The sequence below is a fragment of the Pogoniulus pusillus genome, chromosome 2 (assembly GCF_015220805.1).
Source record: "Pogoniulus pusillus isolate bPogPus1 chromosome 2, bPogPus1.pri, whole genome shotgun sequence".
NCBI lineage: Eukaryota > Metazoa > Chordata > Aves > Piciformes > Lybiidae > Pogoniulus > Pogoniulus pusillus.
Window position 1 is genome coordinate 1,562,405 of NC_087265.1, and position 141,813 is coordinate 1,704,217.

The 141,813-nt window shown below is 48.2% G+C and overlaps 2 protein-coding genes across 2 annotated transcripts in view; both read left to right on the plus strand.

Annotated features, from left to right (window-relative positions):
• The first annotated feature begins 3,384 nt into the window (after positions 1-3,384).
• On the plus strand, positions 3,385-77,443 carry KYNU (kynureninase). The gene is made up of 13 exons (XM_064166247.1): positions 3,385-3,574; positions 10,379-10,499; positions 19,687-19,769; positions 26,978-27,039; positions 28,899-28,970; positions 30,156-30,230; positions 32,913-33,059; positions 43,038-43,136; positions 43,907-43,980; positions 68,189-68,241; positions 70,345-70,430; positions 74,084-74,314; positions 77,116-77,443. Exons 1-13 carry the CDS (start codon positions 3,406-3,408, stop codon positions 77,266-77,268), a joined length of 1,425 nt encoding a protein of 474 aa, XP_064022317.1. The 5' UTR covers positions 3,385-3,405; the 3' UTR covers positions 77,269-77,443.
• A 40,387-nt stretch (positions 77,444-117,830) lies between these two features.
• Positions 117,831-141,813, plus strand: part of ARHGAP15 (Rho GTPase activating protein 15) — a 409,331-nt gene continuing 385,348 nt past the window's right edge. Inside the window, exon 1 of the mRNA XM_064154561.1 lies at positions 117,831-118,004. Within this exon, the coding sequence (XP_064010631.1) occupies positions 117,840-118,004 (165 nt within the window). The 5' untranslated portion in view covers positions 117,831-117,839. The remainder of the gene's footprint in view (positions 118,005-141,813) is intronic.

Genomic DNA, 141,813 nt, shown 5'->3' on the forward strand with positions numbered 1-141,813 from the left:
GGAGTGGGTCCAGAGGAGGGCAATGAAGCTGGGGAAGGGCCTGGATAATAAATCTGATGAGGAGCGACTGAGGGAGCTGGGGATGGGTAGTGTGAGGAAGAGGAGGGCAGATCTCACTGCTGTCTACAGCTACCTGAAGGGACATTGCGGAGAGGCTGCTGCTGGGCTCTGCTCACAGGGAATTGGAGAGAGAACAAGGGGGAATGGCCTCAGGCTGAGGCTGGGGAGGTTTAGATTGGGCATTAGGAAGAAGCCTCGGATGAGGCACTTAGTGCCATGGTCTGGTTGACTGGATAGGGCTGGGTGATAGGTTGGACTGGATGAGCTTGGAGGTCTCTTCCAGCACCTCAACATCTCTCTTGAATTGAGTAGCCCAGAACTGGACGCAGCACTCAAGGTGTAGTCTGAGCAGTGCTGAGCACAGGGGCAGAAGAACCTCCCTTGTCCTGCTGCCCACACTGCTCCTGAGCCAGCCCAGGGTGCCATCGGCTCTGCTGCCCACCTGGGCACACTGCTGCCTCATCTTCAGCTCCTCTCTACCAGCACCCCCAGAGTCCTCTCTGCCTGGCTGCTCTCAGCCACTCTGCCCCCAGCCTGTAGCACTGCTTGGGGTTGTTGTGACCAAAATGTAGAACCCTGCACTTGGACTTGTTAAAACTCATGTCCTTCTGCAGAGCCCTCCTGCCCTCTAACATGTGCACACTTGCTCTCAACTTGGTATCATCTGCAAACTTACTGATGGAGGAACTCAATTCCCTCATCCAGATCATCAATGAAGACATTAAACAGGACTGGGCCCAGCACTGATCCCTGGGACTTGTATTGATCCCAGCCAGCTCATCCCCTTCATCATCACACCCAACTATTTGCCTAGGTGTTGCTCTCTGCCTCTGAGAACCAAGATGTTGAGATATCTTTTTCCCCACCACCGTTTTCACCATTTAATTTTATTTTTATCAGCCAAGGGGCAATTAGACTGAATGAGTGGGAATGATAAATTTGATGACAATGAGGAGGTGTGCACAGTCTGTGTGGAGACACCACAAAAATAGGATGTCTCCAGTAGCTCCCAGGAGAGGGTGAACATCAGCTAAATGGAAACTGCTGTCTTACAGAGCTCTGCTGGCATTTATATATATATAAAAAAGTGTATGTGAAGCTCATATATATATATATATATATATACAAAATTCTGTGTGGTGGGAGAGGGAAAAAATGGTTGCTGTGTGAGATCTCAAGCCTGGTGGGGAGAAAGCAAATGTTCTCCTCATAAACTCAATTCTAGCAGGTTACAGCAGGTAACTAGCATCATGCTGGCCCTTTGGCTAGAAGATGAAGAGGTTTGGATTCATTTGCGCTACTAAGGCTGTGCTGTTTAGGAGGCTATGTTGAAATACCAATTGTTGTCCTTCCCATTTGTGTCCAGAAAGCACTTCTGGATGGTGTTCAGGGATAGAATAAATATCATCCAAACCCCTTGATTTACTTTTCATAGATGTATAAAATGTTTTTTGTTGGAAGGGGCCTTAAAAATCATCCAGCTCCAACCCCTCTGCCATGAGCAGGGACACCTCCCACTAGCCCAGGTTGCTCAAGGTCTCATCCAACCTGGCCTTGAATACCTCCCTGGGCAACCTGTGCCAGTGTCTCACCACCCTCACTGCAAAGAACTTCTGTCCTCCACAACCTCCTTGGACAACCTGTGCCAGTGTCTTCCCATCCCCACTGTCAAGAATTTCTTCCAAATCTCTAGTATCAATCTCCCCTTCTCGAGCTTCAGTCCATTCCCTCTCATCTTAGACCTCATTGCTGTCTACAACTATCTGAAGGGATATTGTGGAGAGGTTACTGCTGGTCCCTTCTCACAGGTAGTTTGAGACACAACAAGGGGGAATGGCCTCAATCTGAGACTGGGGAGGTTTAGATTGGACACAAGGAAAAAGCCTGGATGAGGTACTCAGTGCCATGGTCTGGTTGATTGGCCAGGGCTGGGTGCTAGGCTGGACTGGATGAACTTGGAGCTCTCTTCCAACCTGCTTGATTCAGTGATTCTATGAAAAAGTTTTTCGTGGAGAGAGTGGTCAGGGAGTGGAATGAGCTGCCCAGGGAGGTGGTGGAGTCACCCAGCCTGGCTGTGTTTCAGGGTGGTTTGGATGTGGTGCCTATGGCTATTGTTTAAGGTGAATCTTGTAGAGTAGGGTTCTAGGCTGGACTTGGTGCTCCTGAGGGGCTTTGCCAGCCTGCATGGTGCTGTGATTCTGTCATCCTATCACTACAAGCCTTTGTAAAAAGTCCTTTCCTGCCATTCTTGTAGCCCCCCTTCAGGCACTGCTCTAAGCTCTCCCCAGAGCTCTCTTTCTCAGAGAGAAAAAGCAGTTTAGTCTGTTGGCTCGGTGCTGGATGTTATGTACTCATCTGTCCTATTTCAACCTATCCTTGAGAATTTTCCTGTTGCAAGCAAAACTCCTGAGACTGCTAAGGCAGAGAATGCAGTGTGATCTGACCACAGAGTTCCTTAAATTGAGGCAACCACCATGAAGCTGATTGAGCCCCTTGACTGCCTTCAGCACCAGAATGCAGCCGGCATCAGCGTCCGAGTCCTGCCCTGGAGTACAGAGCAGGTCTCATAAGTTGTCTTTGTAGATAGGTCTGTGAAGCCAAGTGCAGAAATGCTGCCTTCAACTCCAGCATTACACTCACAGGATGGTTTTTCTCATCAAGATCAGTGAGCTTGTAAATGTTGTGGTTGGCTTTGCATGTTCCATTCCAAACTCTGCTCTGTCATGTCTGTAGCTCGCCCAGCCCCAACAGAGCTAAACCGAGTTAAGCCACCGGGATTTTGGGTCCTTTGCCTGCCCTCTGTAGCCTGCTGCTCTGCCCTTGTGGGTGAGCACAACTGGACAGGAGCACCCCCTCCTATCTGTGAGCAGGAGAGCTGAAAGCAGCCGAGCACTGCACAGCCTGGGAGCAGCTTTGGCATAGCTGTGCACCTGCTATTTTTAGGAGTGCAGGCTGCAGAAACAACAATGCTGCCTCTGGCTTTGAGATCTCAAAGCTGTGAATGACAATTCAGAGTTTGTAACTGCTGTCAGCTCTGCTGGGAGAACTCAGGAGCTGCTGGTAGGGCTTGAAAAAGGGAAGAGTGTTACCTCTGCAGGGGTGGAGGGGGAAGAAAAGCCTTTGGGGGTTCCAGCAGTGTGTTGCCTTGGAAAAACTAGAAGTGATCACTTTCACCATTCTGTTCAAACCCTTCACTTGCTAAAAGCTTTAAATCAAGGCAGGTTTGGGTCCTGAGGGAGGCAGCTTTAGTGGCTGCTTATCAGCCACCCGTGAATATGCAAGCTGCATACTGCAGAGGCTAAGCTGTGCCCTTTCCCGTTTTAGGTGGAAGCGAATGACCTGAAAATGAATCCATCTTCTCCTGTGCTACCAGCAACCATCTTAGAGCAAACTGCCCTGCAGCTGGGATGCAGTCCCACAGACCAGAAACTTGCTTCTCACTTAGATGAAGAAGATGACTTGAAGCACCTTCGTGAATGCTTTCATATCCCCAAAGTCAAGGATCTGCCTCCAAGTAAGAATTAGAACTATAGTGGTGGTGGTGGTGGTGGTGGTGGTGGGGGTGGGGGATTGTGAGAGCTTTGCATCCTCTGCATGTGCTTCTCTATGGAAATCATTGTTGCTTCTGAGGTAATTGAGCAACTGCAGTCACATCTGAGCACAGGATGTCCCTGGTGTTGCTAAATCAATCCATCAGCTTGTTCCAGCTCCAAAAGCTTTGTCCTCACATTCCCATCCTGAATAACATGTGAGGATACAGGACTTAGATGGTGCTTATGCTGTCACTCAGCTTCTTGGAACAATATAGGGACTGATTGAAAATTACAGGCAGAAGCATTTCTATCTGATGGTTTGACACAGCAGTGCCACTTGCAGGAGTTCAGAGCAGTTGCTTCCTTGGGGTGATGTAGTTTGGGATTAATGCGTGGCACAGTTGACTTGCTAGAGGGCAGGGATCCATCCAGAGGGACCTGGACAGGCTGCAGAGCTGTGCCCAGGCCAACCTCATGGCATTCAGCAAGGCCAAGGGTAAGGTCCTGCAGCTGGGTGGGTGCAATCCCAAGCACAGCTCCAGGCTAAATGTGGTGAATGGCTGAGAGCAGCCCTGAGGAACAGGCCCTGGGAGTCTGGGCTGATGCAAAGCTCCACAGGAGCCTGCAGTGTGAGTGCAGCCCAGACACAACCCTGTGCTGGGCTGCAGCAAGAGCAGTGTGGGCACAGGGCAAGGGAGGGGATTCTGCCCCTTGGCTCTGCTCTTCTCAGACCCCACCTGCAGTCCTGGCTGCAGTTCTGGAGTCCCCAGCACAAGCAGCACATGGAAGTGTTGGAGCCAGTCCAGAGGAGGCCACAAGAGGCTGAGAGGGCTGCAGCAGCTCTGCTGTGAGCACAGGCTGAGAGAATTTGAGTCTGCAGCCTGGAGAAGGCTTCCAGGAGACCTTGGAGTGGCCTTGCAGGATCTGAAGGGGGCTACAGAGGGGCTGGGGAGGGACTATTGACAAGGTCTTGTAATGCCAGGATGAGGAGGAATGAGTTTGAACTGGCAGAGGGGAGATTAAAACTGAATGTTAGGAAGAAGTTGTTTGCAGTGAGGGTGGTGAGACACTGGCACAGGCTGCCCAGGGAGGTTGTGGAGGACATAATCATAGAATGTGATCAAAGATCCTTTGCCATCCTGGTTCTGTGATACTTCTGAGGCAGTTACCATTGCTTCCTTTCCATTCTCCATTATTTGTTTTTCAATTACCATGATATTTAGACTCCAAGGTTGCTCCTGCAGGGTTGTTTTTTTCCTGCAGTTCCTATAATACTCCTGAGACTGGATATGTTTTAGTGAAGATCAGCAGACTACAAAGCCACCCCTGCTGAGCAGCACAGAGAACCCATCACTGAAGGTGATGCCTTGATAAGGCACTTAGTGCTGTGGTCTGGTTGACTGGATAGGGCTGGGTACTAGGTTGGACTGGATGAGCTTGGAGGTCTCTTCCAACCTGCTTGATTCTATGATTCTCCTCTGCCCAATTTGAGGTGGTGGACATTTTTTCCCTCCTCTTTCCCCCCTGTCTCTCTCTTCCCTGCTTCAGTTGTCATCAGGAGCAGCTTTCCTGCTGAAGAGCCAGCAGGGGTGCTACTATAGAGATCTCTTTTCCATTGTGTGCAAGTGTCACAGAGGCAGCTCTCCCCTGACACTCATCTGAGTGCAGGAGCGGCTCCTAGGTAAGGTGCTGCTGAAGAGACATGTCAGTACAGATATTAGCCAGCACATGTGCTTTAGCTATTTGCATACAGTGAGGGCTCAAGGAGAAGCCTGAACATGAGAACATCCATGGGAGACAACCCTAAGATGAGGTCCATGAACATGTTTAGGAAGTCATTACAATGGTTCTGCTTGGTTATCAACTCTCAGCCTGTCACAGCGGTTAATTTGTGGTGGCAGGCAAGGGGAAGCCATCAGCAGACTGGCAAATATTGGAGCTGTTAGGTGCAAGCTTGCGAGATGAGGCTTAGGTGAGCAAGTAAGATGACAGCAGAAGATTTAGAGCAAGGTTTGGATCTCCAAGGATCACAGGCTCACAGGATGCCAGGGACCCAAATTGGTCATCGACTGCAACCCCCCTGCCAGAGCAGGACCACACAGTCTAGCTCAGGGCACACAGGAACACATCCAGACAGGCCTGGAAAGGCTCCAGAGAAGGAGATCCCACAACCCCTCTGGGCAGCCTGTGCCAGGGCTCTGGGACTCTTCCAGTCAAGAAGTTCCCCCTTGTGTTGAGCTGGAACCTCCTGTGCTGTAGCTTCCATCCATGGCTACTTGTCCTATCCCAGGGAGCAGTGAGCAGAGCCTGTCCCCCGTGTCCCCCCCCTCCTGGCCCCCAGCCCTCAGAGATTTATGAACACTTATTAAATGCCCTCTCAGTCTTCTCCAGACTAAGCAGCCCCAGGTCCCTCAGCCTCTCATCAGGCAGTGCTCCATCATCCTCATAGCCCTCCCTTGGACCCTCTCCAGCAGATCCCTGTCCGTCTTTAACTGGGGAGCCCAAAACTGAAGGCAGTACTCAAGATGAGGTCTCATCAGGGCAGAGTAGAGGGGGAGGAGAACCTCCCTTGATCTGCTGGACACACTCTGCTTAATGCACCCCAGGGTCCCATTGGCCCTCTTGGCCACGAGGGCACATTGCTGTGCCATGGATGTTCTCCAGCAGCACTCCCAGGTCCCTCTCCACAGGGCTGCTCTCCAGCAGATCACCTCCCAGCCTGTATTGCTGCAGTTGATTACTGCTCCCCAGGTGCAGGACTCTGCACTTGTCCTTGTTGCACCTCATTTGGTTCCCCTGTGCCCAGCTCTGTCTGTCCAGCTCTTGCTGGATGGCAGCACAGCCTGCAGCTGTACCAGCCAAGCCTCCCAGTTTGGTGTCAGCAGCAAACTTGCTGAGCAGACTCTGTCCTCTCATCAATGGCAGTAAAGTCTCTTTAACACTTTCTGTGTGCTCTGTAGGGAGAGGGCAGCAAGGACTGGGTGGTAGGCAGGCAGGCAGGCACTGAATCACCGATCTGATTGTGGCTGGGACTTGTGCTCTGTCATCTTGTAACGCGAGAGAGCAGCATTTGGGTTTCTTGGGAATTAAAAGATGTCCCAGAATGAAAATGTGGAGCTGTATTTCTCTGAAGAAATGGTTTAAGGTGGTGGTTAATCATAGAAATTTGGCTCTTTGTTTGGAGGGATGTGAAGGGGCTGCAGGAAGGTGTGGGAGAGATGATCTTTTATCCTTCAGCGAGGGGTAAGCCTCAAATAGGTATCAGCAGGTTCAATCCTTTCTTTCTGACTAATAAAGTCATTGTAGTTCTCCCTTATGGACTCAATAGTTCTGAAAGTAAACTTCCTTCTTGCCTTCGAGGTTTCAGAGGTAGAGAAATGCACCTTTAATGCAGACAAATGGCTGTACTGAGTGTGCAAGATAATGCATGTTATTAGACTGGACCAGTTTGCATAGCTCTGAGCAGATGTGAGCATCACTTACATCTAATTCATCTTAATGTAAATTGCAGTTCATGTGATTTTATTTCTTTCTTTGTTTATATATTTATCTATCTATCTTTTTTCTTTTCCTTGCCTCTTTCCTCCCCATCCCTCCCTCCCTGCCCTCTTTCCTCCCCATCCTTCCTTCCCCTATTCAGGAGCACATTTCAATGACTCTCTCCTGTTTGTTTTGCACCAGATGATTCCATCAGTTGTACTGATTTCCTATTTGAGCATTTCAATACCTACTGCATGCAGCTGCAGCTCCTCCAGAAACCACGAGAAGAGAGGGTAGAGTCATCTGGGGGTTGACAAGTGCTGGTCCTAAGGAAACCAGTGTGTTACTATGAGAGCTGTGACAGTGACCAAAGAACTGCTGAAGCCCAGCAGTGTGCTTGTCAGAAAGGGCTGTGAAATGCTGCAAGTGCTGCAAAGGACAAGCCTGGTTTGGGAAGCAGCAGTGGTCCAAAATGAGTCTTTTAATGATGTGGGGGAGAGGGAAGGATCAGGCAAGTCCTTCTGCTCCTGTGCTTAGCACTGCTCAGGCCAGACCTTGAGTACTGTGTCCGGATCTGGGTCTCTCAATTTAAGAAAGATGTTGAGGTGCTGGAAGGTGTTTGGAGAAGGGCAGCAAGGCTGGGGAGGGGCCTGGAGCACAGCCCTGTGAGGAGAGGCTGAGGGAGCTGGGGGTGTGCAGCCTGCAGAAGAGGAGGCTCAGGGCAGAGCTCATTGCTGTCTACAACTGCTTGAAAGAAGGGTGTAGCCAGGCAGGGGTTGATGTCTTCTTTCTGGCACCCAGTGACAGAACAAGAGGACACAGTCTCAAACTGCACCAGGGCAGGTTCAGGCTGGGTGTTAGGAAGAAATTCTTACCAGAGAGAGTGATTGGCATTGGAATAGAATGGGCTGCCTGGGGAAGTGGTGGAACCCTCATCCCTGGAGGTGTTTAAGAGGAGGCTGGATGGGGCACTGAGTGCCATGGGTTAGTCAATGAGAAGGGTTAGGTGCTAGGTTGGACTCGCTGATCCTAGAGGTCTTTTCCAAGCTGGTTAATTCTGTGTGAAAAGGACAAGAGTGCAGCCCAATAACATGAAAGAATATCCCCAGCAACAGGTGTAGAGGTACAACTTTGTCAAAAGTGCTGCTGCCATCTCTCTCCAACAGTGACCCTAAGGGCTGCAGGGCAACAAAACAGAACTTACTTATAATCCCTTAGGCTGGAGTGTGAAGAGTGTGAGTGAACCTGGGCTCAAATTCTTGAGCAGATCCTTCTGTCTGTGCCCAGCGAGGTGGGACTGTTGTTTTTTCTTGATAGGAAGAGAACTGTTAATAGAAGCAATTTAGGAGCATGGATAATATTTATATCTCTCTGGTTTCATTCATATTAGACTAGAGATGGAAACCAGAGGCACTATCTGTAAAACAGATTAGGCAGAAATTGCTCTCTGACTTATGCTTTTTAAAAGCTTCTAAAGCTTTAATTAAGAAATTACCCAAGTTGTCTAATCTCCTGAAAAATGTGTGTCTGCTGAAGTTCAATCAAGTTGATAATTGTTATTGCACAATCACAGAATATCAGGAGTTGCAAGGGACATTCAGAGATGGAGTCCAACTTCCCAGCCAGAGCACCCAGGAACCTCCAGGCTGCTGAGAGTGTGCAGCCTGGAGAAGAGGAGGCTCAGGGCAGACCTCATTGCTGTTTACAACTACCTGAAGCCAGGTGGGGCTGGACTCTTGTGCCAGGCACCCAGCAACGGAACAAGGACACAGTCTCAAGTAGTGCCAGGGCAGGTCTAGGCTGGATGTTAGGAGGAAGTTGTTGGCAGAGAGAGTGATTAGCACTGGAATGGACTGCCCAGGGAGGTGTTGGAGTCGCAGTCCCTGAAGGTGTTGAAGCAAAGCCTGGCTGGGGCACTTAGTGCCATGGTCTGGTTGATTGGACAGGGCTGCCTCAGCAGATGAGAGCAGAGCAGATTTAGGCTGGATGTGAGGAATAAGTTCTGTACCATGAGGCTGCTGGAACACTGCAACAGGTTGCCCAGGGAGGTGGTGGAGGCTCCATCCCTGGAGATACTCATGGTCAGGCTCGACAAGGCTTAAAGCAACCTGCTCTACTGGAGGGTGCCCCTGCTGACTGCAGGGGGGCTGCACTGGGTGACCTTTGGAGGTCCCTTCCAACCTCAACCCGTTCTACGCTTCTACAGCTGGATGCAAATGATGTACTACTTCTAGAAGGTCACCAGCACTCATCCCTCCAAGATGTCTAACAGGAGAAAGCAGAGCAGAAGGCAATGTTTGGATTGATAGATGCTGGCATGGGGTAATTAGATTGTTCAGAGCCTCACTGGAGCTATTATTTATACATTTCTCCGCCTTGCTTTTCTCCTCATCACTGAAAGGATTTGTCAACATAGATTTCCTCCTCCTCTTCAGACGATGACATGAAGTGCAGCCCACAATATATGCTGACAAGACAAGAACCTTTGAGGCTGCTTTAAGATATTCTGTGCAAGGGCTACATTTTTTTATTGCACTCCTCTGGACTGGATCCAACAGTTCCATGTCCTGTTTGTGCTGGGGGCTCCAGAGCTGCACACACTGGAGTTGCACATTCTGTGCTTCTGTCATCCACAACCTCCCTGGGCAGCCTGTGCCAGTGTCTCACCACCCTCACTGCAAAGAACTTCCTCCTTACATCCTGTTTTAATCTTCCCTCTGCCAGTTCAAACCCATTCCTCCTCATCCTGGCATTACAAGACCTTGGCAATAGTCCCTCCCCAGCCCTCCTGTAGCTCCCTTCAGATCCTGCAAGGCCACTCCAAGGTCTCCTCCAAGGCTTCTCTTCTCCAGGCTGCAGAGCCCCAACTCTCTCAGCCTGTGCTCAGAGCAGAGCTGCTGCAGCCCTCTCAACATACTGGTGGCCTCCTCTGGACTGGCTCCAACACTTCCATGTCCTGCTTGTGCTGGGGGCTCCAGAACTGCAGCCAGGACTGCAGGTGGGGTGTGAGGAGAGCAGAGCCAAGGGGCAGAGTCCCATCCCTTGCCCTGCTGCCTACACTGCTCTTGCTGCAGCCCAGCACAGGGTTGTGTCTGGGCTGCAGGTGATATCTATCTGTATTTGTTGTGTATATTGTAAATGGTGCCACTCTGTAAATGCAGCTTCATTCTCTAACTTCCAGCCAACTGAGCTAGTCTGGGGAATTCTTAGATGGGGGAGAGGGCAACTCCCAAACCTGCACACAGTGCATGAGGTTGTTCTTCCCTGGGTACAGGACTCTACAATTCCCTTATTTCTCTCCACAGCTGATCTGAGCCTGGTGAATGGAGAGGAGAGCTGCATATACTTCATTGGGAATTCTCTTGGGCTCCAGCCAAGGAAAGTTAAAACTTACTTGGATGAAGAACTGGACAAGTGGGCTCGAACGTGAGTACACCACAGGGCATGCAAGACCCTACCTTGTGCTCCGGGGAAGGGAGAGGATGAGCTGAGCTCTCCTCCAGGTAGAAGTCAGCACTGCTATCTGTTAGACTGACATGCTGGCAGCCCAAACATATCTTATCTCCTTTCCACTGATTCTCTTCCATTCTTGTGTTTGTCTTCGGTACAGTGTCAGATTTTTATTTTATTTATTTATTATTTTAGTTTTTTTTGTGCCTCAATAATTAAAACATCTGCAAGAGAAGAGCAGGCAGCATATCTCTGTAGGAGATCCAAGCACCTTCAGCAGTGCTGTCTAAAGGGGAAATATGGCAGGTTGAGAGAGGTGATTCTGCCCCATCCCTGGAGACATTCAAGCCAAACCTGGGGCCCTGAGAAACCTGATCTAATTGGAGATGCTCACTAAGAGGGGGGTGGACAAGAAGACCTTCCAACCTAGTGCTTTCCATGATTCTAAGCCATCAGGAGAGAGGAAGCAATTCTAGGAGGCTGTGTTCCAAACATACAGCTGGGACCCAAACAGTTTAACCAGGGCAAAGCAGAAAGTTTAACATAAACCACTGAATCCAAACTGAAGCCAGCAGAAACCCACCACAGAATCCTGCCAGTTGCAGATACACCTGAGGCAGCTGAGAAATCCAGGGTGAGGTCGAGCTGAGTTTGGACAGAGCTATTTAAGCTTGAAGAAGCTGGTGAGAGGGGTGGGCTGCTGGGAGTGCCACAGTAAAAAGTGGCTGGAGGTGCACGAATGGATGCTTTTGTTCCACTCACCAAGGATAACTTTGCAAAATCATCTGTGCCATTGATGAGAGGACAGAGTCTGCTCAGCAAGTTTGCTGCTGACACCAAACTGGGAGGCTTGGCTGGTACAGCTGCAGGCTGTGCTGCCATCCAGCGAGAGCTGGACAGACAGAGCTGGGCACAGGGGAACCAAATGAGGTGCAACAAGGACAAGTGCAGAGTCCTGCACCTGGGGAGCAGTAATCAACTGCAGCAATACAGGCTGGGAGGTGATCTGCTGGAGAGCAGCCCTGTGGAGAGGGACCTGGGAGTGCTGCTGGAGAACATCCATGGCACAGCAATGTGCCCTCGTGGCCAAGAGGGCCAATGGGACCCTGGGGTGCATTAAGCAGAGTGTGTCCAGCAGATCAAGGGAGGTTCTCCTCCCCCTCTACTCTGCCCTGCTGAGACCTCACCTTGAGTACTGCCTTCAGTTTTGGGCTCCCCAGCTAAAGACAGACAGGGATCTGCTGGAGAGGGTCCAAGGGAGGGCTATGAGGATGATGAGGGAACTGCCTGAGCACTGCCTGATGAGAGGCTGAGGGACCTGGGGCTGCTTAGTCTGGAGAAGACTGAGAGGGCATTTAATAAGTGTTCATAAATCTCTGAGGGCTGGGGGTCAGGAGTGGGGGACAGGCTCTGCTCACTGCTCCCTGGGATAGGACAAGTAGCCATGGATGGAAGCTGCAGCACAGGAGGTTCCAGCTCAACACAAGGGGGAACTTCTTGACTGGAAGGGTCCCAGAGCTCAGGCACAGGCTGCCCAGAGAGGCTGTGGAGTCTCCTTCTCTGGAGCCTTTCAAGGTCTGTCTGGATGTGTTCCTGTGTGCCCTGAGCTGGATTGTGTGGTCCTGCTCTGGCAGGGGGGTTGGACTGGATGATCTCTTTGGGTCTCTTCCAACTGCTGATGTGCTGTGATCCTATGATCCAGTCCTAGGTAGTAACTGTTACCAGCAGAATCCTGCTCAATGGCTTGTGTGTTGGCAGCTTGGAATTTGGTGTCTGGGGCTTAGATGACTAAGTAGCAAGAAGCTAAGAAATGGCATGCAAATGAGGCCCATCCTTCAAGGCAGCACTGATAGAGATTCTGGCTCTTGTATAAATTGGTTTATCACGTTCTCTGTGTGTTGTGCCTTGGGACTCCTCTCGCATAGCTCCTGCACTTGTCTGTTTAAATGGTTTTCACTGCTTAGAGCTGAATGCAAGAGTGAAAAGGAAGATGACCTGGTAGCTGGTGTCAAGGACAGAGAAGCTCATAGTTTTAGCTTTGCATGGTGATGGCAACTCTATTAGAGTAAGGCCTGGAGAGAGAGAGACCTTTTCATGCACTTCTTTCTTCTTATGTTGCTCCTTGCAATGTCACTGTCCCCTTTTTTCTCCACATCACCTTTTCATGGTGCATAATAGCTTTCACAGAGCCACAGACTCACAGCATTAAACGCCTCTGAGATCATCGAGTCTGACCTAACACCTTCTCATTAACTAACCCATGGCACTAAGTGCCTCATCCAGCCTCCTTTTAAACCTCTCCAAGGACAGGGACTGCACCACCTCCCTGGGCAGCCCATTCCAATGCCAGTCACTCTCTCTGCCAACAACTTCCTCCTAACATCCGGTCTGAACCTGCCCTGGCACAGCTTGAGGCTATGTCCCCTTGTTCTTTTGCTGGGTGCCTGGCAGCAGAGCCCAACCCCACCTGGCTACAGCCTCCTCTCCTCTCTAACACTTACCCCTTTAAGACCTCTTCTGGCTTTGTATTCATTCTTTCCACATTTCTCAGCCCTCTCTTCTGCTAATGTGTAAAGATTCTAATTTCAAGCCACTAGCATCCTTCGTATGGATTAGAAAGGAGCATTTGAGACTTCATCTTTTTTTCTGTTTTGATTTCAGCTAAATCAAAGATTTAGCGAGAGAGGGGCAGAAAGGGAAGAAGAGTTCTCTCTTCCATGCTTAGCCTAGAGTAGCCAGTAGTCCAGGTGTCTGAAACATAAAAAGACCCAAGTTCAAGTCACTTGTTTGGTTGGAGAAAGGCCAGTAGGTGCTTGTTGTTCCCTTGCCCCCACCAGTGCCATTTAAGTCATTAATGTGTTTTGTTGAATCCTCACTGCATGCAAACATCCTCACTGCAGCCAGCACTGCCTCTCGCCTCCCTGTAACTCATTAAAGTGGAACTATTGAAACAGAAGGGAGTCTGCTGGAGCCAGTTGTTGTGCTCTTGTAAAAGGCTGGCAGGGTGATTGTGGGGTGGAGAACCTGCTGGGAGGAAGTCTCGGGGATCAGAGTGAGTTAGTTGAGCAAAATGAAGATTGAAAGGAGAAAAACCAGTAAGATCATTGACGGTGAATGTTTCAGGGGGGAAGCAGAAGGGTGGGGGGAAAAGGAGCCACTTGTGCTGAAATAATGTGCTGGTACAGTAAATATGAATCAAGAGTTAGTGAGTTGAGCCTAGAAGCAAAATGCACATGTATGTAGTGTTTATATACAGTTAATATATGTTATTTATATGCATATGTATATATATATAGTTTATATACATAAGTATATGTGTATATTCTTTCCATACATACACGCACACATATTTAAACCATAGAATCACAGGATCAACCAGTCTGGATAGGGCTGGGTGATAGGTTGGACTGGATAAGCTTGGAGCTCTCTTCCAATCAACCAGACCATGGCACTGAGTGCCTCATCCAGGCTTTGCTTCAACACCTCCAGGGACGGTGACTCCACCATCTTCCTGGGCAGCCCATTCCAGTGCAACCCCCAGCTCCCTCAGCCTCTCCTCACAGGGCTGTGCTCCAGGCCCCTCTCCAGCCTTGCTGCCCTTCTCCAAACACCTTTCAGCACCTCAACTTCTCTCTTGAATTGAGGAGCCCAGAAATGGACACAGCACTCCAGGTGTGGCCTGAGCAGTGCTGAGCACAGGGCAGAATAACCTCCCTTGTCCTGCTGGCCACACTGCTCCTGAGCCAGGCCAGAATGTTTGGATGTCCTTGCAAGCATTGAAAGAGTCTGGCAAGAGGCTTCAGCTATGCACACAACAGGCAAAAGAATCTCCAGGGCTATAGAAGACTTTGTAATCCAACACCTGCACTAGCAAGGACTATTTTCAGTGAGTGAACAGATTTCTTTGGGTTTGTGTACTGGACTAATCCTGTAAGATACAGCAGCTCTGCAAATGGGAGTGCACATCCCTGGAGGTGTTCTAGAAAAGCCTGGATGAGGCACTTAGTGCCATGGTCTATTTGACTGGCCAGGGCTGGGTGCTAGGTTGGACTGGATGAGCTTGGAGGTCTCTGCCAACCTGGTTGATTCTCTTTGGCGATTCTATTGTGTGATTTGGCCGTGCTGTGTTTGGCAGACCTCCTTCTCCTGCCATTGGGCAGGAGTCACCCCTGTGTTGTGCCTTTCAACAGGTTGTATGCTAGAGCTGTAAATGTCTCCTTTAATGCCCTGGGCTTTGCATTTGCCTTCAATCTACTGCTTCTTAGAGTTCTGTTTGTGTGGATATGTCTGCCTTCCTTTTGGCTAGGTCTTTTCTTGGAACCACGTGGGAACTTCAGAGCCTGCACTGGCTCATTAAATACCTTGCATCATTTTTTTTTTGCAAAGGAGCAAGAAGGAGATTTCCACTTGCAGAAGATTCCTGAAACTGGCAATTAATTTAAATCCCTTTTCTCACCACATTTGAAACCCTGGGATCATATCAGCAAATGTGTTTCTAGCTCCTCGAGTGAGCTTTAAATCAAGCAGACCTCGGTGAATTAAAGTGCTGATTTCTTGCCAAATTGAAAATAAAATAGTAACCAACTCACAATTAATTTGTGCAAGGAGGAGCTCTCAGAGGGGCTTGAGCAGAAGCTCTGATTGTCTGCTGCTCTGGGATTTGAGGGGACACGTTTTGCTCTCGTTCATTTGGGTATAGAATCAACCAGGTTGGAAGAGACCTCCAAGCTCATCCAGCTCAACCTAGCACCCAGCCCTGGCCAAGCAACCAGACCATGGCACTAAGTGCCCCAGCCAGGCTTGGCTTCAACACCTCCAGGGATGGCGACTCCACCACCTCCCTGGGCAGCCCATTCCAATGCCAATCACTCTCTCTGGCAACAACTTCCTCCTAACATCCAGCCTATGCCTTCCCTGGCACAGCTTGAGGCTGTGTCCCCTTGTTCTGTTGCTGGTTGCCTGGCAGCAGAGCCCAACCCCACCTGGCTACAACCTCCCTTCAGGTAGTTGTAGATAGCAACGAGGTCTGCCTTGAGCCTCCTCTTTTCCAAGCTGAACAACCCCATTTACATCTCTCCTGCTACTTAGGGTACAGTGGCAACGAAATGAGCCCTGGGCTCTGTGTGTGTGTGTCTGAGGGGAATGCCAGAAGCTTTACCATCGTGTCCTTAGAGATTATTACCCCAAGTGCCTACCAGAGCTGAGAGAGGGGTGGCATAATACAGGGAGCTATAAATTCTCTGAGGCAGAGCAGAGAACTTTACAACTCCAGTGTAATAGGATGTATTGTGCCATCAGCAAAGGCTACAGACTTTCATGTGATTAAAATAAAAGAGAAAAAAAAAGGGGGAGGGATGAGCTAGAATATGCCTTTAACTACCATTTTAGCTGCAATAATTTTTGTCTCTTGGCATTTATATTGGCCATCAAGAGGGAGGCAAGCTGGAAGCTATGCCCTAATAATAATAATAGGAATAATAATTAATGCTGGCTCCCTTCTCTTTTCAAGAGGCTTCGGTTTCTGTGCTGCCTCCTCAGGGGGAAATATTCTCACGCCCAAGGTCTCCTCTCTGTTTTCCTGATCGCTTGGAAATTTGCTCTGAAATGTCCTTAGCCTCCGCGTGCTGGCAGGGGGAGCTTTCTCCAGTAAATTCCCATTAGAAGGACGCTAATGGCTATAAAATCAGAGCAAGCTAATGAAAGAGAATCCCATCGGTAGTTAGGGCTGCTTTCCTCCTCCTTCCCCCCATCTCATCAGGTTAGCTCTCCTCTTTCAGAGATGCGGATCCCTTTGCGCAGGGAACCACTGGAAATGTTTGGGTGGCTTTTGCTTTTGTTTCGCTTCTGTTGTGGCCAGCAATAAGGAGGCAAATGAGCAGTCAGTGCCTTGCTGTCTGTGACCCCGACCCCCTGGCCCGGGGAGCACAGCTGCGGGACAGCCCGGCGGAAGGCAGGAGCATCCCTGCCCCTCTGTGGATTTTCTCCCCCTGCCCACCTGCTGCCTTTGTTCCTCAGCTGGGAAATGTCCTTGTCAATGTCTGGCACTGCCCCACTGCTGCCAGCGAGGTCTCATCAGAGAGCAATTCGGGAAGGAAGAAAAGCAGGCAGGTAGTGTGGCATGACCTGAGCTAAAGGAGGGACTGAGGTCCTCCTCCTTGTCTGCCTGGAGCTGGACTTGTTGAATATAGGAGGTTGTTTCATCTTTCAGAGCTGTTCATTTGTACCCCTGCCTGCCTTCAGCAGGGCAAGGGAGGGGATTTTGCCCCTTGGCTCTGCTCTCCTCACACCCCACCTGCAGTCCTGGGGGCAGTTCTGCAGCCCCCAGCACAAGCAGGACATGGAAGTGTTGGAGCCAGTGCAGAGGAGGCCACCAAGATGCTGAGAGGGCTGCAGCAGCTCTTCTCTGAGGACAGGCTGAGAGAGTTGGGGGTCTTTGGAGCCATGAAAATTATTAGGAAGTTGAACATCTTCCTTATGAGGAGAGCCTGAGGAAGCTGGAGTTGTGCTGCTTGGAGAGGAGGACACCAAGGCGTGACCAAGCCTGGAGCCAGGCTCTGCTGGGTGGTGCCCAGTGCCAGGCCAAGGGGCAGTGGTGGAAGCTGAGGCAGAGGAGGGTCCATGTGCAGCTGAGCAGGGATTTTCTCCTGTGAGGGTGGCAGAGCCCTGGCACAGGCTGCCCAGGGGGGCTGTGCAGTCTCCCTCTAGTGGAGACACTGCAGAACTGCCTGCATGTGCTCCTGGGCCATCTGCTCTGGGGGATGCTGCTCTGGCAGGGGGCTGCACCAGAGAATATTTCGAGGTCTCTTCCTGCCCCTGACACTCTATGATTCTGTCTGGAGAAGAGAAGGCTTCCAGGAGACCTTGGAGTGGCCATCCAGGATCTGAAGGGGGCTCTAGGAAGGCTGGGCAGGGACAATTGACAAGGTCTTGTGATGCCAGGATGAGGAGGAATGGGTTTAAGGTGGCAGAGGGGAGACTGAAAGTGAATGTTAGGAAGAAGTTGTTTGCAGTGAGGGTGGTGAGACACTGGCACAGGTTGCTCAGGGAGATTGTGGAGGACAGAATCACCAAATGTGATAAAAAATCAGGACCAGTTTGGATGAGACCTTGAGAGACCTGTTCCAGTGGGAGGTGTCTGCCTGTGGTAGGAGATTGGAACTGGATGATCTTTGATGTCCCTTCCAACCTAAACCATTCTGGGATTCTATGACCTATGCTAGTCCAAAAGCAAATAGTGTTTTGCAAGGAAAAGAGGCATGAAATGGTTAACAGAAATGGTGCCTTTTGCTGCAGCTCTTTTCTTTCAGGACTGTGGTTCTTTTGGAAACATCCCTGGCAGGCATGAGTTAGACCCAAGTCAATCAGAAAGGGTCTGACCGTAAAATATCCAGGTAATTTGTGTGGGAGATAGAACAAAATTCTATCTGAGCATGGAAAGTAGGAGCTGGGGAGGGAGAAGCAATCTTTTAAATAGCTTGGAGCACGGGGGACTGGCTGATAGTGTCACATTCACCCTTCTTCCCCATGTCTTAATCTACCAGATGTCTTCTCCTGATTTTAAGTGAATATGTCCTGCCTGTTCTTCTTAAAAACTTTCACTGCTTGTGGTTTGTTTGAGTTTGGGGTTTGTTTTGTTGTTTTTCCTACTGTTTTGGTCCCTGTTTCAAAACCTGGTCTGCCTCAGCCACATGAAGCCTGGCATTTCCTACTCCACAAGTACCCCGTGGTGCTCAGCAAATATCAAAACCATGCAGTGTGAGATGAAAGCCCAGAGCAAAATTCCCCTGGATTAGCACCATAATTAACTTTCCTCAATCTGCCTTCATTTGCATTTAAATCTGTGCTCTGCATCCTGCCTGTTTAGGAACCTTTGCAGCTGCTGTAGATGTATCAGCGCTTGGTGGCTGCCTTAGCAGTTTGCTCCTCTGCCGCATTTGAGGGAAAGAACTGCTTCAGCTCACTTAATCCAGACCCGAGTGTACATATCCATCACTCCAGAGTAGTGACACAGTCAGGTTTGAGGTGCTGGTGTGATCCACTGTAGACAGGAACAGCTTGCAAAATCAAGTTTGTAAGTGCCCTCTGTCAGACCCAAAAGGCTTTGTGCACACTTAGATCTGGAATGATTTGGCAGGGAGAGGAGAAGCAATAAAAATTAGCAAGCAGCTCTGTTTGGGCAGGTGCTTCCCTGCATATCCATTAAGAACCTGCTGCTTTATGCAGAAGGGTGAGTTCAGACAGGAGATTCAGGAGAATGGGAATTGTTTCTGACAAGAAATATTTCTATCTGGCAGCAAGGCAGCGCTTGAGCCTCCTATCCTCTGCACCCTGCCATGTTCGGCTGGAAATGCTGATGCAGCAAGTCTGCAGGGTGCCCCAGCTGGGGCTTGCAGGGTGCCATCCTACACCAGGCACCCCCCTACCCCTTTCTCACAGAATGTCAGGAGCTGGAGGGAACCTCGAAATATTCTCTAGTGCAGCCCCCTGCCAGACAGCACCCCCCAGAGCAGATGGCCCAGCAGCACATGCAGGCAGTTCTGGAGTGTCTCCACTAGAGGGAGACTGCACAGCCCCCCTGGGCAGCCTGTGCCAGGGCTCTGCCACCCGCACGGGAACATTCCTGCTCAGCTGCACATGGAACCTCCTCTGCCTCAGCTCCCACCACTGCCCCTTGGCCTGGCATCAGGTATCACCCATCAGAGCCTGGCTGCAGCCTCCTGGCACTCACCTTCACATATTGATAGGCATTGATGAGATCATCTCTCAGTCTCCTCTCCCAGCAGCACAGCCCCAGCTCCTTTAGGCTCTCCTCGTAACAGAAATGTTCCATTCCTTTCAGCATCCTCCCAGTGTGCCTTGTTGCCAGAGGCTTCTTGTACCCATGCAGCTACTTCCAGAGGGCTTGTGAAGAAGGTGCGAGGCATTACGAGAGAAATCTGGGGAGGGAGTGGGTGGGGAGCAAAAGAAAGAGTTTTCAAACAACTCAGAACTTGTCAGGAGCCAAGAAGCTTTGATGAGCTTTAATGACATGATGAAAGTGCTGTGCTCAGCTTAGATGAGTCTCCTCTTCCCTCAGATGTGGGCTCTCCAAACTAGGTACGTTCCTTACGCTGTTCCCTTTGGGTCATGTCTGTGTTCTCACCACCTGCCCCTTCCTTTTCAGAGGTGTTCATGGCCACTTCAATGGGCAGCGCCCCTGGGCTCTGGCAGATGAGTGCCTCCTGGACCTGATGGCTGGGCTGGTTGGTAGGTGTGAACAACTAAAATGTTGTTCCCTGTGTTCTTCTATTTTAAACTAGCCTGACTGCCTTTTGCATGCACTACTTCTTAAAGGCTGCAAGTGATTTAAGAGATGAATGTGTGCAATAGCATATGAGCCTATGTATATCATGGAACTAACTGCAGCAAAGGGTGTCTTGGAGCATCATAAAGCACTTGGTCTAACACATGAAGCCCTTTGAAAGGGCACTTGGCATTACCTATTCTCAGCCTCTCTCCTAGAAGTGAAAAAATGACCTTTCCCCTTGGAAAATTTATTTCTAGCTAGACATTTTCTGCTTTTCCTCCTTTCCCTGGCTCTAAATCCAGCCTCATATTTGAGAAGTGCTTATGTCAATGAAGCAGATAATTGGGGCAGGACCTGCTATTTGTAAGCTCCCATTACCCTGCCGTACCCCCTCGAGGAGGCTACAGCACTGCAGCACCTTGGCAGTTAATGCATCTGCTTATTCTGGAGATTGAGAAGGAGCCCTGGAGACTCCTCCTGGTGTGCTTGCCAGCCATGGAATTAGTTGTCTGAGTCGGAATGCAAATTTCCTCTGTCACCTCTTACTCTAATCTGTGTGTACTCGCCGAAATATTCTTTCACTGGGACTTCCTTTGAGCTGCTGCTGTCAGAAGTGGGAGGATAAATGCTCTTGGCAGGGCTTCTCGCAGCCCCTCGTTCTCCCCTACCCTTACAAGCACTGTCGAGGTGAGGGTAGTGGATTGCTGTGAGATTTGGCCAATATTTTAACTCAGCTGCTGAAGGTAACTGTCAATCCTGACTGTCTGGACTGAATTATCACCCGTTCAGTTGTGCCTTCACTGAGGAAAAATATTGTGTGTTAAGCTGACTTGCTGTGTCCTAGATATTGCCTGGTAATTTCTCCTCCAACCATAGACAAGGCTTTAATCAAAAAGTTAAAGAGTTTTTCTTCAAGAGAGGCAAATGGGGTCTGGGCAGCACAGTCACAGAATTAACCAAGCTGGAAAAGACCTCTGGGGCCATCGAGTCCAACCTAGCACCTAACCCTTCTCATTAACTAACCCATGGCACTAAGTGCCTCATCCAGCCTCCTCTCAAACACCTCCAGAAATGGAGACTCCACCACCTCCCTGGGCAGCCCATTCCAATGGCAATCATTCTCTCTGTGAAGAACTTCCTCCTAACATCCAGCCTGAACCTGCCCTGGCACAGCTTGAGACTGTGTCCCCTTGTTCTGTCCCTGGGAGCAGAGTCCAACCCCACCTGGCTACAGCCTCCTTTCAGAGACACCAAAGAATGTTTAATGATAGAGTTATTTATAGATTTATACAGAGAGTCACTTCCTGGCTTCCAGTGCTTGAAGGGATCCTGCAGGGAGGCTGCAGAGGGACACTTGATAAGGGAGTCCAGCAATAGGACAAGAGGGAATGGTTTGAAGCTGAGGCAGAGCAGGGCTAGAGTGGAGCTGAGGAAGAAGTTGTTGAGTGTGAGGGTGGTGAGAGTGTGTCCCAGGCTGCCCAGGGAGGCTGTGGCTACCTCCTTGATGAGTGTGTTGCAGGCCAGGTTGGATGAGGCTTTGAGCAGCTGAGTGTAGCTGAGAGCTGTCCCTGGGCATGGTGTGGAGGTTGGAGGGGATGAGCTCTGAGGTCCCTTCCAACCTGAGCCATTCTAAAACTCTGTAAGAAGCTTTAGGCAGAGACATTATTGTTCATTCCTTTCAAAGGCAAGCTCAGAACGTTCAGCCCTTGACCATCACAGAGCATGGAAGGGTGAGAATATAAAGAGGTGAAGAGTGTGGCTGTGCTAACTGCTGCTGATGTAGAGATCTCTCTAGTCTGACTGGTCATTCCTGGCGTGTGGATGTTCTTGTTCTGGTAGGGCATAGCTGGGAAGCTGTGGGCAGATGGAGAAATATGACCTGTCACACATCTGACTTGATGCATAGTAAGGACTTTTAAACTGGAAACCCTGAACTTAATTAACTGCAGGGTGGAGAATTTGTCTTATGAGACTGGGAGTGTAGTCATCATATCTACTTTCAGACACTTAAATCAGGCAAGTAACAGGGTAGACCGTCAGTGCTCTTCACAGGAGGGGAGATGAAAGCCAGCATCCCCCAAAGGACAGCTTGAAGCACCTGAGTTACCAGCCTTCTGTGCATCACCTTCTGTGAGGCTTTGCAAAATGCACTACCACTGCTCTGCTTGCAAAATGTGGGCCCCTGTGCACTCCCTGCAGGGTGCCAGGCTAGGCAGGGCACTGACCTCCTCCAGGGCTGCTGCCAGGGTCAGCTTGGCCTCAGCTTTAGGTTAAGAGTCAATGCAGAAAGCAGAGAGTCAGGCTGGGATATTTTTTCCCTTAGCCATCTGTCTAGTGGAGGCTGCCAGCCTGCATTATAATACTTGTCTGAAAGTATTCTGGGGGTAAGGAGAGACAAATGGGACCTTTGCTTAAACTTTCTCTCCTTCCCTTTCCCCCTCAAGCCTGGATTGAGATCCAGGATTGCCCCAGCCTAGATGTAGAGCCTTTCATTTTGCCTTATTGAACCTCATTAGATTCCCCTTAGACACCTGCCCAGGTGCCTCGGGATGGCACCCACCCTTCAGACCTACCACCCACACCACAGTATTGCACTTTCAACTTTCTTCTCTGGATTTTTTTAACTTTAATTGAACTATAAATTGTACTCTGGGCTCAAATCTTCCCATCAGATTCACACACTACAAGTGTTTTATTTGCCAAATATCACAAAATCCTCACAGAATCCCAGAATGGCTCTGGTTGCAAGGGACCTCAAAGCTCAGCCAGTTCCAACCCCCTGCCAGAGGCAAGGACACCTCCCACTAGAACAGGTTGCTCAAGGCCTCTTCCAACCCGGTCCTGTACACCTCCAAATGGGATCTTTGATCCCATTTGGTGATTCTGTCATCCACAACCTCCCTGGGCAACCTGTGCCAGTGTCTCACCACCTTTGCTGCAAGCAACTTCTTCCTAACATCCACTTTCAATCTTCCCTCTGCCAGTTCAAACCCATTCTTCCTCATCCTGTCATCACAAGACCTTGGCAATAGTCCTTCCCCAGCACTCCTGTAGCCCACTTCAGATCCTGCAAGGCCACTCCAAGGTCTCCTGGAAGCCTTCTCTTCTCCAGGCTGGGAGAATGTTATTTATGATGAAGCAGTGTTTGCCATTGAGGTGTAGCACTGAGTATGTGTGTGTTGTGGTCTGGTTCTTCATGGAGAGAGTGATTGGCATTGGAATGGGCTGCCCAGGGAGGTGGTGGAGTTGCCATCCTTCGAGGTGTTGAAGCCAAGCCTGGCTGGGGCACTTAGTGCCATGGTCTGGTTGATTGGACAGGGCTGGGTGATAAGGTGGGCTGGATGAGTTTGGAGGTCTCTTGATTCTATGATTCTGTCTCTAGAGCTTTCGAGGTCCCTTGCAGCCCCTGACATGCTGTGCTTCTGCATTGAGTGAATGCTGACAGTTTGTTTGTAGTGGCTGCAATGTAAGAAGAGGAGCAGAATTTTACCCTGATTTTTAAATTTATTTATCTCTCTCTGTATGTATTTAAAACTAATTCACTATTGAATGTGCCATGGAGGAGGAATTGTCATTTCTCTCTCTAAGTGGCAGCAGTAAATAAAAATGATTTGGTGAGATTTATGGGGGCATGGACTGCAGGCTGTAAACTCCCTTTCTGTGGCTGGTGGTTTATAGTGCTGTAACACCTTGCTTATTAAAAGCAGTCCCATTTTCTTGCTCAATGAGAGTTCCAGCCGTAAATACACGCTGAAACCCAGAGTCAAGGGCAATGGAGGCCAGAGCTGCTTTGTTGGTTTTTTTCTTTGCCTCTCCTGTGCTCACATCAAGTGGCACAACTGTAATCTCAGCTTCTCCTACCAGACTTTATTAAAACATTACAACCTTGGCAGGATCACCTTCTGATGGAACAAGATTAACTGTGTGGCTGCTGCTGTATGCTGTGCTCAGGCAGGTCTCTGTTGAGGCGAGACTGAATGCTTAGGAGATCCGGAGTGACTTTGAGTGATAAGGGTTATTTGAAGTAACCAAACCGTTTTAAGAAATGGGACCCTCTGCTTTTATTCCCCCCCCTCTTCTCCCAATCATTTTATAAGCTGCTTTTTAGTTACTCTGGTGAGGGTCAGGCTGCCACTGCAGTCAGAGAGGAGAAGGATGGCACTGCCAGCCTAACGCAGTCGTCATTGTCTCTGAAGCTGTACTTTGCAAGCACTGCTTCCTTTGATCAAAGAGGAGATTCATCAAGCAGGAACACACAGGTTTTAGCCTGTCTTGGAGATAGGCTATAAAGTTAGGAAATAAAGAAAGCAAACATAATTTTGTCTCCTGTGTGCTGGGCCTTTGAATATTGTAATAGGTTAATTGCATCACAGGAAGGTTCTTTACCGAAACGCAGCACAGGTTATAAAGGATAACAGTTTGCCAATGCCACGGATGAGGTTTGTTTTGTGGGCATGAAATTCAATCATGGAAAGCTTTTAATAAATATATAATTTACAGAGGACCAAGACTTACATGACAAATGTAGTGTCATATTTAATTTGGGATGCTAGCGTGCAGCTGAAAGTGAGCTACAGGTTAACCATTTGTTTGGTATGGGAGCGGTTCTGCAGCAGGAGGGCTGCTGGTGTACAATTTACTGTGAAAGCCACAGACTTCGTGGAGGGAGCAGAGGGAGGCATAAGAACAGTGCCATTTCTTGATGCTATTCCTTTCTGCAGCCTCCAGAGTTCCATAGAAATATTAAGACTGCAAACAATATAGTTTTGAGCTGCAATCACTCTCTCAAGCTGTCTTCTGCATCTGTGCTAGAGCAGCCACAAGGTGACCTCTTTCAGCAGCATGGAGCCTGCAGATGTGTTGCTACCAGGAAAGAAAGCAGAAGAGAGGAGCTGAAGGGAGGGAAAGAGGTTATTTTTCCCTATGAAGAGCTAAGGCTACTAATGTTTCTTCCTAACATCATGGTGATGCTCCTGGCTCATGCCCTGGACAGGTCCTCTGGAGTCACTGACAATGCAAGGAAAGGTCCTTGGACACCTCAATCAGAACGGTTCTTGTTTTGTTTTATTCTCTGGTGGCAGAATTTGAGGCCTGCTTGAGAAGAATTCATGAATAAACTCTTCTTAATGATGTATTTCCATGTTCACAGAATCACAGAAGCATTCAGGCTGGCAGAACCCCTCAGGAATACCAAGTCCAACCAATAACCCTATTCTACAAGGTTCACCTTAAGCCATAGTCCCAAGCACCACATTCAGGTGACTTTTAGATACATGTGGGGTTGGTGACTCAACCACCTCCCTGGACAGCCTATTCCAGAGCCTGAACATTCTTGCTGGGAAAACAGTTTTCCTAATACAGTCTGAACCCACTCAGCTACAGCTTGAGGCCATTCCCTCTTGTTCTATCACTACTTACCTGTGAGAAGAGACCAGCACCAACCTCTCCACAATGTCCTTTCAGGTAGCTGTAGACAGCAGTGAGATCTTCCCTCAGCCTCCCCTTTTTCAAACTAAACAGCCCCAGCTCCTTCACCCTTCACTCACACTTCATTAAGTTTTATTCTCTAGATCCTTCACCAGCCTCGTTGCCTTCCTCTGCAACTTCAGCAGTTTTCATCCCCATTAGACTCTGTGGTACTTCTGTCTAACAGATGTTTAATAACTGCCTGAAGGGAGGCTGTAGCCAGGTGGGGTTGGCCTCTCTTCCCAGGCAACCAGCAACAGAACAAGGGGACACAGTCTCAAGTTGTGCCAGGGCAGGTTCAAGCTGGATGTTAGGAGGAAGTTGTTGCCAGAGAAGGTGATTGGCATTGGAATGGGCTGCCCGGGGAGGTGGTGGAGTTGCCATCCCTGGAAGTGTTGAAGCAGAGCCTGTCTGGGGCACTTGGTACCATGGTCTGGTTGATTGGCCAGGGCTGGGTGCTAGGTTGGGCTGGATGAGCTTGGAAGTCTCTTCCAGCCTGCTTGATTCTATGATCTTTGGCTATCTTTGTTGCATCGAGTTGAGCCCATGGTTTTTTCTTTTCCCTAGGCTGGCAAAGAAATAACTCCATGAATTAAGCCCTGTAAGATATGGCAGGAGTGTCTTGGTGGTCCTGCTGCATTGTTCTTGTGTTGGTTGGGAATTTGTGTGCCCACCAAGGCAGGACTGGGAGGAACACAGTTCTCCTCTGCCTTTCATGTGGGTCCCCTTACCCTTTTTGCTCCAACATCATGTTTTCCTTTCTTCTTTATCGATCTTGAGGATGGCTGTTGCCCGCCCTGCCTGTTTATACTTATCTTCAGTACCTCTGCCTGCAACCTCTTCCCACCCTTGGTGAATTCCAAAACCAAGGTCAAGGTGCATGAGTCCATCTTCCAGCTGAAGAAGACTCTCAAAGCAGTGATTTATGTCAAGAGTGAGGTGATGCTTTTCAACAGCAGCTATCAGGAAAAGCAGAAAGCAACAGGAATTGATTTTTCTCCACACCTCAGTGGTGCCCTAGTTCCTCACCCTCCCTAAAACCTTTCACTAATAGTTGATAAGGGTTCAAGAATTTGTTCCATGGTACTTTCTACTTCCAAGTATCATCTCTTACTCCATTGGCTCTGCACATGATTAATTGTAGCTACAACGCTCCACAACATCAGAGTTATGTCTCATAGAATCATAGAATAGTTTAGGTTGGAAGGGACCTCAAAGAGTTCTGTGGGGAGATTCAAACTAGATGTTAGGAAAGGGTTCTTTGCAGTGAGGGTGGTGAGACACTGGCACACGTTGCCCAGGGAGGGGTTCAGGACCAGGATGGATGAGGCCTTGAGCAACCTGTTCTAGTGGGAGGTGTCCCTGCCTATGGCAGGGATTTAGAACTGGCTGAGCTTTGAGGTCTCTTCCAACCTAAACCATTCTATGATTCTATGAGTTGTTGCTAAGCTGCCACATTAATAATGGTCTGTTACAGGCCAGTTTTGTTTGTTTTTTTTTGTTATGGGAACTGGGTGGGCTTTGAGGTGCCTTCCAACCAGACCATTCCATCATTCTTTTACTTTGTCAGCCCTCTACTGGAGTTCTGTGAAATGATGAAGGCAGCTCCTAACCCTTGCTGCTTGTTTTGATGTTCTTGTTTGTTTGATTGATTGATTCATTGATTGATTCTCAGGGTTCTCTTAAATTGTTGTCATTTCAGGTGCCCAAAGACACGAAGTAGCCTTAATGAACGGACTGACTGTAAACTTGCACCTCCTGCTGGTATGGCTTTCTGGTGTTCCTTTGATGTGCTGCTGGCAGACAGTTTTGTCCTTGCTTTGTGCCTGTAAGCAGATTGTTTTCTGAGCGTCTCACAAGGGCAGCACTGGGCGACAGCCTAACTGTTCTTGGGAGGTGCCTGATGAGTGGTGCTTTGGCTTGAGCAGGACCTGTCTTCACTTAAGGTTAGGCAGAAAAACTGGACAGAGAAATGTTTTCAAGGACTCCATGGAGGAAGTCTGAGCTGTTCTTGCAGGTGCTGCCTGTCACTCCTTAGAGCAGGCTGTGTTATCATTTGAGAGACATGGAATCAGTCACTAAAACAAAAAAACAGACCACAATAATCCTGCTGCAAACAGCATCTTTAATGATTTTCCTTGGTGCCACTTGAAAGTTGTCTGTCAGTTTGGACTTCTTAAGCTGTTGCTGCCTCAGGGTTCTGTGGCAGAGCAGGTGCTGCAGGTGAAAGCAGTTTTCCACCCATTTTGGGGCACAGAGGCCTTTCTCCATCTTCTTGCAAAGCCACTCCACATGCATGGACCAAGAGTCAGCTCCCAGTCGGTTCTGCTGGTGTACAGGGGGATGTCATAGACTCAGTCAGGGTTGGAAGGGGCTATAAGGATCATCTAGTTCCCACCCCCTGCCATGGGCAGGGACACCTCACACTAGATCAGGTTGTCCAGAGCCTCGTTCAGCCCATGTAAATAAAAGGACTGGTTCTTCTCTCTGTTAATTTGGGGCCTAGGCTGCCTTTCAGTACCAGAAGCTCAAACCCACTCTTTCTTAACTTTACAAATGCCTTCTCAGGCGCTGATTTCACAGCATGTTTCCTCTCCCTTGAGGAACAAGGTTTTAGCCTGTGAAGAGGACAAGGCTGTAATTTCTGCCCAGCTTAAAGTTGCACACAAGAGATGGCATTTTGAGTGATGCTGGTTTGTGTACCCCTATACTGGGGCAAAGCACCTGATGTGGATTTTGATGCTGTAGTGGTCATGCATGTGGCTTCCTTATGCACAGATGACTCTGTGGTTATGTACAGCCTGTCTCTAGCCCTCTAGGATTTCCAAAGAGCTGAAAGAGGACATGAAGATTCATTTAGTGTGGGTCACACACAAGGATTTACTGCTCTGATCCACTGCTCTCTAACATGGCTCTGACCGTGGTTGACTTAAGAAAGCCAAAGCAGGGCAGGATGAGGGCCGAGGACAAGCCTGTGAAGTGCAGCCCAGCTGCGCTCATGCCACATTGCTGGCTCTGAGCTTGGGGTGTAACCGCTGCTACCATGAACATGTGGTCTTGTAAGTCTTCTCCTAGTCTCCTCTGCATGGCAGCAAGCTCAGCTTGGCCCACCATGAAGAGCTTAGAAGGAAAGACCTGAAGGAGCTGAGCTGAAGTCTTGGAAAAAGGCCTTAGTCCCTTAGCCAGACTCGTTTCAGAGGAGGGAACGATTTAATAACTGATGGTTTAGGACAGGAAAGGAAATCCAATTCCTTTGTAGTGTTTGCTACTCTTCAACTGCTGCTTCTGCTTGTGGGAAGGAGCCAGGTGAAATCCCAGCTCCCCTGACCACAGTCAAAGCTTTGCCATCGATTCCTGTTCAGTGCAAGTTTTTTGCTGCTGGATTTGCGTGGCCTTTGTTACCGGTAGATGAAGCAGAGCCCTGTAATGCTTCCCTGCTTTGATAAGTGTTGCATGGACAAAGAGATGCTTGTAATTTCTGGGGGATTCTCTGTAGCCTGCATGAAAGTAAAGCAGCCTTTATCAGGTTATATGCTGGGAGCATCTCTCTCATCTCTGCTTAGACAGACTTCAGCATGCAAGGCTTTTATTACATATAGATATGTTTTTTTTGTTCTTAACAGCTCTCCTTCTTTAAGCCTACTCCAAGCCGCTATAAAATTCTCCTAGAAGCCAGAGCCTTTCCCTCTGACCACGTAAGAAATGAATATTTCACCCTATTTGTATTATTAATCGTGTTTTTACAAAGCATATCAGCAGCCTGATTTGAATATTTATTAGCTCATCTTGTCCAAGGAATGCTGCAATAAAAAAATCAAATAGCTGTCAGAAGCTTTTGAGCTCAGCATATTTTACACATCGTAGCTTCAGTTCTTTTGTTCAAATAAGGAAGGGGAAAAAAAACCCTCATAATAGATGTTACAAGAGGAAAAGATTGAATGGGTGCATTGATTTATTAGTCTTTTTTAAAGACATGGAGCAAACTGCTGGCCTAAATCAACTGCAGCTGTAAATGTTTTATTAATTCTTGTTGCTGGTTTACTTTATGAAACCAAATCAATACAAAACTCACAGCATTAAGGGTGTGTGTGTGTGTGTGTGTGTATATCCCCCCAGACAGAGATGGAAATGTTTGTTCTTAGCACTTTAGATTACTAGTTCAAATGTAATTTATCTGCCATAAAATAGGAGACAATAGCCCGTGCATCAGGGCTCAGGGAAAATTAATCTTTGGGCTTTAGTGGCCCTCTGCTACTTCATCACCAACTCTGTAAACTCCTGGAAATTGATAATTTCATTTCTGAGGTGTGATAAAGCTTACTCAAGCTACAAACTGGTTTATTTCTAATGAAGACGGTAGCAAAAGTGTGCATAAAGCTCAAATTGCCTTTTATTCTAAGTAACACTAATCCCAGATTTGTTTCAGAAGCACTTTGTATGTTTACATTCACAAGCTCACAGGGCATTAGGGGTTGGAAGGGACCTCTGTAGATCATAGAATCATAGAATTGCCTAGGTTGGGAGAGACCTCCAAGCTCATCCAGTCCAACCTAGCACCCAGCCCTATCCAGTCAACTAGACCATGGCTCTAAATGCCTCATCTATAGGGTCAGAGATTCAAGCAAGTTGGAAGAGACCTCCAAGCTCATCCAGTCCAACCTAGCACCCACTCCTGGCCAATCAACCAGACCATGGCACTAAGTTCCTCACATTGAGGTGGAACCTGCTATGTTTTAGCTTCTATGGTTCTATGGAGTTGGTCTAGGCCTGTGAGCGTTATTTTAGTGCAAGGTGGCAGGCAGCTGAATCCCTGTGCTGAAGTTCTGATGTGTGTGCTGCTGTTTTATCCCTAACATGTTCCCCCTGGCAATCTCTTGCAGTATGCAGTCGAGTCGCAGCTTCGCCTCCACGGGCTGGATGTGGAGAACAGCATGGTCCTGCTGCAGCCACGCAAGGTGGGTGACAGAAGTGGCACTCATCCAGCCTGATCCTGAACACATTCAGTGATTCTGTGCTCCACAACCTCCCTGGGCAGCCTGTGCCAGTGTCTCACCACCCTCACTGCAAACAACTTCTTCCTAACATGCCCTTTCAGTCTCCCCTCTGCCAGTTCAAACCCATTCCTCCTCATCCTGGCACTACAAGATTTTGCCAGTAGTCCCTCCCCAGATCTCCTGTAGCTCCCTTCAGATCCTGGAAGGCCACTCTAAGATCTCCTCCAAGCCTTCTCTTCTCCAGGCTACAGAGCCCCAACTCTCTCAGCCTGTCCTCACAGCAGAGCTGCTGCAGCCCTCTGAGCATCTTGGTGGCCTCCTCTGGGCTGGCTCCAACACTTCCATGTCCTGCTTGTGTTGAGGGCTCCAGACCTGCACCCAGGACTGCCGGTGTGGTCTGAGGAGAGCAGAGCCAAGTGGCAGAGTCCCCTCCCTTGCCCTGCTGCCCACACTGCTCTTGCTGCAGCCCATTCTATTAGAGCCTACTTTCTAATTGCCTCTTTCAAGTGGGCCATTGGCTTTACAGCAAAAAAACCCCAAATACTATCACCTCTGGTTTTCCCATGTTCAACAGCTGACAGCATCCTGCAGTCTGTAGCAGCTCACTGAGAAACCTCAGCATCCTTTTAAGGTCCTAAGCTAGAAGATTCCCATAATACAAGCATCAAGGGAAAGGCTGCTTTGGCTGATCTGCAGTTCAGACTCATGGGAAGGGCTGCCCAGCTGCACTTCTGCAGCACGAAGAACTTTACCACCTCACTGTAGACTGATGGTGACCTTTTGCTTCTGAAATCTGAATCATCTTGTGAGCAAAGAGACCACTCCTGGGCACTTGATGGATGTGCAAAGCTTGGTGAGATAATAAACAGTTCCTTGCAATTCAACAGCCCTGCCCAAGCTCTTTTCAGTAACAAGACTAATTTAATTCCAGCTTTCCACTGCCTAATTGATCCCTAGGTGGTGGTGTGTTTTACATGATGCCTTGCTAGGAAGGCAGGAGGAGGCTGGGGCAGTAATTTTCCAACCAAGAATAAGGGTTTATTGTGGGTTGGGTTTTGTTTGGTTTGTGTTGTTTGAAATTCCTCCACATTTAATGACCTCAGGTTTGGGGGATTTTGTGCTTTTGATGATGTGAGACTTACTGTTTTTGAAACAGAAATATGGCAGGGTTCTAATAGCTTCCAGTGGGATATGAAGTTGATCAGGGAAGTACAGAGTGAAACAGATACACAACTTTCAAGTGGCACCAAATAAAATCATTAAAGATGCTGCTTGCAGCAGGATTATTGTGATTTGGGTTTTTTTGTTTCTTTGTTTTAGTGTAAATTAGAACTGTCTGGAATATTAAAAAATGAGGAAGCATGCTGGAATATGGACTGAGTCACAGAATCACAGAGCCAGTCAGGGTTGGAAGGCACCACTAGGATCATCCAGTTCCAATTCCCCTGCCATGGGCAGGGACACCCTGCTCTAGATCAGGCTGGCCAGATCCTGACCTTAAACACCTCCAGGGACCTCAACACCTCCCTGGGCAACCCAGTCCAGGCTCTCACCACTCTCATGCTCAACAACTTCCTCCTCACGTCGACTCTGACTCTCCCCACCTCCAGCTTTGCTCCATTCCCCCCACACCTGTCACTCTCTGAGAGCCTAAAAAGTCCCTCCCCAGCTTTTTTGTAGCCCCCTTCAGATACTGGAAGGCCACAAGAAGTCACCTGGGAGCCTCCTCTTCTGCTGAACAGCCCCAACTCTTTCAGCTTGTCCTCATAGCAGAGCTGCTGCAGCACTCTGAGCATCCTCGTGGCCCTTCTCTGGACACACTCCAGCATCTCCACATCCCTCTTGTACTAGGGACTCCAGAACTGGATGCAGTACTCCAGGTGGGGTCTCACCAGAGTGGAGTAGAGGGGAAGAATAGAATGATAGAGTCAACCAGGTTGGAAGAGACCTCCAAGCTTATCCAGCCCAACCTACTACCCAGCCCTAGCCAATCAACCAGACCATGGCACTGAGTGCCCCAGCCAGGCTTTGCTTCAACACCTCCAGGGACAGCAACTCCGCCACCTCCCTGGGCAGCCCATTCCAATGCCAATCACTCTCTCTGCCAACAACTTCCTCCTAACATCCAGCCTAGACCTGCCCTGGCACAGCTTGAGACTGTGTCCCCTTGTTCTCTTGCTGCTTGCCTGGCAGCAGAGCCCAACCCAACCTGGCTACAGCCTCCCTTCAGGTAGTTGCAGACAGCAATGAGCTCTGCTCTGAGCCTCCTCTTCTGCAGGCTGCACACCCCCAGCTCCCTCAGCCTCTCCTCACAGGGCTGTGCTCCAGGCCCCTCCCCAGCCTTGCTGCCCTTCTCTGGACACCTTCCAGCACCTCAACATCTCTCTTGAACTGACTGAACGGATTTCTCATCATTGACACCTTCAAGATGAGTTGGCTAAGGAATTGTTGTTTTGCTTTTGAAGGTAGTTACTAACTCAGAGGCCACTTCCCAGCACTGCCTTTGCGCATCATTACCATGCTAAGCATTTGCTTTTTGATCTCCTTATGCAAGCAGTGGTAAAATATAGGTTGTGAAATGAGGAATGGCAGTTTCATTACTGCCAAAGCTGATGTAAAATGTGTGCTTTTACTTTGTTTCAGGGGGAGGAAACCTTGAGGATTGAAGATATCCTTGCTATGATCGAGAAGGAAGGGGACTCCATCGCTGTCATTATGTTCAGCGGGGTGCAGTACTACACGGGACAGTTGTTTGACATCCCCAGAATAACAAAGGCTGGCCAAAAGAAGGTAGGATTGCTCCAAACCCATCCTTTTAGATCCATTTTTTTCCCTTTGCAAAGTGTTTTTCATTTCTGCTCTCTTTGGTGCAGCAAAACAAAGTGCATGTGGAAACCTCTGGGGCTCTGAATAAAAAAGCCTCTCTGTGCCCAGATCTGTTTGGGACTGTTTGCTCCAGGAGGAAATAGCCCAGAGAGAGCAATCTTGCAGGCTGTGTCCTGACTGCCTCCAGTGGAAGTCAGTGCTAGAAAGGGAAAAGTTGGGAAGGACAATTCAAACTGGATGTTAGGAAAGAGTTGTTTACAGTGAGGGTGGTGAGACACTGGCACAGGTTGCCCAGGGAGGTTGTGGAGCACTGAGTCACCTAATGTGATCTTTGACCACATTGGGTGACTCTGTGCTCCACAACCTCCCTGTAGATGTTCAAAGCCAGGTTGGATGAGGCTTTGAGCAACCTGTTCTAGTGGGAGGTGTCCTTGCCTATGGCATGAGGTTGGAACTGGCTGAGCTTTGAGATCCATTCCAACCTCAACCATTCTATGATTTTATAATTTTTGGATCAGAGGATTTGGGTTCCATGAAATAGGGAAAAAAAATCATATTCCCAGGGGTTCAGGGACCCTGAACAAGAAAAAAATCTTCTGTGTTTTGAGAGATGAGAGAATCAGAGAATGGTAGGGGTTGGAAGGGACCTCTGGAGATGATCCAGTCCAAGCCCTCTGTCAGAGCAGCATCAGCTAGAGCAGGTCGCACAGGAATGCAGCCAGGTGGGTTTTGGATGACTGCAGACTCAGAGACTTGACCATCTCTGGGCAGCCTGTTCTAGGGCTTCACCACCCTCATATGTTCCTCCTTGTGTTTAGGTGAAACTTTCTATGTTCCAGTTTGTGGCTGCTGTCCTGTACCTGGGCAACACTGAACAAAGTCCAGTCCCATTCTCCTAACACCCACCCTTTAAGTACTCATAAGTACTCCTGAGATTCCTCTTCAATCTCCTCTTCTCTGGGCTAAAAAGCCTCAAGTCCTCAGTCTTTCTTTGTAATGATCTTCATAGCCTTTTGCTGTATCCTCTCAAGCAGTTCCCTGCCTGTCTTGAACTGGGGGGTCCAGAATAGGACAGTACTCCAGATGGGGCCTCACCAGGGCAGAGTAGAGGGGGGAAGAGAACCTTCCCCAACCTGCTAGCCCCTCTCTTCTTGATGCAGCCCAGGATTCCTGACTATTCACTTCTACAGGGCTTTTCTTGAAGGGCACGAATTGAAGAGGTTCAGTGGAGGAGGAGGTCTCACAGTTCTAACTCATGAAAATTTAAGCTGCATTAGATCTCTGCCTTTTTTGTCAGACTTCCATGATTCTCCTCCTTTCCTGCAGCCATGCTGTGGCAATTTTTGCCCCCAGTGAGCAAGGAGGTGAGCTCCCTGTAGAGCCAGCAGTGTTCAGATTCAGCTGAGCAGATTTTCCAGAGACAGACACTAAGTGGAGGGGATCATTGTCACAAGACAGCTGTGTTTTAGTGGTGACTCAGCCATGGGAGCTTGCAGACTGTGTGCCCTGTGGATGTGGCTGTAAAGCTTCTGTAGCCATCTCAACTGCTTTAGGAATTCAGGAGGAAATAGTTTTTAGTTAAGTCTTCTTTCCCATCAGCAGGTTGCCAGGCTTCTGTAGGGACAGGTTTTTGCTGGATGTTCCTCATAGCACAGGAGATGAAATCAGTCAAAGCTAAGCTTCTGTTAGTATCACTGGGCTTTTGACAGCCCAGCTTTGATGTTTTAACTCTCTGGAGAGCTTCCTGGCTCACAACAGGTGATACATCTTCTCTTGTGCTATAGGTTTGGCAGTGGAAATTTTTCTGGAGGTCAGAGAGTAAGTTATGCTGCTGGAAAGTGATGGTAAAGTCTCCCTGGGGGGAGCAGAACAGGTGTGAGAGCTAATGCAGGGCCTGTGGGGCAGAAAAATGGCACCTACTGTCAGAATTGGTCCTGAACACAGTACAGAGAAAGACCAACTTCTGGCATGGATGCAGAAACTGGGGGAAAAAGAAGTTAGGAAATGAGCTGCAAGAGGGAGCAGGGCTGTCTGCTAGCTCCACACATCTTAGAAAGAAACAACTTCCTGGTGCCAGCCTTGAGACTCTTCCAGTATGGTCTTTGCTGACAATAATTGAACAAAGAGTCTATGCTGAAGTGTTTGAACAGAAAGGTAGTGATTGACAGGATGATGCCACCCACTGCTCACTCTTAGGATCATAGAATCATAGAGTCAACCAGCCTGCAAGAGACCTCCAAGCTCATCCTAGCACCCAGCCCTGGCCAATCAACCAGACCACGTCACTAAGTGCCCCAGCCAGGCTTTGCTTCAACACCTCCAGGGATGGTGCCTCCACTACCTCCCTGGGCAGCTCATTCCAATGCCAGTCACTCTCTCTGGCAAGAGCAGCCCTGAGGAGAGGGAGTTGGGGATGCTGGGGGATGAGAAACTCAACATGAGCCAGCAGTGTGCACTTGCATCCCACAGGGCCAGCCAGGTCCTGGGCTCTAGCAGGAGAAGTGTGGCCAGCAGGTTGAGGGAGGTGATTCCCCACCTCTACTCAGTTCTGCTGAGACCCTATCTGGAGTACTGCATCCAGTTCTGGAGCCCCTATTACAAGAGGGCTGTGGAGATGCTGGAGAGTGTCCAGAGCAGGGCCAGGAGGATGCTCAGAGGGCTGCAGCAGCTCTGCTGTGGGCACAGACTGAAAGAGTTGGGGCTGTGCAGGCTGGAGCAGAGGAGGCTCCCAGGTGACCTTCTTGTGGCCTTCCAGGATCTGAAGGGGGCTACAAAAAAGCTGGGGAGGGACTTTTTAGGCTCTCAGGGAGTGACAGGAGTGGGGGGAATGGAGCAAAGCTGGAGGTGGGGAGATTCAGGTTGGACATGAGGAGGAAGTTGTTGAGCATGAGAGTGGTGAGAGGCTGGAATGGGTTGCCCAGGGAGGTGCTGGAGGCCCCATGGCTGGAGGTGTTTAAGGCCAGGCTGGCTGAGGCTGTGGGCAGCCTGCTCTAGTGTGAGGTGTCCCTGCCTATGTCAGGGGGGTTGGAAGTGGCTGATCCTTGTGGTCTCTTCCAACCTTGACTGATTCTAACATCCAGCCTAGACCTGCCCTGGCACAGCTTGAGGCTGTGTCCCTTGTTCTGTTGCTGGGTGCCTGGCAGAAGAGCCCAACCCCACCTGGCTACAGCCTCCCTTCAGGTAGTAGTAGGCAGCAATGAGCTCTGCCCTGAGCCTCCTCTTCCCCAGGCTAAACAAAGCCCAGCTCCCTCAGCCTCTCATCACAGGGTTTGTGTTCCAGGCCCCTGACACAGAAAGATGTCACAGAAAGCTGTCCAAAGCCTCTTTGTATCTGCATGCCTGTTAGGAATGCCATAGTGTAGCAGTGAATCTCTTCCTCCACAGAGTTTTCAAAGGGGTGAAACAAACAAACAAACTCTCACAAAGCAATTTCCTGCCTCTTTGTGGTTAGAGGAAAGGGATCCAGGTGGATTCATGACCTCCAGTGTCAATACTGTATTTAAGCACAGAAAGGAATTCAGCCTGAAGAGCTGCTTGGGCAGCCATAGAGCTTGACAAGCATGAGGCAGCCTGTTTTGTTTTCCCTGCTGTCAGATACACTCAGCTCAATGTCCGTGTGAATCCTGCCCCTAGCTTAAGTGATGCTTCTATGTTTGTACAAACCACTCTGCAGCATCCTGCTACACCACACTTAAACAGCTGCTTAGGGCAAATATTTACTCCAGCAGCTCTGGAATCAGTGACTTGTGAAGAGTTTGCATCGTGTGACCTGGCCACTGCTCTTAGTCTCAGGATTTCTGGTCACCACAAAGCCTCCAAACAGAGAATCATAGAATGGTTTAGGTTGGAGGGGACCTCAAAGCTCGTCCAATTCCATCCCCCTGCCATAGGCAGGGACACGTCCCAGTAGAACAGGTGACTCGAGGCCTCATCCAACCTGGCCTTGAACACCTCCCTGGGCAACCTGTGCCAGTGTATCACCACCCTCTGGACTGCAGAGAACTTCTTCCTAACATCCAGTTTGAATCTCCCCTCTGCCAGTTCAAACCCATTCTTCCTCATCCTGCCATTACCAGACCTTGTCAATAGTCCCTCCCCAGCCCTCCTGTAGCCCCCTTCAGATCCTGCAAGGCCACTCCAAGGTCTCCTGGAAGCCTTCTCTTCTCCAGGCTGCAGAGCCCCAACTCTCTCAGCCTGTGCTCAGAGCAGAGCTGCTGCAGCCCTCTCAGCACCTTGGTGGCCTCCTCTGCACTGGCTCCAACACTTCCATGTCCTTCTTGTGCTGGGGTCCCCAGAACTGCACCCAGAACTGCAGGTGGGGTGTGAGGAGAGCAGAGCCAAGGGGCACAATCCCCTCCCTTGCCCTGCTGCCCACACTGCTCTTGCTGCAGCCCAGCACAGGGTTGTGTCTGGGCTGCACTCACACTGCAGGCTCCTGTTGAGCTTTTTGTCACCCCAGGCCCCCAGGGCCTGTTCCTCAAGGCTGCTCTCAGCCATTCACCACCCAGCCTGGAGTTGTGCTTGGGACTGCACCCATTCAGGTGCAGGACCTTACACTTGGCCTTGTTGAATGCCATGAGGTTGGCCTGGGCACACCTCTGCAGCCTGTCCCGGTCCTTCTGGATGGATCCCTGCCCTCTAGCAAGTCAACTGTGCCACACAGCTTGGTGCCATCTGCTCCCTTGCTGAGGGTGCACTGATTCCTCTGCCCATGTCACTGGCACAGATGTTCAACAGCACTGGTGCCAGCATTGACCCCTGAGGGAGCCACTTGGCACCGATCTCCAGGTGGACATTGTGCCCTTGATCACCACTCTCTGTGTGCCACCATCCAGCCAATTCCTTACCCAGCAGTGCTCCACCCAGGCAGTCTGTGTTTGTCCTCTTTGGTGACCAGGATGTCAGTGCTAGATCTTCACAAGCATTTGCCTGCATTGCTCTTCTCTGAGGTCAGAGCTGCTGCTAGGTTAGAGGAGAGCAAGGAAACGACTGCTGCAACAGAGTCATTAGTGTCTGTGTAATGTGCATGGGCTTCATTTCTGCTTGGTGGCATCTAGACAGTCTCTGTCCCCAGGCTGGCAAACTTCCAGGACAGTGGGTGTGTGGGTTTAAAAACTCCATCTCCTTCAAGAGCTCCTGGTGAAAGCACAAGTGGCTGTAACGATGGTGTTATATGTGACACATTGTCACAGCAGGGCTGGAAGTCCTTTCAAAGGTCTGTTAGAAGAGGATAAGCTTAAGAAGTCATGTTCCTTGTGAGAATGCAAGGCCCCTTCCCTGGTGATGAAGGGTGATGAATGACCCCGTGCTTGTGAGCAGAAAAGAGGCTGGGCAGAGCTGACAAGGAAGAAAAGTCAGAGAGGGAAGATACAAGGTGGAAGTGTCACTTGAGGAGAGGAGGAGGGAAAAATACTACTTGTCAGCCGATAGAGCGGAGAGAGAAGTCCTGCACAGATGGTCTTAATGATTCTTTCAAAGTACAATTGAACTAAAATCCTATCAGAGCTTGGCTAGAAACTTCAGCTGCAAGCTCAGGAGGTCTGGGAAACGTCCTAGGATTCCTGAGGTCAATCATTTATGAATTAAGTTACTGATTTCCTTTTACATTTTTTAAGCCAATTGCCTCAGTTCTCTGCAGTGCGTTCAGACTCCTCCCGGAGTGAAAGCTCCACGCATAGACAGCTTCATTAAGTCATTAAATATTAAACGAACTAAATTAAGCTTGAAAAATGACCTCAGGCTATTTTTCCATCTTGGGTCTCTCAGATAAATCAAAATTACTAGGTATTGTGCAAGAGGCAGCTCGGCAGGCTGAGGAGGACCAGCAGCTTTCCTCACCTTGTGCTTTGGAGCTTGCTCTGGCGGACGCAGGGGCCGAGGCTGCCTTTCAGAAGGCTCCAGCTCTCAAATACAGTTTGAATTTCATAAGTGCTGTTGTGCTTTCCCCTGACTCTGTGCCCTACGAAAAGTGTTTTAATCTCTCCAGTCCCAGTGGGAAGAGCTTCAAGTTCCTTCATCTTCATTTCTCTTCCTGTCTCCCTTCCTCAGTGTCCCTGCTTCGCCGGTGAGAGGCTCTCATTTCTCTCCCTCTCTCCAAATGTCACTGTCCATGCTGAGTTGTTACCTGCTGGTTATCAGCAGCTACCCAGACGCTTTGCAGAAACGACTTTTAGATGTGAGAATGAAAGGGAAGAGGCAGGGGAGAGAGCCACACGTCCTCTCCTGCGCCCGGAGCAGATGGAGAGCTCCGTTCCCCCCTCGCCTGGGGAAGCGCCGTTCCCACGCAGCGCTGGCTCTGCGTGGCTGGGCGCAGGGGAGAGCTGTTTGAGTTTGTTTTGCTTGTGCCGTGCAATCTGTGTGGCTAAACATTGGCTGTTTGTGCGACTCGAGTGCCAGACGCCTCCCCGGGAAAGCAAACCCAGCACCCCCCCAGCGCCGCAGATGACAACTTGAACGAAGTGGTGCGAGTGGGTGTCGCCGAGACGGCGCCGGAGCCCTGCCAGCGCTGAGCCCACGGTGCCAGGCTCTGCCTTCCCAGCAACTCGAATGGTGCCCCAGCAGGGCTTGCCAGTCGCTTTCAGCGCGGTGGGGAGCAGCTAAAGCAGGGCAGGAAGATGAGCCACGGGTGGCCGTCCTGTAGGAGGGCTGGCAGAGCATGAATCACAGAGTCAGCCGTGCTGGAAGACAACTCCAAGCTCCTGCAGGGCAGCCTAGCACCCAGCCCGAGCCAGTCAAATATGCCACAGCACTAAGTGCCCAGCCAGGCTTTGCTTCAACACCTCCAGGGACAGCGACTGCCACCTCCCTGGGCAGCCCATTCCAGTGGCAGTCACCTTCTCTGGCAACAATTCCTCCTAATATCAAGCCTACAACTCCCCCATGGTGTGGGTGGCAGCCAGTGTTAGTGCCCGGGAAGGTCTATGAATATGGAGGTTACAGGTATAGGTGTGCCTATGGAGCCTCCTTACAGGGCTGTGACCACAAGGGCATCCAACCTGCTGCTGCCCTAAGGGGATCTCATCCTACCTCCAATCTACTCTTTATACCCTCATTTGTCACCTTTTACATAGAATGATTTAGGTTGGAAGGGACCTCAAAGCTCATCCAGTTCCAGAGGCAGGGACACCTCCCACTAGAACAGGTCATTCAAGGCCTCATCCAGCCTGGTCCTGTACACCTCCTCTGATCAAAGATCACATTCTGTGATTCTGTCCACCACAATCTCCCTGGGCAGCCTGTGCCAGTGTCTCACCACCCTCACTGCAAACAACTTCTTCCTAACATCCAGTTCCAATTTCCCCTCTGCCAGTTCAATCCCATTTCTCCTTCTCCTGTCATTACAAGACCTTGTCACCAGTCCCTCCCCAGCCCTCCTGTCACCTTCAGACACTGGAAGGCCACTCCAAGGTCTCCTGGCAGCCTTCTCTTCTCCAGGCTGCAGAGCCCCAGCTCTCTCAGCCTGTCCTGCTTGGTTGGTGTTTTTTTTTGATGAGCAATGCAGTGAGGTTTTTAATTGGTTTTAATTTTCCTAGCGTGCTGCTAGCCACATGCATTGTGCCATGTTATTCCTGCTCTCTACTGCAACCAATGAATCTCTCATAGCAGTTCTTAAGAAAACAGAAAAAAAGGTGTGGGATACCTTCAGTCACCTGGAGCTAGGAAGTTAATGCTTTAAAACCCTACCAATGCCTTTGTGTTCAATAGCAGATTGCCTTCAGCTTGCTGTAGCTTATTTCTCTGAACCAAGGCCATTCTGTCTCTGAGTGAAAGCATTCCCAAGGGCATTCATCCTGCTTCAGCTCCTCTGCATCAGCTTCAGCTCTTGGCTTCATCTGTCTTAGCTCACTTTTCTGTGTCGTAGAATCATGGAATCAATCAGACTGGAACAGACCTCCAAGCTCATCCAGCCCAGCCTAGCACCCACCCCTGGCCAATCAACCAGACCATGGCACTAAGTGCCCCAGCCAGGCTTGGCTTCAACACCTCACTGGGCAGCCCACTCCAATGGTGCCTGTGTGTCCCTGCAAAGCCAAGGCTATGGAGGCTGAGCTGTTTGCTTCCAACATTCAGATCATGCAAATGCTATGGCAATGAGTTTTCTTCCCATGAGTTTGGAGCAAGTCCTTCAGCTGCTAACTTCTCTGACATGTCTATCGGTGTTAGAGTCCCAGCTCCTCCAAAGGCTGCTTCGTTCAAATTGGTGTCTGGTTTATGCAGAAGATTAAATATACCAAAGTGCTGCTTAAGTAATTTAGCTCAGGCTCCCTTTGTGCAAGAAACAGCAAGAGGTTGTTAAAAACCCCAACCCTCCTTTGTTTTATTACTGGACATTGATGTTTCTGGAGCCTGTGCTTCTACCACGCTGCCTGTGAGCAGGCTTGTTGGGCTTTTAAAAACAAAATGCAAACCAGCATTTCATTTGTAGTCTCAGCACCAACAGGCACTTTTATTTCTCTGGGCCTAAATAGGTAGCAAGAACTTGGAACAGCTTTTTACTTTCAAGCTGCTGCCATCCAGTGGTTGTTGGCTGGGTAGAACTGCTGCTTCCTGAGCTGAACAGCGCTGGGCCTTGGTTTGGTTTCATTCTTTGTACTGATGGTTTTCCTTTGGTTTGGTTTTGTTTTCTTTGTGGGATCTTTTGTTTGTTTAGGTTATTATTATTGTTGTTATTATTATTATAATAATAATTATCTTCATTATTATCATCATCCCCATCCTCCTCCTCATTCACCTCCTCCTCCCCATCTTCACTCTCATCCTCCTCATCCCCATCTTTCTTATCCCCATCCTTTTCCTCATTCACCTCCTACTCATCTCCATCTTCACTCTCATCCTCCTCCCCATCATTCTCATCCTCCTCCTCATTCTTCTCTTCCTCCTCATCATCCTTCTCATCCTCCTTGTTCTTCTCCTCCTCCTCATTCCTGTCTTCATTCTCATCCTCCTCCTCCTCCTCATTCTCATCATCATCTTTCTCCTCATCATCCTCCTCATTCTCATCCTCATCATTCTCCTCTTCATTCTCATCATCACGATTATTGTTGTAGCTGTTACTATTGTTACTATAAGTAGTATTACTGTTGCTGTTCTTTTCCTCACTGTTCTCTGCAAATTGTAGCCATGGAAGACATGATGCTTGTCACAGAGAAATGACCAAATTCTTTTCCAACATTTTAAGGGACAAATACAAAAGTCCGTAAAGGTCCTTGTGGTGCATAGGATGCTCTCACCCATCTGACTGCCCCAAGCCAAGGAGACCTGAAGTATATGGTGGAATTTAGGTGTTCATGAGTGACTGGCATCATTGTGGGCAATAATGTATCTGCCTATAGCTTGTTGTGGAATCTGAGAATGGCTCAAGTTGGAAGAGACCTCAGGGCTCATCTGCTCCAACCTCTCCACTATGCCCAGGGACACCTCTCACCTACACTCAGCTGCTCAAGGCCTCATCCAGCCTGGCCTGCAGCACCCCCAGGCAGGAGGCAAGCAGCCTCCCTGGGCAGCCTGGGCCACACTCTCACCACCCTCACACTCAACAACTTCTTCCTCAGCTCCACTCTAACCCTGCTCTGCCTCAGCTCCAAACCGTTCCCCCTTGGCCTGGCTCCAGACCCCTCAGCACAAGTCCCTCTGCAGCCTTCCTGCAGGATCCCTTCAGGCACTGGCAGCAGCTCTGAGGTGCTCCTGCAGCCTTCTCCTCTGCAGGCTGCAACCCCCCAGCTCCCTCAGCCTGTGCTCACAGCAGAGCTGCTCCAGCCCTTGGAGCATCTTTGTGTCCTCCTCTGTACTGTCTCCATCAGCTCTGTGTCCTCCTTGTGCTGGGGACAGCAGCACTGGGTGCAAGTAAAGCTCTGAAGATGTATTTTTTCCCATTTCAGAAGAATTTTGTAATGATGCTTACCTTGCTATGCAGTACACTAATTAATTATCTCTTTCCTGCAGGGTTGCTTTGTTGGATTTGACCTGGCTCATGCTGTTGGGAATGTAGAACTTAGTCTGCATGACTGGGGAGTAGACTTTGCCTGCTGGTGTTCCTACAAGGTAAAACAGATTCATTGTTTGAGACTGTTTTCCATAATGTCACTCACCTGATGGGTCAGCAAGCAGGTCAGATGAGGAAGGACTGCACCTGAACTGTTGATCAAGGCTTGGCTGACGCTTCAGACTAGCCAGAGTGAGGAGATGGACATGGGCTTTAGTGCTGGCTTTGCTGTGAGAGGGAGCAAGAGAGCAGTAACAATGACTTGCAAGGTCTTGTGGATGTGAGACAGCTGCTAGTGGTGGCCGAGTTTCTGCTCAGAAACGCTCTGCTCTGTGGGTCACAGGGTCAGAGGCTCTTTTCTCACTTCCCACACTGAGAAAATGCTTGGGGCTATAGGATTGTCTTAACTGTTCCTAAATAAGAGAAGATTCCTGCCTAAACTGACCTTGTTCTGTGATCTGAAATGATGTATCTGGAGTTCCTTTGGTGTCTCTTGTGATTCAAACCGGAGAGGCATGCTCGGGCTGTTGGATGGCTCTGAGTGCTCATTAAGACATGGGGGCTGTTGCAGCCATACCAATTTTCTAGCCTTTTGTCTGTTAGGCTTCAGATCTCAACTGTGAGCCAAGGAAGGTTATTTTTAGAACCAGTCTGAAAAAAATGCTATCTGCTTTTACCTGCATCAGCACTTTAAGACATATGCTAAGACCTTCAGTTTGAAGCTACTAGGGATGTTAAAACTGGTGTGTTTTATAGAGAGATGAAGGAAGGGAAGGTACATTTTACAGATAATGAGTGTGATGTGTGCCTGGTGATTTATTCCTTGCAGTATTTGAATTCTGGAGCAGGAGGCCTGGCTGGTGCCTTCATTCACGAGAAGCATTCCAGGAGCATTAAACCGGCGTAAGTATTGCTCCTGTACCCAAAGGAAAGGTGCTGGGAGGGGCGGGCGGGGAAATGATCTTCCTTTTTTGAGTCCATGTCTGAAAAGGAGAAAGGTTATGGATTGCTAGAGACAGGCCACAGACACAGGTGTCTGTGCAGCTATGCAGAGAGGCAGAAGAAATTCCCTGCTGCTGAAAACACTCTTTGGGCTAATACACCTCTGCTGCGAGCACAAGTGAGGGAGCTGGGGGGGTGCAGCCTGCAGAGGAGAAGGCTTCAGAGCTGCCTGCCAGTGCCTGAAGGGATCCTGCAGGAAGGCTGCAGAGGATATCTAGAGGCAGGCCAAGGGGGAATTGTTTGAAGCTGAGGCAGAGCAGAAGAAGTTGTTGAGTGTGAGGGTGATGAGAGTGTGGCCCAGGCTGCCCAGGGAGGCTGTGGCTGCCTCCTTGCTGGGGGTGTTGCAGGCCAGGCTGGATGAGTCCTTGAGCAGCTGAGCGTAGCTGAGAGGTGTCCCTGGGCATGGTGAGGAGGTTGGAGGAGACAATCCCTGAGGTCCCTTCCAGCCTGAGCCATTCCAGGATTCTGTGATTGTTCACTGCCTTAGTGCCTCAATGAAAGGAGTGTGTGCAGGTTCAGGTCATCTGCTCATTGGACTTTGTTGCTGCAGATGTGTTGGTTAATAGTGAAGTTTGAAATTGTTAATGCACGTGCTCTCCTCTTAAATACATTTCCTCCTTGGAGTCTGCTATCACTTCTAAACTAATCATGAAAGAGAATGGCTATAAAATTAGGAACAAGCAACTTAAATCCTGCCTGTGAGACTGCTTAATGCAAAGAGAATAGTTAACATCTTCCTTTAAAAATGGATTTTGAAAAATCATTGAAGTCTTTGGTTGGTGAACAAAATCAAAGACAATTTCAGCTCTGCCTCTAATAGCTCTTTAATACTGGCCTGTTTTCATTAAAATTATATCCACTGGTGAAGCTAGAAAGCATTACATGGAGATCTGTGCTCTCAAAGACTGGCTAATCCATGGAAAGCTCTGATATCAACTGAGGATAGCTGCAGTGAAAGAAAATAAATCCACAAACCACCTGTTGTTTAAAGTGTTCTGTGGCTGCACTCCCTGGATATACATGAGGAGCAGTAGAATTCCTGCTTTTAATGCACCAACAAATGTAAACGTTTCCTTTCTGACTGTGATACTGGGAGAAATTGCTGGCATTTGCTTTTGTTTTAGCTTGAAGAAGGCAACTAAATCAGGTTTCAAAGAGAAATAATGCTACAGTCAGCAGCCTCGCTGCACTGTGTGCTGTTGCAGACTGTCTAGACTCCCAGGAGATAACAAAATAAGGCTGATAAGTTCTTCCCAGCCACCCATGAGAGACAACTCATTAGGATGACACATGACCTGTTGTGAGCTGGTCTGATTCTGGCTTGGGAACGCTGGCAAAATACTCTGAACATAGAATCATAGAATGGAATCACAGAATCAGCCAGCTTGGAAGAGACCTCCAAGCTCATCCAGTCCAACCTAGCACCCAGCCCTTTCCAGTCAACCAGACCATGGCACTAAGTGCCCCATTCAGGCTTGCTTCAACATCTCCAGGGATGGTGACTCCACCACCTCCCTGGGTAGCCCAGCCCAACTTGTTTCTAACATCCAATCTAGAGCTGCTCTGCTCTACCTTCAAACCATTGCTCTTTATCTTATCACTGCAGGCCTTTGCAAAAGGCCTCTTTCCATCCTTCTTGTAGCCCCCTTCAGGCACTGCCAAGCTGCTGTTGGGTCTCTCTGGAGCCTTCTCCTCTCCAGGCTGAACAGCCCCAGTGCCCTCAGCCTGTAAACACAGCTTGGAGTTGAGAACTGGCAGAAGCATTCTTCTTTCTTCACAACACATCTTTTAAACCATGTTAAAATTTATCAATTTCAATACTATAGAGTCAGGAAGAAACTTCTGCTGCTCTGCACATGAGCTGATTTGCTTAACCCACGTGCAAATGCTCGGAGGCTGAAAGGGAAGGAGAGCAGAAGTTATGCTCTGAGATGGATACTGCCTTCCTTTTGACTCCAGAGCCACAACATACATCTTTATGATTTAGAGGACCTCTAATTTATTCACTGTTTGCATGAAGATTCATACCCAGCAAGCTAACAGTTGTGACAGTTGTCACCCCTGGGATGTGTAAGTCACTGTCCTTGAAGGTGTTCAAGCAAAGCCTGGATGGGCCACTTAGTGCCATGGTCTGGTTGATTGTCTAGGGCTAGATGAGCTTGGAGGTCTCTTCCAACCTGCTTGATTCTATGATGCTTCTAAGGCTTCTGTTGTGTTTCCCTGTTAGCCAGGTGCAGGCATTGCTCCTAGAGCCAAACCTCAGGGCACTGGGAGCTGCCGAGCAGTGAAACGATGTGGGCCAGCTGGAAATCACAGACTGGCAATAGGAGGGATGAATGAAATCTCAAGGACTTTGAGTCTTTTTTTTTTTCTCTTCTCCCTTCTTGATGAAATTTTGAAGCTTCTGTGAAGGGACTCACTTGGTATTGTAAGTAACAGCTTAAATTAGTTTTTCCTGAACCAGCTTCTTCATACATAGTCATTAACTTGTGTACTGAATCTGGATACTGAATGCCTTCCACACAATTGCCTACATAAAATAGCCTTTCTCAGCCTGGAGCCCAATTAAGGATATAATTCCAAACTTCCTGCCTAGGCCTTTTGCATTATTTAATCACAGTTATTTCATATTTCCTGAGATTTGATAATAGCTCATCAAATTGTTTGTGGTTAATATGCCCTGGTTGCATTACTTCTCTTTCTTTCCTGCATCAACCAGACATTTCAGGTCTCCAAATAAGGCAGTGAGACAAAGGAGAATTTGTCTATGTCAAAGTATTCAATTTTATAGCTGATTTAAATGCAGAGCAATTTGCTGGATGTTGTACAATCAAATAGAGTGGAATTTAACTGCTCTGGAAGTTGCATGGTTTATGTGGTAGCAGAGAAGTCTCTGGCTGTCATCTGAATCAAGGATGACACCCAGTGGCCAGAAAACTTCATTCAAAACCAGAAACACCAAACCCGGCGTAGTTTCTGTGCATTTCAGCCCACACAGTAAGCAGGTAATTAAATTTAAGTCCAGCTGATATCCTCCTGTCATTTAAACTCCCTGAAATCATAGAATCAGCCAGGCTGGAAGTGACCTCCAAGCTCTTCCAGCCCACCCTGGCGCCCAGCCCTAGCCAAGCAACCAGACCATGGCACTAAGTGCCTCAGACAGGCTTTGCTTCACCATCTCCAGGGATAGCAACTCCACCACCTCCCTGGGCAGCCCATTCCAATCACTGTCTCTGGCAACAACTTCCTAATAACATCCAGCCTACACCTCCCCTGGCACAGCTTGTAATTGTGTCCCTTTATTCTGCTGTTGGTTGCCTGGCAGAAGAGCCTAACCCTGCCTCCCTTCAGGTAGCTGTAGACAGCAATGAGGTCTGCCCTGAGCCTCCTCTTCTGCAGGTTGCACACCCCCAGCTCCCTCATCTTCTCCTCACAGGCCTGGTGTTACTTGGTAGTACCACATCACATCCCAGCAGACAAAAGGCTTCTCTATGGATAGGTGACCTCCCCACAAGACTTTTGGAAGCTGATATTTCACCAGCGTGGCAAAGGATTTAGGCACATGAGCAAGGTGTGGTCCTTAGGTCTCATGGCTGGTGGATGAAGGCTGCAGACTCCCCTGTCCCCTGCTTGCTTTGCCTCACTGCAAACAGCAGCCTGCACTCCCTGGTTCAGGCAGGGGTAGCTCTCTAATGCAGTGCAAGGGCCAGGGGGCTGAAAGTTGCATCTTGTAACCAGCTGAATTAACATCTGTAGCCAGCTGTGTTGGGTAGTCCTTTGCTAGTCCCCTGCCTTTATTCCCAGAGCAGTAAAACTGAATCAGTCTGACATATATGGGTCCAATATATTCCTGTTCTCTCATGATCTCACCTCCTCTGCAGCCTCCTTTAATACTCAAAATAGCTTTTTTAATACCTGCTCTATATATCACCATGCAAGATGTTCTAGGCTAATTGTGCTGGAAGGTTTCGAAGCAAAAAAAGACCTGGGCAGAGCAGAAGCACTGCTGAAACTGGTCAGTGCAGGCTGCTGCTGTCCCACTGAGCTTCCTCATCAGTACAATTAATGTTGTGGGAGTTCTCCAAGACATGGGAGACACTAAAGTGACCTACTAGAATGGGCTGGGCTGGAAGGGACCTCCCGAAGGTCACCTAGTCCAACCCCCCCTGCAGTCAGCAGGGACATCCAACTTGGCCTTGATCACATCCGAGGAGGACACACTCATGACCTTCCTGAGCAACCTGTTCCAGTGTCTCATTACCTTCACTGTAAAGATTTTCTTCCTAATATCTAGACTAAACCTACCCTCCTCAAGCTTAAAGCTGTTCCCTCTCACCCTATCACCTTCCTCCCCATCTCTGCCCCCCCTCCCCCCCCCTTGTTTTTTTCAAGCAGAATGTATTTCACAGAATCATAGACTCAGGCAGGTTGGAAGAGACCTCCAAGCTCATCCAACCCAACTTAGCACCCAGCCCTGCCCAGTCAACCAGACCATGGCACTAAGTGCCCCAGCCAGTCTTGGCTTCAGCACCTCCAGGAATGGCGACTCCACCACCTCCCTGGGCAGCCCATTCCAATGCCAATCACTCTCTGTGCCAACAACTTCCTCCTAACATCCAGCCTAGACCTCCCCTGGCACAGATTGAGACTGTGTCCCCTTTTTATGTTGCTGGTTGCCTGGCAGAAGAGCCCAACCCCACCTGGCTACATCCTCCCTTCAGGTAGTTGCAGAGCACAGTAAGGTCACCCCTGAGGCTCCTCTTCTGCAGGCTGCACACCCCCAGCTCCCTGGCATTTTTGCTTGGCTGGCCTCTTGGTCTCCAGATGTGTTTCTTTTCTTTGTCACTTTCTCCATGGATAAAAAGGAGAACTAAAGCCTTCCAAGCCAGTCAGCTCCAATGAGATGTGAATGTCTGTGGGATAGAGGGTGCAGGAGAAATCAGGTGTTCAGTGCAGACTGTCTGCCACTGCAAGTGTGCAGTGGGTTCAACTCTGCTGTCAGCTGACATCAGGGACAGGAGGGGACAAACCTGCAAAGACAGGAGAAGCATAAAAATTCCTAGTCAAATCCCTGTGAGGAAAAGTAAGGCACAACTTAAACAGATGAAAGGGAAATAAATGTATGTAAAGCAGACAGGAGAATAATAGCTAAGCCTTGGCAGAGGATTAAGTGAATATTGCACACAGCCTAGTGTTTAAAATAAAAGGCTTTAGCAAGCCTTAAGTTTAGCACAGCCTAAGCAGCAGGTAGAGTTTAAGAAATGAGACCTCCCCCCCGTGTGTGCGATGCTGTGTGTGCAGGGAGCAGCTGATGGCCAACAGGCTTTTGCCAGAGGGTGAAAAAAGGTATCAAAGAACTAGAAACAAAGAGGGAAGTATTTCATACTAACCTGGAGAAACACAAAGTGTTTCCAGGCAGTTTCTGTGCACTCAGAGGTGAGTTGCCAACCTTTTCTCTTAGATCTTTTCCCTTTTTCCACTGAACGTGCTGGGGCAAACCTGGCTTCTTGTTACTGCATTATGAAGACCTGCAGAGTGTTCTGGTGTGTGAACTTTTACCCTGCTCTGAGACAAAGACACACTGCTCCAGCTCCATGCTTCTCCCCCCAGCCCGTTTTAACTAGGTGCCCTGGGTCCCCCCTGATGGTGCTTTGGTGCAGAGCAGATCCTCTTGGCCCAGTTACTTCATAGAAATTGGGTTGGAAGGGACTGCTAAAGATGATTCTGTCCAATCCCCACTGCACTCAGCAGGGACAGTTCTGGGCTCCTCAATTCAAGAAAGATGTTGAGGTGCTGGAAGGTGCCCAGAGAAGGGCAGCAAGGCTGGAGAGAGGCCTGGAGCAGAGCCCTGTGAGGAGAGGCTGAGGGACCTGGGGGTGTGCAGCCTGCAGCAGAGGAGGCTCAGGGCAGACCTCATTGCTGTCTGCAGCTGCCTGCAGGGAGGCTGTAGCCAGGTGGGGTTGGGCTCTGCTGCCAGGCACCCAGCAACAGAACAAGAGGTGAGAGCCTCATGCTGTGCCAGGGCAGGTTCAGGCTGGATGTTAGGAGGAAGTTGTTGGCAGAGAGAGTGATTGGCATTGGAATGGGCTGCCCAGGGAGGTGGAGTCACCGTCGATAGAGGTGTTGAAGCCAAGCCTGGCTGGGGCACTTAGTGCCATGGTCTGGTTGGTTGGGCAGGGCTGGGTGCTAGGTTGGATTCAATGAGCTTGGAGGTCTCTTCCAACCTGCTTGATTCTATGATTCTATTATTCTGTGATTCAGTGTGAGTTTGAAACAAAGGGCAGCCATAAAAAGCTGTTTCATACCCACTGTGTTGGAAAGAACTGAAGTTGCTTTTGTATAAGATGCTTCTAGGAATAGTAGACTAAGATGGTCCAAGTCTCACTGACCTTTGGAGTCTAACAGTGTCTGCTGAATGTTTCAGCAGAACAAACCACCCTGGCCAAGCCATGCAGATACAGGTCAAGTGAGGTTCTCCTTCAACTCTGCTCTGCCCCAGTGAGACCTCATCTGGAGTATTGTGTCCAGTTTTGGACAGGGATATACTGGATGGAATGCAGCTGAAGGCTGTGAGAATGATGGAGGGAGTGAACATCTCTGTGAAGAGGAAAGGCTCAGAGGCCTGGGGCTGTTTAGTCTGCAAAAGAGAGGACTGAGATGAGGTTTTATTGATATTCATAAATACCTGAGGGGTGGGTGTCACGAAGAAGATGCTAATCTCTTTTCAGTGGTGTCAGGAGGAAGGTGCTAATCTCTTTTCAGTGGTGTACTGTGACAGGGCGAGAGGCAATGGATACAAACTGGACCACAGAAAGTTTCACCTCAACATGAGGAGAAACTTCTTTGCTGTCAGGATGGTGGAGCAGTGGAGCAGGCTGCCCAGACAGGTTGTGAAGTCTCCTTTGAGCAGTTTTAAAACCTACCTGGGTGTGTTCCTGTGTGGCCTGCCCTAGGTGACCCTGCTTTGGCAAGAGGGTTAGACTTGATCACCTCCAGAGGTCGCTTCCACCACCCCCTACCCTTCTGTGAGCCTGTGTAGAGATTGCAGGGAGCTGCACTTAGGGCAGCAAGGTGGAAAGTTGCTGCTCGCAGGCAGAAGAGTTCTGGCTGCCATCTGCAGAAGGGTTTGTCACTGGTGGACCAAACCTGTGCGCTGATGTATATCTGAAGTGTTCGTGGAGCACAACATGTGCCTCCTGAGTGCATAAAGCATCCCGTCCCGAGGTAGAAATGGACTGCTCCTTTGCCAAGGAGATGAGATCAGTTTAGCTCCTGGAGCTAATTTAGAAAGCAAAAGTTAAAGTCTCCCTTGGGAAGAGACTGTTTAGGAATAAAGGCAGCGGCTAATTAGGCTTAATTGCATTGTCTGGAGACAAGTGATTTACGAGGGCAATCTAGAGCGCTGATGGGCTGCAGGGGTGTGTGCTCCCATTCACCGACGGAGTGGCAAATAGCCAAGAGCATTTTTTACCTTTGGAGCGAGTCTCTGGGAGCAAAACAGAGAGAGGTTAATGTGCACTCCTATAATTTATTCCCATTCTTATTCTCCAGCTCTGTGCATCCTTTTGTGTGACTCCCATGCTCACCTCCTTGTTCTCTGTCAAGCACTTTCTCTCTGTCTTCCTCCAAATCCTCCCTTGTAATTAAGCTGTATCTTCAAGCAACTTTGCTTCTTCCCTCATTATGAATAATCTTCTCATTCTTTCCTCCCTGAAGGTCTTCCCCCATGTTTTGTCATCTTTGTCCCGGTTAGATGTTAAGGTGTTTGACAGAGGAGCTGCTTGCCTCCTTGTAAGCTCATGGGGCTAGGCATGAGTAAAAGTGCTCTATATCACTGCCCAAAGCTCCACTAACTGCACGAAGAGAAGACATTTAAAGTGTGATGATTGTCACAGCCTTCTTTTTGTTTGGTTCTTTGTTTCTCTTTTAAGTATTTGTTATTGTAAGGCTGAGGCTGACCAAGTTCTTCCAACAGGTCTTTAATGGTGTTCATTCTTTAGTAGTCACTCACGAAGCTGGAGTGAGTTTACAGGTTAGACCTGAGCAGATTCAAATGTCTCATGCATCATAGACTCAGCCAGGTTGGAAGAGACCTCCAAGCTCATCCAGTCCAACCTAGCACCCAGCTCTGTTCGATCACTCTCTCTGTGAAGAACCTCCTCCTAATACCCTCTCCTTCTGGACCATGCTGATGGGACCCACACTTGTTCTGCTCTGCCATGGTGGTCTTCTCCCACTCACACCCTTAGAAACAAAAGAGAAGTGGTTGCATTCCTGGTGGATGTGGTTTCCCATCTGCTGCCTCCAGCTTTTCTCATCAGATGGTGTAAGACACAACTGCTTGAATTCATGAAAGGAGCCCAGCAGGCTTAGCCTGATGGAAAGGTGAACACAGCCTGGGGGCAACTCTCGCATCCCTGTTAACTAGCAAGGAAAAGATCCTGGGGCTCTCCTCCGAGTCTCTGTAGTTGCTGTGATATTTCTTTTCCTTCCTTCAAAGAACATGTTGTTAGCTGCCTGCTCTTTGTGCCTCAGTGCTCCTCCTTGAGACTGGTAGTTTCGAAGGCATTTTGCTATGTCTTGATTTTTCCCAGCAGGAGAAGCTCCTTTCCTTCCTGCTGAAGGAGCTTCCAGAGGTACGGCACTGGGGCTGGTGCAGCACCTCTGGCAGAATGGAAACAATAAAAAAACAACACTCTTGGCTTACTGTTTTTTTTAAATAAGAGACAAAGAGATCCATTTATGCTTATCTCTGAAGTTGTATCTTTCCCTATTCACAGAACCTTGCTTTGGGAGAAAAAAGATGACTGGGAGAAAAAGATGATTGAGGGGAAAAAAAGATGGTTTGGGAGAAGAAGGTTATTGGGAGAAAAAGATTATTTGGGAGGAAAAGAATATTGGGAGAAAAAGATACTTGGGAGGAAAATTATTTGGGAGAAAAAGATGACTGAGAAGAAAAGATAATTTGGGAGGAAAGGGTGATTGGGAGAAAAAGGTGATTTAGGAGAAAAAGGTTATTGGGAGAAAAAGATTATTTGGGAGGAAAAGAATATTGGGAGAAAAAGATATTTGGGAGAAAAAGATGACTGAGAGGAAAAGATAATTTGGGAGGAAAGGGTTATTGGGAGAAAAAGATAGTTGGGAGAAAAAGGTGATTGAGAGAAAAAAGATGATTTGGGCCAAAAAAGATGGTTGGGAGGAAAAAGATTATTTGGGAGAAAAAGATGATTGAATATAAAAAAGCAAACAAAAAAAGGCCAAATCAATCTTCTGCCCCTTTCCAGTAGGAGCTCACCTACCCCTGTGCAGAAATGTGCTGGAACTAATGAAATTTTGCATTTGGGATTTCCTACTGGATTTTGGTTCTCTATTTGGTCGTTTTTCACTTTTTTCTATTTCAGATTCCCCCTTTTTGATACTTTCTATGGTACTTTGCTCCCGAGATTGTCAGTGGAAGCTGTACTCTGCACATGTCCTTTACAGATGAGCTTTGCTCCTGCTTTTGTATTAGTTCATTAGCCCACGGTGGGAAGCTGTTTCTAATTTTTCCCTGCTCAGGGTGCTTCAAGATCATGGCATGCCTCGAAATTGCTGGAAATTGAAAGTGCCAGCAATGGCCATTATGCTTCTGTGCCATTAACAGTCACCTTTCCTCTCCCCATTTATGTCCCCTGGAGTATACTCCTGTAATTGTAAGTTACCAGTTCAGATTAGGTCTCCTGCACCATGTGTCTCCCAGAGCTATTTGTGTCCCTGTCCTGGCTCAACACCTCTCTGGCTCTGGGACCATGCATGCAGCTCATGCTGTGATTCGTGCCCCAGCCGGCACCTGAGCCCAGCTCTCAGTATTTTGAAAGGTAATTGGGAGGTCGTTGCCCAGGTTAAGCAAATTCAGCCTCTTTATTTCTTGCCAAGCTGCTGTTCTGCCTCCATGTGTCTGTTCTATTCTGTGCTGTTCTGCCCTGCTGTGTATGAGCACCAGGGGAGATGTGGCTGAGATTACTTTTCTGCTTGGTTTACCACTTCTGCATGTTCCCACTTCATAGAATCATGGAATGGTTTAGTTTGGAAGGGACCTCGAAGCTCAGCCAGTTCTAACTCCCTGCCATAGGCCAGGGACACCTCCCACTAGAACAGGTCACTCAAGGCCTCATGCAGCCTGCTCCTGAACACCTCCAGGGAGATTGTGGAGGACAGAAGCACAGAATGTGACCTCCGATCAACATAGGCCAGGGACACCTCCCACTAGAACAGGTCACTCAAGGCCTCATGCAGCCTGCTCCTGAACACCTCCAGGGAGATTGTGGAGGACAGAAGCACAGAATGTGACCTCCGATCAACCTGTGCCACCCTCACTGCAAAGAACTTCTTCCTAACATCCAGTTTCAATCTCCCCTCTGCCAATTCAAACCCATTCTTCCTTGTCCTATCATTACAAGACCTTGGCAGTAGTCCCTCCCCAGCCCTCCTGTAGTCCCCTTCAGATCCTGGAAAGCCACTCCAAGATCTCCTTGAAGCCTTCTCTTCTCCAGGCTGCAGAGCCCCAACTCTTGTAGCCTGCCCCCAGAGCAGAGCTGCTCCAGCACACTTAAACATTGGCTTTCTGATCCTCCTACCCTGTCTTTCTCCTGGCTGAAACTTCATCTCTCCAGGGCTCAGCTAGGAGAGCAAGACCTCACCAGGGCATACATCTTAATGTTTTTCTTGGGATTCCTTAGTCCAGTCTGTTTTATCTTCACCATTGTGGGCAAGCTAGATCTTTTTTTCTTAGCCCCCATACCAGTTTGTCATAGAAGTCATAGAATCTAGGTTGGAAGAGACCTCCAAGCTCATCCAGCCCAATCTGGCACCCAGCCCTATCCAGTCAACCAGACCATGGCACTAAGTGTACAATCCAGGCTTGTCTCAAACACCTCCAGGGACAGTGACTCCACCACCTCCATGGGCAGCCCATTCCAATGCCAATCACTCTTCCTAGGAAGATCTTTTTTCCTAACATCCAGCCTAGACCTGCCCTGGCACAGCTTGAGGCTGTGTCCCCTTGTTCTCTTGCTGGTTGCCTGGCAGAGGAGTCCAACCCCACCTGGCTACAGCCTCCCTTCAGGAGGGACAGCAATGAGGTCTGAGCCTTCTCTTCTCCAGTCTAAATACCTCCAGGTTCCTCAGCCTCTCCTCTCAGGGCTGTGCTCTTTTCATGATTCCATGTTTTAGATTTCATCTCAAACTCTGTTTGAATTCTTTTCTCCTCGAGTATGACTTAGCATTAGTGAAGGTTTTGTAACACAACTACTGGATGCTGTGGCAACTCTGCTGGCACTTAAAACTTTGACTTCAATTAGTTCCAGCCACTGACATTAATACATATATATTGAAGGAATCTTATCTAATGTGGATGGTTTCTTGTTTCAGGCAAAGAGCAGAGGTGATAACCCTCACAGTTTAGTTAACAGGGATTCTAGTATGCTAAAGGTCTTGCATTAATACTGTGGTTGCTGTATTGAAAACCAGCAAAGAGCCAAGGAAGCACAGCTCCCCAGATCTTAAAATTTTCATATTGCAGTTGAGTCAGGTCCATGTATTATTTAGCAATCCATCTCGATACCATCCCCTCACAGACGCATTCAAGGAGTTGAGTAAACGCATCGCAGGAGTCAGAACTATCTGAGTCTCCTTTAAGTCAGAATTCACATTTAAAAGTAGCTCTAGGAGGGATTGTTGCTTTTGCTTCTCGTTTCATTTCATCTCTTTGAAGCAGCCTAGGAAAAAAAAGGAAAGTAACAAATGACTGAATTGTTAAAGAGTGTAATATGCTTTTTTCTTTCCCCTTTCCCCCCCACCCTGCCGTAATTGGGAGCTATTTGATACTTGATGGGAACGGCTGAGAACTTTATTAATATCTCTATGAGCAAATTGGCTCCCTGCTTGATTTTTAATTTCTGGTGTGAGGCAGAATAGTCGATTTCCCCTTTGCTAAGTGTGCTAACACACTGTTGGCTGGACTCCCCCTTTTCATCTGCCCGCTGTTTGGCTACCAGGAGTGATGGACGAGCACTTAGCGATGATAGTTGTTCGTAAGCTGATTTAACAGTTTTTAATTCAACTTCATTAGCCTTAGAGGGGTTGGGTTTTTTTTTTTTGGTGAGGTCTTTTTCCTGGGATTTAATTTAGGCTCCAGCTCTGCCTGCTGCCTGCTCATACCTTCCTTTTGGGCTGATCTGAGTGAAGGAAATTATCATCCCTCATGGCCAGCGCCTTATAGGTTTGTCGGGGAGCTCTGCATGACTCTGAGGGGCCCTGATTGGATTCGTGGCATTGCAGCCATCTCTCTTCCCCGTGCCTTGATCACAGCAGCCTGTTTCCTGCTGCAGAAGTGAACTCAATCTCCTTTTTGTTTTGACCTGGAGGGGTAATATGGAAGGACATTATGAAATTGGTGTATTCCCACTTGTGTTGAGTCTAAAAGACTAACAAGGCAAAAATCAATTCAGGAGGAACCTGTGTGCCATCCATCTTCCAACACCTATCCGCTGCAAATCACCGCGCACTCCGCTGACCAAACAGCCCAGCTGCTTCAGCCCAGAGGCTCTCTCATTGTGGCATCAGCTCTATCAAATCCTCCACCTCTGAAAACCTGGGGAGCTGAGAGCTGCCCAGCTGCTTCTGGAAAAGGGGTGGTTCCTCAAATCCAGAGATCTTTTGTGGCCAGCAGGGCCAATGCCATTCTGGGGTGGATTAGAAGAGCTGTGGTTAGTAGGTTGAGAGAGGTTCTCCTGCCCTTCTTCTCTGCCCTCCTGGGGCTGCATCTAGAGTTCTGTGTTCAGTTCTGGACCCCCTAGTTCAAGAAGGACACAGAACTGCTTGAGAGAGTGCAGCACAGAGCTACAAAGATGCTGAAGGGAATGGAACAGCTCTTTTATGAGGAGAGCTTGAGGGAGCTGGGGCTGTGCTGCTGGGAGAGCAGACTGAGAGGTGACCTCAGCAATGGTTATCAATGTGTGCAGGTGAGTGCCAGGAGGCTGGAGCCAGGCTCTGCTGGGTGATGCCCGGTGCCAGCACAAGGGGCACTGGGTGGAAGCTGAAGCAGAGGAAGTTTCATTTCACCATGACCAGGAATGTTCCCCGTGCGGGTGGCAGAGCCCTGGCACAGGCTGCCCAGGGGGGCTGTGCAGTCTCCCTCTAGTGGAGACACTCCAGAACTGCCTGCATGTGCTGCTGTGTGATCTGGTGCAGGAGACCCTGCTCTGGCAGGGGGACTGGACTAGGTGAGCTTTGGAGGTCCCTTCCAGCCCCTGACATGCTGTGATTGTGTGATTCTGAATTGCAGATGTGTAGCTGGGTGTTGTCATTTGGGTAGTGAAACTATTTTTCAGGATTTGAGGTTTTGCTTTTAAAATTTGCTTTGAGGCAGAAAGAAAATTCAGCTCTTTTTAAACCAAGACAAGCCTCAAAACAGAGGAGGAAAATAGTCCCCTTTTGGATCATAAAATCATAGAATGGGTTAGCTTGGAAAGGACCTCAAAGCTCAGCCAGTTCCAACCCCCTGCCATAGGCAGGGACACCTCCCCCTAGAACAGGTCACTCAAGCCCTCATCCGACCTGGTCTTGAACACCTCCAGGGAGGGAGCATCCACAACCTCCCTGGGCAACCTGTGCCAGTGTCTCACCACCCTCACTGCAAAGAACTCTTTCCTAACATCTAGTTTGAATGTTCCCTGCTCCAGTTCAAACCCATTCCTCCTCATCCTGTCCATAGTCCCTCCCCAGCCCTCCTGTAGCCCCCTTCAGATCCTGCAAGGCTACTCCAAGGTCTCCTGGAAGCCTTCTCTTCTCCAGGCTGCACAGCCCCAACTCTCTCAACCTGTCCTCAGAGCAGAGCTGCTGCAGCCCTCTCAGCATCTTGGTGGCCTCCTCTGCACTGGCTCCAACACTTCCATGTCCTGCTTGTGCTGGGGGCTCCAGAACTGCCCCCAGGACTGCAGGTGGGGTGTGAGGAGAGCAGAGCCAAGGGGCAGATGGTACTGAAACAGAAGACAAAAAAAAACCATGCTGGTAGCTTTGAACACAATTAGATTACTTTGGGCTTTTGACAAGTTCAGGCCCCACTGGTTTTGTACATGAGAAGTTCCTGCTCACAGCAGCAACTTCTCATAAAGAGTTTTGATTTAATTGTTTTCTTCCAATGTGTTCTAAGGCTCCATTAATAATGGATGGCATTGCTCACAACTCACATCTGCTTAATAATTAGGAAACATTTTGTAATGGGTTGGAAAGGGTAAGGAAAGCATCAGAGTGCTGCAAGTCCAGAAGTACAGAACTCTGAGGCTGATAATTACCTGAGCTTCAAAAGCTTTGCAAATTCCAACAACAGATCCTGCTTCACATTAACACCAGGCAGTGCATGGATGAGCATAATGAGGGAAATGCAATCTTACCATTTGGGAGAAAGGACATCTGAATAGAATCATAGAATCAAGCAGCTTGGAAGAGACCTCCAAGCTCATCCAGTCCAACCTAGCACCCAGCCCTGGCCAATCAACCAGACCATGGCACTAAGTGCCCCAGACAGGCTTGGATTCAACACCTCCAGAGACAATGACTCCACCACCTCCCTGGGCAGCCCATTCCAATGCCAATCACTCTCTCTGCCAACAACTTCCTCCTAACATCCAGCCTAGACCTCCCCTAACACATCTTGAGACTGTGTCCCCTTGTTCTGTCGCTGGTTGCCTGGCAGAAGAGCCCAACCCCACCTGGCTACAGCCTCCCTTCAGGTAGTTGTAGACAGCAATGAGCTCTGCCCTGAGCCTCCTCTGCTGCAGGCTGCACACCCCCAGCTCCCTCAGCCTCTCCTCACAGGGCTGTGCTCCAGGCCCCTCCCCAGCCTTGCTGCCCTTCTCCAAACACCTTCCAGCACCTCAACATCTCTCTTGAATTGAGGGGCCCAGAGCTGGACACAGCACTCAAGATAGAATAAATAGAAAGGAGAGGGGAGAATACTTAAAGCCTTTTTATGTTATAGCTTCTGGCAATCTTGGCAAGGATTTCTGAAGGGGAGACAGTGAGAGGCTTGCAAATATTGCTGGAGTCTAACAGGGGCTAGTTGCAAATCCCAGCCCACATATACACATACTCTAAAGTATAGACCTTAACTGACAGCTTCACAGCATAGGATGAAGTATTTGCTCTACACAGGAGGGTTAAAATCTTTGAATTCTGCACTTTGGTGATGAAATTGGGAGACACTTTTCAATTATCCTCTGGTTTGGTTCAATGGAGCACTCAGCACCACACCAACCATGGCTGGAAATGTTTTTCTTTCAGCAAGCTGTCAGCAAGGGAGCCCTGGGGCAGAGCAGGACCTTGCTGTAGTACCCATTATGGAGAGGATGGAGCCCTCTTCTCTCAAGCACCCAGAGTCTGTGTAATAAACCTGGGGAGCAGGGACATGTCTCATTAACTGCTCAGAGCTGATTCTTGCTCCTAGCTAGAACAGTTGCTTGAAGTCAGGTGGAGGTTGTTCTCTTCTCACTAGTATCAGGTGATGGAAAGAGAGGAAATGACCTGAAATTGTGCCTGGGGAGGGTGAGGTTGGATATTGGGAAAAAAGTCTTTACTGCAAGAGTGGTCAGGGATTGGCACAGGCTGCCCAGAGAGGTGGTGGAGTCCCCATTCCTGGAGGTGTTCAAGAACCTTGTGGACATGGCACTTGGGGATATGGTTTAATGGCCATGGTGGTGGAGAAGAGGAGGCTGAGGGCAGACCTCATTGCTGTCTGTAACTACTTGTAAGGAGGCTGTAGCCAGGTGAGGTTGGGCTCTGCTGCCAGGAATCCAGGGACAGAAGAAGAGGTCACAGCCTCAAGCTGTGCCAGGACAGGTTCGGGCTGGATGTTAGGAAGAAGCTCTCAACAGCAAGAGTGATTGGCATTGGAATGGGCTGCCCAGGAAGGTGGTGGAGTTGCTGTCCCTGGAGGTGTTTAAGAGGAGGCTGCATGAGGCAGTTAGTGCTGTGGTGTAGTTAATGAGAAGGGTTAGGTGATAGGTTGGATTTGATGTTCTCAAAGGTCTCTTCCAACCTGGTTAGTTCTGTGATTCTGATTCTGTGACTGGGGGATGAGTGCAGAGAAAGGCAATGGAGTTAGGGAAGGAGAACTGGAGAACAGGTCTGGCAAGGATCCACTAAAGGACCTGGGGTTGTTCAGGAGAAAAGGATACCGAGAGGAGCCCTTGTGGCTCCCTACAGCTCCCTGAAAGGAGCTTAGAGCCAGGTGGGTGTCAGTCCCTTCTCCCAAGGAGCAAGTGGTGGCACAAGGGATAGAACAAGAGGTAATGGCCTGAAATTGTACCAGGGAATGTTTGGGTTGGACACATTGAGCAATTTCGTGGTAAGGCATTGGAACAGGCTGCCCAGGGAGGAGGTGGAGTCAGTGGCCCTGGTGGATATGGCACTCTGGGATGTGGTTTATGGCCATGGTGGTGATAGGTTAATGGTTAATGGTTGGACTCGATGATCTTAGAGGTCTCTTCCAGCTGAAACAATTCTGTGATTCTGAGTTGCAGTGGAATAACATTGTCCATTCAGTTGGGATTCAGTCTTGTTTCAGCACAGCTGTGGAAAACCAGGTGGAATTCAGCAATGAAAATATTGCTTTTTGTTTTCTTGGCATAAGTGCCAGTTAGGTGACAGGCAGCAAGAGAAATATTAAAGTCTGAACTCAGCAGAAACCCAACACTGGAAACAGCTTTTGAACCCAAGAGGATAGCTTGGGGAAAGGCTGAAAGGAAGGAAAAATACCCAGTGGCATCAATCACTGCCTCCACATCCCCTTTTCCTTCTGGTCTTTCAAAAAAAATCCAGTGTGAGATACTCCAAGGAAATCATTTTCTCTGTTCCATGGTCCTCATTACTCACTATGTGAAAACATTTGAGCAAATATGTTCTCATCACACACCAGAGAGTCAGGGCAGGGCCATGCAGCACTTCCAGAGATAGGGGCTTGAGGCATGGAAAGACTAAATGAGTCATCTGTGGTCAGACAAGTCTGTGATAGCAGAGGAAATGATACTGCTCACGCTCTAGTCCTTGAGCCAAGAATTTGCTATGGAAAGCAGTGAGCTGTTTGCTTTACTTTCTGGAGGGAGAGAGGTGGGAGGCTGTAGCCAGGTGGGGTTGTGCTCTTCTACCAGGCAAGCAGCAACAGGACGAGGGGACACAGTCTCAAGTTGTGCCAGAGGAGGTTGAGGCTGGGTGTTAGGGTTGTTGCCAGAGAGAGTGATTGGCGTTGGAATGGGCTGCTCAGGGAGATGGTGGAGTCACCATCGCTGGAGGTGTTGAAGCCAAGCCTGGCTGGGGCACTTAGTGCCATGGTTTGGTTGATTGGACAGGGTTGGATGATGGTTTGGACTGGATGATCTTGGAGGTCTCTTCCAACCTGGTTGATTCTACGGATGAGGCACTTAGTGCCATGGTCTGATTGACTGGACAGGGCTGGGTGCTAGGTTGGACTGGATGAGCTTGGAGGTCTCTGCCAACCTGCTTGATTCTATGGTTCTGTGAAACTTGTTATTTATTCTGAATGTTGGCACTGAAACAGAAGAGGTGCAGTCTTGCTTGTGTGCCTGTAGGAAAATGAATGCCAAAGGGGGAAAAAAAGAATTAAAGCATCTTTAAAACCTGCAGTTGGAAACCTGCAGTAAAATGAATGCAGAGTAGAATGCAAAGGCTGCACCCCCTGCTGCTGAGCCTGTGCTTGAGAGCTGTGCTCAGAGGCTGTGGGGAGCTAGTTGTTAATCTAGGTGAGAAGTAAGGTGGCTTTATTCACATGTCTTTGGCTTCTGGGATGGATCTCCATCCATGTACAGCAACATCAGGAGATGCTCCTGGCCATGGCTGGGGCCTGGCTACACTTTCTATTCCTGCTACTCTATGTGGAGCTCAGGACACCAGGGGCAAATACTTGAAGATCTGAAAACAAACTTCCCGTTGAGCTGGAGAGTCATACAATGATGTCAGGCAAGGTCAGGGATGCTTTTGGACTTTGGGAACTGACTGTACCGTTTGCTTGTGCCTTTTGAACCACAAAAGTTGGGCAGAGCTGGACTTTGGATGTGGCACCATTGGTGTGGTACCAAGTTCTCCTAGGCAGCAAGATTATGCTCATGGTCAAATTGAGGTCAGATGAAATCTGTTCTTTGCTTTGGACTGCCTCCAGGCTTTCTGTGTTCATTTGTAGTCCAGTTCCTAAGACCTCATGACTGTTCATTCAACACACTGCCTCTTAGTGGGATGGTAGTGGAGCCAGAGTTACCTCCTCTTCTCCAAACCTGTGTCTCAGTGCACTGTGCTCTTGGTTGGCTGTTAGAGGTGTTCAGGGTGAGGCAGAAGCACAGGGCATGGATGTGTTCTTCACCCAGCCACTTGTGCCATGGGCATGTAGGACTCCAAGAAACTGAACTCAGTGACTGCTGTTGGCCTTTCTGTCCCTTTCCCTGCACAAGGCTACCTTTGCACATACATCACCATATCTGCCTCACTTCTGTGTAATAAACTTGGGGAGCAGGGATGTGTCTCACTAACTCCTCAGAGTGAGGAGTCTCTCCTCCTTACGTCTCCTCCTTGCTCCCAGCTAGAACAGTTGCTTGAAGTCAGATGGAGGTTGTTCTCTTCTCACTAGTATCAAGTGGTGGAGAGAGAGGAAATGACATGAAATTGTGCCTGGGGAGGGTGAGGTTGGATATTGGGAAAAAATTCTTTGCTACAAGAGTGGTCAGGGATTGGCACAGGCTGCCCAGAGAGGTGGTGGAGTCCTCATTCCTGGAGGTGTTTAAGAGGAGGCTGGACAAGGCACTTAGTGCTATGGGTTAGTTAATTAGAAGGTGTTAGGGGATAGGTTGGACTCAATGAGCTTAGAAGTCTTTTCCAACATGGTTAATCCTGTGATTCTCTGGTAGATTGATGATTGGACTCCATAATCTCAGAGTTCTTTTCCAACCACAACAATTCTATGGCTCTATGGAGAGCTCAAACAAATCTTTGCCAGCACCTGAAAGGTTTTGCAGAAACAAAGCAATGCATGAAGGAAGAGCTTAGCTTCCACCTAGCAGCTACCTCAGCTGCCTTGTGGGCAGAGTGCACCCCAAAACTGCCTGTTTATAATCCAGAGAAATCTCTACTTTGATAAACTCCCATGCTTTGCTGGTCTATGCTCTGACTATAAGCAGCAACAGAACAAGGGGACACAGTCTCAAGCTGTGCCAGGGGAGGTCTAGGCTGGTTGTTAGGAGGAAGTTGTTGGCAGAGAGAGTGATTGGCATTGGAATGGGCTGCCCAGGGAGGTGGTGGAGTCACCCTCTCTGGAGGTGTTAAAAAAAAGACTAGAAGTGGCAATTAGTGCCATGGTGTAGTTGATTGGAAAGGGCTGGGTGCTAGGTTGGACTGGATGATCTTGAAGGTCTCTTCCACCTGGCTGACTCTATGAAACTCGGTGTTAGATGTAGTCTCAGCAAGGAAGATGAAATTTCCAGGGAGGGTGGTGACCTGATGACAGAGAGAAGACAATTTGTTCCTCATGCAGTATAGGGCAGGGCACTCCCAGCACTGGATTGTGAAAGTTTGCCCACGTTATTATGGTATTTCCCTGTTTTCTGCACCACTAAAGAGGTTGTGGGTTTGTTTTTTTCCCCTTGCCAAAAAAGGGCAATGAGATCCTTATTGCTTCAGGCTGCAAATTATAAATGAGTAGCATGAGCATCTCTAACTTAGAAGCAAAAGGTCATTTGAAATATTTTTTGAGGGGGGAGTATGTTCTTTAACTGGCTCTTCTTTGATGTTTGCACTGCACATACATCATGGATCATTATGGCTTGCACTCTTGCATCATTAATGCAGCTGCAAATGAGAGGAGCTCTGAACAACCTGCTCCTTGGTCCACCACAGACAGATATGAAGGAAGAAAATGAGCTAAATAAAAGTGCTTATTGAGGGGATTGTTCCCGGGTGTAAATGTGCCTAGAATCATAGAATCAGACACATTGGGAGAGACTTCCAAGTTCATCCAGTCCAACTTAGCACCCAGCCCTAGACAATCAACCAGACCATGGCACTAAGTGTCCCAGCCAGGCTTTGCTTCAACACCTCCAGAGATGGCAACTCCACCACCTCCTTGGGCAGCCCATTCCAATGCCAATCTCTCTGTGGGTTGATGAAAAGCTCAACATGAACCTGCTGTTTGAGTGAAGCCCAGATGGAAACCGTGTGCTGGGCTGCAGCAAGAGCAGGGAGGGGATTCTGCCCCTTGGCTCTGCTCTCCTCAGACCCCACCTGCAGTCCTGGGTGCAGTTCTGGAGCCCCCAGCACAAGCAGGACATGGAAGTGTTGGAGCCAGTGCAGAGGAGGCCACCAAGATGCTGAGAGGGCTGCAGCAGCTCTGCTGTGAGCACAGGCTGAGAGAGTTGGGGCTCTGCAGCCTGGAGAAGAGAAGGCTTCCAGGAGACCTTAGAGTGGCCTTCTGGTATCTGAAAGGGGCTGGAGGAGATCTGGGGAGGGACTACTGACAAGGTCTTGTAATGACAGGACAAGAACTAATGGGTGTAAGGAGGGGAGATTCAAACTAGATGTTAGGAAAGAGCTCTTTGCAGCGAGGGTGATGAGACTTCCTAACTTCCTCCTACCATCCAGACTAGACCTCCTCTGCCACAGCTTGAGACTGTGTCCTCTTGTTCTGTCCCTGGGTGCCTGGCAGCAGAGCCCAACCCCACCTGGCTACAGCCTCCCTTCAGGTAGCTGCAGACAGCAATGAGCTCTGCCCTGAGCCTCCTCTGCTGCAGGCTGCACACCCCCAGCTCCCTCAGCCTCTCCTCACAGGGCTGTGCTCCAGGCCCCTCCCCAGCCTTGCTGCCCTTCTCCGGGCACCTTCCAACACCTCAACATCTCTCTTGAACTGAGAGGCCCAGAAATGGACACAGCACTCAAGGTGTGGCCTGAGCAGTGCTGAGCACAGGGGCCTGCTGGTCACACATTGATGCTGTGTTGCCTCAAGTGCTGGGTTTGGCTACTTTGACTTGTCAGGAGCACCTAGCACTAACCTAGCCCTCTGCAAGGTTTACAGTGGACCATTTGCAGAACATTTGCCTTTCCTCTCCAGACATTGCTTTTTAACACTCCCAATGTCCTTTCTCTGCAACCAGGGGGATGTAACTGCAGGCTCCTGTTATTAACCAGCTTAAGGTGTTTGTTTTACCCAAGCACATCATAGGAGGCTTTTCACAGCCTTCCACATTATGCATTCTTGCAGAGGTTATGGTTTGGAATTGAAAGGCAATTCAGATCTTGCTGCCTTTGTTGGTTTCTTTTTTTTTGAAGCAGGAGTAGTCAAAATGGTGACTGCATTTCACAGCTCTCATCTTGCATGCAGAGGAACAACTCCTTAATAAGGACTTTTACTGCAGTGTCTTTAATGTGTGGTTTTATTGCCTATTATTTTTAGCTAGCATTTATAAAGCCTTATGCTTGGGGTTTAACACCTTAGCTATTTCCCATCGTAGCAGGTTGAAGTTTGGCACAGCAGTGGCAACCCTTTCACTCCAAAAGATGTCACAGGAAATGGTAAACAGCAAAATTGCTAATTTGTAAAGATTTCCTTAATTTCCACGACTTTGAAGCCTGTCAGCTTGAATGTCAAATAATGTGACATCCATATGGACCATTAGATCAATGAGAGTGGAGGACCAGAGCTGCCTCAAAGTGCACATCCTGGAGTGACACCTCTGAAGTTCTAGAACAGCCAAAAAAATAAAGCGGGGGGGGGAAGCAAATTGTCAAAGTTATGGTAGAAAGGGCAAGAGAGCTAAAACTGTCTGCAAAAGAATCCTTCATGCTGTCACTTCGGGAAAGTTCTGAAATGTTACTTTCCAAGCTGCAAATGCGATGCTGCAGCAGAGAGCTGGTGTTAAGCCAGCTTCAGTGTTAGCCAGTTCTGAGCATTCAGAATGCAGCCTGGGTGCCTCAGGCTGTGTATGGGCAATGCTCTAGCTGGGCTTCAGTTTAGCTTAGACTTTAGGATGTCGTCCACGTAAGACTCAGTGTTGTTTTCTCCCCAGATGGATAGACTGTACATCAGACAGCAAGAGGAGTGTGGCCAGCTGAGGGAGCTGGAGGTGTTCAGCCTAGGGAAGAGAAGGCTCCAGATGGGGACCTTAGAGCTGCCTACCAATAGCTGAAGGGATCCTAGAGGAAGGCTGCAGAGGGACTTTGCATGAGAGTATCTAGAGACAGGCCAGTTCATGGAATCATAGAATTAACCAGGTTGGAAGAGACCTCCAAGCTCATCCAGTCCAACCTCTCAACCAGCCCTATTCAGTCAACCAGACCATGGCACTAAGTGCCCCATCCAGGCTTTGCTTGTTGAGGCAGAGCAGGGTTAGAGTGGAGCTGAGGAAGAAATTGTTGAGTGTGACGGTGGTGAGAGTCTGGAAAAGGCTGCCCAGAGAGGCTGTGGCTGCCTCCTACCTGATGATATTCAGGATGAGGCTGGATGAGGAGCTGAGTCTGGTTAAGAGGTGGAGAGATTGGAACAGATGAGCTCTTCCAACCTGAGCCGTTCTGGGATTCTATGAAATTCCCATGGAATATTGCTTTTTGTTTGTTTAAAACTTCAGAAATGGGTGAAATGTGCATGCCATTGACACCAGCACTATGTTGTAGTAACATACAGAGCATTTTGCCCTGAACTCTTCATATGTGATATAGCTGATATTAGGTAGCTGGCTTATCTTCTGCGATTCAGAGCAGCAGTAACTGAGCCACTTGGGCAGAAGCTGCACCAGACTTTATTTGGGGCATATTCATTCTGGCAATGTAATATCTCAGCTGAAATGCCTGTATATTGCACTATTGATTTTCATGGGCCTCAGAATAGTAAAAGCATCATGCAGCCATAAAGCAAAAAAGCAGGCATTTCCTGTGTACACTGTGTTTGGATGCAGCTCAGAGCCTCCCAAAGAGGCAGACATAAACCCTGTGTTGTTGCACAGAGATATGCAGTACTTTCTTTTACACTATGCAGTGTTCATATAACAAGTTTTTGACTCAGACACAGCCTAAGTGCTGCAGAGCTAAGCACTTTTAAACGTAGTGCAAAGATGTGCTCCTGCTTTAGAGAGGGGCAGTGACCCTCCTTCTCCTTGTTGGCTTCCAGGAATGCTGATCTGCCATGAGTTTGGCTCACAGACTCTTGCAAGAGTTGACAAGTTCCCAGGCTGCATTCCCAACACCTCTGCTACCTGGCATAGAGCAAACAAGGTCCTGCAGACATGGAGCTCTTGGAGCCAGTCCAGAGGCCAGGAAGATGCTGCAAGGGCTGGAGCAGCTCTGCTGTGAGCACAGGCTGAGGGAGCTGGGGGGGTGCAGCCTGCAGAGGAGAAGGCTCCAGGGGCACCTCAGAGCTGCTGCCAGTGCCTGAAGGGATCCTGCAGGAAGGCTGCAGAGGGACTTGTGCTGAGGGGGTCTGAGCCAGGCCAAGGGGGAATGGTTTGGAGCTGAGGCAGAGCAGGGTTAGAGTGGAGCTGAGGCAGAAGTTGTTGAGTGTGAGGGTGGTGAGAGTGTGTCCCAGGCTGCCCAGGGAGGCTGTGGCTGCCTCCTGCCTGGGGGTGCTGCAGGCCAGGTGAGATGAGTCCTCAAGCAGCTGCCTCTCCTCAGCCACTCCTTTTCTCGATGCAACAAAGTCAGGTTTTAGAACACCTTTCAGCTCTCAGTATTGATTAAAACAAGTTTGGATTTAATGCACTGGAGCAAAACAGTGGAAATATTTCTGGTTTCTTTTTCACTTTGGGAAATGAGCTGAGGCAGAATGGCTACTGGTAGAAATCAATAGTTAATTGAAAGATGTGCTGCATTTTATCATTAGTAGTAAAAAAGAACTCCTCAAATAGCAATATTAAGTTATAGTGCCAGCTATTTAGAGGATTTATTGCATTTTGGGGCCGTTGTCAGAGGTATTGTCAGAAATGTGTATGTTTCTTAATCTTCCTTATGTATTTCTTAACTCTCAAGTGTAAATTAAAAGCTCTTCCATCAACACTGCTCTTAATTTGCTTTCTTTGCACAACCTTAGGCTAGTCGGCTGGTGGGGCCATGCATTCAAAACTAGATTCCTCATGGAGAACAGTAAGTACTTTTACACTTTCAGTTTGACCTTCTTTGATGTATTTATATATATAAAAAGCCACCTTCACTTTTAGAGTGGATTCAGCGGATAGAACTTTGCATTTCCCCGCTTACGTTAAAGGTATTAAGCTAAACTCATCCCAAATGTGTAATGCAGGGGAGTTAGCAAAGTAAATGTGGGAATAAATTTGGTCTCTGGGCATATGGGTCTGGCTGGCTGCTTCCAGACGTTTTTTGCTGTGAAATACCTTCAAAAATGCAGCTATAGAATATGGATGAAACTTTCAAAGTATCTGCAGTGAATTAAATTCGTAAGTCTCTGAGGAGTGAGGATCTGCTACAGTTCACTTGGGGAATATCTTGCTTTAGGATTAGTTCCACTAGAATTAATGAAGAATTTGATAGATGAAGGTAAGGCAACCTGACAGAAGTCAGGAAATAGCATTGATGTTCCGGCATCTCCAGGTTCCTCGCACGAGTGAAGGATGGGATATGAGACAAACCCAACCCTGGCATAGCTCAGCAGCTGTTGTCCCAGCATGAAATCATAGAATCAAGCAGGTTGGAAGAGAGCTCCAAGCTCATCCAGCCCAACCTAGCACCCAGCCCAGGCCAATCAACCAGACCATGGCACTAAGTGCCCCAGGCAGGCTTGGCTTCAACACCTTCAGGGACAGCAACTCCACCACCTCCCTGGGCAGCCCATTCCAATGCCAATCACTCTCTCTGCCAACAGCTTCCTCCTAACACCCAGCCTGAACCTCCCTTGGCACAGCTTGAGACTGTGTCCCCTTGTTCTGTTGCTGGGTGCCTGACAGAAGAGCCCAACCCCACCTGGCTACAGCCTCCCTTCAGGTAGTTGTAGACAGCAATGAGCTCTGCCCTGAGTCTTCTGTCCTCCAGGCTGCACACCCCCAGCTCCCTCAGCCTCTCCTCATAGGTCATATTAGGGAGGTGATCTCCAGCCAAAGTTACAACAAAAGGAGCTGCCACAGAAAATTAGCAATGGAGGAAAAACAGAATGACCAACCAAGCCAAAAGGCTCCTTCCTGGGCTGGATCATAGGTTAGTCTGCATGAGTTTGGAGGTCTCTTCCAACCTAGTTGATTCTATGATTCTGTGATTCTATGGATGGGGCACTTAGTGCCATGGTCTGGTTGATTGGACAGGGCTGGGTGCTAGGTTGGACTGGCTGAGCTTGGAGGTCTCTTCCAACCTGGTTGTTTCTGTGATTCTAATATAGATTGTATGGTCCTGCTCAGGCCAGGGGGACTGGATTCAATGATCTCTTTGGGTTCCTTCCAACCCCTAACATCCTTTGAGCCTGTAATAGCCTGAGCCTGCTCTTTGTTTTCTGACCCAATGTAAGAGCGTGTCGCTGCAGAAAGCTGGCAGCAGACACAAATTGCCTTGGAATACTGTTAGAAGGAGAAAAAACCTTATTTACTTGTTTCCATGGGCAGTTTATGGGGGAGAAGTTGGGCAACGATCATTATGAAATTAGGCAGTCTGCTGTGCAGGAGGAGAATTTCCTCTGCAGCATCCTCTTGCTCTGCTGCTGGGGCATGAAATATGAAGGGTGACACGGAACTTACAGCCCAGGCTTTAGAGATTTATTAGATAGATTTGGTGAAATTTCGCAGCCTGAAGTCTACACAACTTCCCTCCGTGGCCTGAAGCCACACTTAGCTGCATATGGAGTCTCCCATGTGTCTCGTCAGCTCAATGAAGTTAAGGAGCATGATTCCCTGCTCGCGCGCCCAGCCCCGCGCCTCTGCTGACTTGGAGTTTCTCTGGCTTGTGCCACTGTTAAAAGACATTCAAGTGCAAAGGTGGTTTTTAACACACTCCATTTAAACAAATTAATTGCAGTTCCCTAGTTGCCATGAAGCCACTAATGAGGTCTTCCACTGCATAAACCCAGGCTTCTTCGGGAAGTTAAAAGTGTTAGCTGCAAACAGATTACTGCTTCCCTTTAATGACCGATTCCTACAGGCCACAGCAGTGAAATGTTTTTATTGCCTGAGGTTGGACTTCAAGATAAGGTCCAATCCAGGCAAAGGAGCTAATCAAAAACACTAATATAAGTTATTCATTTTCCAGAACTGGAGCTAATTGAAGGAATTAATGGATTTCGATTATCAAACCCTCCAATTCTGCTGGTCTGTGCTCTGCAGGCGAGTTTGGAGGTGAGTAATTGCCTTACTCTGAGCCTGGATTTAGGACTATAAACATGTTAAGTGGATGCTGTGTGTGTTATTGCTGCCTCCCTTAAAAGCAACCCAAACAGCTGCACAGAATCACAGAACTAACCAGGTTGGAAAAGACCTTAAGGATCATCGAGCCCAACCTATCCTCTAACCCTTGTCATTAGCTAACCCATGGCACTAAGTGCCTCATCCAGCCTCCTCTTAAACATCTCCAAGAATGGTGTCTCCTCCACCTCCCCAGGCAACCCATTCCAAAGTCAATCACTTTTGCTGTGAAGAACTTCTTCCTAACAACCAGCCTAGACCTGCCCTGCTGCACTTCAAGGCTGGGTCCTCTTGTCCTGTCACTGGGTGCCTGGCAGAAGAGACCAACCCCACCTGGCTACAGCCTCCCTTCAGGTAGTTGTAGAGAACAGTGAGGTCTGCCCTGAGCCTCCTCTGCTGCAGGCTGCACACCTCCAGCTCCCTCAGCCTCTCCTCACAGGCCTGTGCTCCAGGCCCCTCCCCAGTCTTGATGCCCTTCCAGCACCTCAACACCTTTCTTAAGTTGGGGGCCCCAGAACTGGACACAGCACTCAGGCTGTGGCCTAACCAGCACTGAGTACATTTTGCGATTCTCTCATCACAACCTTCCTGGAGGTGTTCAGGACCAGGTTGGATGAGGCCTTGAGTGACCTGTTCTAATGGCAGGTGCCCCTGCCTATGGATGAGCTTTGAGGTCTCTTCCAACCTAACACCTTCTATGATTCTAGGTTGTAGCAAGGTGAGGATCAATCTCTTCTCCCAAGGAGCATGCAGCAGTCCAAGAGAAAATGGCCTTAGCTTGCACCAGAGTAGGTTTAGGTTGGATTTTAGGAAGAATTTTGTGACAGAAAGGTTGTCAAGCCCTTGAAGAGGCTGCTAGGGGCAATGGTGGAGTCCCCACTCCTGGAGGATTTAAAAGCTGTGTAGATGTGGTGCTGAGGGACATGGTTTGGTGGTGACCTGGCAGTGCCAGCTTTACAGTTAGACTTGGTGATCCTGCAGGTCTTTTCCAGGCAGAACTATTCTGTGATGCTGTGGGCATCATGCAGCTTCAGACTGCATTTCCTTTCATCTCTTCACTGGTTTTCTGGTGGCCAAAAGGTCAGAGCCCCCACCTGTGACCTCTCTCTGCATGAATCATACAGGTCAGGGCTGTGGAAAAGGCAGTCCTGCCATGCAGAGCTAATCCTTCCTTTTCTAGGAAGGGCTGACTCATGTCCTGAAACCCCTCTGGTCCACCTTGGAGAGCACAGCTCAGGTCTGGAGGCGTGCAGCTGCTCTCCAAATAGCTTGTTTCATGCTGTTGTTCCTGTCCAGGCGCTGCAGCATCTCTCTCGTGGATGCTTCACCTCTGCAATGCAGGACTCCAGGCCTCTGTGGCTGAAAAGGGTGATTTGACTTAGATTCCCTTGCTATGTGCTGCAGTGTATGAACAATTCTCCTAAGCTGCTTTTCAAGCCAGCCTTCATTAGCAAGGTTTTGCCACCATTGTGAAGGGCAGAATTGTATTTTCCTCCCCTAGCATTCCATTAATGCCAGAGTCATGGTAAAGCTGATGCTGGAACAAAGAGCAATACCCATACACTGTGTGTTCCTCTTCTTTACTGCCTGAAAAAAACCCAAACTCTATCTTAAGCAAACAATGTCAGCAATTTGCCAGTTGTGCTCTCTCTCTCTCCAGCTTCCATGCAATGCTGAAGGACTGCAAAGGGCACAGCAATGCTGCTTCTCCTGCCTGACAATTTATTTTGTTAGTCCTTCTTAAACATCCAATATATTGTAGTTTTTTTTTCAACTTGATGTGACCTTGGAGATAAGCTGGAAGCCATTCTGCTGTGACCCAGCTTGTCAGTGCTCCAGTTTGTGTGGGTTGATGTCATTTAGCCCGCTGCAGGGAGCCTGGAACAATGAGGGCTGGAGCAGTTGCCGTCGCCCTCCCCTTTCCCGTGCCTGCATTACCTTTTGGCACAGCCAGGATTTCCCAATGCTAATTGCTCCAATACAGTGGGAAACAAAATAGTTTTCATGTCTGGCAAGAGATGGCTGGTGAAATTGCATGCCACCTTCACTGGGACACATTAAGCAGAAGGCAGTGTTTCCAATGGAAACAATGGAAACTGCAAGTGCTAATGGCTGTTATCCCTCACTAATGCTTCCAGTGCCTCTTATGGCAGGAGCTGCTCCCTGATATGGAAAAATGGGAGCGCTCCACAGCCACATCGAAAAGGTCTTGCTCGGAAAAATCTCACCCAGGAGGCCAAATATTCCTTGCACAAAGCCTGAGCAAACAGATTCTGTGGTGTGCAGCCCAAGGAGATCCAGCCCTCATGCTGCTGGCAATGCTCAGAGGAATAGGAGGCAGGTCTCCATTTTACTTCCAGTGATGTGCTGAGCAGCTCGTGTGTGTGCTCTGCACCTTGAGGTTCCTGTTGACCTGTGCAAGTACTCACTGTTGAGGCCTTTGATCCTGCACATTTGGTTGCTGTGACTCTGCTGTCTTCTTAGAGCAGCCGTATTTTGTGGCTCAGAAAATGTGTGCAGGGGGGTTTGGTATTCGGCAGCATCCAGAGCTAGTGGGAGCCAATTAGTCTACATAATTGGGTAGCACAGGGTGCTGATTGGGTAGTCTACATAGGAGTGATTTCCAGGTACTGCTGGAAACCAGACTTTGCTGTAGTTGGAGTGTTTCAGTTACCTCTTTGGGTACTCCAGGTGATAAGTAACTCTGAAGGTGTTTACTTCTTTTCTTTCTTACAAGGAAGGCTGAGTGACCTGGTGCTGTTTAGAATCATGGAATGGTTTAGGTTGGAAGGGATATCAAAGCTCAGCCAGTTCCAACCTCCTGCCATAGGCAGGGACACCTCCCACTATAACAGGTTGCTCAACCTCATCCAACCTGGTCCTGAACACCTCCAGGGAGGGAGCAGCCACAACCTCCCTGGGCAACCTGTGCCAGTGTCTCACCACCCTCACTGCAAACAACTCTTTCCTAACCTCTAGTTTGAATGTTCCCTCTGCCGGTTCAAACCCATTCCTCCTCCTCCTGTCATTACAAGACCTTGTCAATAGTCCCTCCCCAGATCTCCTGTAGCCCCTTTCAGATCCTGGAAGGCCACTCCAAGGTCTCCTCCAAGCCTTCTCTTCTCCAGGCTGCACAGCCCCAACTCTCTCAGCCTGTCCTTAGAGCAGAGCTGCTGCAGCCCTCTCAGCATCTTGGTGGCCTCCTCTGGGCTGGCTCAAACACTTCCATGTCCTGCTTGTGCTGAGGACTCCAGAACTGCACACAAGACTCCAGATGGGATCTGAGGAGAGCAGAGCAAAGGGGCAGGATCCCCTCCCTTGCCCTGCTGGCCATGCTGCTGATCAGCCAAGAACTTGTTCCTAAGATCCAGCTTAACTCTATTCTAAATGTCTTTTATCATCTACAGTGCCAGCATTCTCCTGTGTTTCCAAGAGCCTAATCCTGCCCTGTTCACTCCTGGTGCCCTATATTGCTACTTGATTCCAGTGATAATGTGCAAAGAAATCTACACCCCTCTTAGTCTTCTTTACTGCCTTTGATTTATTGTCTCTAGCTCTGTCTTTCTAATGATTTGACATCCTCACAGGTTTTTGCCCAAACAACAATGAAAGCCCTGAGAAGGAAATCCATTCTGCTCACTGGTTACTTGGAATACCTGATAAAACATTACTACAGTGAGGACAAAACCAAGCCAGAGAAGCCCTTTGTGAAGATCATCACCCCTCCCCAGACCCAGGAGAGAGGCTGCCAGCTCACGCTGTCCTTCTCCCTGCCCATCAAGTCTGTGTTCAGTGAGCTGGAGAAGAGAGGAGTAGCTGTGAGTAAATCGAACTTCAGCTTCTTGTGCCCTGCTTTGCAAACCTGCACCACAGCAATATCACCACTGGGCCTTTGTTCAAGCCTTCTCTATTGCATGGCTGCAACGAGCCTGGTGGTGGTGAGGGTTGCTTGCACAGCTTCTCTGTTGGAGTGGAATGTGTTGGGCTTGTTCTTCATGTTCTCACCCTCTCTATTGGCCTTTCTCTAATCATTTCTTTCTTCCTTCCTTTCTTCCCTTCCTCCCTTCTTCCCTCCCTCCCTTCTTCCCTTCCTTCTTCCCTTCCTTCTTCCCTTCCTTCTTCCCTTCCTTCTTCCCTTCCTTCTTCCCTTCCTTCTTCCTTCCCTTCTTCCTTCCCTTCTTCCTTCCCTTCTTCCTTCCCTTCTTCCTTCCCTTCTTCCTTCCCTTCTTCCTTCCCTTCTTCCTTCCCTTCTTCCTTCCCTTCTTTTTTTCTTTCTTTCTCTTTTCCCTCTTTCTTCCCCTTTTTCTCCCTTCCCCTCGTCTTTCCCTTCACCCTTCCCCTTGCCTTTCTCCCTTCCCCTCTTCTTTTTCCCTTCCCTGCTTCTTTCTCCCTTCCCCGCTTCTTTCTCCCTTCCCCGCTTCTTTCTCCCTTCCCCACTTCTTTCTCCCTCCCTCTTTCTCCTCAGTTCTTTCTCTGCTTTATGGGTGCATTGTGCTGGGAGACCTGGTGGCTCTGAAACTGATGATCTGAGCAGGAAAGGTAGGAAAAGGAAAAAAGAAAAACAAACAAACAGATCACCAAAAAATACCCAAACAAACCAAACTCATGGATCTGAGCATGTCAGAACTGTCTGGTGCAGTGCACTGCCTGCATGGGCTCCTCTTCAGTGTGCTTGTCCAGGTCCCCTGCTGTGGGTCTAGGGATGAGGCCAGAGACCTCAAAGAAGAGCTCTGAGCCACCTTGGGGTGCTGGCAGTCGGCAGCACTCAGGTGGTGTTCACCATCTTCAGTACCAAAACTCAGACACCTACAGAGTGACAACAAAAGGATCTCTGAAGCACCACCAATCCCCTTCCTGCTGGGCACCACCTTGGAGGATCTCAAAGCTGTCCTCTCCTTAGAGGTGTGTTTGAGCACTGGGAAAGGGATGCCACTGAACAACAGTGCCATGTAAGGGCAAGGTTACTGCTGGGCACTGCTCAGAAAGAAAAAAAACTAAATTTCAGGTGCTTTAGCAATGCCAGGAGGTGAGACTGGGAGCACAATGCCATATAAATGAGAGAGGAGTTTTGTATCTTCTGATCACAGGATGTCAGGGGTTGGAAGGGACCCAAGGAGATCATCCAGTCCACCCCCCCTGCCAGAGCAGGACCATACTATCTAACACAGGTCACACAGGAACACATCCAGACAGGCCTTGACAGGCTCCAGAGAAGGAGACTCCACAGCCTCTCTGGACAGCCTGTGCCAGTGCTCTGGGACCCTTCCAGTCAAGCAGTTGCCCTTTGTGTTGAGCTGGAACCTGCTGTGCTGCAGCTTCCATCCATTGCTGCTTGTCCTATCCAGGGAGCAGTGAGCAGAGCCTGTCCCCCCCCTTCCTGGCAGCCTTCAGATACTTATAAATATTTATCAAATCCCCTCTCAGTCTTCTCTTCTCCAGACTAAGCAGCCCCAGGGCCCTCAGCCTCTCCTCATCAGCCATGCCCTCCAGTCCCCTCGAAGCCGTCTGCTGGACCCTCTCCAGGAGATCCCTGTCCCTCCCAAACTGGGGAGCCCAAAACTGAACACAGGCTTGTGCCTCCCCCAAGAGCCACTCTTCTAGGTTGAATGTGCTGCTCTATTGGTGCTGCCAGGTAATTCCAGGAACTGCTGCTTTTAAGAGGGCACAGGGCCTTACGCTGTTGGCTTGGCTTTGCACTACAGTAACATGCTTCAAATAAGAGGCATTCTTCTACTCAGCAAAATGTGCCCATTCACAGAGAAGAGGAATTAAAATGCTGTGAGCCCTGTGCCGTTGCTTGTACCTGTAGTGCCAGACACTATCAGATTGGCAAGCCTTTGTTTTGTGATGGCTTTTTTGTCACCTGGCTGCTGTGGATGCTAACCACAGAATCAAGCAGGTTGGAAGAAACCTCCAAGCTCAGCCAGCCCAACCTAGCACCCAGCCCCGGCCAATCAACCTGACCATGGCACTAAATGCCCCAGCTAGGCTTGGCTTCAACACCTCCAGGAATGGCAACTCCACTACCTCCCTGGGCAGCCCATTCCAATGCCAATCACTCTCTCTGCCAACAACTTCCTCCTAACATCCAGCCTAGACCTGCCCTGGCACATCTTGAGGCTGTGTCCCCTTGTTCTGTTGCTGCTTGCCTGGCAGAAGAGCCCAACCCCACCTGGCTACAGCCTCCCTTCAGGTAGTTGCAGACAGCAATGAGCTCTGCCCTGAGCCTTCTCTTCTGCAGGACAAACAACCCCAGCTCCTTCAGCCTCTCCTCACAGGATTTGTGCTGCAGGCCTCTCACCAGCCTTGGGCCTTTCTCTGGACACCTTCCAGCACCTCAGTGTACTACAGTATATTATAGTGTGGATCCCCTCAGTGGCACCGCCGGGGTCTGCCTGTCCTGAGCTCCGCATCCATTTCTCGGCTGCTGCTCTTTTTGCTGGCTTCCTCTCTTAAGATACCTCTCGGGATTTCGTTTGGGATCTCAAAGTTTTTCCCTGTGTCTCCTTGTCAATCCAGTCATTCTTCCTTGAAGACAGGGATGACATTTAGAAATACAGTCTGACAGATCAACATGAAGTGACCTGAATTTCCTAAGCCTTCCCTTTCTGTTTTGCAGTGTGACATGCGAGAACCAAACGCTCTTCGCATTGCCCCAGTTCCTCTCTACAATTCTTTCCGTGATGTGCACAGATTTATTGAAATCCTGGGATCTGCAATTACATCTTCAAAACAAACAGCAAACAATACTGTGCTATCTGGTCCTTATTGATGGCTCAGCTGTATCTTTTAATCTCTTTCTGACTAAGATGCATTTATCCCGCTGAGCGATTCTCCGCTTCGAGCCGCCCGAGCTATATCCCATGCAATTTGCAAGGAAAGAAATGACTCTGCTTGAGTAGTTATTTACAACAGGCATAGTTTTATTAAAGCTCACATATCCACTCTGCTTTGACTCTGACTTCATGAATTAGGCTGCTTTGTATATTTTAATGGGACTTTTCTTAAACATTTTATGGAGTTCTATTGCATTAGCTGGGAGAGGCATGGAAGAATTGCTATCGACCAGCACAGGAGAGGAGGAGGGGGGAAAAGAAGCCCTTCTTCATTATAACAATGATGCATAATAAAAAGTGGAAAACAGACAAATCACCAACTGTTAAAAGATAGAGGCCAATTTACATTTTTAATGTATCAGTTCTATTGAAAGCATGTGGTGAACTTGAAAAGTTGAACAGTTACTTGCCTCAAAACTGTGACCTGGGTGCAGTTCTGGAGCCCCCAGCACAAGCAGGACATGGAAGTGTTGGAGACAGTGCAGAGGAGGCCACCAAGATGCTCAGAGGACTGCAGTAGTTCTGCTATGAGGACAGGCTGGAGCTCTGCAACCTGGAGAGGAGAAGACTTCCAGGAGACCTTGGAGTGGCCTTCCAGGATCTGAAGAGGACCTACAAGAGGCTGAAGAGTGACTATTGACAAGGACAGGACGAGGAGGAATGGGTTTAAACTGACAGAGAGGAGATTGAAACTGGATGTTAGGAAGAAGTTGTTTGCAGTGAGGATGGTGAGACACAGGCTGCCCAGGGAGGTTGTGGCTGCTCCCTCCCTGGAGATGTTCAAGGCCATGTTGGGTGAGGCCTTGAGTGACCTGTTCTCACGAGAGGTGCCCCTGCCTATGGTGGTGGGGGGGGTTGGGACTGGGTGATCCTTGAGGTCTCTTCCAACCTGTTTGATTCTGTGATTCCTGCCCATTTAACAAGGCTTGCCTTGGATTAGACCAAGGGAACTCTGAACTGTTTAAGCAACAGCAAATATCTCAGTGTTAACTTACAGTGTGGCCCAAGTGCTTTGAGACATCTGCACCAGGCAGCCAAGAGAAATGAAGCGAAGCTGCTTGCATTTAAGCAGCACTTTACCCAGAGTTGTTTTAAAGCATCAATAACACTTTGGCATAAATGGCAACTGAGCTCCTAAGCCTGGAGCTATTCTGCACATAGCCTTTGTCAAGAATCAGCTCAAACTTTCCTTCTGGTGGTACTCAATGTGTCTGCTTTATGTGAAACACTGAGGAAATGACTTCTGGTAGTAGTACTTCTTTTTATGCCACTTCAGAGTTGAGGAAGGGTTTGGGAGTAGAACTGAAGACTACTCCAAACCATTTTTGCTCACCACCATCTTTACTGGTTGAAATTTTCACACTCTTGGAGCATTTCTTGTTGCACAGAGAAACTCAGGGGCCTTGCAGCATCTACCTGTGCTCTAAATTCCCTAAAAATGGGCAGCTTTAAAATGCAGTAATCTGCAATGTTGTGTCCAGTTCTGGGCCACTTAAGTCAAGAAGGAGCTCAGGGAACTGCTGCAGAGAGGCCAGCCCAGAGCCCCCAAGCTGCTGCAGGCAGTGAACATCTCCTGTGAGGCCAGGCTGAGGGAGCTGGGGCTGGCAGCTGGCAGCAGAGCAGCCTGAGGGCTGCCCTCAGTGCTGAGCTAAAGATGTGCAGGGCAGTGTCGGGAGGACACAGCCAGGCTCTGCCCAGGGGTGGCCAAGGGCAGGGCAAGGGGCACTGGGGGCAAGCTGGAGCAGAGGAGTTGCCACGGGAACAGGAGTGGAAAGTTTGTCAGTGTGAGGGTGTTGGAGCCTTGAAGCAGGCTGCCCAGAGAGGTTGTGGAGTCTCCTTCTCTGGAGCCTTTCCAGCCCCCCCCAGCTGTGTTCTTGTGTGCCCTGCCCTGGGTGCTCCTGCTTTGGGAAGGGGCTTGGACTGGATGAGCTTTGGAGGTCTCTTCAACCTCTAACCTTCTGTGATTCTGTTCCCCTGGTTGTGAGGTCTAGAGCAAAGCTGAGAAAAGTGCACTGGAGCATTTGTTGGTGTTTTTGGCACTTGTGAAGTGTAAGAGCAGCTGCTTAAACTGGAACATTGTTATCAAGAGTAGCACAGGAGTCTTAATCAGTGGAAAGCTTTGGCTCACTCCAGAGGTTCTGATTACACTGGCATCGTGGCACTTGGGTTCAGCTGAGGACGTCTCACTGTACTGCAGAGCAGGTATCTGCACTGCCTGGGGGTTTATCTTCACACTTGCACCTGCAGCAGCGCAGAGCCATTTCCTGTAAGTGACTGCTGGTGACAAAAGCCCCTTATATAGAGCTGTGGTCATCTGCAGAGCTGAAAAGGGCTTTAAGCCACTGCCAGTGCCTTTGGGCCGTGTGTGCTGCTGTGCAGCTCTGCCTAGCAGTCACTTAGAGAGTTAGGCAAGCTTAACAGAAATCCACATGTGACACTAGCTCATGGTGTCATTGTTTTACTTCCCTTATTCCCCTTACTCACCTTTTCCCCCTTTTCCTCCTCATTTCCCTTTCCCCCCATTATTTCCCCTTTTCTCCTTATTTCCCTTTCCCCCCTTATTTCCTCCTTTTCCTCCCCTTTCCCCCCTTTCCCTCTTTTCCTCTTTTCCCTCCTTTCCCCCTTTTTCCCCCTTTCCCCCTTTTCCTCTTTACCCCCTTTGCCCCTTTTCCCCCCTTTCCTCCTTTGCCTCTTCCTCCCCCTTTCCCCCTTTCCCCCATTTTCCTTCTTTCCCCCTTTCCCTTCCCTTTCCCCCTTATTACTTTCCCTTCTTTCCCTTATCTTTTTCCCTCATTCACATATTTTGCTATCAGATGGACTTTGCTTGTGCAGCAAACTCTGTAGGGCCTTCAGATTCTGAATAGCAGTGAGGCAAGAGGTTTGGACTCTCTGTCTTGGAAGTTCCCAGGAGATAAATGGTGAATGCTGAGGTCCCATCTTGGCATCTGCATTATGTTCCTGACCTGCAAAAGGGATTGATTTTGTCTCTCCATTTAGGGCAGGTCAGGTACTTAGTGAATTTATGCAGTCCAGGGTGTGAAAGAGAACAGATTATTAGTAGATATTTACTGGTGGTTTGTTTTTTTAGTAACATTTCAGGCTAAAGGTACAGAAATTGGCTCTATAAACAAGCATTTGTGTTCCATTTGATGGATTGGGTTAAATCCAGTGCTGGAAAATTCACTTTTTATCAATTTTCCTTAGTTGCTCTCTCTTTTTTGTTTGTTTGCTAACCTATGAGCCCTGAAGATAAACATAAAAGCTGCCTGCTTTTAGGGGCCCTTATATATAAATTCAGAGCATTATTTCCACAGTGAGGGGAGGCTCTACTGCCTTTTGCTGAAAGCAGAGGACAGCATAAACACCATTTTCACCTGATCTGTCCCTACTTAGAGCAATCCAAGGGTTGCAGAATGAAAAGTACTGGAAGTTAACATTAGGTGTCAGCATTTTACATATTATTTAGTGAGGGAGTATCAAGTGTAGGAGCTTCTGTGCAGCAACAACAACAACAAGAAGGAGAATATTATAGTTGCCTCTTTTTTTTTTTCTCCCCCCACATGCTCCCACAGTTAGAGTCATATCAGGAATAATGATGTGGGAAATAATTAATTGTGCATACCCTGAATGCTTCTTGCTGCTTGCAGCTCTGATTTAAAATTTGTAGAATCATAGAATCAGTCAGGGTTGGAAGGGAGCACAAGGATCAGCCAGTTCCAACCCCCCTGCCATAGGCAGGGACACCCTACCCTAGAGCAGGCTGCCCACAGCCTCAGCCAGCCTGGCCTTAAACACTGCCAGGGATGGGGCCTCAACCACCTCCCTGGGCAACCCATTCCAGCCTCTCACCACTCTCATGCTCAACAACTTCCTCCTCACATCCAGCCTGACTCTCCCCACCTCCAGCTTTGCTCCATTCCCCCCACTCCTGGCATTCCCTGAGAGCCTAAAAAGTCCCTCCCCAGCTTTTTTGTAGCTCCTTTCAGATCCTGGAAGGCCACAAGAAGGTCACCTGGGAGCCTCCTCTTCTCCAGCCTGCACAGCCCCAACTCTTTCAGTCTGTGCTCATAGCAGAGCAGCCTCCAGTCTGAATCTGCCCATTTCTAGCTATGGTCCATTCCCCTGAGTCCTATCACTTGTTGCATGATTGAGAATGGAAAGGATGTGGCCCATTTGAAGAGCTTAAAAGCCAAAACACTGAGAGCCTTTGCTCTGACCACTGCAGAATCCACCTTTTCTTTGTTCTATCAACAGAGTATTGCACATGGGCAGATTAAGCAAGAGAGATGAAAGAAGACAGGAAGGATGGAAGGTAAGAGATTCATGGACTGGCTTAGGTTGGAAGTGACCTCAGAGATCAACTCCAACCTCCCCACGATGCTCAGGGACACCTGTCAGTTAGACTCAGCTGCTCAAGGCATCATCCAACCTGGCCTTGAATACCGCCAAGGAGGAGGCTTCCCTGGGAAGCCTATGCTAGACTCTGACAAAGATGTTACACAGCACTGGTGGCAGCACTGACCCCTGAGGGAGCCACTTGGCACTGGGCTCCAGGTGGACTTTGTGCCCTTGATCCCCAGTCTCTGGGTGCCACCATCCAGCCAATTCCTTACCCAGCAGTGCTCCAGCCAGCCAGTGTTTTTCCTGTTTGGTGACCAGGATGTCATGTTGGAAAGAGTCAAACGCCTTGCTCAGGTCCAGGTGGATGATGCCAGTTGCCCTTCCCTTGTCCACTGTTGCTGTGCCTTCATCCCTGAAAGCCACTAAACTTGTGTCAATTGTTGTGAAATACATTTAGAACTAGTCAGAAAGATATTTAGAAGCAGTCAGAACTAAAGAAGTTATAGATCAGTAACTCATACTTTCTATATCCCAAGTTTTTATTACCTAAACTTCCTCTGCTAAGCATCATTTTATGTTTCCAGTTAAATATAAGTGAGAATTGATTGGGGCATTTCTCCATGGGATTCTATCTTTATTTCATCATAATTGCTTGGTGTTTGAATAATGACAGATGAACTGCTTCATTCAATTGCAGTTTTAAGGCTTTGAAGTCACAATAGCAGCAAAGGATTTAAATCCTGAAGCCATTATTATGGCATGGAAGGCACCAGGGAAAAGGAAAACTTAGGGCAGTGTAATTTTCTAGGCAGAAAAATACTCCTGTGGTTGCAATCTCTTTTTAGTATTTTCTTTCCCTTTCTCTTTTTGCCTTTTTTTTTCTTTTTTTTTTCTTTTCCTGGACACTTTATTGACATTTAAAAGGATCTCCTAAACTTCCACAAAACAAAGCACAACCAATGGCTTCTGTCTGACGTGGAAAGAAGACATTAGGGAAGCTGAATGGGAGCCTGTGTGGTGAGTAAACTTTTGCAGTTGTTTTGCTTTGAAGCTCCTACAGACTTGATGGCTGCACCCAAAGAGTGGCTGTCAGTGGCTCCATGGCCAAGTGGGGCCCAGTGACAAGCAGAGTCCCTCAGGGATCAGTCCTGAGACCAGTCTTGTTCAACATTGTTGTGGGTGCCATGCACAAAGGCACTGAGTGCAGCCTCAGCAAGTTTGCTGCCCACACCAAGCTGTGTGGTGCTCAGCCAGGCTGGAGGGCAGGGATCCATCCAGAGGGACCTGGACAGGCTGCAGAGGTGGGCACAAGCCAAGCTCAGGAGGTTCAACAAGACCAAGTGCAAGGTCCTGCATCTGTGTCAAGGCAATGCCAAGCACAAATGCAGGCTGGGCAGTGAGTGGCTGGAGAGTATCCCTGAGGAGAGGGACTTGGGGGTGCTCAACGTGAGCCAGCAGTGTGCACTTGCAGCCCAGAAAGCCAACCAGAGCCTGGTCTGAAGCAGCAGAAGTGTGGCCAGCAGGTTGAGGGAGGTGATTCCCCACCTCTACTCTGCTCTGCTGAGACCCTATCTGGAGTACTGTATCCAGTTCTGGAGCCCCTATTACAAGAGGGCTGTGGAGATGCTGGAGAGTGTCCAGAGCAGGGCCAGGAGGATGCTCAGAGGGCTGCAGCAGCTCTGCTGTGGGCACAGACTGAAAGAGTTGGGGCTGTGCAGGCTGGAGCAGAGGACGCTCCCAGGTGACCTTCCAGGATCTGAAGGGGGCTACAAAAAAGCTGGGGAGGGACTTTTTAGGCTCTCAGGGAGTACCAGGACTGAGGGAATGGAGCAAAGCTGGAGGTGGGGAGATTCAGAGTGGAGGTGAGGAGGAAGTTGTTGAGCATGAGAGTGGTGAGAGGCTGGCAGGGGTTGCCCAGGGAGGTGGTTGAGGCCCCATGGCTGGAGGTGTTTAAGGCCAGGCTGGCTGAGGCTGTGTGCAGCCTGCTCTAGGGTAGGGTGTCCCTGCCATGGAATTGGAACTGGCTGATCCTTGTGGTCCCTTCCAAGCCTGCCTGATTCTATGGTGCTAAAGCATTTAAAATTCCAGGCAGCTGCAGTGTTGCATTTCACCAGTAAGGAGTTCATTAGATCTTCTTTCTTTTAAATTTTATTTTAGATCTCTGACATTTCCATCTAGTCCTGAGTACATCTTAATACTCCAAGGTATGAATTTCAAAGTTCCCTTTATCTTTGTGTACAGTTTTAAGCAATTAATCAAATGATTAAAAAAAAAAAAGGAAGAAGAAGAAAAGGCTTTAAAGACCTAAGGAATGGATTGTGGGTTTGAAGTGTTATGTGCCAAAAAGTTGCTATGGTAGAATTTGGTGGGGGGCAGGGACTCATTATAGAATGGCATCCCTCAGGGGTCAGTGCTGGCACCAGTGCTGTTGAACATCTGTGTCAGTGACATGGGCAGAGGAATCAGTGCACCCCTAGCAAGTGTGCAGATGGCACCAAGCTGTGTGGCACAGGCAACTTGCTAGAAAGCAGGGATCCATCCAGTGGCACCTGGACAGGCTGCAGAAGTGTGCCCAGGCCAACCTCATGGCATTCAACAAGGCCAAGTATAGGGTCCTGCTCTTGAGTGAGCACAATCCCAAGCACAGCTCCAGGCTGCATGGGGAATGGCTGAGAGCAGCCCTGAGGAACAGGCCCTGGGGGCCTGGGGTGACAAAAAGCTCCACAGGAGCCTGCAGTGTGAGTGCAGCCCAGACACAACCCTGTGCTGGGCTGTAGCAAGAGCAGTGTGGGCAGCAGGGCAAGGGAGGGGATTCTGCCCCTTGGCTCTGCTCTCCTCACACCCCACCTGCAGTCCTGGGGGCAGTTCTGGAGCCCCCAGCACAAGCAGGACATGGAAGTGTTGGAGCCAGTGCAGAGGAGGCCACCAAGGTGCTGAGAGGGCTGCAGCAGCTCTGCTCTGAGGACAGGCTGAGAGAGTTGGGGCTCTGCAGACTGGAGAAGGGAAGGCTTGGAGGAGATCTTGGAGTGGCACTACAGGATCTGAAGGGTGCCACCAGAAAGCTGAGAAGGGACATTTTACGAGAGCTTGTAGTGATAGGGTGAGAGGGGATGGATTTGAGCTGGAAGAGAGGAGATTTAGACTGGAGATTAGGATGAAAATCTTGACTTTGAGGGTGGTGAGACACTGGTACAGGTTGCCCAGGGAGGTTGTGGATGTTCCCTCCCTTGGAGGTGTTCAAGGCCAGGTTGGATGACACCTTGAGTAACCTGGGAAGTGCCCTTGCTCATGGCCGGGGGTTTGGAACTAGATGATCCTTAAGGTCTTTTCCAACCTAAAGCATTCTGTGAATGTTCTCCCAAACACCCAGTGACAGAACAAGAGGACAGTCTCAAACTGCACCAGGGCAGGTTCAGGCTGGACATAAGGAAGAAGTTCCTCACAGCAAGAGTCATTGGAATGGGCTGCCTGGGGAGGTGGTTCAGTCCCCATCCCTGGAGGTGTTTGAGAGGAGGCTGGGTGAGGCACTTAGTGCCATGAGTTAGTTGATGAGAAAGGTTGGGTGCTAGGTTGGACTTAGTGATCCTAGAGGTCTCTTCCAACCTGGTTAACTCTGTGATTCTATGGATGTATGAAGCTGCAGCTTTGCTACACTGCAAAGTTCCCCAGTACCTCCATTCCCCATCTGGGAGAGAGCAAAATGTGGGGGAGTCGCTGCTGGCGTGACTGGGAGTGGATGTCTGCAGAGCTCACACTGGTCCCTGAGCTCAGCTACTGGGAGCTGCTATGAATCTCAGCAGGAAGAGATCTGCAACCTATTCTCTGCTTCAGCAGTGAGGTTTCTTTTTAACAAGTGTTTGAATTTTTCATCTGGGAGGTGAAAGAAAATGTTGAGAAATGCTCATCCTTCAGCTAAGACCTAGCAGCAGCTTCAGTGTCTTAGCTGGAGCTTGCTGCAGACTGTGCAGATGCTCTCATGTGTGGTCAAGAGAGGCAGCAGACTCTGCCAATTCCTACCTACTTAGACAGAACAACACCTTACAACTGGGTGGCTGGGAACGTGTGGATCTTTCTATTTAAGGCTGTTCCTAGACTTCCCTCTGCTGCTGCTTCCTACAGAGAGAAGTCTGCTCAAGTTCTGCTTAGAGAAACTGTGAGTGAACCTGGACAGGCTGCAGAGGTGAGCTGAGGAGAAGCTCATGAGTCACAGAATCACAGAATTAACCAGGCTGGAAAAAGCCTCTAAGATCACCAAGTCCAACCTATCACCTAACCCCTTCTAATTAACTAACCCATGGCACTAAGTGCTTCATCCAGCCTCCTCCTCCAGGGCAATGAAACTGGTGAGAGGCCTGGAGCAGAGCCCTGTGAGGAGAGGCTGAGGGAGCTGGGGGTGTGCAGCCTGCAGAAGAGGAGGCTCAGGGCAGACCTCATTGCTGTCTGCAGCTACCTGCAGGGAGGCTGTAGCCAGTTGGGGTTGGGCTATACTGCCAGGCAACCAGCAACAGAACAAGGGGACACAGCCTCAAGTTGTGCCAGGGGAGGTCTAGGCTGGATGTTATTAGGAAGCTGTTGGCAGAGAGAGTGATTGGCATTGGAATGGGCTGCCCAGGGAGGTGGTGGAGTCACTGTGCCTGGAGGTGTTGAAGCCAAGCCTGGCTGGGGCACTTAGTGCCACGGTCTGGTTGCTTGGCCAGGGCTGGGTGCTAGGTTGGGCTGGATGAGCTTGGAGCTCTCTGCCCACCTGTTTGATTCTATGATTTTATGACTCTATGACTTTATGATTCTATAGCCACAAAGTGGGTATAATATACCCATATTATGCATATGTGTGCTCTTCTTCAGAGAACCAAGAGGTTTGCTTCTGTCTTCTACATTCATTCTTTATTTACCCCCCCCCCCCACCACCACTTTCACATTTAGGAGAGCAGAAGCAGCAGTTTAATTTGATTAAATCAAACACTGAATGGAAACAAAGACATTAGCTCTGAAAGGAGACATCAGTTGTGCAGGGCTGTGGAGCCTTTGAACTCGGATGACACTGTCTCTGAGGACAAGATGCTTGATGAATTTTAGACTTGAAAGCCTTTACTAGGAAAAGAGGAAAAAATTAGTCCAGAATCTCTTCCTGTAGGATGTATGTGGGGAAAAAATATAATTCACTCTTCAAAAGATCAGGAAAAGAAAAAAAAGATGTAATTTTCTATTTCCCTTAAGTACCTTTCCTTCAGATGCTTATATTGGGAAGAGGCTCAAGAGCCATGAATTTAGGGGCTTATGCTCCCACTGATCTGAGCATTTATGTCCTCTCTGCACAGAGGAGAACAAAAACCCAAACCCAAGGCCTTAGAACGTAAGCATAAAGGGATCTGTGGGTAGGATGGTCTTAAAAAAATAAAGGCAAGCCATCATTGACTAATTTTCATCTATTAATATAATATAATGAACATAATGACTTGTGTAAAATTACCTTCCCCCTGTTACATGCCAAATCTGTTAGAACAGCTGCTTTGCATTCCCTGTCTCCTAGGGACAGAGTTAAGAATGGTTAATATTTTATATCTATTCCTTTCTCCCTTTTTCCCCCCTTAAAGTCCTGTTTTAGATTTGCAAGCTCGTGCATAAGGGGAGAAGAAGGTCTGGTGCCTCCATCACCCTGTCACTGCCAAAGGTTATCACAAAGCCCTCTTGGCTCTGCGAAGAAATGAGTAATGAGCGCGAGTTGGTTTCGCAGGCCCTGTTCCAAGGGGAAGAACAAACCAGGATTAAAAAGCCTCCTGGAGAATATTTTTCCCAACAGGCCTAATGTTCAGTGCTTTTTTTTTCTTCTTTCCCTTAGAAGAACTAGAAAGGTCATTGTAACTATAGTGAATTCAGTCTTTATAGACACATGGAGGCTGCAGCAAGAGGGATGCTTCTGCAGACGCTGCTGCTGCTGCTGCTGCTGCACGGTCAAAGAGTGGGGAGCTGCCTACTGGAAGGCAACACCTAAAATCCTAAATTCCCTCTCCCCAAGTTCAAAATAGCCATAAAACCTCCCAAAATATTTCCCAACCCAAAATACCATTTGTCTTTTGAACTGAGCCAGGGGCTGAATTCAGATTTCCTCTGAATTTGAACTGAAGTAGAATCAAAGAATCAAGCAGGTTGGAAGAGACCTCCAAGCTCATCCAGTCCAGGCTCTCCTCACAGGGAACTGGAGACTGAAGAAGGGGGAATGGCCTCAAGCTGAGGCTGGGGAGGTTTAGATTGGACATTAGGAAAAAGTTTTTAATGGAGAGAGTGGTCAGGGAGTGGAATGAGCTGCCCAGGGAGGCGGTGGAGTCAGCCAGCCTGGCTGTGTTTAAGGGTGGTTTGGATGTGGTGCTTAGGGCTGTGGTTTAAGGTGAATCTTGTGGAGTAGGGTTCTAGGCTGGACTTGGTGCTCCTGAGGGGCTTTGCCAAGCTGCCTGATTCTGTGCTTTTCTCTGTCATCTCCAGTCAACAAGCTACTGGAGTGGAAGGTTTGGAGCTTTCTGACACCTGAAGCCAGTGGTGAGGTGCAGGGAGGAGGGCTTTGCAGAGGCTTTTGCTAGCTCTGCTTTGCAGCTCTTGACTTGCTAAGGATGCCCTGCTGAAGACGTGAGTCACTTGTCTCTTGCAGGTCGGTGTTGTGCGATGGCATCCACCTCTCTGCGGGTTGGGAGGGTGGCGCTTGCCACACTCCAAAGGCCTGACGCTCCAGCAAATGCATTTACACTGCATTTAAAGCTTGCATGTAACTAAATCCTGTCAGGGAAAGTCTTTACATAATGCATCAACATATGCTGGGGTTTTGTCTCCTTTTTAGTGCACTTCAGTGAATTGGAGTGGTTAAACATAGCCCTAGGCAAGGCTGGCCTTTAAAGTCGGTGCCAAGTTCCCTAAAACACCTGAGAAAGAGGGAAAAGGACACATTTGGATTCATGTAGAACTTCCTTGCCCAGTGGTATTCATTACCTTCAATGCCTTCATAATTCTTTTTCCTTTCAAACAGTGAAAAAATTCCATTTGCTTGGTTAGAAATGCAGTAAGTGTAGCCATAAAGAACTATCTCATGTTCTTAGCTGTGAATGTATTTCAATCCAAACCTCACCATCAGCTAAAAATATCTCTATTAAGGAGTGAGCATTCAGAGACCTCCATGTTAATGGGATGGTAGTGGAGCCAGAGTTACCTCCTCTTCTCCAAACCTGTGTCTCAGTGCACTGTGCTCTTGGTTGGCTGTTAGAGGTGTTCAGGGTGAGGCAGAAGCACAGGGCATGGATGTGTTCTTCACCCAGCCACTTGTGCCATGGGCATGTAGGACTCCAAGAAACTGAACTCAGTGACTGCTGTTGGCCTTTCTGTCCCTTTCCCTGCACAAGGCTACCTTTGCACATACCTCATCATACAGAATCACAGAATCAAACAGGTTGGAAGAGAGCTCCAAGCTCATCCAGCCCAACCTAGCACCCAGCCCTGTCCAAGCAACCAGACCATGGCACTAAGTGCCCGAGCCAGGCTTGGCTTCAACACCTCCAGGCACAGTGTCTCCACCACCTCCCTGGGCAGCCCATTGAAGTCAGGTGGAGGTTGTTCTCTTCTCACTAGTATCAAGTGGTGGAGAGAGAGGAAATGACCTGGAATTGTGCCTGGGGAGGGCGAGGTTGGATATTGGGAAAAAAGTCTTTGCTGCAAGAGTGGTCAGGGATTGGCACAGGCTGCCCAGAGAGGTGGTGGAGTCCTCATTCCTGGAGGTGTTTAAGAGGGGGCTGGATGAGGCACTTAGTGCCATGGGTTAGTTAATGAGAAGGGGTTAGGTGCTAGGTTGGACTCGGTGTTCTTAGAGGTCTTTTCCATCCTGGTGAATTCTGTGATTCTGAACTTCTCTGCTGCTTTGTGACATATTTCTGTTACCAAATCTTCAGGTGCTCAGCTCTTAGGAGCGGCTTTAAGACAAGATCATTTGCCTTCTAGAGCTGAGTGGTGTGGGTTTCAGACCTCAAGTGGCAGCACATATGTTCCTTGCACATAGCCAGCATGAAACTGCTGGAGCATCTCTGAAGCTCTGTTTGCTACCACCTGTGACAATTTGGTAAAAATATCTTTGTGCACTTGGAAGGCTGTGGTAAGCCAAATGGATTGTTTAGAGGGAAAATGAGCTCACAGGAACAGGTTTTGGGAGTGGATCCATCAGAGTATCTGTACTGGTTGAAGGAGTTGTATGAATTTCCCCATTGCTGTATACAAATTACTGCCCAGCCCTGTGCTGGGCTGCAGCAGGAGGGTGACCAGCAGGATGAGGGAGGTGATTCACCCACTCTGCTCTGGGGGGCTGTCCAGCCTGGAGAATACTCCAGGGGCACCTCAGAGCTGCCTGCCAGCAGCTGAAGGGATCCTGCAGGAAGGCTGCAGAGGGACTTGTGCTGAGGGCATCCGGAGCCAGGCCAAGGGGGAATGGTTTGGAGCTGAGGAAGAAGTTATGAGTGTGAGGGTGGTGAGAGTCTGGCCCAGCCTGCCCAGGGAGGCTGTGGCTGCCTCCTGTCTGAGGGTGTTGCAGGCCAGGCTGGATGAGGCCTTGAGCAGCTGAGTGTAGCTGAGAGGTGTCCCTGGGCATGGTGGGGAGGGTAGAGCAGATAAGCTCTGAGGTCTCATGCAACCTGAGCCATTCCAAATTCCATGACTATGACAAAGTTGCTGACAGCTGCTGGGCATTCAAACCCTCAGTCAGTAGTGATTTTCAAACCTGCTCTTTTAGCCTCAGTGCTCTGTGCTCTCAGTGAAGAGATGTGGCAATCTGGATGTTCCCCCACTCGATGACAGGCCTCAGCAGCAGCGACACCATCAGTCACTGAAACAAGGACAAGAGCTCTGAGCTTCAGAGTTAAACCTAGTGTTAAACCTAAACCTAATCAGCAAGCAGGCAAAGGCCAACCTGTAGAGCAGCAACCTGCTCCAGGTAACATCTGTGCAGGTTCTGTCCCCTCTGTAGTTTGACTTAGACTAAGCCAGCTCTTAGATCCCACTAAACTGGGCTTCTTTTGCACATCTGAGGTATTTTCAGCCTTCCAGAGCTCGCACAGGAAGCTTCTGCTGCATACTTTGAAGCAGTATGCAAAGCTGCCATCCCTTTATAGAATGCTGTCACTGGTGACATCCTGTCAAGTGAATGTGACGGGAATCAGACGGAGCGCGCGAGCTGCCGTGAAGTGTTAGGTGTGCTGGAAGACATTGCCATCACAAATGTCACGTCCCTGCTAATCTGGGCTTTGGACAAGGTAATGCAGGCAGGCAAGAGCTGCTGCACAGCTTTCACAGGTTTGCTGATGACTTCTCCACATGGCACTGATGCAGTTCTTGTTCTCCTCAGCCCTCCAGGAGCACCTCACAATTGTAAAAGTGCTCATGGTGGTTTTGTTACAGTGTGAGAGATCACAGAGTCAGTCAGGCTGGAGGAGCCTCCAAGCTCTCCTGCCCAACCTAGCACCCAGCCCTAGCCAGACCATGGCACTAAGTGCCCCAGCCAGGCTTGGCTTCAACACCTCCAGAGATGGCAACCACCTCCCTGGGCAGCCCATTCCAATGCCAATCACTCTCTCTGTCAACAACTTCCTAACGACATCCAGCCTAGACCTCCCCTGGCACAACTTCAGACTCTGTCCCCTTGTTCTGTTGCTGATTGCCTGGGAGAAGAGCCCAGCCCCACCTGGCTACAGCCTCCCTTCACATAGCTATAGACAGCAATGAGGTCTGCCCTGAGCCTCCTCTGCTGCAGGCTGCACACCCCCAGCTCCCTCAGCCTCTCCTCACAGGGCTCTGCTCCAGGCCCCTCCTCAGCCTTGCTGCCCTTCTCTGGACACCTTCCAGCACCTCAGCATCTCTCTTGAATTGAGGGGCCCAGAACTGGACACAGCACTCAAGGTATGGCCTGAGCAGTGCTGAGCACAGGGGCAGCATAACCTCCCTTGTCCTGCTGCCCACACTGCTCCTGAGCCAGGCCAGGATGAGCCAGGCCAAAGCAGCAGGTAAGGCAGCCTGCAACTCGGCTGCTGTGGCTGTGGCTACAACAGGCTTCTGAGTTACAACTTATTCTGCCAATTTATTCCACTTCTAGTGGAGAGGTGCTGGGTTTTAAAGAGAGAGCATTCACTTAGTGCTGCTGCAGGTTCTGCAAGCACAAGCAGTTGTTAATTCACAGCAAAAAGGGTGGAGAGGGTTTGGAACAGGCTGCCCAGGGGGGTGGTGGAGTCACTATCCCTGGAGGTGGTCAAGAAGCTGTAGCTGTGGTGCTTCAGGATGTGGTGCTGTGGTCATGGGAGTTTGCTTATGGTTGGGCTTGATGTTCTTAAAGGTCTGTTCCAGCCTCAGTGATTGCATGATTCTAAAGGACAGGACTGCTTTCTCACCTCCCCACACCTGAGAGAAATGTGATCCTGCTCATACAGAATCACACAATCAGTCAGGCTTGGAAGGGACCACAAGGATCATCCAATTCCAATCCCCCTGCCATGCGCAGGGACACCTCACACTAGAGCAGACTGCCCACAGCCTCATCCAGCCTGGCCTTAAACACCTCCAGGGATGAGGCTTCCACCTCCTCCCTGGGCAACCCCTGCCAGGCTCTCACCACCCTCATGCTGAACAACTTCTTCCTAACATCCAGGCTGAGTCTCCCCATTTCCAGCTTTGTTCCATTCCCCCAGCCCTATCCTTACCTGTCAGCCTAAAAAGTTCCTCCCCAGCATTCTTGTAGCCCCTTTAAGTTGCTGAAAGGCCTCAATATGTGACATCAACATCCCCTGTATTTTGTTCAACAAGTGCATCTTTAAAATGCAGTCCCAATCTGCAGTGACCACAAAGGAATGATACTCTAGCTTCAACTGGTGCAAAGCAGCTGCCAAGCTGTCCAGTGCCCTCTCCTGCCTGTGCATGTGGGTTACCTCTTGGAATACACAGTAGAAGTTTGGGGACAAGGATGGTCTTAGTTCTAGTATTCTGTGGCCTTCAGCACAGTGGGGTCTTCGGCCATGAAATGGAGCCTGTAGAAGTTCCTCCAAAATCAATTACTGACTGATCATACAATCATTGTGATTAATGCGAGGGTCATTCCGAGGTCTAATAGCTCTGTGATTCCTTCAGCAAGGCTGTGCCCCCCCTTTTTTTCTTCCTGGTATTGTTCTGGAGTCCCTGAAGGTCTTACTCCCCACCAAAGTGCTTGATGGACTAAAGCTCTCTACATGATGTACTGCAGTTCTCTACAAGAACTTTCTTGCATCTTTTTGCTGCAGCATGAAATTATCCACTATAATTTCCCTTTTTCCCTTTTGCAGCATGCAATATTTGTCACAATCCCTTTCTAGGTATTCCTAAGCCTTCCCTACCCCTCCTTTTTTTCCCTTTTGCAGCAAGCAACATTTGTCATAATCCCTTTCTAGCTCTTCCTAAGCTCTTTCCTGCTCTTTTCCCCTCCTTTTTTTCCTTTTGCAGCATGCAAAATTTGTCCCAATCCCTTTCCAGGTCTTCCTAAGCTGCACTCCACTCCCAACTCACTTCTTATTTCTTCACTTCCTCCATGCAGTGTTCTGCAGGACTCTCCTTTAAGGCACCAAATGTTATTTCCTGGTGGCCACCTGCACAGGTGGAGCTTCACTGGCACCCTCCTGCCAGCAAGGATCATTTTGCTGGGGCACATTTCACCTGGAGCTTCTCAGCTTTTATGGTAGCTCCTTTTGTTGGGGGAGACAACCAAAAAAGATCCCCCTCCCCTCCCTCTATTCTGCCAGAGCATCAACAGGAGGCTCTGCAGTGTGACCAGCGTCCTGGTGATGTTGTGCACAGAGCACAACCACCCTACCCTGCGAGGGAAGCCCCTGAACACCTCATTTGCTGAGTTCAGCTGGAAATACTGGAAAGATGCTATCATTCCTTGCTGCAAAAAAGGCCATGGAGGAAGATGTTAGTGAGGGTGTAAGAAAGAAAGGGATTTTTCTGGACCCAGAAGGTGGAGGCCTGCATCTGAGGCTGCTGCTCCTCTGGGTTTCCCCTGTCTGAAAGGTGCTGCTAAGGCATGAGGTGCTGCAGGAAGTGAAGTGGGGCAGCAGCTGTGTGTGCCTGGGCTTCTCCAGAGGCTATCTGCCATCTCTTGCTGTAAGAAGGGCCATGATGGAAGATATTAGTGAGGATGCATAAAGGAAAGGGTTTTTCTAGACTCAGAAACTGCAGAGCTGCATCTGAGGCTGCTGCTCCTTTGGGTTTCCCCTGTCTGAAAGGTACTGCTAAGGCATGAGGTGCTGCAGGAAGTGTAGTGGGGCAGCAGCTGTGTGTGCCTGGGCTTCTCCAGGGGCTGCTTCCTGCAGAAGTGTTGAAACAGAGAAGTTTTTATCTGTGTGACCTTCAGCAGGCAACAGTACAGGACTTTGGTTTGGGTTTTTTTTGCTTGTTTGGTTGTTTGTTTATTTCACAGAACCATAGAATCAGTCAGGGTTGGAAGGGACCACAAGGATCACCCAGTTCCAATCCCCCTGCCATGCCCAGGGACACCCTACCCTAGAGCAGGTTGCACACAGCCTCAGCCAGCCTGGCCTTAAACACCTCCAGCCATGGGGCCTCAACCACCTCCCTGGGCAACCCAGTCCAGGCTCTCACCACTCTCATGCTCAACAACTTCCTCCTCACCTCCAGTCTGAGTCTCCCCACCTCTCCCCACCTCCAGCTTTGCTCCATTGCCCCCAGTCCTGGTACTCCCTGAGAGCCTAAAAAGTCCCTCCCCAGCTTTTTTGTAGCCCCCTTCAGATCCTGGAAGGCCACAAGAAGGTCACCTGGGAGCCTCCTCATGTTGGCGTTGTTGGGGGGGGTTTATGTTTGATTGGTTTTGTTTAGGTTTTTGTTGTTGTTGTTTGGTTGGTTGGTTTGGGTTTTTTTTGTTGGGTTTTGGGATTTTTTTGTTGTTGTTGTTTGTGTTTTTGTTGTTGTTTGATTTGGGGTTTTTTTGTTGGGTTTTAGGACTGTTTTTTGTTGTTTTATTTGGGTTTTTGTTGTTGGTTGGTTGGTTTGGGTTTTTTTGGTTGGGTTTTGGGGTTGTTTTTTTGTTAGTTTGGTGTTTTTTTGGTAGCAAAGTCTCTGATTAGGTAGAAGTTTCTGTTTTGCAAACCTTGAGCTGAACAGTGTAGCAAGTATCAGGTTTACCAAAGCTACATCTCAAAGAAGAGCAAAGCAGATTAGTTGCGAGCTACTTATTCCAGTACTCAAAGGGTTCCGTTGAAGGTAAGAAAAAGGGAAGTTGTCTTGAGGCTTAGAATTGTAATTCCTTCCAGCATTTCCTTTTCAACCTCATGTTTACCTTCTGCAAAAAGTGACCCTCCCTGCTTGTTGCAATTTCAAGAGGGGAGCTGCTTTCATGCTTGAACACTTCATTTTCCTGCGAGCCGGAAGAGGTTAGCACTAACCCTGGCTGCAAGTCTCTCGCTGGTGAGATGGTTAACTTCTGCTGCTGCAGGAAGTGGGTTTAGTTGACTTTTTTTTCTTTCTTTCTTTCTGTCTTGGTGAGCTGTGAGAGATGAACCCAAATGTTCTCTGCAGCCATCTGACCTCCATGTTTTCCGTTTTCTGAAACAGCTCAAGCTGGTTGCTGCTTGATGGCAGTTTGAGATGAGACGACGGCGGCCCTGAGGCTGTAGGTAAGGAGCCTTAACTTCATCTTAACACAGTTTAAGGAACCTGTTGCTAAAGATTTTTCAAACCAGCAGAACTGCTTCTGGTTTGGGTTGTACTTTTTTTTGGTGTGCATTCAATGTTGCTAATTACACAATGGGTTTGTTTCTGTTGGTGCTCATCAGTTCTGAATTAACGAGCAGCAGTAATGCAGAGTGTACAGACTCTAAATGGTGCTGTCAGTGTGGAATTAATGGGCAGCAGCAATGCAGAGTGCACAGATTCAAAATGATGTTTTAAAGGCAGAATTGATGCTCAGCACCTAGAAGAACATTTTGCAAGAAGCAATGGTATGTGATCCTCTCTAGCATCCCAAACCACTAACCCCATCTCTTATCCCTGCTGATACTAACACGTTGTCCCCAAAAGGCAGAAAAGGTTCATGGCACTGGCTGGGGAATGAAACTGGATCTTATTTTCCCACATTTGCCTGGAACAGTGTAGCACTGTTTGAGTAACTGGCTTCCTGCCTGCAGTTTTGGGCTCCCCACTTTAGGAGGGACAGGGATCTCCTGGAGAGGATCCAGCGGAGGGCTACAAGGATGATGAGGGGACTGGAGCACTGCCTGATGAGAGGCTGAGGGACCTGGGGCTGCTTAGACTAGAGAAGAGAAGACTGAGAGGGGATCTAATAAATGTTTATCAATATCTGAGGGCTGGGGGTCAGGAGGAGGGGCACAGGCTCTGCTCACTGCTCCCTGGGATAGGACAAGGAGCAGTGGATGGAAGCTGCAGCACAGGAGGTTCCAGCTCAACACAGGGAGCAACTGCTTGACTGTAAGGGTCCCAGAGCACTGGCACAGGCTGCCCAGAGAGGTTGTGGAGTCTCCCTCTCTGGAGCCTTTCAAGGCCTATCTGGATATGTTGCTGTGTGCCTTGAGCTGGATTGTGTGGTCCTGCTCTGGCAGGGGTTGGACTGGATGAACTCTTTGGGTCCCTTCCAACTCCTGACATCCTGTGAGCCTCTGATCTATGATCTTGTGATTCAGTGATTCCAACCCCTATCATCCTGGGATCTCTTTGCCCTGCTCAGTATCAGAAAGTTTGGCACCACTCCAGAATGCACCAGTGGTGCTAATAGGAACATTGGGTAAGGGACATTGTATTATGTTGTAGATATGTTAGTTTCACTATGGGTACCTTCAAGGCTGTTCCTTCTGGAACTGTTCAGTGAAACTGTCATAGTAGCACATTTCCTGCACAAGGCTGTTTAAATCCTGGCTAGAAAAAGGTTGCATATCCTCAATTCCCAACTCATTTGAAGCTTCCTATCAAAAAAAAAACCCTAACTTTGTGTTGCTGTCTGAGGGCAAACCTTGCTTTCTGGCCCTCAGAGTTTTACAAGGGAAGAGTAACTTAGGAAGACAGAATGAATCATAGAATCACAGAATGGTTTAAGTTGGAAGGGACCTCAAAGCTCAGCCAGTTCCAACCTCCTGCCATAGGCAGGGGCATCTCCCACTAGAACAGGTTGCTCAAGGCCTCATCCAACCTGGTCCTGAACACCTCTCCAAGGGAGGGAGCATCCACAACCTCCCTGGGCAACCTGTTTCAGTGCCTCACCACCTTCAGTGCAAAGAACCCTTTCCTGACATCTAGTTTGATTCTCCCCTCTGCCAATTTAAACCCATTACTCCTTGACCTTGGCAATAGTCCCTCCCCAGGTTTCCTGTAGCCCCTTTCAGATACTGGAAGGCCACTATAAAGTCTCCTCCAAGCCTTCTCTTCTCCAGGCTGCAGAGCCCCAACTCTCTCAGCCTGTCCTCAGAGCAGAGCTGCTGCAGTCCTGAGCATCTTGTTGGCCTCCTCTGGGCTGGTTCCAACACTTCCATGTCTTGCTTGTGCTGGGGGCTCCAGACCTGCACCCAGGACTGCAGGTGGGGTCTGAGGAGAGCAGAGCAGAGCAATCCCCTCCCTTGCCCTGCTGCCCACACTGCTCTTGCTGCAGCCCAGCACAGGGTTGCTGTCTGGGCTGCACTCACACTGCAGGCTCCTGTGGAGCTTTTCAGCAGCCCAGACACCCAGGGCCTGTTCCTCAGGGCTGCTCTCAGCCACTCCCTACATCCAGCCTGGATGTGTGCTTGGGATTGTGCTCACTGAAGAGCAGGACCTTACCCTTGGTCTTGTTGAATGCCATGAGGTTGGTCTGGGTACAGCTCTGCAGCCTGTCCAGGTCCCTCTGGAGGGACCCCTGCTCTCTAGCAAGTTGCCTGTGCCACACAGCTTGGTGCCATCTGCACACACACTGAGCATGATAGGGCAAGATAACTTAGGAAGATATTCAAATGACACAATAAAGTATTTTGATTGTGGGCCACACAAAGCAGAGCCAGAACTAGCAAGATTTGTTCTAGGGTGAAGATTTGCTGTCCTGGTAATGTGTATCTCACTTCAAACTCTGGGACATGCACTCGTGTTTGTAAGTGATAGCTCCATTGTAAGAAGCAGCTTGGTTTTCTTTTGCCAATAGGGGCCAGAGCTGAAAGCTATCGCACGTGGCTCAAAGCTCGCTTGGAAGTGGTGCATACTAATTGCAGACAGATTTGAGCAGAGTGGTGTAAGAACTCTTCACATTTTCAGTGCTTTCTGGAGGAGAAAAAAAAAGAGCTGTCCTGCCTGCAGAGGGAAATCAGCACAGAGAGGGGAATTGTATAAAAAGAACACGGTCCCTTCCTGGGCTCTCTTTGTAGTGGTTTGCGTCTTACTGCTGCGGCGTCTTCCAGCCACTTGAAATGCATTTTGCACAGAGCTGTGAGAATTGGTAAAGGGGTTTGAATTCTCAGAATTGTTTGTCTTCATTTTCTTCCTTCCCTTGCAACTTGCCTCTGTGTGTCCAAAAGGAAATTCATTTAAGCACAGCGTCTTGTGGTCGCTTTACCTCTCCGTCCACTTACATCTGTAATGTACTTTTTGTTCATTTCCTCTCCCAAATAGAGTGAGCAGCTGAAGCACCCTCTGGATTTCAAATAAAGAAATCCTCCTGCCACACACCATTACTGAATTACAACAGGGAAAAAAACACCCAAACCAAAAAACCCTGTGGATGGAAACTTCCTTTTGCTCTTCTAGAAGAAATGCCTTAGCTGGGAAGTGTTCTTCCAACCCAGGCTGAGTGTGTGCCCTCCTCAGTAACCCCTCTCACCGTAGGGGGGATCACCAGAGTAGCACTCTGGTATAAAACCACTGTCTTCAGCATGGTCCTTCTCACCTGCAATCACAGAATCATAGAATGGTTTAGGTTGGAAGAGACTTCAAAGCTCATCCACTTCCAACCCCCCCACCATAGGCAGGGACACCTCCCACTAGGACAGGCCTCAGCCAACCTGGTCCTGAGCACCTCCAGAGAGGTTGTGGAGGACAGAATCACAGAATGTGATCAAAGATCCTCCCTGGGCAACCTGTGCCAGTGTCTCACCACCCTTACTCCAAAGAACCTCTTCCTAACATCCAGTTTCAGTCTCCCCTCTGCCAGTTCAAACCCATTCCTCCTCATTCTGTCATTACAAGACCTTGTCAGTAGTCCCTCCCCAGCCCTCCTGTGGAAGGAGGCAAGAATCAGAAACTAAAATGATGACAGACACATTTTGAGTCATCTTCTGATGTTTTTGTGGCACAACACCCCAGCCTCTCCCCTGTGGTACTGGCTTAACTGAAATGGTTGCACATAGCTCTGGTGTGGACTCCTCTGCCCATTTCTGGTCCCAGAACCACAGAATTAACCAGGTTGGAAAAGACCTTTAAGCACTTCAACACCTTTCTTAAATTAAGTAGCCCAGAACTGGACACAGCACTCAAGCTGTGGCCTAACCAGCACTGAGTACAGGGGCAGAAGGACTGCCCTGGTCCTGCTGGCCACACTATTCCTGATCCAGGCCAGGATGCCATTGGCCTTCTTGGCCACCTGGGCACACTGCTGGCTCATGTTCAGTTAGCTGGAATGATTGGTTCTTTACAGACCAAGCTCTAAAAAGCAGTGTCCCATAGAGGGGGCTCAGGGGTGACCTCATTTCTCTCTACAACTACCTGAAAGGAGGTTGTAGCCAGGTGGGGTTGGTCTCTTCTCCCAAGCATCTAGGGACAGAACGAGAGGACACAGCCTCAAGCTGTCCCATGGAGGTGGGATGGCATGGGATGAGATAGGATGCCTGCAGAGATCTCTAGTGCTGTGGTGAGGATGGCTTTTGCTGTGCTGCTGAGACATCAGCTTGGTTCTCTGCTAAGCATTCCCATGGTTTTGATCAGTGGAAACTGCTGTGATGTGACTTGTTTCTCTTGAGCCACATGGGCCTTAGTGGCTCATAGGCAGGGTCCTCTGAATTTGCTGAGGCTTACAATGTGTAATTCTGAGGCTTTTTCTTTCTAGATGCCTCTTTGCTGTGTCAGCTCAGTCCATGTGAGTTTCTAACCATGTCATGAGTTGTTCAAGCCTGCATGCTGCTAAAATCTCCATCTTGGTGTTGGAGAAGTCTGTTAGGACCTAAGTGTGTTCTTAGTGAGATACCTGAAGCATGGCAGTTGTATAGAACATGTCCTAGCCCTGTAGAGGTGCTGTTTGGGCTGATCTCTCTAAAGACAGAACAAAGCATCACCTGAGCCCAAGCTAAAGCATCTGGGTTTCACTTTTCTCCTACGTAAGAATTCCACACCTATGCATCACAGATATTTCTCAGTGCTACAAAGACAGAAGCTGGTCCTGGTAAATGCTTTGATTGTTTTCCTGCTTTCACAAGTTGAGAGAATTAGTCCCAAAGAAAAGAGACAGGGTAAGAATTTCTCCTAACTTTTTTGTCTGTGCATTTCCATGATAACTCAAGTGCTACTCAGAACACCAGGGCAGATTTCTTTAGCTAGTTGCACAGCTTGCACAGAGTTGTCCCTTTTGCATCCTGTGGTGGCTTCTGACAGCTTTTGTCAATGTCAGGCTAAGTGCTCTTGTGTTCTTCTAGTTTCTAAACAGGCTGAAAGTCCTGATGCCTTTGCCTTGCTCACAGCAGCACTCTGCCCTTGTGGTTGTTCTTGTGGGAGCCAGGGAGCATGGGCTAGGCCAGGAGACATTGGAGTTACCTGCTTCTGAAACCTCTTGGACAGGCTGGAGGGGTAGGCAGGGAGAAATTGAATGAAATTCAACAAGGGCAAGTGTAGAGTCTGGCACCTGGGAAAGAACAGCCCCAGGGAGCAGGATAAGTTGGGGCTCAGCTGTTGTAAGGCAGTGAAGGGGAAAATGATTTGGGGGTCCTAATGGTTGGGAGATTGACCATGAGCCAGCAATGTGCTCTGGTGGCCAGGAGGGGCAATGCCATTCTGGGGTGGATTAAAAAGGCTGTGGTTAGTAGGTCAAGAGAGGCTCTCCTGTACCTCTACTCTGCCCTGGTGAGGCCACATCTGAGATACTGTGTCCAGTTCTGGGCTCCCCAGTTCAGAAGGGGCATAGAACTGCTGAGAGAGTCCAGCACAGAGGCACAAAGTTGCTGAAGGGAATGGAACATCTCTGCTGGGAGAAGAGGAGACTGAGAGGTGACCTCAGCAATGGTCATCAGTATGTGCAGGGTGAGTGTCAGGAGGCTGCAGCCAGGCTCTGCTGGGTGATACCTGATGCCAGGCCAAGGGGCAGTGGTGGAAGCTGAGGCAGAGGAGGGTCCATGTGCAGCTGAGCAGCAATGTTCCCCGTGCGGGTGGCAGAGCCCTGGCACAGGCTGCCCAGGGGGGCTGTGCAGTCTCCCTCTAGTGGAGACACTCCAGAACTGCCTGCATGTGATCCTGGGCCATCTGCTGTAAGAGACCCTGCTCTGGCAGGGAGGTTGGACTGGATGAGCTTTGGAGGTCCATCCCAGCCCCTGACATTCTGTGGTTCTGTGACTGATGTTAATTTCACTGACAACACTCTCAGTGACATCTAAAGGACAGAGCTGGTTGCTGCTTTGCTCTTTTGCTGTGCCTCCACCCACGCAATATGCCTCTGCCAGTCTGCCCTACATTGAGAAATACTAGAAAAGGTTGTTTTGGAGACTCACTGCACAACAGACACTACTGGCTCTTCATTTGTCCAGGAACTTCCTCACTTCTGGTCTATTTTTAAGAGTGAAACCTCTTATTACAGTTACAGAGTCTGGACTCTCAGTGTCTTTGTGACAAGTTGCACTTAAGGGTGCAAACTTCCAGGCTGGCTGAAAGAGAAGCAAAATAATTGCTCTTGGAATTTGTTCTTTTATTAGGAAGACTCTGTGTGAGTGAGGAAAGCACTGATTTTCTGGGTGCAGATGTTCAGATGTGGCAAGCTGACCATCAGGCAAATCTCACTGATGCTGGAGCTACAGGAAGGCTGGGGAGGGACTATTGACAAGGTCTTGTAATGACAGGAGAAGGAGGAATGGGTTTGAACTGGCAGAGGGGAGATTGAAACTGGATGTTAGGAAGAAGTTGTTTGCAGTGAGGGTGGTGAGACACTGGCACAGGCTGCCCAGGGAGGTGGTGGAGTCACCATCCCCAAAAGTGTTCCAGAAAAGCCTGTCTGGGGCACTTAATGCCATGGTCTGGTTGATTGGCCAGGGCTGGGTGCTAGGTTGGACTGGATGAGCTTGGAGGTCTCTTCCAACCTGGTTGATTCTATGAATACCTTAGCTAAGCAAGTTTGCTTTTGCTGTGGGTGATAGTTTAAGCTTGTTTGCCACACAAGAGAAGGCACACTGCTGTTGAGATCGGCAGGGATTAAGAAGCTGGGTGCTGTGGCTTTCCTCTGTGGCTCTTCATGAAGATTCTCCCAAAGCCTGTGCCTCATACCAAACAGGCACAGTCCTCAACCAAACCAACTTGCAGCCACTTCTCAGGAAGAAGAACCAGAAGTGACTGTGGCTTAGAGCTGGGGATGTATGTACTTGCTCTTTGTTTCTTAGTTCTTTTCCTGCCACACCCTGAGCAAAGGCACCACTGTGTTTGCTGCTGAATCAGATACCAAGGTTCCTCCTAGGCAAGGCGTGGGCCTTAGCACCTGTACTTGTTTGCTGCTCAGGATGTTACTAAACTCTCTTCCTCTGTGGGTGAGGAAGGAAATGACACAGATATTTTGTGAAGAGAGCTGAAACTCTGGAGTTCTGTCTCCATCTCCATGGCTGGTGGCTCTGTCAGCAGCCTTCTGGGTGTCAGGATGCTCTTGGCATTCCTGGTGTTTCTGCTGCAGCTGTGGTTCAGGAGGCACCTGCTGCTGGGCTGGACAGGTGTCTGCTTGGGACAGTGGGGGTGGAGCAACTGAGCAATCCATGGTGAGGGAACAGGCCCACAACAGACAGCATGTCCCACTGCCTGCGGAATCCCCAGCCCACGTGGCAGTGCTGGTCAGAGCCAGACTCATTGCAGGAGAGCCTGGTGGTGACACCATGGACTCCTGCAGCAAGTACCAACAGAGGCTTCCCTGGGCCCTCTCAGATAAAATTAATTTCTAATGAAAATATTTACTACTAATGAATCAACATGTTCCACTAAAAAGGTGTGACATCAGAGTGGCTGATTGGTTGAGCTGCTCTGACATGTGCTGCCTTCTGTGCTTTGGGCCGAGTAGCACTGAGGCTTGATGCAGAGAGATGAGCATAAACATTGCATGCTTAGTTAAGTTTGCAGATGACACCAAGTTAGGAGCAGGTGTGGAGCTGTTGGAGGGTAGGAGAGCCCTGCAGAGAGACCTGACCAGGCTGGGTGGGTGGGCAGAAGCCAAGGGGATGAAATTTAACAAGGCCAAGTGCAGAGTTCTGCACTTTGGCCACAACAACCCCAAGCATCACTACAGGCTGGGGACAGAGTGGCTGAGAGCAGCCAGGCAGAGAGGCAGCTGGGGGTGCTGGGAGAGAGGAGCTGAAGATGAGGCAGCAGTGCCCAGGTGGGCAGCAGAGCCAATGGCATCCTGGGCTGGCTCAGGAGCAGTGTGGCCAGCAGGACAAGGGAGGTTCTTCTGCCCCTGTGCTCAGCACTGCACAGGCCACACCTTGAGTGCTGTGTCCAGTTCTGGGCTCCTCAATTCAAGAGAGATGTTGAGGTGCTGGAAGGTGTCCAGAGAAGGACATCAAGGCTGGGGAGGGGCCTGGAGCACAGCCCTGTGAGGAGAGGCTGAGGGAGCTGGGGGGGTGCAGCCTGCAGCAGAGGAGGCTCAGGGCAGACCTCATTGCTGTCTACAACTACCTGCAGGGAGGCTGTAGCCAGGTGGGGTTGGTCTCTTCTGCCAGGAACCCAGCAAGAGAACAAGGGGACACAGTCTCAAGTTGTGCCAGGGAGGTTTAGGCTGGATGTTAGGAAGAAGATGTTGGCAGAGAGAGAGTGATTGGAATGGGCTGCCCAGGGAGGTGGTGGAGTCACCGTGCCTGGAGGTGTTGAAGCCAAGCCTGGATGAGGCACTTAGTGCCATGGTCTGGTTGATTGGCCAGGGCTGGGTGCTAGGTTGGGCTGGATGAGCTTGGAGGTCTCTTCCAACCTGGGTGATTCTATGATTCTATTAGAAACCACCTCCCTCCCCCCCAAAAAAAAAGTAAACAGTTGTGGTGAGTAATGAAATCAAATTCTTTTGAGGATATTTGGACTAGGAGGTGCACTAATCCATCTTCTTGGAGTGGCAATGGGAGTGGAAACTGCCCAAGTAAAGCATGTCAGCTCCTCTTTGTTTGTTAATCCTAGGTCCTGGCAAAGGCAAGGAGTGCCCCTGGCCATACCAGTGGCTCAGAGAAATTGGGCTCTCAACCCATCCTTGAATTTCCTTTGCACAGCCTAGCACTGGCTCTGGCTTGTGTAGCACCTGAGACATTCAGAATGGCTGCACAGAGATCTCAGATGGGAAAGCTTCTTTTCTGGCTTTGCTTTTCATCTGAAGTTTGGATCTTTTTATAAAACCTCTCGTAAAGTGCAAGTAAAGAGAGGGAATCGACCAAGATGTGGAGCAAATTGTGTAAACCAGGACTGAAAAAGACTAAAGGCAGACATTTCTTACCCAGCTTGTGTCGTGCACCAAGGTACAGACATTCAGGAACTGATGTTGATGCACTGTGAGGATGTTTTAACTTGGGTGCCTAGGACTGCAAAGGCTCACTTGAGGAGGTGCAGTGATTTCTGCCAAGTGATTTGAGGAGTCCCTGAGCTCCTCGTGTTCCCACACTGCCTAATAAACCCACAGCCAGCAGAAAATACAATCCAGGATAAGTGCTTTTTTGCTCTTAAAAATGTTGGGGCAGATGAATGGTTGCCACTTTTCTCACTATGCCTGGTGGTGTTCACACATGGATCTGGCACAGCCACACTCCTGCTGTCATTGCTGCTGACTCTGACTGCTCCTACCAAGTGCAGAGTGTCTGTGGTGGGACTGATGGGACAGGTAGGCTGTGGTCTCCTGGCCCACAGAAAGCAAGCACGCAAGAGTAATCCTGAACCACCTTAGTGAAATAAAATTCTCATTAGTCCCTCACAAATCATAGAATTGTAGAATCAAGAAGGTTGGAGGAGACCTCCAAGCTCATCCAGTCCAACCTCGCACCCAGCTCTATCCAGTCAACCAGACCATGGCACTGAGTGCCTCATCCAGTAGAGTTTGGGCAGTAAAAAATTAGATAGACTGAAGAGATCCTCTGCTCAGGTTTCTTGCATGATGAAAGAAATTGTACTTTTCACACCACATTGCTCCTCTTGATGTCTACAACTACCTGAAGGGAGGCTGTAGCCAGGTGGGGTTGGGCTCTGCTGCCAGGCAACCAGCAACACAACAAGAGGACACAGCCTCAAGCTGTGCCAGGGGAGGTCTAGGCTGGATGTTAGGAGGAAGTTGTTGGCAGAGAGAGTGATTGGCATTGGAATGGGCTGCCCAGGGAGGTGGTGGAGTTGCCGTGCCTGGAGGTGTTGAAGCCAAGCCTGGCTGGGGCACTTAGTGCCATGGTCTGATTGATTGGCCAGGGTTGGGTGCTAGGTTGGGCTGGAGGAGCTTGGAGGTCTTTTCCAAGCTGGCTGACTCTATGATTCTTAGCTACACGAGTTGCCCCTCTTAGCTACCTGAGGTGCTATCAGATACTGTCAAATATCTTTGTCTTCTTCCTTTGCCACGTGGTGCTGAGGAGCAGTGTGGTGGGGCAGGCAGGCACTCCTGTTGAATAAAGCAAACGTGGGGTCCCACAAAACACAGAAGTGGGGCTTGCTCGAGGCAGGCCACAAAGAATTTCTCCTTCTGGGTGTTGCTGCAGCTTAGAAGTGCTCTCCTAAAACTGTAGGTGCTGTCTGCACTGCGTGTCACAGCAGTGTCTTACGAGAGCAGCACTGGGAGCTCTGCAGAGGAAAGTGGAGATGGAGTGTAGGAACAGTTTAAAAGTGTCTGGAGCTTGGGGTTTTTTTCCCTCCTCAGATGGGAAGTGGGAGCAGTGAGAAGTAAGGGAGCAGCTGCAGGATCACAGCAGAGAAACTGCTGCAGATATGGATGGAGGAAGATTGAGAGGTGGGAGGGGCTGTTTGGTGTGCACAGCGTGGGGAAAGGAACCGTATCCTGGGAAGCAGGAGGGAGAGGGTCCTGCTGTCCAAGTAAGGTGCAAGCCTCTTGTTGTGGGCAATGTTGTGGCAAGCCAAGTCTGCAGTAGTTTATTGTAAATTTAAATAAAAGGAAAAATAGAATGTAAAAAAAAAGGAAGGAAAAAATACAAGAAAAAAAGAAAAGCAAAGACTTGCAAGGGGGAAAAAAGGGAAAAAGTGAAAAGAAGACAAAAAGGGAAAAAGTGAAAAGAAGACAAAAAGGGAATAGTTTTATGCTAAGTTAGCTTGACTTTTTACATTCCTTTTTAAAGTCTGAGGAGCTTTAAAGCCTGTTCTATTCAATGATCTCAGCATCTCAGTTTGACAGACATCTCTTCTGTAGGATGGTGGATATGTGGAGCTGCAGAATGGATTGAGACACGGCAAATGTGCATTTAAACTACTCAGCTGAGGGACTCTAAGTTACTCTAAGAAGTAAACAACAGCCACTGTTTTCACCAAAGGCTTAGCAGTGCTCAGGAAGGATTTTTTGCTGGTGAAGGGGTTGCTGCTGCTGCAGGAACTAAGGACCAGAAGAGAAACTGAGGCATGACTTACGACCCAAGTGTTCAGTAATCTACAACTGATTTAGAAGCAAAGTGGGATAGAACTTGTGTGCAGCCTCTCACCAATGTACAACTGATTAGAGGCAAAGTGGGACAGAACTTGTGTGCAGCCTCTCACCAATGTACAGCTGATTAGAGGCAGAGTGGGATAGAACTTGTGTGCAGCCTCTCACCAATGTACAACTGGTTAGAGGCAGAGTGGGACAGAACTTGTGTGCAGCCTCTCACCAATGTACAACTGGTTAGAGGCAGAGTGGGACGGAACTTGTGTGCAGCCTCTCACCAATGTACAACTGGTTAGAGGCAGAGTGGGACGGAACTTGTGTGCAGCCTCTCACCAATGTACAACTGGTTAGAGGCAGAGTGGGACAGAACTTGTGTGCAGCCTCTCACCAATGTACAACTGGTTAGAGGCAGAGTGGGACGGAACTTGTGTGCAGCCTCTCACCAATGTACAACTGGTTAGAGGCAGAGTGGGACGGAACTTGTGTGCAGCCTCTCACCAATGTACAGCTGATTAGAGGCAGAGTGGGACAGAACTTGTGTGCAGCCTCTCACCAATGTACAACTGGTTAGAGGCAGAGTGGGACAGAACTTGTGTGCAGCCTCTCACCAATGTACAGCTGATTAGAGGCAGAGTGGGACAGAACTTGTGTGCAGCCTCTCACCAATGTACAACTGGTTAGAGGCAGAGTGGGACGGAACTTGTGTGCAGCCTCTCACCAATGTACAGATGATTAGAGGCAAAGTGGGGCAGAACTTGTGTACAGCCTCTCACTAAGGTACAACTGTTTAGAGGCAGAGTCAGATGAAAGCTGTGTGTAGTGATGGAAGTGAGATGCTTCCTCCACTCTGGACCCGCCAGTGCCCGTCCATGCCTGTGGTGTGGGTCACGAACATGCTGCAATGTCCTGCCATGGAGCTGGCCTTGTGAGAGCTTGTTTATAGAGCTGCTGTCAAACTGAAACTGAAATTTCTCTTGGCAGAGCTCTGAAACTCAGAACTTGTAGGAAGTTTGTTTCTTTGGCTATTTGCAGCAACCTTTCAGGCGTTTAAAAAATATTGTTGCGATTCCTCAGTTTGCCTCGCGGTAGCAACTCTTCTGCTTCTCCAGAGAGTTCAGGCTGCTCCAGAATTGCCAGCATCACATGTCTGGTTCAGGTAAGCATGGAAAATTTGGATGAGTATCTGAATCTCTGCGAGGAGAAGTTCTGCAAAACTGAGCTGGAAGTCTTTCAAGCAGGCTTACTTTGAAATTGCTGTCACTTCTGCTTCTGCTTGTATCTGTAAATACTGCAAGAATAACCTTTCCCGTAGTAGCTCAGCACTCCAGATCTGGCAACATTAAAAGTAACAACACTTTTCTGAACATTTAGGCTATAGGAACAGATTTCTTTCAAGCACCAAAGAAAATTTGTGATTCTTATGTGATCCTCCTAGAGAAAACATTGGAATTTTTGTGTGTTTTATTTTATTCCAAATTAGACAGCTTTAAACTAAAAAGTTACTGCGCTACAAGCACCATACGCAGGTGCAGCAGCAGTTTGGAGCTGGTCAGGCTTACTTAGAATCATAGAATCAGTCACTGTTGAGAGGGACTACAAGGATCATCTAGCTTCAAATCGCCCTGCCATGGGCAGAGACAGCTCACACTAGATCAGGCTGAACAGAGCCTCATCCAGCCTGGCCTTAAACACCTCCAGGGATGAGGCTTCCACTTTCTCCCTGGGCAACTCATTCCAGGCTCTCACCACCCTCATGCTGAACAACTTCTTCCTAACATCCAGGCTGAATCTATCCGCTTCCAGCTTTGTTCCATTCCCGTTGGTCCTATCACTCCCTGACAGTCTAAAAAGTCCCTCTCCAGCTTTCTTGTAGTCCACTTCAGATACTGAAAAGCCACAATAAGGTCACCTTGGATTTGTGCTTGGAAAGCAGTGACTCTTCTCTGTATTAATCTGCAGTATATAACTGCACAGCAGAAAGGAAGGAGGTGGATGGAAATGATCTTTTCCTGCTGTGGTAGGTGAGGACAGGTCAGTGGTAACCAAACATTCCCCTCTAAGCACTTCTCAGGATGGACTTGGTGCTAAATCACTTCAGTTGGTAGGAGCTTTCAGGATGCTCTAAGTACTTGCTGCCATTGATTTAATGTCTCAAGCACAGTCTTGCTGCTGTTTAGTGCTGTGGGATGAGTTACAAGTGCTGCCCATCAGATAATACTCATAGTTTGGGTCTGTAATCCTGTAAAGATGCATCTGACCAACGTTCATCCTCTGAAGGATTGCAGCCTGGCTTGCAAAACACGAGGAACAGAGGCAGGTGTCACAGATCAGATGCACTCCAGAGAGAAATTAAATGTGTTGCCAGCAGGAAGACCTAGAAGTGGCATTTTTTTTTTCTCCAGGCATGTTCTCTTACATATTCAACTGAATCTCTGCTATGGACAACTGTTCCCAGAACATATGCAGGCTAAACTGTACACAAAGGATACTTTTAGCTTCAAGTTCCCCTTGAAACTGAGATATTAAATTGGCACAGGAGTAGTGAAAATAGACTCCATTATGCTTCTCCATCTGATATATCAGGACAGATAAACTTTTCAACCCACTGTTACCTTTCCCAAGACCTTCATATGTAATGCAATAAGAAAGTAAGTGATGCAAGAAGAAACATAAAATCATAGAATCAACCAGGGTGGAAGACAGCTCCAAGCTCACCCAGCCCAACCTAGCACCCAGCCCTAGCCAATCAACCAGACCATGGCACTAAGTGCCCCAGCCAGGCTTGGCTTCAACACCTCCAGGCACGGCAACTCCACCACCTCCCTGGGCAGCCCATTCCAATGCCAATCACTCTCTGTGTCAAGAACATCCCTCTAACATCCAGCATGAACCTGCCCTCTGCGCAACTTGAGACTGTGTCCCCTTGTTCTGTTGGTGGTTGCCTGGCAGAAGAGCCCAACCCCACCTGGCTACAGCCTCCAGGTAGTTGTAGCCAGCAATGAGCTCTGCCCTGAGCCTCCTCTTCTGCAGGCTGCACACCCCCAGCTCCCTCAGCCTCTCCTCACAGGGCTGTGCTTCCAGCCCCTCACCAGCTTTGTCACCCTTCTCTAGACACCTTCCAGTACCTCAACATGTACCTCAGAGTATTGGGGAAATAAAACCACCCTAGAACACTTAGCTGAGCAGTGTATTCCACACATGGCAGCAGGGAAACGCTGGGCAGCAAGACACTGCTAGCAAGAGAGCATAGAAGATGTTTTACTCTTCTCCTTGAGCACAGGAGAGGTTGGGTGTGTACCTGTACATGTAAGTTAGAGTTGCCTGAACAATTCTTGAGGCCACTGCTGGTTTTGTTTCAGAAGCTCCTCAAGTGTTGCACTCCAAAGGTAGTCTTTAGGCACATGAGGGAAGGTGGCCTTCATGGTGGCCTTACTCAATATGTTGTCTGTTCTGAAATACATTGTCAAAGGTCTGAGGTGGATGAAACAGTTAAAAGCATAAGAGTAAGGTAATTAATTCTGATGAATGTGATTTTGGTAGAACTTGAAGTGTATCTAATAATGGACTGAGGTCGTTGATGAGATCACAGCTTTGGCTGGCAAGGAGAACTGTGCTGCTGAATTTTGGACATTTAACATTTTGCAGCAATGGAACTCAGCACAAAACTCTGTTGTATTGTCTGACATAAAGAAGATAGAACCAGAGTAAAGGCCCAGGCAATGGTGATGCAGTTGTGTTCTTGCTTATAGAATCATAGAATGGCTTTGGTTGGAAGGGACCACAAAGCTCAGCCAGTTACCACCCTCTGCCACAGGCAGGGACACCTCCCACTACAACAGATTGCTTAAGGCCTCATCCAGCCTGGTCCTGAACATCTCCAGAGAGGTTGTGGAGGACAGAATCTGATCAAAGATCACATTCTGTGCTTCTGTCCTCCACAAGCTCCCTGAGCAACCTGTGCCAGTGTCTCACCACCCTCGCTCCAAAGAACTTCTTCCTAACATCCAGTTTCAATCTCCCCTCCTCATCCTGGCATTAGAAAGACCTTGTCAATAGTCCCTTCCCAGACCTCCTGTAGCCCCCTTCAGGTCCTGGAAGGCCTGAAGGAGACTCCAAGGTCTCCTCCAAGCCTTCTCTTCTCCAGGCTGCAGAGCCCCAACTCCCTCAGCCTGTGCTCAGAGCAGAGCTGCTGCAGCCCTCTGAGCATCTTAGTGGCCTCCCTTGGACTGGCTCCAAAGGTTCCATATCTTTCTTGTGCTGGGGGCTCCAGACTGTGCACAGGACTCCAGGTGGGGTCTGAGAAGTGCAGATCTCCTGCTTTGAGTAGAGATGGCTGAAAGTAATGCTGCTTCCTGAGTACAAATTACTCCAAGGCCAGATGACATCTCTCTGCCTAAGAGAAGTGACAGGAATGTTACATCTGCTTTAGATTTCCTTGTCGATGGTGATTTTTGTTTTCCTAATGCTCCAGTAAACTGGCTTTAGGACACTTCTGGGCAGCAGCCCAGGCCACCTCATCCTTCTGCAGCCTTTGCTGTTGGTGTCTGTGCCCTGGGCCCAGATGTGTGAGCTCTTAGCTGTGCGGTGGGGAGGGCTGGGGAAAAAGTAAAGAGAGAGGGGAGCGCAGGTAAGAGTAACTGAAAAGAGCTGCCTGGCTCTTTGCTTGCTCTCCGCACGCTTTACCTGCAGGGTTTTCTCTTCCGTCCCTCCTCCTTTACTGCCATCGGCTGTGTGTAAGCACTTACTGCCCCCGGGCTCTACTTCAGCAGAGAGAACACAGAGCAGGGCAAAGGCTACGAGCAAAGCCCAGCAGCAGAGCTCTTGCTGTAGGTGTGTTGATCTTGAGCGCTTCTTTTGCAGCCACAGCAGAGTGTTTTCTCCTTCACCAGAGTGCTCTGACTCACCGCCTGTGTGGCACCAGCTTGGCTTTTCTCCCCCCTTTGTTAGCTCTTACTTCCTCTTCCATTTTCCTGGTGGTGCTTTGGTTTTTGTCGGTTGGTTTGGTTGTTTTATTTCAGGCTCACAGGCCTCGTGTGAAGCTGAGCCCAAGCGCTGGTGTTTGCCCTTTTGTTGTACCTTGTACTAGGCTTCAGTGGGTGCTCTTCAGCACAAGAATGAGATTAATGGATGCAACAAGATGCACTTAAGCCTGAATTGTTTTTCATGTTACTGCAGTGAACACTTCTGTGCTTGATCTGCTTTTGACTCGACAGTGGTGCCTGTGTCACAGGGTGAAGCTGGAAGAAATTCAAAGCTTGTTTTGATAAATACTGAGGAATAGAGGCAACATTTTTAATGGCATGATCCTGAATAACAAATCTAACAAATTATATCACTTAAGGGGAGATTTTTTCCCCTTTCTTGGAGAAAATTACTTCTTACAACTACTTGGTGCAAGTTGCTAGTGAATGAATATTTGCACTCTGCCTTCCACTGTAAACTGGAGCTTAAGCTTTAGAAATATGACTATACTCTTATTTCTTGGAGAACTAATGCTGTGCCTTGCTCCACTTTGCTTTGCCTTGTTCTGCTTTGCTTGCTCCACTGTGCCTTGCCTTGCTCCACTTTGCTTTGCCTTGTTCTGCTTTGCTTGCTCCACTGTGCCTTGCCTTGCTCCACTTTGCTTTGCCTTGTTCTGCTTTGCTTGCTCCACTGTGCCTTGCCTTGCTCCACTTTGCTTTGCCTTGTTCTGCTTTGCTTGCTCCACTGTGCCTTGCCTTGCTCCACTTTGCTTTGCCTTGTTCTGCTTTGCTTGCTCCACTGTGCCTGGCCTTGCTCCACTTTGCTTTGCCTTGTTCTTCTTTGCTTGCTCCACTGTGCCTGGCCTTGCTCCACTTTGCTTTGCCTTGTTCTTCTTTGCTTGCTCCACTGTGCCTTGCCTTACTCCACTGTGCCTTGCCTTGCTCCACTTTGCTTTGCTTTGTAGAACATCTATACTCTAACTTGACCAAGTATACATTTAGAATGGGGGATCTGGGACCTTAACCATTGATTTGCCAGTCACGTCGATGTTTGTCTATGTCAGTGGTATGCACAGAGGAGCCGAGTGCACCCTCAGCAAGTTTGCAGAGGACACCAAGCTGTGTGGCACAGTTGACTTGCTAGAGGGCAGGGATGCATCCAGAGGGACCTGAACAGGCTGGGTGGAGAATGGCTGAGAGCAGCCCTGAAGAAAAGGCCCTGGGGGTCCGGGGTGATGAAAAGCTGAGCTTGCAGTGTGTGTGCAGCCCAGATAGCAACCATGTGCTGGGCTGCAGCAAGAGCAGCATGGCCAGCAGGGCAAGGAAGGGGATTCTGTCCCTTTGCTCTGATCTCCTCAGACCCCATCTGGAGTCCTGGGTGCAGCTCTGGTGCCCCTCAACACAAGCAAGACATGGAAGTGTTGGAGCCAGTCTAGAGGAAGCCTATGGCAGGGGGTTGGAACTGGCTGAGCTTTGAGGTCCCTTCCAGCCTAAACCATTCTATGTTTCTATGTTTGACTATTTGGCAGCTGCCCTGCTTGTCAAACACTGAAACAGACTCCTCAGGATGTGGTTGAATCCCTATCCCTGGACACCTTTAAAAGATGCAGAGGTGTGGTGCTAATGGACATAGTTTAGCACCAGACTTCGGTAGAGTTAGGTAGTAGTTGGATCTTAAAGGTCCTTTCAACCCAAGTGCCTCTGTGATTCTCCCTCATGCCTGTAGTTGGCGATTGCTTTGCTGCTTTCTGGAGCAGGCTTGTCTCCTCTCCAAGCATCCCAGACACATGGACCAATCTGTTTGAAAAGTGATTGTGAGTGTTGACCCACTAAGGCTGCAAATTACCTTTAAAGTATGAACCACTCCTCCTTCAGAGGAGGCTTTTCCACTCCTGAGGATACCTCCAAAACTGGCTCTGTAAGTAATCTCATTCTCCAGAAATTAAAGTTCTTATTTCTTATATCCAGTGGAACATTTTTCCCCCAGTCTATGAATCACTTTTCCCTTCCTCTGTCAAGGATTCTACTTGTACGTGTACTGTTCCCTGACTTTTCCCCCACCCTTATCCAACCTTATGCCACTTCTGTTCCATCCTGGCCCAAAGGAGCTACTTCCAAAACAATTTTTCAGGGTGCTCCTCCTTCTCTTGTGTGAATGCCTCTAAGTTATGCTGCCCTCTTGCTCCAGCAACCTTATAAGCAACAGGGAGGGGAGGAGGGGTAAAAGTCTCTCTTGGTTTAATGCCTTTCTCCAGCAAATCAACCGTAGGAGGCTTCAAAACTAAAATTTATATCCAGATGCTAACTCTTTGCCAAAAGGCAAATTAGCTAATTATATAATGAACATGGAGGGCCTCAGAAGCAGTTGCACAGTGCTTGGCAGCTCTGCCTTCAAAAGTACGTGAAGTGAATTCCCCTGCCCAAAACGGCCTGAACTTGGCCCCGATGCTGCTAATAACAGTTTGGAAGCACCAACAGCACAAAAGCATTGGATAGGATCCTTTTTTTTCTGTTCTCTGTCGATACTTTCATCTGCTTCCTGACAGTCTTGTCCTCTGTTGTTTGACATTCAAGTGAAGAAAGAAAGAATTGACTAGAAAAGAGGGCAGCATCTAAATGCTACCAAATTCCCCTTGCAAATATGAACGCAAGGCGGCTGAGTTCGTGGAGCTCATATTCAGGCTGCCATCTACTGGCATGCAGGGCTGATAACCTTGTCAGGAGATCTGATGGAGTGTAGGTAGCCGAGGGTTTCTACCTGGAAGTCCTAAGGGAGCAACTCCCATAACTTGTACCTTCCCTTCCTATCCTGCAGCATCTCACCATGCTCTGTGCTGCGCTGGTGGTGGAAATGTTGAGGATTTGGGGGGTTTTGCTTTTCCTTTGTGGAGGTTCCCTGAGTTTTAGTGTACAGAGAGTCTCCTTTAGTTCTCTGATGTGTTCTAATTCTAGTTTTGGGGGAAATTAATGAGATTAGACATAAAAATGTGCAGCAGCCTTGCAGGCTTGCCACTTACTGACTGTCTTCCCACTTGAGACCCAGGCCACGACTTCAACATGCTATTCAACTTTTTTTTTAACAGCAGATCATGTACTGACAACACCAGTCAGAGAGTACCTAATTAAAACTCATAATGCTCCCAGGAAGGGATCTGTCAGAGTTCTGTAGCTGGGAGATTTCAGAAGAAAATCTGAGAGATGTTCTGCAGCCAAAGATTGGATTGGTGACAGAGCCAGTGCTGCTCTTGTCTCTCGAGTCTGATCAGCTCTCCAGCCTGGAGCCTACTGAAAATCTGTTGAGAAGCAGTTTTGATTTGATACCAACATGAAATACAAAACGATTTGACTCTCCAAGTTTAGGAGGGGGGGGGGGGGGGGGGGGGAATAATTTCCTACTTAGAGCTGCTGCAGACCTTGCTGCCAAAACAGCAAAGCCTCCCTGAGACATGGGTTTGAGCGGTGACTGCTCTGAAGGGTGCTAAGAAGTGTCTCAGGGAGAGAGAACACACAGTGCTGTCTACCAAAGGTCCACTGTATTTTTCTCTTCTCTTCTCTTTCTGAAGTTCAATTTCTGTTGGGGTCCTCAAGTAACTAGTTCAAGGTATGAAACAGCCAAGGAGCAGAAGTCTTGCTGATGCTTGTATAAAGCTGGCATTGCTGGCATAGCATATAGTGTTGAGTGAGTAGTGGCTAATACTGAAGCACTTCTTGTCACCTATCTCTTCAGCAGTGCTGTGTTTTCTTGTGCTGCCATACCCGTGTCTGTACAAATCTCAGCTCTTGCCAGTCCTGCTTAGGCAGGAGGGTTGGACCTGGTGACCTACAGAGGTCTCTTCTGACTCACCTATTCTGTAGCTGCACAACCTCTTGTTATCATCCTCTACATCTAACGCAGTTTCCTGCAAGGAATTGATTTATCTAGGCCAGGAGATGGGGAAGCTATGAGAGGTGTGTCCTTCACCACCACAACAGCTGTGCTCCTGCCCAAGGTGTGTAGCAGTGCTCTTCACAGAATCACAGCATGTCAGGGGCTGGAAGGGACCACCAAAGCTCACTGAGTCCAACCCCCCTGCCAGAGCAGGGTCTCTTACAGCAGATGGCAAAGCAGCACATGCAGGCAGTTCTGGAGTGTCTCCACTAGAGGGAGACTGCACAGCCCCCCTGGGCAGCCTGTGCCAGGGCTCTGCCACCCGCACAGGAACATTGCTGCTCAGCTGCACATGGACCCTCCTCTGCCGCAGCTCCCACCACTGCCCCTTGGCCTGGCACTGGGCATCACCCAGCAGAGCCTGGCTCCAGCCTCCTGGCACTCACCTTTACACATTGATAACCACTGCTGAGGTCACCTCTCAGTCTGCTCCTCTCCCAGCAGCACAGCCCCAGCTCCCCCAGGCTCTCCTCATAAGAGAGCTGTTCCATTCCCTTCAGCATCTTTGTGGCTCTGTGCTGCACTCTCTCAAGCAGTTCTGTGTCCCTCCTGAACTGGGGAGCCCAGAACTGGACCTAGCACTCCAGATGTGACCTCAACAGGGAAAAGTAGAGGGGCAGGAGACCTTCTCTCTCAACCTAGTAACCACAGCCCTTCTAATCCACCATAGAATGGCATTGCCCCTCCTGGCCACAAGAGCACATTGCTGGCTCATGGTCAACCTCTTATTCACTAGGATCCCCAGATCCTTTTTCCCTTTGCTGCCTTCCAACAGGTCAGTCCCCACCCTGTCCTGCTCCCTGGGGTTGTTCTTTCCCAGGTGCCAGACTCTACACTTGCCCTTGTTGAATTTCATTTGATTTCTTCCAGCCCAACTCTTCCTCCTGTCCAAGTCTCACTGCCATATCTTGTTCTGCTCTGATGCCTTCACAGAAAAAGGACTTTCTTGAAGGAGATTTAATCTTTTAGGGCCTACAGAGGTTGGGGAGGTGTCTCCGGAAAGGGCTGTGCTTTTCAAACCCATTTGGAAAGTGCTGATTTACCATTTCCCTGACTCCATAGCTGGGAAATGAGCAATTTCAGCCCAGGTAGTTTCTCTTCCTTACATAACTTCTCATATGATTACACAGCAATGCAAGTAGCAAGTTTACTTGAGACTCTTACTGTGTTACTTTGCTCACAACTTACATATAGTAGTGCCAGGGTGAGATGGCAGGGAGGAAAACAGAGCAAGTGTTGAAGCATAGGGAGGTCTATGTAAACATGAGGAGGAATTCTCCCCTGTGAGGGTGGCAGAGCCCTGGCACAGGCTGCCCAGGGGGGCTGTGCAGTCTCCCTCTAGTGGAGACTCTCCAGAACTGCCTGCATGTGCTCCTGGGTGATCTGGTACAGGAGACCCTGCTCTGGCGGGGGGGTAGGACTGGATGAGCTTTGGAGGTCCCTTCCAGCCTCTGACACTCTGTGATTCTGTGTAGCCAATCAGCATTCTGGTGTTGTGTACAGGAAATGTGTAGCAGCTCTTGAGGAAGAAACAAGTTTGGGGCATTTGAGTAGCTAGAGTGGAGTTTGCTGAGGTGCACTAATGTCACACAATCACAGAATTAACTAGGTTGCAAAAGACCTCTGAGATCACCAAGTCCTACCTATCACCTAACCCTTCTAATTAACTAACCCATGGCACTAAGTGCCTCATCCAGCCTCCTTTTAAACACCCCCAGGGACAGTGACTCCACCACCTCCCTGGGCAGCCCGTTCCAATGGACAACCACTCTTGCTGTGTGGAGAGATGGGAGTTTGCCCAGCAGCACTGCTAGAGAAGATGGTCATTGGGTACAAGCTCCTCCAGCCCCTTCAAGGGCTTTAGAGCTGATGTGCTTCTTCATTTAAAATTCTTCATGCCAGGATTTTGGCAGGAACAAAGAACCAAAAATCCCATCTGTACCCTTGGTAGAATTGTAAATACTTCAGAGACACTTTATTGGGTCTGGGTTTGAATCTAGGACTGGCAGGGTCGCGGCGTGGCCCTGCAGTGCACTCGAGGCAGGCCTGTAGGGAGCTGTGGAGGTAAGATATGTTAATTGGCTTCACAGCATGTCCTTCCCTCTGCAAGATTTGAAATATGTAGTGTGAGCAGGGCCAAAGACAAAGTGTAGTGGCTGCCAGCTGGACGGGGCAGAGGCTTGCAGGGAGATTATGCCCTAGAGGAGAATGGCTTTGGAGATAAGGATAATCTTTTACACAAACTAACTCTTCCAAGGCAGTTTGGATGGGTGAATGATAAGGACAATAACAACACTACAGACTGACACAGCTGATAGTTCTCCTGATGTTCAAAGATGATCAAGATCTTTCCAGCAGGATAACTCAGCTTCTTTCCCTGACACCGGTGGCATAGAGCTGGCGTTGGTATGTTTCTGTAGGAGGATCTCTAGACTGATTCTCTTATTTTATGTTCTTCAGGTCAACCCAGGAACCATGGAAAAGTCTACAGCTTCTTCTGCAGCCTCTGAAAAGCCTAATCCTTCCCACCACAGTACGGGGGCTGTTCAAATGAGGATCAAAAATGCCAACAGTCACCATGACAGGCTGAGCCAAAGCAAATCTATGATTCTGTCCGAGAACCTGAAAGTCACTGAGCCTGTAAGTAACTCCTCATGTTTTAATGAGTGCTCCACTTACTTTAAAACAACTACAGTCAGCTTCAGCGTGATCACCCTTTGCAAGGAGGGCTTTCATGACACTGCTGCATTTCCTTTTGGATTTTGGCTAAGGATTGGGATAAGGATTTTCCTTCAGTGAAAAGACAGGATTTGGCTTTGGTGGCTGAGGTCATTTTAACTCTCAAGTGTTTCAGTACTGAAATGTGTCTGCTGAAGAAAATAGTACTGAGAGTATCGGATGTATACCATGATGTATCAGGAACAGTGTGGCCAGCAGGATAAGGGAGGTTCTTCTGCCCCTGTACTCAGCACTGGTCAGGCCACACCTTGAGTGCTGTGTCCAGTTCTGGGCCACTCTAGTCAAGAGAGATGTTGAGATGTTGGAAGGTGTCCAGAGCAGGGCAGCAAGGCTGGGGAGGGGCCTGGAGCACAGCCCTGTGAGGAGAGTCTGAGGGAGCTGGGGGTGTGCAGCCTGCAGAACAGGAGGCTCAGGGCAGAGCTCATTGCTGTCTGCAGCTACCTGAAGGGAGGCTGTAGCCAGGTGGGGTTGGGCTCTGCTGCCAGGCAGCCAGCAACAGAACAAGGGGACAGAGTGTCAAGTTGTGCCAGGGCAGGTCTAGGCTGGATGTTGGGAGGAAGTTGTTGGCAGAGAGAGTGATTGGCATTGGAAAGGGCTGCTCAGGGAGGTGGTGGAGTCACTGTGCCTGGAGATGTTGAGGCCAAGCCTGGCTGGGGCACTTAGTGCCATGGTCTGATGTTGGGGAACACGTTGGGTGGAGCGCTATGGGAAGATGACTCTTTGTTCACCAATATGGTTAGATGGTCAAATCCCCTTTATTTCCGTGATACAGTGACTTATATGCATTCTAGCAAGAGGCGTGCTCAGCTTAAGATTGGTTACAGTCAGAGGGTCCAGAGTTACATGTAAGGTGTGCATAGGTTAACTTATCACAACATTTTAAGGGTCAGCCTTCCAGACCACCCACTCCAGCCCCCTTGGTTATCTAGTCTCTGCCCACTGCAGCTGTGTGTGGGGTGCTCGGTTGTTTACATCTCGGTTTCCTGGCCTCGCTGGGAACCAAGGACGTTCTCAGCGCCAGTTACCCATGTTTATGACTTTATGTCCTCGACTGGTGAGAAATTCTTCCACAATCTGGTTGATTGGCTAGGGCTGGGTGCTAGGCTGGGCTGGATGAGCTTGGAGGTCTCTTCCAGCCTGGTTGACTCTAGATTTCTCCAAAAAGCAAGCCTTAATGGCAGACAAAAGAAGTGGACATGACAATTCTGTGCATGAAGGACAATTTTGTCTGCAACAGAAAGATGTCTTGCTGTAAGAATGGATTGAGAGCAAAAAATGAGGCACTGAAGTCACCTCACTCTTTTAGTAGTTTTCAGAGTGGAAAGAGTTGAGTCATTTTTTTATCCATTACCTTTTTTTTCTGAGGGGAGAATTAAATAGTTGGTGCTGAACTCAATTGGCAGTTGCATCCCTGCCCCTGTACTCCTTCTGAGCTCCTAAACAAACTGATTGGTATGAGTCTCCCCTGGTTAATTTTCTTCCATAATGGTGGCAACTTGCAGCTGAGGCCATATGATGTTACAAAATTATTTATGCAGTGTTAGCCACTTTTTGGACTCCAGATCCATTATGTTCTCCGAGAATGCAAATGAGGGAGAAAACTCTGTTAGCTGGAGACAGAGTCCCAGGTCTCAGTCACTTCTCATGAGCATGCCAGCCATTAATTTCTTGTTTTCTGGAGGTAATGGCTTCCTATGAAATATTCAGCTTTCTAACAAAGTTATTAATGGAGGAAGCCTACAGCCACAGCTGTATTTTCTTCAGTTTTCCCTTGAAGTTCCAACTCAACATTCAGCCTCGGTTAGAAAGGCATTATTTGTATTTATTCCTCTCCCTGGCTCAGCTTCACCTTGGATTTCTGGAGAGAAAGCTCTGCTTAGATCTCAGCTGCTGGGGAGACACACATTTGCCTTCCACTTACACGATGTGGTTTGCCTCAGACACTCTGGTAGGCGTTTCCTCCTTTTTATCCGAGGTGAAATGTTGCTCCATTACCAACCTGAGCCAGCGCTTCCAGCAATTGACTGGGAATGCTTTAATGTATTGTCAGGAAGGACTGTACCTTTGAAAAAGTTGAAAAGTTAAGTATATTTAATGATGCCTAACATATTTTATTGGCTGTGTTTAACAAAAGGCACTAGGCTGCAGTTGTTTTTGACAAGCATGAAAACATCACAGCGTGAGGCTGCAAAAGGAATTATGTAGAGAAATTACAAGTGATCCATCTCTCAATGAATTATCCACCTCAATAGCCTGCAGAACTCAGCTACCAATTAACACCTACTTTATTACATGTTGGGATGTACTTAATAACTTTCATGTGTTTATGCACTATTACCTTGACTGATGCCTCTTGTACAATTAGGCATAATTGGCATATCAATATGCAAAAGTTAAAAGGATTAACCCTCTTAAAACTAATGAGCATTTCTGTATCCAGCTGCTAAATGAGACAAAATTAGCATTTTTCACTTTTGGGCAGGATTTTATCATGCAGTTTCTCATTGTTGATATTACCTTGTTACATAACTTTAGTTTGGGGGATAGTGTGTCTGGTCTGTTTACGGAGCAAGGGCTCTAAAAAGTTAGCTGAGAGACGGCTATCCGCGGATGCCTTCCAGTAACCGGAGCAGGTACAATCTCTGTGCGCTGCTGAGAGCTGAGAAGTTGCTTTGTGTGGCGTTTGTTTAGTGGCTAATTACAGAAAAGTGGGATTTTACTGAGGATATGTCATTTACCCAAGCAAACTTGGCTCCCACATAATAGATTGAAAGCTTGCCATGCGACTCGATTCCCTTTCTCTTTCAATCCTTTTCCTCTCCCTCTCTCTCTCTTTTATTTTTTTTGGGTTTTTCCTTCCATGCAGAATTTTCTGACTAGATATTGACAGACTGAAAGTGTCGTTGCTGCATTGGCTTAAATAAGCCTCTTAAAGTTGTTTGCTAACACTCAGACTCAAAGCAAAATTCCTCGGGATCCAAAGGTTTTCAAATCCGCACTTCCAACGCGGCCAGACGCAAGTGGAAAGGACCAGGGAAATATCAGCTCTGTGTGTGCGTGTGTCAGTGCATGCTGACATGTCTGCATCTATGCCTGTGACTTGTGAGGGGCCTAGGGAGGGTGGAGTAGCCTGTGTCTGCCCAAGTGTCCTGGAAAAGCAGAGTCCAACTGATGTACACACACACATGCATATAAAATACATAGTGCATGTAATGTTGGTTTACAACTCGTGACACACATCTCCAGTGCCCTTCCACACACAACCCTCACGGTTTGCATTTAAAGGCACACAGATCCCTGCTGAAGGATGCATATTACCAGCACTATAAGCAAAGCTAATCCTTTTTGAGCTGAAATCTGACTCAGCCTGTGACTTGTGAGGGTTTTGAGGAGGATGGAGTAGCCTGTGTCTGTCCAGGAAAAGCAGGGTCTAACTGATGTACATACACACACATTATGTATATATGTAAAGATAGGTAGCTGTAGCTATGGATATATAGACATATTGAATTAATTTGAATTTAATCTTGGTTTACAGTTCGTGACACACATCTCCAGTGCACTTCCATACACATCCTTCACTGTTTGCATTTAAGGCACACAGATGCCTGCTTAAAGATGCATATTACCAGTACTGTAGGAGAAGCTAATTATTTTTGAGCTGAAATCTAACTCAGACTGTGACTTGTGAGGGTTTTGAGGAGGGGTGGAGTAGCCTATATCTGTCCAGGAAGAGCAGGGTCTAACTGATGTGTACACACACACACACATTATATATATGTAGAGAGAGAGAGAGAGAAATATAGATGTATAGATATATTGAATTTAATCTTGGTTTACAATTCACACATCTCCAGTGCCCTTCTACACACAACCTTCACTTTTTGCATTTAAAGGCACACAGATCCCTGCTTAAAGATGCATATTACCAGTACCATAAGCAAAGCTAATTATTTTTGAGATTAAATCAAACTCAGCCTGTGGCCTGTGAGGGTTTTGGGGAGGGTGGAGTAGCCTATGTCTGCCCAGGTGTCCTGGAAAAGCAGAGTCCAACTGATGTACACCAACACGCACACACACACACATATATAGTGCATTTAATGTTGGTTTACAGCTCGTGACACACACCTCCAGTGCACTTCCATACACATCCTTCACTTTTTTGCATTTAAAGGCACACAGATCCCTGCTTAAAGATGCATATTACCAATACTGTAAGAAAAGCTAATTATTTTTGAGCTGAAATCTAACTCAGCCTCTGAGTTGTGAGGGTTCTGGGGAGGGTGGAGTAGCCTATGTTTGTCCAGCTGTCCTGGAAAAGCAGAGTCCAGCTGATGTACACACACACACATTAGATCTAGGTATATAAATATATAGACACAGATATATAGAAATGTTGAATTTAATCTTAGCTTACAATTCGTGACACACATCTCCAGTGCACTTCCACACACAACCTCCACGGTTTGCATTTAAAGGCACACAGATCCCTGCTGAAGGATGCATGTAACCAGTACTATAAGCAAAGCTAATCCTTTTTGAGCTGAAATCTAAAGGAAGAAGAAAAAAAAAAAAGAAAAAGGATGAATCTTGATTTTTTTTTTCCTATTGGAAATCTTCTGTTTTCAACAATCTGCCTCCGTTTATGTGATGGATATCACCTACCAGCTATCCACTGATGGTATTTGCTTTCTCTTTTATACCAACTGAATATTTTTGTCTTCCCATCACAGAGATTTTTCTCCTCCAAAACTAGGAACAGCTGAACAAGGGACTCCATGCTACCACCCATATTTGCTGTATGCACTTCATGCCTCTTTAATAAATGGGTCAAATCCTTTTTTTGCTCAACTTATGCAAAATCTCCCAACTTCAGTGGATTAAGGCAATCAGCATTTGGCACATTCTGCACAGTCAGTAGGAATCTATGCTTCTAGAACATATTTGGGGTGTAAAAAGGAAAAAAAAAAAGGAAGAAGAATACTTTGGATAATAGCAAGCAACAACTAGGCACAAAAGTAGAAAGCTGCCTGGTGATTTATAGAGAAGAAGACACATCATTTTCTCCAAGGGATTAGTTGTGTTCTCAAGCATTTGCTGTGATGCTTGTAAGCACACCTGGGGCTATGCTGCTGAAGGTGGACAGATTATATTCCACAGTGTGACAAAGAGGGATGTGCATCACACATCAACGAGGCCATATGCACTTGTGCATTTCAGAGGGGTGAAGAGGCAAATATGGAGCACACAAGCTAACTGATGCAAAAGCTGAATGTGGGTTCTTGTAGGGGGTTGTGGTGTTTGTTTTGAGAGAGAAGCTGGAGCTTTGTGCAAAGGTGAAAAGTGATATTAATGTAGAGCTTGAAGAGCACGAATCACAAGGCTGGACGCAGACCGTGCTAAGCAAGGGCTGCGTCTGTGCTTAATGCTGGTGTCTGAACCAGCAACGTAAATGAGTCTTTGCTATTCTCGTCTGTGCATTTTGCTTCATTCAAAACATCTTCAAACAATGACAGGTCTTTTTTTTTCTCTTCTTTTTTTTTTTTAATTGGTATCTATATGAAGAATTAGAACCTATTTAGTCATACCAAAACATTAATGCATTAGAGCTTCTCCTGACGAGGTATAACAAACTGTTGGGTTTATTTATCCCCCTAATATGCTATCAGGGAAAGGGGAAGCAATCTTCTTTTGTTTCTTGCTCCTGCGCTGGTAGAACACTTGCCAAAGTTATGGCTAGCCAAAAAGACAGAAATAAAACTGCTAAAAATATAAAGCCTTCTGTTTAGCAGAGTTTGTGAGCCGCGTTCTGAAATGGCAGGGCTGGGGCATGTTTACTTCAAATCAAGCTTATAGTCAAGTTTGAGGCTTTGTTTGTAGAGATTGTCCCGCAGTAGATCCTGATATTTAATTAAAATGACACTAAATCACGTTGAATTGATAAGAGTTGGCATCTCAAACAAAGGTAATTGCCCGTATTGGTTTTTGTACAAAAATAGAGCTGCTTGGAAAATGTGCAGCCAACACAGACTGTCAACTCCATTTATAGATCAATATGTGAAAACCATTGATCAGGCAGGCATGTGTAACACTAACACTTTGCATCTATTTGTTGGGGTGTATAGTTTTTTTTATCCCATGCTAAGGCTTACAGGATTATAGGCTTCCAAAATATTTTGACTTCCTCTTAAATATGTTATCTGTTTCGTGTTAATTGCAAGACAGTCTCCAGCCCTCTCGTGGAATCTTTTTCAGTGTCATTGCTGGGGGTAGTTTGAGCTGCAAAAGGATTATTTCCATCTCTGAGCCATCATCAGAGCTTTGCTTACAGTAGAGTTTACTTAGGGGAAAGTTTTTGAGTTTTCCTTTTTTTCTTTCCTCACTTTTTTCTTTTTTTTTTTCTTTTTTTTCCCCTTTTTCCTCAGTTTCCTGAGTTTTTCCTCAGGAAGAAAAAAAAACAAACCCAAACAAATCTTGACAATACATTTCTGAAGGCAGAAAACCTTCTCGCGTCGTAGTTGTGTACATTTGAAGCAGAAGGGGGAAATACTCTCTTCGTTGTGCTCTAACAGTGTCTGCCCAGCCTTTAATCTCTGCCATACGCTGGACCATTAGAGCTGCATCGACTTTTATAGCTCTGAGGAGGTTTCTGTGCTCCCTCCAAGGTGCTGCACAGATCATACAGTACTGGGATGCATGTAGAAAAGGAGATGAGCTTCCTCCCGCAGATGTGCTGTTGATAAATGCAAGCTTACACCTGTTTTGCTCCAGATGTTTCAGGATAGGTAGGAAGCAGTGAGACCATAGCCACAGTCTAGTTTTACTTCTTGGCCGCAGATACTGTCAGAAAAAATAAAATCTGTTGAGTAATATTAGTCATTCTCCTTTCTGGGGCAGGAAAATGAGAAATGAAGTGTGTCATATGTCCCCTTGCTGTACTCAGACTGGTTTTGTGCCTTCGAAGCCTGGATCTGCTCTCTGGTGTGCGCCGTGCTTGCAGACTGCCTCCTTCAGCCCTTGACTCCAGTTTTTAAGCCGTTTCAAGCTCATGTCCCTTGTTCCCCACCTGAGGAGCTGCTCTAGCTCTGGGGTCTGCTCATCCTGCACTGTGCATTGCTCCCCTACATACTCGTGTATGTCCTACATACCATAAACTCCTTTGACTTAGAGGCTGAAAGCAGAATATTAATGGATCTGAGTATTCTAAGGTTCGACTGACCTTCAAGAAGGGATTTTTCTCAATGGAGAAATGCAAATTGCCTCCCAGTCCTTTTTCAGGATCAGCATTTGGCTTGCAGGTGTATTTTCTTTTCCTGAAGATATTTCCCCCCCCCATTTATTTTCTTTTTCTTCTACACAGTCTGTGAGAAGATGTTTTTGGGTTATTTGCATCATAATGTTTCAACTGAAATAATCTGGTCTTAAAAAGGGAGCGAATTTTATTGTTAAACTCCCCAGTCATTTCTCCCTCCAAATATTCTGACTGTACCATTTCAGCTGCATGGCTTTGACAGGCAGCAGCATGATAAGATCATGGGGGGGAAGAGAGAAATAACCAGCACCTAGTTCTTCTTAAAAGCAAGGATAAATTCATTTCAGCTCTATTAAGGGAGTGGTGAATGTAACTGGTTTGGGTTCCTTGTTAAGCCAAAGTGAAGTTCAGACATTACATGGGCTGGAATTGCTGATTTTGACTTTTACTCAGTATGACAGAATGGTAGGAGAAAAAAAAAGGTTCAAAAACCTCCAGGTTTCCCCCCCCTCCCCCCCTTGCAATCTTACATTATCTCACGCTGTGAAAATCTTTACTCTATTTACCAAGCACAAATTAGCCTTGCCAAAGGTTCTGAAAGTTTGCTACTTCAGCTTAGATCCTCCAACTTCAAAGAGAGAGATGCAACTCTACAAATTAGTCTATGTGCTCTGCCATGGCTATTTTCACTTGAACTTAGCTAAATTCGTGTATAATTTAGTGCCGATTGAACACTGCCACAAACGTAGAGGGGGTACACATTTTAAAGTTAGCCCTCTGATTACTAATTTGAATAAAGGGAAGAAGAAAAAAGCCCCACCAAAAAAAAAAAAAGCAAAAAGAAAAGAACCCCCTCTAACCTTGTTAGCATCTGGACTTATTTTCATAATAACAACCCCTTCAGAACCTACAAAGTAATGAATAATTGACAACAAATGAAATGTTTTGATAGTTGTCGGCACAAAGCATGTTTAATGTTTTGTGTTGCTTCCTAGCTAATTATGTAGATGACACATTTGTCAGACCTTGACTGCCATTAGAAACGTGTTTCCAGAGGGGAGAAAAACAGGCTATTCATAGAGTAATTAACTAGAATGCTCAATGACCTGTGAGAGATTCAAATGGCTGCCAGTTCAGACATTGTTTTGTTACAGAAGCAGAGGGGTAATTAAAATTCCAAATTACAGTGCTATGATGAAGCATTTGTTTGTTGACAGTATACTCTTACTCTACTTTGTTAATTCTTTTTTAAATTGCTTCTAATCCATTTTATAGCTTCAGGAGCTCCGTCTTTGAATTTACTGACAACTAATATCATGGCAAATTGTCCTTTGGTGGAGCGCTGCGGGCTTGGCAGTCGCACGGGCGCACAAGGTGGGTGGGTGGGTGGGAGGGAGTCCCTGCGCCTTCCCTGCGCTGCCATCGAGCGCGGCTTACCGCGGCGCGTCCTGCGCGGGGATGTGCGCAGCATCCCGCGGTAGGGAGGGCGTCTGCTTAGGGGAAGAGGGGGTTCAGACCAAGCAATAATCATCAGACAAATTCAGACAAATTGAGGAAGGTGTGCTCAGACGTTAAGGGGAAAAGCCCCTGCGCGGGGTGGGGCGAGGAGGACCCCGCGTTAGGCGAAGTGCTTCGGGACGCCGAGGTGTGCTGGGTGAGGGAGAGCTGGAGGACGATGGTGTGCGTGGAGGGAGCAGGCTGGAAACGTGAGGACTGGGCGAGGCTGTGATCTCCCAAGGCTCCACCGTGTCTTTGCCAACGCCCTTTGCAGGCAGTAATGGAGGTGACAGGGTAAGACGTCGCTCCCCCTGTACATGGGAGCCCTTTGCAAGTCCCAAGTGTTAAAGTTCTGGAAACAATGAATTAAACGCAAGCCCGAGTGGAATATTCCTTTACTTTGCCAAAAGTGAGACTGGGGTTTTGTTAAGGAGATCTGACAGAAGTAACATGGTGCTTGATGCAGGAGAGCTGACAGCGGCATGGAGTGAGCGCTGATTATCCTGAAGACACTGTCAGCTGGGATTGATTTCCACTTTCTCCGTTTATGTAACGGTTCCTGTAATACAGCTGACCCCAAATCACGTTACCTTGTCATCTCTCGGCATGGATCAAGAGGAGATGAGCTGAAAATAGCTAGGCACTGACCTTGAACTTGCCAGAAAAGTGCGGAGTGACAGGGGGGGATGCTGACAAAGGCGCGGGCGGCTGCTCTGCGGCAGCGGCAGCACAAGGGGGCAGAGCAGCACTAGAGATGCCAGGTGGAGCAGCTGATGCCACGCAAGCACAAGGCGCTGCCAAATGGTTCTCTTTCTCTCTTTCTCTCTTTCTCTCTTTCTCTCTTTCTCTCTTTCTCTCTTTCTCTCTTTCTCTCTTTCTCTCTTTCTCTCTTTCTCTCTTTCTCTCTTTCTCTCTTTCTCTCTCTCTTTCTCTCTTTCTCTCTTTCTCTCTCTCTTTCTCTCTTTCTCTCTTTCTCTCTTTCTTTCGCTCTTTCGCTCTCGCTCTTTCTTTCTCTCTTTCTCTCTTTCTCTCTTTTGCTCTTTCTCTCTTTCGCTCTTTCTTTTTCTCTTTCTCTCTTTCGCTCTTTCTGTCTCTCTCTCTCTCTCTTTCTCTCTCTTTCTTTTTCTCCTTTAAAAAGTTGTAGCCAGGTGGGAATGGGCTCTTCTCTCATGTAACCAGCAACAGAACAAGGGGACACAGTTTCAAGCTGTGCCAGGGCAGGTTCAGGCTGGATGTTAGGAGGAAGTTGTTGTCAGAGAGAGTGATTGGCATTGGAATGGGCTGCCCAGGGAGGTGGTGGAGTCGCCGTGCCTGGAGGTGTTGAAGCAAAGCCTGGCTGGGGCACTTAGTGCCATGGTCTGGTTGATTGGCCAGGGCTGGGTGCTAGGTTGGACTGGATGAGCTTGGAGATCTCTTCCAACCTGGCTGATTCTATGATTTTACTGTGATGTATAGAATGCCAGTACCATTTCTTGGCCACATCACATAAGGTGTGAGGTCTTTATGTACATACAGGTGCAGACTGTAGTTGCTGTGTCTTAGTGGTAAGTGGTGACTGGAGCTGTGTAAGCAGCAAGGGTTTAGAAGGGAAAAGGGAAAAAACCAAAGGACACATTCTCCTCCTTCCTTTTTCCTGTCAAAAATGAATTGTAAGAAGTCCAAGTGTTTCTGTCCTTTGCCTCAGCTTGTTCAAAGCCAATCGTGGGGTTGGACCAAATGCTTGTAGCTCAGAATGTGCTTGTCCCAAAACTTGGCCAAGGCATCTGAGCAGATTAGGAAAACCTAGACGTGAGGTTTAGCTAATCAGAACCCCCTGGAAAGTATTAATGTTGTGATGTAGAATCTAATTCCAACTGCAATGATCTCAGTGCTTTTGTATCACCATTATTTCATAGTCCATCCCACGCATCCTTGTGTTTTTTTGCCTAGTAGGAGGTTCCAGCTCAACACATGGGAGAACTTTACTGTAAGGGTCCTAGAGCACTGGCACAGGCTCCCCAGAGAGGCTGTAGAGTCTCCTTCTCTGGAGCCTTTCAGGGCCTGTCTGGATGTGTTCCTGTGTGACCTCAGCTAGATTGTATTGTCCTGCTCTGGCAGGGGGGGTTGGACTCAATGATCTGTTTGATCCCTGACATCCTGTGATCCTGTGAACTTATTTCCACATTTCTTCTGAAAGTGCCTCTCAGGCTTCTAATTTTTATTCTGTAAACAGTGGCACTCAGCTGTGCAGACATGTTAGAATCATAGAATCATTAAGGTTGGAAAAGACCTCTAAGGTCAAGTCCAAGCATCAGCCCAACACCACCCTGCCTGCTAGACCATGTCCCAAAATATTGTAATGACACTGAAGCTACTACCCTGATGCTGCAAGTCCCAACGTGCTATAAACCTGCATCTCTTTACTTGAGGAGTGAGGCAGCAACAGGTCATGATGGTAGAATCATAGAATCAGTCAGGGTTGGAAGGGATCACAAGGAGCAGCCAGTTCCAACCCCCTGCCATGCCCAGGGACACTCTACCCTAGAGCAGGCTGCACACAGCCTCAGCCAGCCTGGCCTTAAACACCTCCAGGGATGGGCCTCAACCACCTCCCTGGGCAACCCCTTCCAGGCTCTCACCACCTTCATGCTGAGGAACTTCTTCCTCACATCCACTCTGAATCTATCCATTTCCAGCTTTGTTCCGTTCCCCGCAGTCCTATCACTACCTGGCAGCCTAAGAAGTCCCTCCCCAGCTTTCTTGTAACCCCCTTAAGATACTGCAAGGCCACAATAATGTTACCTGGGAGCCTTCTCCTTTCCAGACCAAACAGCCCCAACTCTCTCAGTCTCTTCTCACGCTTGTGGCCCTTCTCTGGACACCTTCCAGCACCTTCATATCCCTCTTATGATAGGGGCTCCAGAACTGGATGCAGTTCTCTTCTCTCTCTGTTGGAGGGAGGAGATTCTATATATGTGGTGTTTCGTAGAGTAGAATCTTAGAATGGTCTGGGTTGGAAGGGACCTCCCAAGGTGATCTAGTCCAGCCCCCTCTGCAGTAAGCAGGGGCATCCTCTGCTAGATCAGGCTGCCCCATTTCACTTGGCTTCTGTGAAAGTCTGCTGCTCTATTTGCTTATTGCAACCAAGTGGAGAAGGAGATGGACTGAAACTTGCCATGCTTCCCTTGATCCCAGCTGGGATGTTGGCCTGCCAAGAGATTTTGGAGTACTTTCTGTTGTTTCTCCACTTGTAAAATGGGACTACAGGTGATGCATATCTCCTGTGAGCACATCTGCCTCGGAGCCAGACCGACTGTTAGGTTTCAGTCATGCTCATTACATAGATAATTTCATTCTCATCCTATTAACTCTATTAATTGAAACAGAATCATTCCACAATTATGTTAGTGTAACTGAGGAGGGAAACTCGGCCCCAGGTCCTGTACCTTTTCCTTATCTGTATTCTCTGGGCTTAAGTGGTGTGCTGTTTGTCTTCAGGAAGTCTTGTTTGGCTTCCTCGTTCCCCACTTCTGTTGCCTTGATTCCATACCCATGTGCTTTTAGCAGCATTAGGTCTCCCTCACGGTTTGCACTCTCTGCTTCAAAATAAGATAAACTAGAAAAAAGAGATGTTTAGGAGTATGTTTTAGAAGAGTCTCTGGCAATATGTGTCAGAGCACGCCGTGACAAGGAACATAAGCTGTGGAATTCTCTTCCTTTCACACCATCTTTATTAAGTGCTGAATTCCAGCTAAACTGTGGCATCTAACAGGCTTCCTTGCAACATGCCATCAGCTCTGAAATATGTAGGTACTGAAACTGAGATGATATCAAACTTCCCACAGCTAGTCTTGGGCACCTGACCTGCAGAGCTTCCCACAGGGGGAAAGCAAGCTCCATTTCTTTGCATTTCCAATGAGAAGGGACATGTGTCTCCTTGCATTCAGCTGCATGGCATCACACCATGTGACACAAAGTGACCCAATGCAACATGACAGCAGAGGTAAAAAATCTGAGGGGTTTTTTGTGTGTTTGATTACTGCAGTGAAATAATTGCACTCAAGACACAAGGAGATGGGGATGAAGTTCTTTTGTGCATGCCCTAAAAACATGTGCTGGTGCACAGTGCATGGACAGGCTTGCTGAATGTTGTTTAATGCACTGAGAAGAGGTTTTTAATACAGACATTGCAGTGTCCTTGTTAGGCAGTGTGCCTATTCTTAGACAAATAGTTGACAGCAGCATTCTCCTGCCCTAAATCAGATCAGATTCCTTTTGAAGTCAGCCTTGTCTTTTATTATTTCTTTTTCCTTCCCAGGATCTGATCCAGCCATGGTAATATTTCATTTTCTGGAAACAGGTCTTGCTCAGCTGTGGTTTTGTGTCTCTGGCTGTGCATGCAGGCACATGCAGCCATGGTAAGACTGCAGCAACCTTCTCCTTTGAAGGATCCAAAGATCATAGAATTATAGAGTCAACCAGGTTGGAAGAGACCTCCAAGCTCACCCAGCCCAACCTAGCACCCAGCCCTGGCCAATCAACCAGACCATGGCACTAAGTGCCCCAGCCAGGCTTTTCTTCAGCACCTCCAGGCACGGCGACTCCAGCACCTCCCTGGGCAGCCCATTCCAATGCCAATCACTCTCTCTGCCAACAACTTCCTCCTAACATCCAGCCTAGACCTCCCCTGGCACAGCTTGAGACTGTGTCCCCTTGTTCTGTTGCTGGTTGCCTGGCAGCAGAGCCCAACCCCACCTGGCTACAGCCTCCCTTCAGGTAGTTGTAGACAGCAATGAGCTCTGCCCTGAGCCTCCTCTTCTGCAGGCTGCACACCCCCAGCTCCCTCAGCCTCTCCTCACAGGGCTGTGCTCCAGGCCCCTCCCCAGCCTTGCTGCCCTTCTCTGGGCACCTTCCAGCACCTCAATGTCTCTCTTGACTTGAGTGGCCCAGAACTGGACACAGCACTCAAGGTGTGGCCTGAGCAGTGCTGAGCACAGGGGCAGAATAACCTCCCTTGTGCTGCTGGCCACACTGCTCCTGAGCCAGGCCAAGATGCCTTTGGCTCTCCTGGCCAAGACTGCACACCTGGAGAGAAAGGAAGAGTTTTAGTTTTCAGTAGGCAGCCTCTTGGAAAAATATGCAGTGTTTTTTCTCCTCCTTGTGTGTCAGAGACCAATGCTACAAATTCATGTTTGTTACTGGAAGATAGGACTGAATATTCCCAAACTTTGGAAACAGCTCTGCTTTGCTTTTCCTCATTATTGACTATTTGAACTGCCATACATTCTGACAGCTACGGTAACAAGTTGTGTTTTAGAGCACAAGCCAAAAACCCAGCTGAAAAATGTGCTATCCTCTCTAATCTCTGAATCTTCCTCCCTTTTTGGAATCACATTTGAAAGACTGTGAAATACACCATCTCATTTTCCTTTGCTTTTCCCCTCCCCACCCCCCCACCCCCTCCCAGAGCTATGCAAGAAAGATTGCTTGCCTGAATATTTCATCCATGCCCAGATCCGAAGTGCTGCAGCTGTGATGAGCGAATCTGTTCTCATGGCATCTCTAGCCCCAAGGCAGGTAGAAAACCCAGACAGGCATCCAAACTTTCGTGTTTGCTTGGACCAAACCTGGGTTTTGGACCACCTGAGCTTCACATAAGCATTTCTGTCATCTTTAAGAGCTTGACTGTGGTCCTGAAGTCAGTCTCTTGTCTCATTACACAGCCACCCCCCAGCGTTTAAAAATTAAAGTGCCAGGTGCCAACTCTTCCCAGCAGTTGGCTACTTCAACTTTGAGCTTTCCATTTTTTATCAGCAAATGACAAACTGAAAGTTCAGTGTTCCCAGTTTAGATCTTTCTCAAAATGAAAGTGTAAATCTGAAGTGGCCACCTGTAAGCACTAAAACCTGAAGAGCTTTGGACACAGTAAAACAAATAGTTTAAAGCAAACCTGCAAATGGCTTGTGTCAGGTTTTAAGAACTTTGCACTGAAGAGCCAGAATTTGTGTTCTAGCAGTTTCAAGCTTGATTTTCTTTTCTTTGCAGGGTGATCTTTCTTTTGCTTTGAATCTAGCAACTGAGGGGCTGGGGAAAGGAATGATAGGACTGTCAATAAAGAAGGACTGTTGAAGAACAGTTTATTCACAGTTTATGGCAGGATGAGGAGGAATGGGTTTGAACTGGCAGAGGGGAGATTGAAACTGGATGTTAGGAAGAAGTTCTTTGCAGTGAGGGTGGTGAGGCACTGGCAGAGGTTGCTCTGCATGGCAGGACTGCCTTTTCCACGGCCCTAACCTGTATGATTCATGCAGAGAGAGGTCACAGGTGGGGACTCTGACCTTTTGGCCACCAGAAAACCAGTGAAGAGATGAAAGGAAATGCAGTCTGAAGCTGCATGATGCCCACAGCATCACAGAATAGTTCTGCCTGGAAAAGACCTGCAGGATCACCAAGTCTAACTGTAAAGCTGGCACTGCCAGGTCACCACCAAACCATGTCCCTCAGCACCACATCTACACAGCTTTTAAATCCTCCAGGAGTGGGGACTCCACCATTGCCCCTAGCAGCCTGTTCCAGGGCTTGACAACCTTTCTGTCACAAAATTCTTCCTAAAACTCAACCCTGGTGCAAGCTAAGGCCATTTTCTCTTGGACTGCTGCATGCTCCTTGGGAGAAGAGATTGATCCTCACCTTGCTACAACCTAGAATCATAGAAGGTGTTAGGTTGGAAGGCACCTCAAAGCTCATCCAGTTCCAACCCCCCAGCATAGGCAGGGACACCTCCCACTACAGCAGGTCACTCAAGACCTCATCCAACCTGGCCCTGAACACCTCCAGGGAGGTTGTGGAGGACAGAAGCTGATCAGAGATCACATTCTGTGCTTCTGTCCTCCACAACCTCCCTGGGCAACCTGTGTCAGTGTCCCACCACCCTCACCATAAAGTCTTTCTTCCTAACATCCAGTTTCAATCTCCCCTCTGCCAGTTTAAACCCATTCCTGCTTGTCCTGTCATCCACTTCTAAGAGTAAGTGTGGAACCAGCAACCTCAACCAAATCTCACCAGCCTGGGCAATGCTTGGGGTTGTGGGCTGGTGTCTGCGAAAAGCACGTAGCAAGCAGGGAGGCAAGGGATTTGGAGGGAGGTGGGATGAAGAAAGGAGGGGAAGAAATCAATCTCCTACAGCTGAGAGGAGCTAAGGCCCTTGGCTGGAGGAAGGGGGGTGCTCTTGGTCTACAGGGCTGGTGCTTTGTTGCCAGCCTGGGCAAAAGTTCCTCCTGTGTTGTGTGGTGTGTCAGAAAGCTTTGCAGCGTGGGGCTCAGGTAGGCGTGCAGAAAATCTTCAGTTGCTTTGATTTGGCTGAAAGTCCTAATTCTTGTGGCCTAGAGACTAAATCTGATGGAGCAGGTCCAGAGGAGGGCAATAAAGCTGGAGAAAGGCCTGGAGAATAAATCTGATGAGGAGCGACTGAGGGAGCTGGGAATGGTTAATGTGAAACAGGAGGCTGAGAGGAGATCTCACTGTTGTATGCTGCTACTTGAAGGGACTTTGTGGAGAGGCTGCTGCTGGGCTCTGCTCACAGGGAACTGGAGACAGAAGAAGGAGGAATGGCCTCAGGCTGAGGCTGGGGAGGTTTAGACTGGACATTAAGAAAAAGTTTTTCATGGAGTGGTCAGGGAGTGGAATGAGCTGCCCAGGGAGGTGGTGGAGTCACCCAGCCTGGCTGTGTTTAAGGGTGGTTTGGATGTGGTGCTTGAGGATATGGTTTAAGGTGAATCTTGTAGAGTAGGGTTCTAGGTTGGACTTGGTGCTCCTGAGGGCCTTTGCCAACCTGCATGTGTCTGTGACTGATTCTGTATGATCTTCCCAATGAGCTGAACAAGAAAGGGAGCCTCAGTGTGTAGCCTGGGCACACTGCACGCCTGTGCACCACCAGTTCCTTAAAAGCTGCCATGATTCTCCAAGAATCTCTTTGGGGGGTTATTTTCTTTGCTTTATTTATTTGGGTTTATTTATTTTACTTTATTTTTGCTTTATTTTGTTTTATTTTATTTTATTTTATTTTATTTTATTTTATTTTATTTTATTTTATTTTATTTTATTTTATTTTATTTTACTTTACTTTATTTTATTTTATTTTATTTTATTTTATTTTACTTTATTTTACTTTATTTTACTTTATTTTATTTTATTTTATTTTATTTTATTTTATTTTATTTTATTTTATTTTATTTTATTTTATTTTATTTTATTTTATTCTGTTGTATTTGTTCTCCTCATCTAAAATTCCTTCTTGGTTTCATGGCAGATGAGCCTGATTACATGAAAGCTTACCTTTAAAATGCTTCCCCTTTATCAAACAGTTCCCTCACCTAGAAAATCCCAACGCAGCCACTGCTAATGTTTGATAAGATTTGTACCTGGGAGATTCTAAATTGCATTAATGCATAAAGGCAGCAATGCCAGGCTCCCTATTGTTACAGTTATTAAAGCTGTAACTGAAATGCTATCTTTCATATTGATCTTCAGCTAGCAGCTCTTATCCAGAAGCTTTGTTTCACATTAAAGACACTAATGATTGTCTCCACAAAATGAGCAGCTTAATAGTTAGAAAAAGTTAAATGGGGGGGGGGAGGAGAAAACAAAAAAGGAAAAGGAAAAAAAACCCAAAGCACCCAACTTTGATAGCCACCTTTGATAGCTCTTCATTCCAACATCTCTCCTAGCCACAAAGTGCAAGGCAAGCATTAATAGGCCTTTTAATAGAGTGACTTAAAAGAAATCAGTGGCATGGCTCACAGAGCCTCACTTCCAGCAGGCTCCAGCACTGAAACGTTTGCATGCCTTCAGAGAGGCTGTGAAATGCCTTCAGAGCAGCTCAGGTCCTGCCCCAGCCTCCTCTGGCATTGCTCAAAGGATCTTCCTGCAGTTTGCCTTGCTTTGGCTTGGCTTGGTGGGTTGAGTGGTTCGGTTTGGTTTGGTTTGGTTGCTTTGGGGTTTTTGTTGTGGGTTTTTTTTGCTTTTACAATTTTTTGGGGTGGTTTTGGTGGTATTTTGGGGTTTTTTTTTTGGGAGGAGGTTTGGGGTTTTGGTTTGGGGGTTTTGGGTTTTGGGGGGGGTTGTTTTTTAGGGTTTTTGGTTTGGGAGTTTTGGGTTTTGGGGGGGTTGTTTTTTAGGGTTTTTGGTTTGGGGGTTTTGGGTTTTGGGGGGGTTGTTTTTTAGGGTTTTTGGTTTGGGGGTTTTGGGTTTTGGGGGGGGTGGTTTTTTAGGGTTTTTTGTTTGGGGGTTTATGGTTTTTATTTTAATTTTTGTTGTTTGGTTTTGTTTGGTTTTGTTTGTGGTTTTCTTTAGTTTTGTTTCTTTTGATTTTTTCTTTTTTTTTTTTTTTACTGTGTTTGTTTTTTTTCCCTTGGTTTTTTTTTTTGTGTTTTTGTTTGTTATTTGGTTTTTGGGGGTTTGGGGGGGGTGTTTTTTAGGGTTTTTTGTTTGGGGTTTTGTGGTTTTTTTATTTTTGATTTTTGTTGGTTGGTTTTGTTTGATTTTTTATGTGTTTTTTTAATTTTGTTTATTTGGATTTTTTCTTTCTTTTTTTTTTTAACTGTGGTTTTTTCCCCTTTTTTGTGTTTTTGTTTGTTATTTGGTTTTGGGGGTTTTGTTCTTTGGGTTTTTTTGTTTGAGGTTTTTTTGGGGGGGGGTTGGTTGTTTTTCTGGTTGTTTTTTTTTGCTTTGTTTTCAGGAGCTGTTTTTTTGTTTGGGTTTTTTTTTGGGGGGGGTTTGGTTGTTTTTCTGGTTGGTTTTTTTTTTGCTTTGTTTTCAGGAGCTGTTTTTTTGTTTGTTTTTTTTTTTTTGCCAGTGTCTCACCACTCTCACTGTAAAGAATCCTTTTCCAACATCTACTTTGAGCGTCCCCTCTTCCATTACCCCTTGTGCTGTCATTACAAGGCCATTACAAGAAATTGATGTGCAACTTCTATGTTGTCTGAGCTCTGTGCTTGATATGTGACATGCTTCTATTTAGGGACTGATATCAAGAGGAAGAGTTTTCTTGGCTGACCAGCAGCCAACCCACAAATTGTTCTGTTTGCATAAACCAGGTCATATTTATAGTTCAAGCAAAGCCTGGATGGGGCACTTAGTGCCTTGGTCTAGTTGGCTGAACAGGACTGGGTGCTAGGTTGGACTGGATGAGCTTGGAGATCTCTTCTTACCTGCTTGATTCTCTGGTTCTATGGATGTGGCACTTAGTGCCATGGTCTAGTTGACTGAACAGGGCTGGGTGCTAGGTTGGACTGGATGAGCTCGGAGGTCTCTTCCAACCTGCTTGATTCTATGACAAGGTACCAACTTACTCTGCAGTGCTGTTAGCCAAATTCTCTTCCCACCTTAACAGCTCTAGGACTCTAGAAACTGTAGCTCAGCAGAGAGGAAACCCTGTGAGGTGGCTTTCCTTTGCTTCCTTTGATCCACTCTGGTCAATCTACCATGAGGATTAAGTCAAATCCTTCATACACTAAATGCTCTCCTAACAAATCATGGGGGCAAGGAAAGAGGGAAGAATAAGGAAAGAGAACGAGGGGGGAGGAACCCTTCACAAAACACCAGAAGAGAGTAAACTATGCAGAGATCTGCAGCCAGAAAACATTTCCCTCTGCCCTCAATACCACAGTAGCATTCAGCCCTTCTTTCTGCTGCTTTTTTCCCAGGCTCCAGCAGAAGAGCCTGGATTCAGCTAATGCAGGGACATGGTTTGGCCGCTTATTACTTATTACGATTTTAGTTCCAGGTTTCAAAAACAATTAGGGAAACTGCTTAATAGGAAAATGACTCTAATTACTTGTTAATTGAGGTTATCTGCTTCACATTATTCAAAACCTAAATCGTGTTGACACTTGTACCCAGATATGATTACTCAATAAACAGACTGAAAGTGCATCCTGAATGCACGCACCTCCAAAAATGAAAGAGGGGGAGGGGAAGGAGAGAGAGGGAAGGGATTTAATTTTTCAACTCTGGTTTGCTCAGCTGAAAGAGGGGAGAGGAAAAAAACCACACATACAAAACACCCACCATAATTTGCATTAAGCTCACTTGGAGCATCTTAGTTTGGAGCCATAAATTCTATGCTTCAAATAGTGAAGCTGAAAGGTGGAAGGCTTTCTGAAGCTCACAGGCAGTGTGTTCAGGTGAGGTTTGCACCCAGTGAGGGACAGGCTGGCACAGGGCGTGCTGGGACCTATGGAATGAATGATTTAGCTGATTTATCGAGTACCTGGATGTGAACAAAATCCTGGTGGTAGGAATTCTCCTAACAGTGTTTACTCTGGTGTTTGATTCTGGGCATCTGCAGAAAAAAGAGAAGTGCTTCTTCATGAAAAACAGACCCCTTTAGGGATAAGGAAGAAGGGTTGCTAAGGAAGGGTATGTTTTCTAGGGCGAGGTAATTCTGCAGTGTGACAGAATGACCCTACCACAGCCCTTTCTCCATACCCATTGTGTGCCCTGCAACCTCTGCTTTTTAACATGTTCTTATACATATATTAATTTAATACACATATATATTAATTTACAATTAATATGTAATCCCTATTTTTAAAAAGTCTAGTCCATAATTTCTAATTCATAACAATCAACCAAGTGGTTAATGACACCTAAAGACCTGTGTTCCATACAATAGGAATTTGTGCTTCCCAGCCATGTCCACATAAATCATAGAATCAGTCAGGATTGGAAGGGAACACAAGGATCATGCAGCTCCAACCCCCCCTGCTGCCATGGGCAGGGACACCCCACACTAGATCAGGTTGGCCAGAGCCTCATCCAGCCTGGCCTTAAACACCTCCAGGGATGAGGCTTCCACCACCTCCCTGGGCAACCCCTTCCAGGCTCTTACCACCCTCATGCTGAACAACTTCTTCCTAACATCCAGACTGAATCTACCCATTTCCAGCTTTGTTCATTCTCCCCACTCCTATGCCTAAAAAATCCCTCCCCAGCATTCTTTTAACCCCCTTAAGACACTGCAGGGCCACATGAAGGTCCCCTGGGAGCCTTCTCCTCTCCAGACTGAACAGCCCAAACTCCCTCAAGTCTCTCCTCATAGCAGAGCAGCTCCAGCCCTGTGCTCATCCTCATGGCCCTTCCCTGGACACCTTCCTGCTGCACCTCCCTGAGCAGCCTGTTCCAGGGATGGGTAGGATCAACTATTTTTAAGCATCAAGGTTTGGGTTTCTTCTTTAATTCTTAATTTATATTTTTTTCCAAATGTGGGTGTAAAGATCTTAATTTCCTTTAAAATCAAACACTTTTTTTCACTGTGAGTGTGACAGAGCACTGGAACAGCTGCCCCAGGGGGCTGTGCAGTCTCCCTCTCTGGAGATACTCAAAACCCACCTGGATGCATTCCTGTGTGATCTGGTACAGGAGACCCTGCTCTGGCAGGGAGGTTGGACTGGCTGAGCTTTGGAGGTCCCTTCCAGCCTCTGACATTCTGTGATTCTGTGAGATTACAACTGGGAAAAAAATGTTCATTACAGAAAAAAAAAGAAGGAAAGTTGCAAGGTAGCATTTTGGGTCAAAAGATATAAATAACCAACCTCATGGCAATTAAAAGATTTCACCTTGAAATTTCCCTGCTGGAAATGAGAGAAATGCTTTTGCTGGGACAGAGAAGCCTTGCTTTCAGCCCTGGGGTCCATTCCTCTGCCCTAGACTCAGGTCTATCAACTGCTGAAGCAAATTTGGAAGCACAACCCTCCCACAAGCCACAGTGGTCAGGAATGGAAACAGGGAGAGTGGGGAAATGGTGGGAGAGTGGAAAAAGTGAATTCCTCAGATAAAACGTGGCTGATTGCACATGGCACAGGATAATTTCTTAGTATGCAAACAGAACTCTTACACTTCTCATTTTTTGGACCTGTATTTTCCTTGGCTAAATACCTTTAAAGGCATTTTCTAGCCAAGTGCTGCCACTCTCTCCTGCTTCAGATTTTGCCAAGGAACAAGGGGAAGTTGCAAAGCCCACAAGGAGGGAAGTTTTAGAGCCATGTTTGTGCCCATTAATTTTCCTTTCTATGATATTTTCCCATTTTCACTCTGTTTGACATTGAGCCTGAGCTTTGTTCCTGACTCGTAGCCTATGGCAGTGGAGCGGGGAGATGAGACATCACGGAGATGTAGAGCACACATAAAAAGAGAAGATGTGTAAAAACTGAAATGACATGGCAGCTGAAGCAGCTTGTTGCTCAGCTTGGTTGCATGTTTGAGTGGAGAAAGCGAGGTAAATTGTGATATGTAAGAGAATAACACTCGACAGGGTGTATGGTTGTAAGGTATATGGATGCTCAATCATGTGGTGAGGCAGAAGGCTAAAGGACAAGCGCCTTCAGTAACTGCACAGGCTGTACAGATCCATATGACCTACAAAACAGAGGGTGTTAGGCTCAGAAAAATATCACTTACCAAGCATATGCAAGCAATTTTCAGAGAAGAAAAGTCCGTTTATGCCATCTGACTACTTCTTAATCTTTGGCTAATTATTAAGTGACTAAAGTTTAGGGGCAAAGCGCTCATTAGCGCACAGCTCTGAGCGCATCTGCACCATCAATAGATGAGTTCTCACAGTAGTGTGTATGCAGACAGCCATTTCCACTTCCCACTGGTTGTGCTTAAGCACCTATTAGAGTTACATGTGCCTTTATGCTAATCTCCCTGAGCATTTGCAGCAACCACAAGGTCTGTGCAGGGTAATTGATGATCGTCAAATCTGGAGTAGGATTTGGTTGGTTGTTGGTTTTTTAAGTCAGCTTCTATGTACTGAATTGTGGGTGCTGGAGTTGGGAAGAGAGTGACTCTTTGTGTACTGATACTGGACCACTTCAAGATCTTTATTTGGAGCATTGTTTCCATTTTGAAACTTCTAGAGTCAGCAGGAGCAGGGAGGTGATTGTCTCCTTGTGCTCAGCTTTGGGCAGGCCACACCTTGAGTATTGTCTTCAGTTTGGGGCACCACAATACAAGAGAGATGTGGAGGTGCTGGAGAAGGTCCAGAGGAGGGCAATGAAGCTGTGAAGGGCCTGGAGAATAAACCTGATGAGGAGCGACTGAGGGAGCTGGGACTCTCCAGACTAAGCAGCCCCAGAGCTCTCAGCCTTTCTTCACAGCAGAGATATTCAAGCCCCCAAATCGTCACAGCCTCTGTTGGACTCTCTCCAGCAGATCCCTGCCTCTCTTGAACTGAGGAGCCCAGAACGGGACACACCATTGCAGGTGTGGTCTCAGCAGGGCAGAGCAGAGGGGGTGGAGAACCTCCCTAGACCTGCTGAACACACCAGGATGCTCTTGTCCTTTTTGGCCACATTGCTGTCCCATGCAGAACTTGCTGCCCACTAGGACTGCAAGCTCCTTCTCCACAGAGCTGCTTTCCAGCAGTACTATTCCTAGTCTGCACTGCTGATGGAAATGTTGTTGCAGTGTTTAAGAATAAATAGTTATGATGATAATAATAATTATTATAATGATGATGATAATAATAATACTATTAATAATAGTTGTCAATCATCAGAGCTGAATTAAGAGAATTACAAACCCTCAACAAAAAGAGTTCACTGTTTTGACGCGAGCCTGGCGGAGCAAGGCAGCCCTATTTGGGAAGGGTAGTCAAAGATTGCAAGTCCCTTGGCTTAACAGTAGGTGACATCCTGATTAAATATTAGCTGTGTGCTCTATCAGTGGAGCACACGTTAAATGGATTAAGAACTGATTAATTTACACATTTTGGAAAGCAGTCCCTGGGGAATCATCATCAACTGGGTGAATGTTTCGAGTTGCTCTCCAGGGACTGCTACTAAGCTTGACACTAATCACTCTTTTTATCCGTGCTACAGAAGTAAATAGAACAGTTCTAATAACGGTTTTAAAGCAAGCAGAGATTGATGGACTGGCAAATAGGTCTGGGGAAAGGCACTGGTGGGGAGTGATCTGGAT

Excerpts from the sequence above, each read along its gene's own strand:
- KYNU (XM_064166247.1), top strand. The coding sequence starts at position 3,406 with ATGAATCCATCTTCTCCTGTGCTACCAGCAACCATCTTAGAGCAAACT. Across the intron at positions 28,971-30,155 it reads GAGCCTTTCCCTCTGACCAC|TATGCAGTCGAGTCGCAGCT; the intron begins GTAAGAAATGAA and ends AATCTCTTGCAG. Across the intron at positions 30,231-32,912 it reads TCCTGCTGCAGCCACGCAAG|GGGGAGGAAACCTTGAGGAT; the intron begins GTGGGTGACAGA and ends ACTTTGTTTCAG.